At 47.1% G+C, this 135,046-nt stretch overlaps 2 protein-coding genes, 1 long non-coding RNA gene and 1 other non-coding gene across 9 annotated transcripts; 2 read left to right on the top strand and 2 right to left on the bottom strand.

Annotated features, from left to right (window-relative positions):
* The first annotated feature begins 13,845 nt into the window (after nucleotides 1-13,845).
* On the top strand, nucleotides 13,846-59,442 carry LOC144098612 (uncharacterized). Of its 6 annotated transcripts, none has more exons than XR_013307208.1 (27): nucleotides 13,846-14,591; nucleotides 17,577-17,963; nucleotides 19,075-19,222; nucleotides 19,655-19,721; nucleotides 24,387-24,468; nucleotides 27,102-27,197; nucleotides 28,278-28,349; nucleotides 30,663-30,740; nucleotides 30,833-30,895; nucleotides 31,298-31,435; nucleotides 32,364-32,462; nucleotides 32,662-32,719; nucleotides 32,858-32,944; nucleotides 33,154-33,216; nucleotides 34,993-35,061; nucleotides 35,172-35,234; nucleotides 35,467-35,574; nucleotides 40,633-40,695; nucleotides 41,896-42,045; nucleotides 43,316-43,441; nucleotides 44,813-44,875; nucleotides 45,224-45,286; nucleotides 46,053-46,197; nucleotides 49,956-50,121; nucleotides 54,075-54,209; nucleotides 55,776-57,509; nucleotides 57,569-59,442. XR_013307208.1 is itself a non-coding variant. In XM_077631392.1 (27 exons), exons 1-27 carry the CDS (start codon nucleotides 14,562-14,564, stop codon nucleotides 55,878-55,880), a joined length of 2,787 nt encoding a protein of 928 aa, XP_077487518.1. In that variant the 5' UTR covers nucleotides 13,847-14,561; the 3' UTR covers nucleotides 55,881-59,442. The 6 variants fall into 6 exon arrangements, 4 of the variants coding, with proteins under 4 accessions (XP_077487520.1, XP_077487518.1, XP_077487521.1 ...); XM_077631392.1 differs by adding an exon at nucleotides 38,282-38,344 and having other exon boundaries at nucleotides 13,847-14,591; nucleotides 55,776-59,442; XR_013307209.1 differs by lacking the exon at nucleotides 13,846-14,591 and adding an exon at nucleotides 15,254-15,418.
* Nucleotides 53,286-127,520, bottom strand: LOC144098613 (uncharacterized). The gene is made up of 2 exons (XR_013307210.1): nucleotides 127,458-127,520; nucleotides 53,286-53,520 (listed from the first exon to the last, which is right to left on the bottom strand). It is a non-coding gene; the product is annotated as an uncharacterized LOC144098613 (long non-coding RNA).
* Nucleotides 81,201-81,272, top strand: TRNAS-GCU (transfer RNA serine (anticodon GCU)). The gene has a single exon. It is a non-coding gene; the product is annotated as a tRNA-Ser (tRNA).
* Nucleotides 90,256-91,797, bottom strand: LOC144098609 (uncharacterized). The gene has a single exon (XM_077631388.1). The coding sequence runs from the start codon at nucleotides 91,593-91,595 to the stop codon at nucleotides 90,525-90,527; it is 1,071 nt and encodes a 356-aa protein (XP_077487514.1). The 5' UTR covers nucleotides 91,596-91,797; the 3' UTR covers nucleotides 90,256-90,524.
* Nucleotides 127,521-135,046: the final 7,526 nt, after the last annotated feature.

The following is a 135,046-nucleotide window of genomic DNA, read 5'->3' as shown; positions in this document are numbered from 1 at the left end:
TCTTACAATCCTTGCTTCGCCTTTCGCTTCTGAGCACGTCCATCAAGCCTCCTTGGTTTCCAGTTTTATCCAACCTTGTGCACTAACTCATGACAGCATGAAGCACACTGAACATCTCTGCACACTCAAATGGAAAAACTCAAAGGCTCAGATACAAACATACAGATGAAATACGCAAGGAAACTAGAAATGCAGGGAAAGCTGCGGTGTAGACAAATATAGCCGAAAGCATTTTAAAGAAGAAAGCAACTTTGCACACTGCGAAAGAGCCGGACTGGCGTACACCTTGCCTGGTCAAGAGGCCCTCTTGAAAGTATACGCAAAGGTAGCCAATTAGCACATGCAGCCTAAAGGGGATCAAGAATGACTTCGCTATGTGAGAAGGTTTGCTACGTTAGAAACTGCATAGGCACAGATAAAGCATTACTGGCAATAAATGACAGAATGAGCGATTTGGATGAAATTGTTGGGCAGTCTGTAATGTAATTCCAAACGTCTGGGAATTCGACGACACGTGCAAAAATAATCACGAAAGGCGAAATATATGAAAATAAACAATGGAAATGTCCTTAACCCTTAATGGTGTTACCGACAGGTTTGTTGGAAGAAAAGTATGTACTGGTATGAAAAATATTACGCGCACGTCTGAGTTATCTGGCCATAACTTATAAAACTCGTGTACGCGCAGTACATGTAAGGCATGAGCAAATTTGGTGAAGTGTAAATTAACTCTGGAGCCCACTACATGCAGCTGGATTTGGGCGAAATTAATGTAATGTGAGTGAGTGGTAGCAACACGATAAGAAGCCAGACACGTGCTATGTGGGCCATCAACTGTTGAGGAGTCTAGCACAGTCTTGTACTGTCAGTAGTAATCTCTTGTGGAGGGAGGAGGCATCACACGTGCGGCAGGAATGGAATATATCTTGCGTGGTGCAACGCCGTTCGGAACTAGTTTTTCGTCGCTGACGTAAACGGCAGGAGGTTCGCATATCTGAACCCCCTTGAGGCAGCGAGCAAAGCGGGCCTTATATGTAGCTTCCTCGCTGGCTCAATACCTATACAGCTGACCTGCCTATGGGGAACTTGCTCTGAAGTTTGTGGTGCCGACTGCAGCGCCATAACACACTGCCCAGCGAGAAGAGCAAGCAGTTTTGGGTAGTACTCTTAGTACTTTTCCGCGACACCTTCAGGCGCTTATTGGCGTGAGCCTCCGCGCTCTGTCGAAGGCGCACGGGCCGTGCGTCAGCTATCTGGGCTACGCCGAGAGAAGCTAGGCAATGAATGCTGTCAGCCAAACACGGGTATCTAATCGCGCAGAATGTGTTCTCGCGTTTGCAGCGGCCCAAGCGGCTGACAAAAGCAGGTTTGAGTCACCAAATGGTACAATTGCAGTGCCACCTTGGCAACGCAGGTTCCCCATAGTGAGCTAAGGCCTAAAGCTGTTTGCACGGCGACTCCTAGCTCACCGCGCTTCCGTCACGGGCAAGAAACCCGAAGGCGGCAGTCCGTGAAACCTGTACCCTACATGCTGTGTGTGGCTTGCTTACTATTATCCAATGCGCGCGAAAACAGCGCGAGCGAACATTAAATTCGCTCTAACAGCCCACAGCAGGTTTCACGGACATATGTCGCCCACGCCTCGAGGCCTAGCCTCGCACCCACCTTCGATGCCGCTGGCCTGGCTCGGAGGTATATTCGTCGGTCGGTCGTGAGTGTAACGGCTTGTCTCCGGGGGACAGAGAAGACGATGGCGACCCACTGGCAACGGGCAGGCACGTTCAGAAGCACAGCCGCTAGTACGACGAAAATAAGCCCGCATGGCTGGCACCGAGAAAAGAAGACTATAGTCGACTTTTCCATCGGCAAAACTCGGCCGCTTGCACACACACGCACGTTACTGTCGCCGAGGGGGTGCAGGGGCTTGGGCAGACAGTGCGTCGTCGCGTTTCCCGCGGCCGGACGTTTCTCTTTTTTTTGTTTTTGTTATCTGCCTCTGGCCCGGCTAGATGAAGTGATAGCAAGAGTTTCTTTTAGACGCGCCACTTTCGCCATGCATACGGATGCTAGAGCTGGACGTTTCTAGTTGCCCTTATCTCCTGCACTTATTGCAAGCGGACTGAAAGCACAGGAATCATTCGCATCCCTTCGTGTCAATTCAATAACCTAATGGGTTCTGTCTTCCGCACAGTGGGCGAAGAGCCTCTAAAGACCATGGGAGACAGTTGTGCATAATGCATTCAAACGGGCAGAAACCTGTACGTTAGATTTTCCCGATCTCTTCTTCAGCGGCTCTAGATTGACCGTGCTGAAAGCTCTTCACGCGTTCCTCTTATTAATTCGAAAGCATTATATGTCCCATTAGCACCAAAATTGGATATCAGAGCGCCGGTGTGCGATCTTACAACACATGTAAAAGAACATGCATAGTCACAAGTGATGAAACGTTACGTACTATGACCTATGAAGACCATGGCTCATAGTCATGCTCATTATTCAGTCATTCTGCACTTTACAAGTAATGTATTGTAAGCATAGCGCTTGTACAAAGTCTGCGCAGTCATGACGAGTAGTCATAGACATGACTCATGATCATTCTGCAACGTAGCATGACTCAGCAGCAAGACTTTCGCTTGAGCTAGTTGGCTGTAGCATGACACAATTTGCGCAAAAGCGCACTGGCGCGAAAAGACGGAGGTAAACACGCACAAGACAGGACTGGCGCCAACTTCCTGCTGAGCTTATTGTTCGAAAAAGCCACTTTATAACCACACGAGACAAAGACAGAAGCAAAAAGATACAAGCAAAACGATTTAAAAAAGTTGACTTAACGAAAGACATACTTGACAAAAGGACAGAAGCAAGGATTACAACATTGGCAATGAATGGCCCGCTAATAAAACTAATCTCTTCTTCCGACAGTGACACAGACAGCTTAGTCACGCAGATAAGCCCCCTCTGCTTGATGTAGTGCGCTTCAATTATTTCGTGTTCTAATCTGTCTTCGGACCTCGCAATGAATCTTGTGTTTTCAAAACACGTACATAATTTGCAGCTTTTGCAGCGAGTGGCCCCACGTACACGTCAGCTGTGCACACAGTGGCGAGAATTTGATCATTGCCAATGTTGTAATCCTTGCTTCTCTTGTTTTGGCAGATTAGCCTTTTGTTAAGTAAACGTTTTAGCGCTTTTGCTTGTGTCTTTAACTCGTGTGGTTATAAAGTGGCGCGCCATCAGGGCTACCTGCGCGACCGCAGTGGAGGGGTGCGGTAAGCGGAAAGCGGTGCGCGCTGTGCGGCGGTATATTTTTCATCGCAATGTACAGTCTTGGTCAAAAGACTTAAGGCCAACGGCTTTTCACTCCAGCCGTATAACAGAACTATTACTGCACTGTTAAAGGCCGAATGACTTTGCAATGCTAGCAGAAGGCTTCTTCTGGCGGTAGAGAAGCTTCCTGCTTGACTTGTATTTTGAATGATCCGCCGCACGGAGCATTCTAGGAACATTCATTTCACTGCAGCTGAACGCTGTGGCCTTAAGACTTTTGGCCAAGATTGTAAATTCCTGCTACACGAAGCAGTCGTTCGATAATGTCCACGGAACGGTGATCCAATCCTTGGGCTTGATGCGCGAAGCAACGCTCCGGCAGCCCGGAACAGAGGTCTGGTGGTAAAATCCAATAGGAAATGTAGCTTTCCGGCTCCTTATCAGAGTGGCGGAAAGACGCGAATCGCCCGAGCTTGTCGACTCGTGGTGTGGGCTGCTTCCTGCGCCTAGCGCAAGGAAGGCAGAGCAGACGCTTCTATAGCTACCCACGCGGCAAGCACTGGCCTTGAATGCTCCCCCACAAAGTCAGCGCTCCTCATAATTCGGCCCCGGCGCGTCCCTACCGCCGCCTTCGAATGGCCCCATCACGATTTATCTGCCTGACAATCCCATACCGCAAAATTCCAACCACCTGTATTCTTGGCCTGCATTTACAGGACACGGGGAAAAACAGCCTTACGCTAAAACCACTGAAACAGTCCCCTTACTCTGTCATCCATCTTCTTAGAAGGGTTCGACACTCACGAGCCAGTCGAGACGAAGCAGACAATCTCTAAGTGCTGCATGCCATGGTGCTTAGTCGCATTCTTTACGCCTCTTCTTACCTGAACTTGTTCTGTGCGGATAAAGATAAAATCAATGCTCTAATCTGCATGGCTACCAAAGCAGCACTTAACCCACCAAAGAGCACTAGCACGGAGTGGCTCGTAAAATTAGGAATGCACAACACTATACAAGAACTTATAGTGGCACGTGACACACACGGTACCTTCGTCTGGCTGGCACGGAAACAGGACGGCATACACTGGACTCTCTGGGAATTCGCATACCTGTACACGCTACAGACATAATCTCTTCCCCTCGCGCCATGCACGCCGCCCTTATCCCTGAATCCCTTCCTAAGAATGTCCACCCTGAATACCATCATTCCGGCGAGTAGCGCGAAGCAAAGCTATCCATAAAGAATATGGCAATACAGAGTATGTGTGCTGGGTGGACGCCGCGTGTAGTCCAGACCGTTAGGTAACTATGCCTTACCATCCAACAGCCCCCCACGCACCCACTCCATAGAACCCCCCTGTACACCGGAAGAACCAGATGAAGCAGTTATAGCATTAGCCATCGCCCCAACTAAAGAGGCTTATATAGTTGGCGATTCCAAAACCGCCATTCTTAACTTCGCCCGCGGACGCGTTCATCCCCCAGCGTGGGAGATATTGAGAATGTGCACCTTAAATTCCGATAGGCGTATTGAGCTCGTGTGGGTGCCGGTTACTCTGGCAATCTCGGAAATGAGGCCGCCGATAACATAGCCCCAGGACTTATTTGCCGGCCAAATGACAACCCCAGCCGGGATTTCTTGAGGGAGCGGGCACACACGTTCTCAAAACTCACACAACAAGCACGCGTCGCCCGTCGACTCTACCCCCCTCCCAACCCGCGCCTATCCCACTCCCAACAAATCCTCTGGAGGCGACTACAGACTCGAACTCTTCCCGCCCCTCAGTTCCTATCCTACTTCCGCCCTGTTTCCCCAGAGTGCACTCTCTGCGGAGAATCGCACGTCATCCTGGAACACATCCTTTTCGGCTGCCCTGCCTATCCTCCCCCGCAGATACAGCCCGCCATCGGAACATGGGCGTCACCCTCACATTCAACCTCGCTGTGTGAACCGGGGTGCCACTGCCATGGCCCTACGTGGCCTGGACACATGCGCTGGACACAGTAGAGTGGTAGCGCTACTCCCATAAAAGCCCATACGTTGCGTCCTCCATGCGCAGGATAGTCAAGGTGGATGGCATTACAGCCGCTGGCCGTTACTGTGAGGGAACGCAGAGTTACGTCATTTTATTTAAAAAACGCTGTACTTTCCAATCAAAAGCGCACAATTAAGCCACTTTTCAAATGAATAGCTAAAATTGTGTTAAACTGTTATAGAGTACAAATATGTAACCGATTATTTTTATCTTATTCGTGTTTGTACGCATACTTCATTTTGACGCCAGTTATGCAGCCTTGTTGGTGTCGCTGGCGCTAGGTTCTAGACCGCATTCGAGCTGCGGCTTCGCGACCTGTGTAAACTGACCTTGTCCTCTGTCCCCGGTAGTATTAGCTACACCTAAGGAGGAACGAGTGTAGAATCTACTGCGTGCATCTTCGCTAGAGCAGTGCCTCGTGTATCAACTTCACCGAGCACACGCATCTAGTGACGTCGGTTTTCCCAAGCTGGTCCGCAGCTCTTCGGTTTCGTATTACCGTCGCAGAAAAAGAAATTACCGTGCACTGCTGGAAATTTGAAGCCTCGTAGACACCTTCCGCAGTGGCCCAGTGGTTAGGGCGCTCGGCTACTAATCCGGAGTTCCCGGGTTCGAACTCCGTCGCAGCGGCCGCGTTTCGATTGAGGCGAAACGCAAAGGCGCCCATGTGATGTGCGATGTCAGTGCACGTTGATAATCCCCAGGTCGTCGAAATTATTCCGGAGCCCTCCACTACTGCACCTCTTTCTTCCTTTCTTCTTTCACTCATTCCTTTATCCCTTCCCTTAAGGCGCGGTTCAGGTGTCCAACGATATATGAGACAGATACTGAGCCATTTCCTTTTCCCAAAAAAAACAATTATTATTATCAATTTACTTTCCTAAAAAACTATTTCCAATTTACATTTCAGCGCATGGAATGCGATGCAGACATTTCATTGATGATGAGGATGTACTGTACATGTCAGGCTTTTCTGAAAAATGAAATGAAAATTGGTTTTTGAGGAAAGGAAATGACGCAGTAACTTCCTCACTTATCTTTGCGGAAACAAGTGAGACAATCACTAAGTCACTTCCTTTCCTGCATGGCTGCCGCGGTGGCTCAGTGGTTATGGCGCTCGGCTGCTGACCCGAATGACTTGGGTTCGATCCCAGCCGCGGCGGTCGAATTTCGATAATAATTGGTTTTTTGGGGGAAAGGAAATGGGGCAGTATCTGTCTCATATATCGTTGGACACCTGAACCGCGCCGTAAGGGAAGGGATAAGGAAGGGAGTGAAATAAGAAAGGAAGAAGGAGGTTAACACGTTTTGGCGGGCTAGTTGGTTAAGCATCTTGAACAAACAGCGCGAACAAAGACGAGCACAAAAGACAAGAAGGCGAACGACACGGCGCTGACTAACAACTGTCAGTTGTTAGTCAGCGCCGTGTCGTTCGCCTTCTTGTCTTTTGTGCTCGTCTTTGTTCGCGCTGTTTGTTCAAGAAGGAGGTGCCGTAGTGGAGAGCTCCGGAATAATTTCGACCACCTGGGGATCTTTAACGTGCACTGACATCGCACAGCACACGGGCGCCTTAGCGTTTTTCCTCCATAAAAACGCAGCCGCCGCGGTCGGGTTCGAACCCGGGAACTCCGGATCAGTAGCCGAGCGCCCTAACCACTGAGCCACCGCGGCGGGGAATTTCGATGGAGGCGAAATTCTAGAGGCCCGTGTGCCGTGCGATGTCAGTGCACGTTAATTAACCCCAGGTGGTCGAAATTATTCGGAGCCCTTCACTACGGCGTCCCTCATAGCCTGAGTCGCTTTGGGACGTTAAGCCTTATAAACCGTAAACCATCCTTTCCTGCATGTTTTAGAAAAACTGCATTGGCTGACATAACAACTGTCCAAATGACTTCCGCAACCATAGACACGACTCACGAAAACACTCGATATGAAGAATCGGCTTTCGCCCCGCTTACAGACTAGTTCCGGCTTTGGGAACGCTGAAGAGTGATGCCTGCTCAGTGCAGCTCACGCGGCCGCTATTGCCGCCAGAAACGAAGAACGCCTTGGCCCCTGTTAAGACGTAACTAAGCCTTTCTGACAGCAGCGAAGCACACAAAAAATTCAGGAGAGTGGATGAAAGCACGTCTCTGCAGTCGCAGCCGAAGGGAATGGACGAGACGATCCTGCACGTCGTCGTACACTTGTTCGCTAAGCTGCCGGTTACCTGTTGAGGGATTGTCATATCATCGGCGGCACGATGTCATGAAACGGCTTTTTAATCGGCGAGGCGCAGCCATTGTGTGCTCCTCCGGTGCCCGCGCGTTGTCTGCTCGAGCAGACGACGCGTTTCACTGATCGAAACTCGATTGGTCGATTTGAACAGTAAGCAGTATGAAAGATTCTACCTGCTCAGAATTAGGCACTTAAATAACGAAAACCGGCATATGTAAAGTTTGGCGTCTTTGACCGGTGACAGGTTACAAATGTTCTACGCGTTTGCCGCTGCTCCACAGGAAAGAATCGGCGGAGAGGAAAGCTCCCATCAAGCCTCCTGAACACGTGCTGCCCCTAGCGGCGGCACTCACTTCCGGTCACAATAATTGGCCGCTCTCCCAGCTCAGCGTGACCGTGCTGTAATGGTTGTTGTTGTTTTTGTTGTTGTTGTTAGCCTATCAAAAGATGGCACATACCCACACTGGGGGATCGGCCAAGAATCGGGTGGCTATTCACCTGAACGCAGTTAATAGCTGTCGGAACACCTCTTTTTCTTCCATCGTGCACGTGTTTGAATCTGAAACATCATCATCATCATCATCATCATCATCATCATTATCAACACCATCATCATCTTCCTAACTATGCTCACTGCAGAACTGCAGGACAAAGGACGCTCCTAGTACCCTCCACTTTACCCTGTACTGTACCATCCGCGGCCCATTCTCTCCGCAAGCTTCCTAATTTCATCCGGCCGCCTAACTTTCTGCCGCTCCCGACTACGCTTACCTTCTCTCTGAGTCCATCCGTTGCCTCAAGTGATCATCGGTTATCTTGCCTTCGCATTACGTTCCCTTTCCATGCATATATCGCATAAATAAGCAAAGAAAAAAACATCGCACAGATAGTTACCCTATTCCTTCTGCACTGCGCCGCCGCAGAGCACGCAGTCACGCGTCGGTGTGCTGCGGAGGAAGCACAGTCATTGCTATCACTAGTGCGCGGTATAACCGATTGCCATAGCTCGTCGCGCGCTCATTCAGGACGCGGTTCGCGCCTCGGGCAACCAGTGAGCGGGGCGTCCTCCGCCGGACTGCAGGACGAAGCCAGTACTACACAACGCCAGTGGCGATGGAAGACGTGGACGAAGCGGACCGCGTGGACGACTTGAGCGTCCCGATGCCGGATGTGCACACGACTTCCCTACCGGGCTGGTGGACCGCGACCATGCAAGAGGAGCTGCTGCAGAAGTACGACCGATTTGTTCGCACGCAGAAGCGGCTCAGGCTGCAGGAGAGAAGCGCCAAGCTCGAAGAAGGATGGCGCCGCCTAGGAACAGTATGCACGCCCTTTTTCCTCTCTCTTCTCGTGCTTGTAGCTACCAAGCAGCTTTAAAACAGAGCTAAGGAAGCGACGATCCGGCTAGGGGAGCAAATACACGGTGCTGTTCCAAACATTCCTGTTCGTTCTGGGCGCTGTTTGGAACTGGGGGCACAGGCCGTCGCGGGGGGCTCAGTGGTTATGCATGCCGCTCGGCTGCTGATCCGAAAGACGCGGGTTCGATCCCGGCTGCGGCGATCGAATTTCGATGGAGGCGGAATTCTAGAGGCCCGTGTACTGTGCGATGTCAGTGCACGCTAAAGAACCCAAGGTGGTCCAAATCTCCGGAGCCCTTCACTACGGCGTCCCTCATAGCCTGAGTCGCTTTAGGACTTTAAACCTCATAAACCAAACCAAACCGAAACTGGGACACAGGACCACTTAGCCCGCATCTCGTACCACGTGTTGATGGATGGTTGCAAGTTAGCAGTGCCGTATTGTACGTGGTCTTCAAAAAGAAATGCTAAGAAGGCAGGAGAAGCTGTGCGAGGTACTGCTGGATGCGTCGCCCGCCGGGGCCCAATGTATCGGGGAGCAACCTGCGTCTGTCATTGGCGGTTATAGCAGCGAATTGTTAGGTATTTAGCTGTAGCGTTCTGACAGCTACTGAGCACTGTACTTGGAAATCTTTCTGTTGATTCCGTTTTGCGCAAAAGTGGCTCAGGCTCAAGCAGCTGAGGCCATGTAGTCGCCGGAAGGAAGGTATGGATTTGGGGAATGCAGTTAGGCACGTTCTGTATACAGCCACCCGTGCACTTAACATGAATGACGGTGCGAGTCGCGAGGACTTGTTATGGCGAGCAGGCTTGCTTTAAGTAATGTGACAGTGGATCCACGCAGGCGTTTGAGACTCGAGCGCGGGACGAAACGAAGCTTTCCATGCTCTGTTTTTCGCTGGGTAATTAATTCTGCCAGTGCGTTGATGCAAAATTAACTCCTTGGGATCCGGGCCGAAGACGATGAGGACGAAATTGGGCTGTGGCCCTGTCTCTACCGATCGGCTACTTTTGTGATTTTATGGTCACTTCTCGCTGCCTGAAGATCCCAGGAAAGTCAAAGAACCCCAGGACGATCCCTCCTACCCTGCCTCCACAATGCCGACGTTCACCCTGTGAGGCACGCAGGCCTAACTCAGCCTGGCCGATGAATACGGACAGTAATTGTGACATGGAAATATCGCATGCATATAATGGTTTCCGCTTGCAAACAAAGTTCCGACATGAATAGATCCAGGACGGCGCCCTCGTTCCCTGTCGGGCTTTGTTTGCATACCAGCGAGTTGCAGAGCTAAACGTATGCAAAAACTTTAGACAATTCTTGACAAAAGCATTTTTGAACGGGAAAGAGTATATGAACGCAATTTTTTCGTATATGCAAGAATTCACTATAAAAATGAATACGTCCGCAGGTCTTCCATCCCCAGTCTTGCATTTTTATTTCGCTGTTAACCTTTTTGCGATCGCCAGAAGCGTTAATTCCCCATTGGTTTTCTATGGCAGTCTTAATTGCTCCATGCGAGCGATGGAAAGCCTTTGCAAGATTTTGCTGCGCATCGGAAAAATGGACCATTACCTTCAATATTTCCATAACAGCGCCTTACAATTTTCCAAGATTAAAAATTCTTGTCCAAAAATGTTGGACATGAAATATTTTTATTTTCATATTTTTCCAACATTGACATCAATTTAAACAAGTGTTGTACGTTTGGCAATATTTTTGATAAAACTTTTAAAATATCTTCATCAAAAAGTGAAATGGCATTAAATTTCGGCGCATAGCGCCTGCTATAAAATAATGGCATTAAGCGAGTTAAGACATTACGTGTCTAATGTAATTTTTTTTTCTGTCCGTGTGGCAGGGGCAGTCCGTGATTCGTGTAAAGACTACGGGCGGCTGTATCACTTTCCCCTTGCTAATTAACCTCAGGAGCTACAGGCAAGCTCCTTCTCCTGCGCCAAGGAATACGAGCTACTAAATTGCAATGCACAAAACATGTTGCTTGCTCGTGTGCTGTGAAGATTACACTCGTGCATTTCAAAGCTCCTTGCGGAAAGCTGTGTAGGAGTGTGGTCCAAGAATCTATTGCCGAGATGTACTCCACCTTTTGATGCACTAATGGAACGAGTACACTATTCCCATTTTTTGTAGCATCACGCGCGCTTCGACTGCCCACTTTATTGGCACATATACACGGTGTTTCACCCAAGACTTTACACAATTTTTAAAAATAGGCTTTCTGACTTAGAAGAGCGCTCATTTCGGCTTAGCATTGTCAGCGGTGTAGTGCATTAGAATTCAGCTAAGGCGTGCTAACTAGCAGGGTGGTTAACAATATTGAATAGTTAACTTTATAACTCTTACTGTTTGGCTACTTAATTATAGAGAAGCGTGTATAGCTCATCGGCGCTGTGGCCCAGCAAATTTTGGCGAAATCACGCCAAAATGCATGCGCTTTCGAGAAGCTTGCAGGCAAAGCAGCCTCTCCAGTGCACGTAGCTCATCGAAACAGCCAAAACTTGTTGGGCCACAGAGCAGAGAGTAACCGCATTTTCAAATTCTAGAAATTATATGGATATTACTTACGGTGGGCTATACGCCTCTCAATAAATAAAGAGCCTAACGATAATAGCTAAAAAGTTAACTATTCAATATTTAACAACTTGCTATTTAGCATACCTTAGCTGTATTGTGATGTGCTACATCGCTGACAATGCTATGCCGAAAAAAGCGCTCTTCTAACTCAGAAACCCTATTTTTAAAAACTGTTTAAAATCTTATGTTTAACACCCTGTATAGAATCGGCATATTCAATGAGAGTTGCCGCATGCGCACAAACTGGACGGTCGTCCTGAAGCTACAAGCTGCCACCGATTATTTCCCTCGCTTATTGTATTGCTTGGCATGTTCAGGACTAGCCACGTGGCATTAACTGTTAGCAGCATGCTGAGTATCTCAAGCTAACCTCGCAGTCAATGTTTCTCTTGTTCTTCCTCTGTTTTCACACGTTTATGGGAACTGATTTGGACCGCGTTTTTGTTTGCCAGGTAAAAACTCAACGAAAAAAATTAAATCTCAAAATAAACGCAGCCTAGTACCTCCAGAGACTTATGGATTTCAGCGATGGGCATGCCAAACAGAGCGATTGCCTTCGTCTTAGGATGCTGATCAAGCAAACAGTCTACGCTCGCCTGATGTTACGAAAAAAACGTGGAAGGTTGTATATGCATGCTCATGTTTTTTTTTCTTTTTTGTCTTTAATGAAAGTACGGTTTGGGGAAGCATCTGATTGCCCTTTCATATACCGTCAAGCTCTCGTTGCGCTGTAGTCGGGGGGGGGGGGGGGGGGGATTGAAGGAACGCAGCTCACTCGAGTACGCAATACCCAAGATTAGAAGAAAAAAAATCCTGGCATGAGTGTTTTTTTCTTTTATTATGCGAACAATCTTCAATTACCGTTTTATATTCTTTCTCGTTTCAACTTTGTCAAGAACTGTCAGGCATTCCTTTGCGCTGTGGGCAGTGCCGTCATGTGTGCCACTGCAAGGGCGCTTAGCGCGCAACAGCTGCTAGCCGCCCAGAGATCACCCGCTTTGTCAGACTGAATCAATTGCACGTCACTTTTTTTCGTGGTTTTTGTGTCCGGTTCTAGCACAGCTGCTTTCGTGTAATTTCCCGGTCCGAGCAGCTATGTGGGCGATGTTCGATTCCTCTCCCTTCATTTCATGGCTTTATAGCCCAGGTAGTACTCCACGTAAACAAGCTAAGCCTCTTCTGATGCACGCAGCTCAGTTTCATTATTTAATATGGTATGCAAGCTCGTGCAACCTACCTCCTCTCTAACACGAATACAGTGAGGTTCTCGAAGCGACTCCTCCAAGGAACGCAAAGATTCATATGCTCTTGTGACTCTGTCGGCGAACCGCACCTTATTCGTTGGTTGCCATTATTGAACAGGAGTGCTTGAACTGGCCAGTGCTAACGGCATTTGTGTTGCGGGCAATAGCGACCTGTAGTCTGATGACGTCTGGGATCAGAATAAAGCGGAAGTGTTTCAGGTCACAGAATCAACCAAGAAAGCAAACCAGCAGCCTTTTATGTCTCTTAGCGTAAGAACTTGCCGTAAGCATTGAAGATCTGTAAAAGCCAAATTACAGAACTAGGCAACATGGGGTGGGAAGGAAACGGAACGACGATTTAATTCGGGAAGGGCAAATCATACCGTAACGCTGGTGCAAATGTATTACCACTCTTCCAACAACCCCCCCCCCCCCCTCCTCAAACTCACGCACACATATCCCTCTGATGCCCAACAGTTTTGGACAAAAGTTTTGAATATTGGAAAATTGTAAGGTACTGTTATGGAGACATTGAAGGCAATGGTTCATTCTTCCGATGGGCAGCAAAATCTTTCTTTAAAAGTTTTTCCATCGCTCGCATAGAGCAGTTATGACTTCCATAGAAAACCAATGGGGAACGCTTTTGACGGTCGCAAAAACATTAATAGCAAAAAAAAATTCAAGAACTTTGGACGGGAGATCTGCGGATATATTGATTGTTATAGTGAATTCTTACAGTATATGAAAAAATTGCGTTCATAAACTCTTTCGCGTTCATAAATGCTATTGTCTAGTATTGTCCAGGGGTAGTTACGTAACTTCCGTAACTACCCCTGGACAAGATGTGAGCCCACATATGGGAAACACAAGCCGCGTCCAGCATCCCGCCCCCAGAATATCTCAAAGCTGCCATCACCACCACAGCTGACCTTATAACAGTCGCGCGCGGACGTATCTTCAGGCGTTGCTTTGCCGCGGGTGAAATTCGTTTGCCTACTAAATTTGGAAATGGCGCGAAACATTTAACTGATCTTGGAGGCCGCAAACTTTGTCAGATGCTTAGCAGGCGGCGCTCTCTCTGCTAGCGCTCCTGAGCGTCGCAAGGCGCCTTGCGAGCGAGAGCGGCGAGAGTACCCAAACGAGCACCTTTGGGCGACCACTCCGACCACTCTCATCGGCTTTCCGCAGACGTTTCGACTTGGTCTTGTTTCACTCCTTCCTTCTCCTCCGCCTTTTTTGCCCCGATTATCGGATCGTAGAAACCTGTGTGTATGTGTGTGCGGTTCGCTGGCCCGTCCGTTCGTCCGTTTTCTACCTGTTTTTTGCTCCTGCGTCTGCCTATTCTCGAACCGGGCAAATGACGTTTTTACGCTGGGCGCTACCGTCCGATTCTCCCAGATGACTGCTTTTTATAGAAAGTGCTGGCCCCTGCGTGAACGAGGTAGGCCTGCCGCGCCGACTCTCATGTGCCGTGCGTGAAGCTCTCCGTGCCCGACCTCGTCTGCTCCTAGTCCTTCGCGGTCCGGGCGCCTGACCCCTTGTGCACCCGCTCAGGCGAGCGCCCAGCGAGCGAAAGATCTCGCCGCATACTTCAGCAGGCACTGCGCCCGAAAGTCCTACTGGCTCGTCGCAATGGAAACAAGCCGGACGGACCTGCTCATGTGCTCAGCTTGAGGGCTTGCCTTCTTCGTGGGACTTTCGCAAAAGCGGCCGCTGCAGTTTTCGCAGCAGGATTTTCGCAAGATGTCTTTCGTTTGTGCCGTGATCGTGGTTCGGCCATGCGTGCGCATTATTGCTAGCTGCTGTGCGGTCTGCAAATGACTTTGCGAGTGTCGCAGGGTTAATGGTTGTCTACCGAAAGGATTCCGCCAAGGTAAGCAAATACACGGAGCTCTGGTGCAAAGTGCAGAAACTAAACATGGTCGGGGAGAACTTCGGGAGATCTCACTTCGAGATAGGCGCTGTTGTGAACGGAGCTTGTGTACGGAGCCAGTTCAAAGTCTTTTTTTTTCATTCTAGAAATGGATTAAAGGAAAAGGAAAACGGAACAGAAAGTTACGCAAGTAATCCTTTCCGACCCCTTAAACTTGTGCTGCGCGGCCACGGCAGCAGAACTGATTTGCGTTGCTTGGGCGTAGCGCTGTCAAAAGTCGGTGTGCAAATAGAGCCGAACCGGGCAATGAACCGTGGCTTGCGGAAGGCTTGACACTCCCGCAGCCATCCGATTACATAGCCTCGTGTGGTTGTGCGCGAACTTTCCACCTCTACGTGTATTGCGTTTAGGTCCACTAGTTGTCGAGGCTGTGTTGTCGCGAGCCCGAATCGACCGACTTTCTGGTTCGCTATCGTGGCCGCGAGGCGTTGCTTCCTTCAAGGGCGTGTGGTATGTGCATGCAGCCTTGACGTGCGTTTGACTCCGTTTGGTGTCACTACTTGTGTTGGAACAAGCAGCGATGCACATATCCGCCTCGACTGTGCTGCCGCGTCGAGTCTCATAATACGGATACGACAAGTCTTCACAGCCGTCCCCGACTTGTACTACAGTACGGTCGGTTGCCCGGCGATGCAGCTTGCAAGCTAGCCGGTGTCGTTGACATTCCGATTTCCGGGCACGATGTGTGTTTTGCGCACTTGACTCAAATCAAATAGTGTTCGACATTCGTTGACGGTCCGAGCGTCGGCCTTATCATGCACCTCAAGGTACGGATTACCCGTATTCACGTTTTCATGGATTTCCGACTTATGCATCGTAAGAATCTGTCAACATACAGTTTAATGCCAGGCTAACCTTCTGCTCGCCTCTGCCTTCAGTGCCGCGCCCTAACGTGTTCAGCCAATGCGCGCGTAGTGAAATGCTGTCTGCCAGGACAGTCTGACAAATCCAGGAACAGCAACTTGCAATGCATGCAAGTGTAAATGAGCAACATTTTGCCGCTAGCACTACAGCTGGAAAGATTGAGTCATCTTGAGTAGAAAAATGTCTGATCAGGACATGTTCCAGCTGTCAGTTCGACACAACAGCACATGCATGGAAGTTGTTAAGCATGCAAGTGGAAATTGATGCGTGAATTGTAGCGGTGCGCCGTGCATATTATTGCAGAGTGAATGCAAGTGTGCATTGCCCACGCGCGACATTTTTCATGTTTGGATTTTAGTTAAAGCTTGTGGCATTGTGCTGTTCTCTATTTATTATCTGCTGCGTTTAATGTTCGCTTAAAAGCCCCTGCTTTTAAACCTTGTGCAGTGTATATTAATGATGCTTAGCATATTTGACAATGCAAATACACTCTGTGTGTGGCAACTAGGTTGGTACTGAATGAACCAACTATTACATCATGTGCTTCATTTGCAGCACATTTCCACATGTATGAGAACTGGCTGTCGTAGCTAGAAAATGGGGTAAAAGTGGTATGGTGCTTTCTACATTAACTTAAGATCCTGGGTTGTCTGCAACATTTGTATTAGTTTAAAAATTGTCAAGAATAGTTTATAATATAATACCGGTACACAAAGTGACTTGAGGATAACAACAGTGTCCATTTGTCATACATGCATGTCTTCTGTGATGGACATGCATATTGGGTTATTAACCTTTTCTTCTCACTTCTCGTGAGGTGCCATTGTAGCAAACTGTGGTCTCACCAGCTAAGTAACCACAAAAAGCTAGTTACTACATTACAAGAAGGACAAAGAAAACGCTTCAGATTATGGTCCTTTCCTTTTTGCAAAACATCAGCCATGTAATCTGTGCCAGGTATGTTACGCAGCTGCACTGTACAAACTGCCGCATTGCACTTGAGGCTGACAGTTGGTACTCGATATCGCATCTTGTACAAGTTGAAGCAATACAATAGTGAAAAAACAAGCATGTGCCAATGCGGGCTAATCTGTGGCTGTTCTAAACACTGGAGGCACGCCCCATTTTACTTTAATACTATTTTCTTTAGAAAGCGGTCTGGCTGTTGTGCTCGCCAAACTGTGCGCTCGATGCATATGCTGCTTTAAAATTTATTGTCAGTGTTCTTTTGTTTGTTACTGTTAAAGAGTTGGAGACTTGCCCTGTCATATGTGTGATGAGGCATGTCTCAGACTTTCAGAACAGCCAGAGGTTCACGATCAGCCTGCATTACCTCTAGCTGACGTGTTCTATCATTCGTATTGCTTCCTTTTGTACCTCTACAACTCTCGCTGCCTCGTTTGGCATGGCTGTCCAACTGTTGTGCAAGTGCTATGCGTCATTTTTGCACATATGCCGGGCCTCTAGTCTATCATTTCTACACTACAGATGAATAACTGGGAGCCTAAACCTTTTTCTTTTCCCTTTTTGGTCATGGTATATATAAAAAAATTTCATCGCATAATTGTAATGTGGAAGGTGCTTTTGAACTGGTTCGCAGTAATCTGCCAGGCTTGCTACAATAATAGCACTTGCTACAATAACCCCACTTCTGGCATGGCCATTAGCTAATTGAAGGATGGTCCGCAAACATGTTGTCGTACTGTCACTTCGTGATATCTGAGCAACTGGTGTGGCCCAAGCTTAATCTCAGCCAGAGTTGAACTCTTCAGTGGATGATCCCTATGCACACATTGTAATTCACAAACAACACATTGATTATACAGCAAAGCAACAATTCCTCTAAATCGACAGTGCACAGTTAGTGCTGATATCCACAGCATCTTTGATGGTTCTTCATTGTTAGCACTAAACGTGAGAAGCCTTTGTAAACTGAGAGTTAATGCTATGCTATTACTTCATGGCGCTGGTCAAGATATACTTATGCATAGTCAAACCCTTTATGCTATTAAGGCTCACAATGCTTCCCCTTGTAGCCTGCTTAACTGCTATGATGCGCAGGTGGAGACCGAGATCACAGCCACCACGGCTACCCCGGCTGAAAACGGGTTGGCAGCGGCGTCGGATGAGGCCGAGCCCATGAAGGCTGGCGTGCTGTCCGGGGAGGTGGCACCGACAGTGGTAATCGGTGGCTGCACTCCCCAGCAACAGCAGCCGCAGGCGCCGCCATTCTCGACAGATGTGCCACCTCCTAAGCCTGGCGTTCCCCGTGCTATCCTGACCTGCCGTCCCAATTCGCACCCGTTTCCCGAGCGTGTGCTGAATCTCGACCAGCCTGCCAAGGTCGGCCGGTCAGTGGCGCGGTGTCGCCAGGCTCCCAACAATGCCATCTTTGACTGCAAGGTGCTGTCGCGGAACCACGCCCTGCTGTGGTATGAAGGAGGAAAGGTGAGCGGCACTGCATCTGCTGCCATGCTTTCTCAGAGTGGCATTCTCAGTCAATTTTGCCAGACACATTGTTTGTTGCTCACGTTCAACGAAATCCCCACGTTTGAGTGCATATCTTTTAAGAGAATGTTTACTGGTTAGCACCTCCTGGTGCTCAGGTGGATGCTGAGTAATTACTCCCTTAACAATCTGTCATGGCACCTCACAAAGGCAAAGGGCCTTCACTGCATATGCCACATTGTCAAGCACAATGCACCTTGTGCGTTTTTTTGTGTGTGTGTGGAGACTATGCTAGAGCTTGAAGCTGGTGCTTGAATGCTTCTTTATACATGTCAACTTGAGCTGAGCTGCAGCATGCATATGCTGGCTCTTTCAGAGCACACCCCTGGTTTTCTTGGTGGTGTTGTTGGGCACAGTAGACATTGTGCAGTGAGGCGGGGCGTAAAACAGTTGGTAGCAGTCATCTCTTGGAAATATTCATTTCGTTTCTGCGCCTCACCTTGCTGATGTCGTCATACTATCTGCTTCAATGGGTGTAATTGAGTACATTTTACAGTTTACTTTCACAATGTTTTCATGCACAAATTTCATGCTCTGGGGCATGGTGCATCGCTACATTCTTATTTAACAAGAAAATTCACTCGTTTTTAGAACAGTGCCAAATTGTACAACTGCAAGTGAGTGCAAAGCCCAGTGGCGGTTCCATTTGGGTAGAAATGTGCACTGTGCTTTTGAAGTCTGCGGTAGGTATGCCTTATGCCTTGTCAAGATACATAGCTTACTGTTACCTTCCCTATTCTTTATCGGAAATAAGGTAATCCTTCACTGTTTGATGCTTTTAAAATCTTCCAACTTGTTGTTTGACTCATAGAATGTCCTAGCGGTCTGTCATAAGGTGCAATACGATTAGGCACGGTAATAAGACACTCCATTTTGAGTCATTACAAGGTTAACAAATTGATCCTGTGAACGACACATAAGCTTTTATTCATGATGGACATTGTGAAGGTTACTACGACTTAATGCATTGCAAAAAATCTGTTTAACCTGTAGTTGCCTGTTTAGTTACACTGCAATGTAGGTTACACACTGTTGCTTTCTTTACTTTCAGTTTTATCTGCAAGACACCAAAAGCAGTAATGGCACATTTGTCAACAACCAGCGGCTCAGCAAAGGTTCGGAGGAGTCTCCAGCGCAAGAGGTCTGCTCGGGTGACATTGTACAGTTTGGTGTTGATGTCGTGGAAAACTCCAGAAAAGGTGAGCCTCAATTTTTATGCAGATTTGAAAACTCGTGACCCACATTTTTTTCACGATTAGGTTGGCGTCATTCTTGTTTAAAAATCAATACTGTCACCTCGAAGCACAGTAATGCCGCATTCATGATGTGAAGCTTATTGTGTGTCATTTCTCAATGACACTCATTTCATATTGGCCTGTAGTGTCATCGTTACATGTGACAGTATTATGTATACCCAAAGTGTTTTCCTTTCTTTAATGCATTAGTCAGCCCCTGATTGGTATTTTGACGAAGGGTACTGTTGAGACTACACAGAAATATTTGAAATGGAGCTGTCCTAGCTAGGTTGTATTTAGTTTTACCTTGACACGATTTTTACATGCATCTTTACTTTTTGTTCTACCTATTCTCACTTTTATGGCAATATTTCTTCTCCTTTATTTACTGTGTAGTCACACATGGGTGCATCGTGGCTACACTGCGACTCTTCCTGCCTGACGGGAAAGAAGCAAAGGCCAGGTACTGCACTGTTCCTTCTTTTTAGCTTAGTCTACCAACAGTGGTCCACATATGCTGCTAATCTTCAAGTCTGTGGTATCAAGGCATTGGAAATAATTGCGTTTTACTACAGCTATTGTTAATCCTATAACTGCCATCCCCAGCTGTACTGTTCATGGCAGATTGTAGCAGTATCGCCAATGATAAGTTGCGCTCGTCCGGGCTGATCATGCATTGCTCCTACTACCAAAGACTAGTTGCAGATAACAATTGTGTTGGCTGCAATTTTTAACCCTAGAGGGTGATAGTTGTCAGCGAAACATGTTTTGTGCCTTTAGCGCATGCTTTAAGCCTGACAACAGCCATTATTGCCAAAAATTGCCAAAAGAAGTGGCTCCAGTGCTCTAGTCTCATTGGTAAATAACTCCTTTGACATGTGTTCTGCCCAGGTGTTGTGGTTGGCTTTTGGACTTCTTGCTTTTCCGGTTCTGCCCGTTCACTCACCTGGATAGCGCATAGGAACTAAACTGCTGGCATCTGAGCTTGGAAAATTGTTTGTGCACCTTGATTTCAGGTTTACACAGTTGCTGACCTCAAATAGGTTGAAGTAAGGAATGCCTGTTTTTACTAACACACTTCTGCCATGCCTCTTGTGCACATTCCTGAGCCCATTACCTGGAATTACCACAGCTGTTGCACCTGGATATTTCGCTGACTGTGTCTGTGCCTGCCTCTGTGGAGGTTTGATTCAGTTTTCTTGTGTTCATGGGACATCCGGTTGCTTGCTCTCAGGGTCTGAGCACTGGAAAGGAGAAGTCAGTTTTTCTTTTTTAATTGCAAATGCCAGTTAGAATAAACAGTGGGCATGATGAAGCCAAGTTTGAAATTGCTGAAATAGGTGCCACAGTGTGGAGACAGTCTATTGTAACATAATGCTTGAGCATTTCTTTTGGATTTTATTTCGTGCATACTAAGGAGCAGCACACCAATTCCCTGCGTAGCAAATGTTAACGATGTGTTACAGCTTACGCTAGGTTTTGAGTATTGGCAAATGTTCACCTGAAACTGTTTGACATATCCAGCAGAGCCTGGTAAATAGCAAGTTGTGTGCTCAGTAATTTAGAGAACGAAAGTCCTTCAAGCTACTCGCTAAGGCGGACTTGGCGAGAACCATCATGTGTCATAAGCATTTCCTGTTATTGCAGCTAAAATTTCATTGAGGAATGGCGGTGCAAATATTGATTGAGCACATAATCACTGAGCAAAGGATTTGTGCTTCTCATCAAATGCCACACGTAGAAAGTGCATACGCTTGCAGTAAGTGACGTTGGCAGCTGTTTTAAATGTCTCATTTGGTGTTGTACATTTATCAGCAATGTATGGCTGAGGCAGTGCTACAGTTGTCTTTGCACAAGTGGAGCACTGCCGCCAGCTGATCAATAGATTGTTTGATGCGGTGTAGGCAGGCATGGTTTCTTCAGAATAGGGGCCACGACCTCGGCCAGGAGGCACCCCAGGAGGGAGCAGTCAGCGCCCTCTTTGGTGGAAATTTCATAAAGTGGTAGGAGGATCATCTGGATCGCTTCCGTGCAAGGCGGTGATAGCATAAAAATACCTAAAAGCTTTATTTGGTGATTTCCACGCTTTTGCTTTAATGTACCGTTTTTAGTGCACGTTCAAGAGCTCAGTTGAGCTTTACTGCATTTTCTAAAGTAGCAGAGCTTAGCACTGTCATTCAGAACAGAAAACAAATCTCTGTGCACAAGAAACATTTATTCAGTGTTAAAACTATACGCTTGTTGCTAAGGCGATTAAACACCTGCATGAAATGCAATTGATCAGACTTGCTTGCCTGTGCTTTCACTCGTAATAAAAACATAATAGCATAATAAAATAGATGAACGAAACGAAGCTTAAAAGCAGCGCTCTAGAGTAACACTAAACAATAAGATTAGCCTGGATGATAGCAGATTTCAGAAATGATAACGGATTGTTGGTTTACTGAACGTTATCATTGAGCTTCCTTTAAAAAGCGGCTACCTGAACATGTGTTTTCATGAATCGGCTGATGCCGCTTCACTTATCGTATGCACATGCCATGTAAAGCCAGCAGTCACTGGCAGCACTATCATGGCATTGCACTAACTACAGCTGAAACGAAAACTGCTGTCTAGTGTTGCCAAGTGTCATTTTGAATCTCGAAGCACTGTAAAAAAAGCGTGAACTGCAAAAAAAAAGAAAAGCACCGCACATACACAGCGCTGGAAACATTTCACTTCCACTTTGTCTTCAGTGTTTCAGCACTGCTAATTCGAAATGGATCAAAATGAACTAGCTCAGCTCTCCATCATGTTAATTTTAGTTGCATGGGGTACTATCACATCATGTGGATGCAGGGATCAAATCGCGAAAATCTAAATAAACTCGAATTTTGTGAAACAGTAGGTTTGGTGTAAGGTATTTTTAATCACCTCCTGAAAATTTTTCCTTAAGAAAGCTCAGAAGTGGCTTTGGAAAATGTTTTTGTGGCCGTAGGTAGTATAAACATGACTGAAATCTCTGAAAAAGCCGGTTTTCTCACGTGTTTCTTGACCCAACTACTCTGCTTGAAGAAAGCATAGTATTGCAATGCCTTCATGTGTTTTCATGCAGTTTGCTGCATTGTGTCTTTTGATAAATTCTTTATGCAGTGGTGGTCCTATATTCCTAAACTACATGCTCATTTTTTCACTGTCACTAATTTCACATGACAATGATGAGTGCGTTATGCAAGTGTGAGGGTAACATTCTGCGTAGAAAAAGATCTGCCTGTTAAAAATACTTGGAGATTCCCACGCATCAACCATTCCTTTGGGTAAAACTTAAGGGTGACTACAGTCTCGTTTCTTGTTGTGTTGTCACACCAGGCTTTCTAAGTCTGGTATACCAATGAAGCATGTAAAAATTTGTCTAAACTACTTAAGATATTTCAGTGAAATTTAGACTTCCCAGTAAGCATGCCAGATTTAATTGCCCTACATTAAAAAATGAAAAAAATCGCCTCCAGTCTCCGCGTCCCCCCTGAAACCTGCTTATTAAAAATGCGCTGCCTTCGCGTTTGTGGAAAAACATTGGAGCTTATCCTCCCTTTCAGCTTCTGAGTCAATCATCAGCTAGGCCAGACTTCTTGTGTTGGTCTCGGAGGTGTGGCCACAGCTGCCAGTACTTGTACACGATATGAATTAAGCCGATACTATTTCAAAGGAAACACCTGACTCTTCAGACTGCAGCAATCCATGCTTTGGGCCTCTGTTGTACGTACCTCTTGCTTGGGAAGCAGTAAAGTTTTATGGGCGGGTCCCAGCTCTCTGTAAATTGTGCGGATTATTGCAGCATTCCACAACGCAACAGTAACGACTCCCCAACTTGTGTCAAAAACAAAGAAGTCGATACCGTTGCAAAAAGTGCAGTAATAACGTGTGTTCAATGCACTTGACGCGGCTCAACTTGTCTCTGCACGTATCCTGTGAATTCGCATCTTGCTGCTAGGAGAGTGACACATCACTGCCACTTCCGTCGCACCGCCAAACTTGAGCTTAGGTTCCCTGTAGAACACCAGTACCATATTGTAAATACGGCTTGCATATTTTTAATAGTACTGTTAATAGGCAACATCCTTACCAGGCAAGCATTGTAAAGAACTGCTTCTGAATCCCACCCGGGACTGCTTCAAATATCTCCAGGGGAAAAACTGCGTACGTATATTAAACTCCAGGCATGGCTAAAAAGAAACTTTTAATGGATTAGTCTTTTTTTGTTGAATTTGATTGCACAGATTGGGAGCTTTCAGAAAGGCAGGAAGGCAGTTCATCAGGAAAGCATGACTGATCAAGTGCTGTTGGTTTTACTTAGATGTGTGCGAATATCGAATGTTTAGTTGAGAAGCGAATACAAGTAATAAAAATTGGCTGTGAATTGATTGCTCTCAGATAATTAAAAATATCAGTAGAGGTTACTTGTGAATAGTTTCAAATATCAATGCAAGTAGTTTAAACTAAAAAAAATGCTTTTCCACAAGGCACAGCTATGAAAATAAATTTTTTTGCAAATTTAGTTTCTACCCATAGCAAAGCATAATTTAACATACCTGTAAGGCTTGAAAATGAATTTTTTGTAGCTTTAAGCTCCAAAACCAAATGTCACACTGTAATTTTTCACAACTAAAAATCTTGGTTTATTCCTTTCTGCCGCACTGAACATGGGCACCAGATGGTACGTGGTAACGGTTTCACGAATACTGAATAAACTAACATTGAAGAATATTTGTATTAATGACTTCGGCATGTGAGGTTTTTCTAGAGCATTTTCTTTCATAACTTTCATCTTGTGTTTGCTTTTGTTTTGACAGAGCACCTAAATTGTAAGCATTTTGTTCATTTTTTTTTTACTGTATTCAGTGCACTTGTATGCACGTAAAATGCTAGCTCTCGTATGTGATGCACTTTAGGGCTTGGGCACATTGTCTTTGATGTTTTATAACTTGCATCTTGGAACTTCGCATTTAAAACACGAAGTTGCCACATCTTGAGAACTGCAGTATTGAAATGGTAGCTTCGTCCAGTTTTGAGAAGTTGTGATGGTCATGTTCTTTCTCATTATATCACCCCCCCCCCCCCCCCCTCCCCTCTTTTTTTTCTCCTTTCACAGCCCATCTACAGCTCTTGTTCCTGCCGGAGCCGGAACTGCGATCACAACTCAGGAGCTATACCAATTGTCGCAGTGCATCCAGGTATTTCATTTGCTGTGGCTTGGTGCCCTTTTTGTAACTACGCGGAAAACATATCTTTACAGGCCCCCAATTTTTATTAATTGAAATTTGGAACATAGCAACAATTTCAAGCTGCTGTCTTCAAAAAAATTGTGGTACAGTCTGGAGTAGCTTGTATTTTTCCTATTAATTCCCACATGTCTAGTCTCCTAAATCGTGCACATCGGAACTTGCGGTTTAGCATTGAGCTTAAGCTTGGGGAGCAGAAATTATTTCCTTTTGAATTTTTTATATGGACCTCCTTCACCCCGCGACGTCACGAAGATGCGGTGGCGCTGATGTTAGCAGCGACTTTCGCATGGTAGGCAAAACAGGTTCCGCTTGCCCGTGCCTACCACAGCTGCCGCAGCTACCGGCGGCTGCTTCAAGCCTGTGCACTGCAGAAGCAGCATGTATTGACCAGCTGCGTCACTGCTGGATCCGCGTAGTAGCATAAAAAATATTAAATTAGCCTCGATAGGTTTCTCGCGCATAAATGCCGCATTCGGAAACTGGCTAACAGGCATTGGGCCACGGTAGTAAAACGCGAAGTCTGGGAGTCGATAGGCACTCCCACTCAATGCACTTAATAGCATGCAAGTTACTGCGTTCATTCACCTGAACTTCAGGATAGTATAGGCTGATAATTGCTCAAGGAAAAAAAGACATATGTAGCTGCACACATACTTATCACCTTGAGCCGGGGTGCACGGGGCGCCGACAGGTTCACTCGCCCCCAAGGAATGCGTTTTTTTGTTAATAGCACACCATGTTTTAATGGCGCGTTTTATGGCATTCAATATTTACTTGAAACTGTTTCTTGATATGACGACATAATTATTTCATTCGAGTAGAAAGAAGTCTGGTAAGTTGTGTCAATCTTGCGCGGTCGCGTACCTTAAGTGTGCTAAACGCCATATGCTTTTTCATTGTATCATGCATGTGTCATGTTTCATGAGGTAATACATGATCGCGAAGCTTGTTTGGAAAGAAGCAGCCGCAGGCGTGCTACTAACAGACACGTGGCGAGATTGAGAGGGGACGCGGCATGAAAAGTGTTTTCGTTATTCATGCATGTGATATGTAACTAAACTTGGTGCAAATATGAAATTCCTACGCTAGTTTCAGTCATTCCTTTTATTTATAGCTATACCTGGTGCAGTTCTGGGCAATTATAATTAACACCGTCGTCAAGTCCCCCCAAGCTCTCAAATAATTGAGTAGATAGTGCGCAGTTTTTTTATGCCAGCATGTACATAAAGCCCTGTTCTGTATGATGACGCGATTAGTTCTTTTTCTATATGATCAGTACTTATGCATGCATAGTTACATGAAAACGTTTCTTACAAAAAATAACACAATACTGCACCTGTAGGGAAAAAAAATCGAGAGATTTATTACGCTCCTCAACGTCTCAGGAATAGTTTGCGACAAATGGAATCATTTGATTTTCATGCGAATTACGAAGGTGAGTGATCCAGTCGCAGAAAATGTGAGAGGTCAGAAAACGAACCTTAAAGTTTATTCCCTCGTTTATGGCATCTTCGCTTTCGCTTTGGTCAAAGAAATGCGGCACTGAAATCAAAGAAATTACCTCACAATTTTTGACGACCACACTTCTAAAAAGCGTAATTTATAAATTTGTACTCAATATTTTGCTATAATTTTTCGTCACGAAACTAGACTTCAGGGCTAGGAAAGAAAATAATTCTAGAAATCAAAAATTTTCACCAAATCGACCAGCTTAACAAGAGGACAAGTCGGACTGGCTGGTGCGTGGTCATGCGGCTAAAAACAGTGCTAAGCGAGACAGGGAGATCGGGGACACGACGCTGTCCCCACTTTTCGCGCAGCGCGACACGTACGTATGTCAGCAGACGATGAGCGCATGTCTGCTCCGACGAAACAACGCCAGCACTTCCCCTCACTACTGTCCCGAAGTAAAATCATTCCGGCTAGTGCAGAGTGTCAAAACTTGTTTTATTCAATGCCTAGCGCATAAATAAACGGCAGGAATGCTTTCTACATATTTACTACTAACCATATATACAATACACAGTGGCAAACTATTCCTCTTTATAGGCCGCACGTGACCAACGCGAGCTCGTGTACTTTGACAAATTACTTAAGTTGGAAGCATCGACCATAGCTATGATTCGCAGAAACGAAACGGGCCTACAAGCCTTGAAAACCCGCGCTCAACACCTATCCGCGACGCCACTCCCCGACCTTTTGCCTACCACGAGCTCGCTAGCGACTGCAGCGCCACCTTGTTTGTTTACAAACATGCAGGAGGTCCATAGGCTGTTTAGTCATGCCATTGACAAGGAAGCACTTTTCCAGTGCCAGTCTCTCGTCTAATGCCTGTGCACTTAACCTGAATTCTTTTGTGTAGCACGCAAAGCGTCGTAGTGTGCACCAGAAATCTCTGCAGGTACTGCCTGTTGAAGTCAAACGACAACTTAGTAGCCCCAGCGTACCACTCTACAGAAAAGCCATATGTAAAATTGAAGTCGTAAGTGTGGGCGATGTGGCTGGTTTGTGCAAAATTGTGGGCAGGAAATCTTACATATTATGCACTGTTTATCCCCCTTTTAATTCTTTTTGTGTTGTAGGAGGCGTTACACAGAGAACAGATTATCCAGAACAAAATGGCCACACTCCAGAGGGTAGTTGCTGGCACACAAGAGGCATCCGAGAATAACTGGAAGGTGGGCAGTGGTTTTTGTGCATGTGCCTTTCTTTGCAGTGCTCATTACTGCAATAAGAATGTTGCCAGGAAACCCGTAAATCGAATAGCCTTTTGGGTAAAGCTACCCCTCTTGCTTGTTCTATTCTGTATATGTAATAGTACCTTTGGTTACATACGAGTTTTCAGCGAGAGTTCAGCTGAGTGTTCATTGAACTCAACATCTGTTAGCTGTTATGCACTGTAGCACAGTTTACTGTTGAGATATTAAAGACGGCTCATTTCAGCTGTGGTTGGAAGTTTAAGTTGAACTGTTCAACTGACAAGATGCTGGTTGATGGACTTGCCACATTGGCAGAGTTGTCAATTTTCCGCTGCCATGTGTTCTCAAATCATTCCAAAATTTCTGCCTGAATGGAAGTCCCAACCTACGACCTTCACTAATCACACACACGTGCAAAAATGTGTAATGGCATCAGAAAACCCACGGCCAAGCAAATAAGCAAAGCATGACTCTACTGGATTGTCTTGGCTTTGTGGGGTGTTCAGCTGTGGCGCATGCAAAGCACAAAACTTTATGCAAAAATTTCATTTCAGTGATGTAATGTATGGAGTTCATTTTAAAATTGGCACTGGTGAAGTGCAAGCACATTTTTATTTATAAATTGCCCGCATGTGGCATGATTTCATGACGCAGAGGTGGCATTGATCTTTGCGAAATGTGTTGTGTAGCGGCTGTTCAATCTGCCCATGTAAGAGGGCTGTGAAATGTGATGGTAATTCTGTAATGAAATAAATTTTCACCCTTCCTAGTAAGCAGAACAAGGTGCAGAGCAGTACACCTGCTTCCCACCTACTCTAATAGAGCTGGTTTCCTTTTTTCTTGTGATTTTTATGTGCTGAAATTACTGCCTGTTAATTTATGTTGGCTGAATACATTTTAAAGAGAATTGTTCTATGCTACTGTAGCCTTCATTGACCTTCCTCACAGGTGAAACTTCTGATACTTTCTAGTCTGATAAAAATTGCATTTGATGGGGCTGTAGTGAAATTCAAATCTTGATGTATGGCTGTCTGTGAAGCTGTGTTTTCAACCTAACAGGCAATGATTGAAGAAGACCGGTTGCTCAACAGGATTGAAACACTTGAGGCTCAGCTACAAACCTGCGCTAAGGTAAGGGTGTACTTCTGTGTTGAAGAGCAGTGTGCCAAAATGCGGGGTTATATTCCTGATAGTCCCTGCTTTTTATCACAACAAATTATTTTTTAGCGTACCATTTACAACAGTTGTAAAAGAAATCTAAACCTAATTATGTGGCCAGATGTTGTGCTTTGTCAGTACTTGATTCAGAGTGATGCCGCATGCATTACTGGAAAATTCTCCTGTATGTGGATGGCTGAAAAATGACTACACACAATGACTCCATTCATGAAATGATTTGAATGACCAAATACAAACCTTATTATTTTGACTGGGCAAGTAGGGAGTGGGTATCACCATGCAGCTATTTTTCACAGTGTCATAAATGCTAGGTTCAAGTGGTGAAAGCATCATTGCTTTTTTGTGATGCAATGTTTTGTGCACTACCGTATGTACTTGATTGCCAAGACTGTCACAACTTAGGGGATGTGAACTTCCATGTTTCTAAATGTCCAAGGTTCTTCAGAATTCCTTCAAATCAGATGGCAGCAATTTGAGGCAATGAGTGTCTATACTCTGTGTTATAGCAGTCAACGCTGCCGAAGGTACGAAAGTATCCCGCTGCAAAAAAATGTATCTGTCTGCCTCCCGTCATGGCTGAGTGGTACGAAGCGCACGCCTGGCTGTTCATTTTATGAGGGGCCAAGGTTCGACTCCCGGCCTGGCTGTTTTTTTTTTTTCACTTATTTTTTAACTTTTTTCCCTTAAAAGAATCGCTACGTAGAAGGTCGAAATGTGAGCTATGTATAACTGGCCGTTTTTCATCGAACTGTAATGCCTACTTTGAAAAACGCAGCGCTGTTTACTTGTTTCGAAGGGGAAAGGCAGTGTAGTGTATTGGCGACGGACGTGATTGCGAAGTGCTGTTCTCGGGGCGTTCAGTGACTTTTTAAATGCGGCACACACTGAATCATTAATTGTGTGGTGATAGAATTCAGTGTGGCGTCGATTATTCGGAGCAGCCTCGGCTAGCGGCAACCCGGCATTGATCGGTGTACTTCAGCGGCTTTAAAGTGAGGGGTGTCTGATTTGGGAGGTCTCCTCTTTGAGCTGTTGTCACAAGCAAAATTATTTGAAGTGCTTCCATTCGCAGTAATGTTTTGTATTAGATGTTGGATTCGGTGTTTTATGGGTGTGAGGTAGTGCGGCGAGATGGGGATTGTTGAAAGTTGTGCATTTAGGCCCTGAGCAGAGATTCTGCTGCGCAGGCTATCGAACGCAACAAGTCGTGTCACTGGTGTCGTATATTAGTGCACATGCCGCTCTGAGATACCGGCGCCGCCAGGCTACGATGTCGGATCGCTCGATGAGTGCGAGAGTTTGCTTTCGGTTTTCGAACTTGAAGCCGATATCTTTCAGTAATCTCCACAAGGTAGCCTTGCTCATGTCCGGCAAATCGGCATCTCCGTTCACTTCATCCAGGATATTGTCCAAAGTAGGTATTTCGCATTCGGCATACATACGATGCAACTTGAGTCGGATGGCGTTGAGTGTAAAGCTGTCGTACTTCACACTGCGAGAGCTGGATATTCTCACTTTGCTAGATCGTTTTTGCGGTGATTTTATTCCAGCACAGAGACCTTCTTTCTTGAACCTCGCAACTGTCCGAGGGCTCACCCCGGTCATCTCGCCCACAGTTGTGAGAACTTCACGCACAATCTTCTCTGGGAAGCACTCCCTTATGCTAGTGTACACGTTGACAATCACCCGCCCACTTGCAGTGTTTCAAAATCTTCGGACGCTTCAGCTTGGAAAAGAGGCGAGCAAGAGATGTTCTTGAAGTCACATTGGGCAAAGAAAACAAGCGAGTAGGAGATAGCGGCGCCATTTTCACAGACTCAAAAACCAAAGGACCAAAGCCGACACCTGACCGGCCGGCGTAGCTGCGAAAACCTGATACAGGAGGAGCCGGAAAAACCAGGAAGCTAAGGCGCTCTGTTTTGGAGAACACAAAAGAAAAAGCAATCTTTTTTGAAAAATAAAACACTTTTATCATTATATTGCAATGTCGACCAACACTTTATTTTTAAGTTCATTACTATTTTTACATCTGACGCACTACATTACGATGCGGACGAGAAATGCAAACAGGCTCCGCAGCCTTGGCTGTGTTGACTGCCATGTATGAAACTGAGTATAAGCACTACCACCTTACCTGCAATGTTTGTTTATGCGAGGATTGATAACTGATCATAAAAACCTTTGCGGTTGTGTAGTGACAAATTTATCTTATATTCTTTGTTGTAGTGTAGCTCTGTGTGTGCTTTCATTTTTTTTTTTTGTCAGTCTACCACGGATGACAAGCTGAGGGAAGAAATAACTCGACTACAAGAAGAACGGGCCAGGTATGAAGACAATGCAAAGGTAAGCTCCGTGAACTGCCGTCAGCAAACAAGTTTTGCTTTCTCATATTCACCGTTGCCAGAGAAGGTGAAGCTAATAGCATTCTTCTGTAGGAGTCTCTCAAGAAAGTTCTACAAGAAAAGTTGGAGGCCCTTCGACGTGTGCAAGAGCTTGAGGTATGGAGTCACTTTTCTCTGGATTGGTTTCTGTTCATTATACAGCAATTTTTTTTTTCTTCGTTCAGTTGAGGTTTTCCGGACCAGGACTCCAATGACCAAAGTGTGAAGCATAATGGTCTTTATGTACCAAAGTATTAATTGTTAACTATGTCATTATGGGGCTTTTGATTTCAGTAGGATTAGTTAGCTCTGCAAATTTGGAGGTTTTGAGGGCAGTAAGACTAATTATAGTATTAGGAATGTGTGATTAGATGTTTCGCTCACCTATTCTTTTTTTTTGTATTACAAAGCTTCTTTTGAGTATGCTTTGGGGAAGAGATATGGGCATTTGCCAAGTTTCTGCTTGGTTGTCTTTTCTTTCAACAAATGATCTGATGTCCGTTTGATTCTACACTGCAGTACACAGTCTCCAACTTGGAAGACGAGTGTGCCCGGCTGCGAGAAGTGTATGATGCTGCTCAGAAAGAGATCAGTGCACTGGCAGCTCGCACTGACAAGCATCAGAAGGAGATTGTGCAGCTGCAGACTCAGCTCAAGGTTGGTCACATGTGGCAGCTTGCCGCAGCTAACTAACGCGACGTCAATTTTCGTCCATGAAATGCTTATGGTGGGGCTGTGCAGATTCGGAAAAGCAGTTGTAACGAAACAGTTCTCAGTGAAATTGAAATTCATTCTCGGGGTCATTCTTGCACTAAGTGAATTCCTGTGATTGGCATTGAATCAGCAGTTTTGCTGAGTGGAGATTTAATGGCTTTAACACTGAATCACAGCCATGTGCAGCTCAGGAGCTGTCATGGGAACGTAGCAATGGTGCTAGGCATGTGGCAGTTTTTCTTTCTTGTTGTACCAGAGACAAGTAAGTGAAAAAGTTTCTGTTTTCTTTAAATAATGTTAGGAGACAACTCCATCTAGTTCACGTTCTCGCTAAAACTCAATTGTCGTTTTGCAGTTCTCTTGACGGTCATTCAGTGAGAGAAGGTGCATTTATTACTGAGAAGTGTAAAATAGATCGCTTTTTTCCCGCCATTTGATTCAAACTCGTGATGTTGATGATGACATCCGGAAAATTATGGACTTGGTGATCGCTACTGGAAATGCATGGCAGTGTGATGTAGCCTCAAGGTCGGTTTTCTTGTGGAAACAGCCTGTGGCAGTGACATCCATATTTCGTGTTGTGGCCTTAACTTACTCATGGAAGCTCGCTTTGCAGCAACAGCAGCCTCTTTGTCATTAGAACGCAGTAATCAGTTGATATAGGACAACTTCAGTTAGCACACAAATATCTGTCTCTTTAAGACTTCATTTGCTTGTATGGTAAGAAAAATACTTATTTTTCTATTTTGAGTTTAATGTCGTCCTTAAAGATTTATTGAGAGTGGGTGAACATTTATTTACTAAATGTGAAATCAGATTATTAGACAGGTGCATTCGGTCAGACATGTGAGTTTTCGTTGTGCTCACACAGGAAGCTGAGGAGTTGAATCAGGCCATGTCTGAGGAGAAGACTGCTCTGGAGAACCAAATCCAGGAACTCCAGAAAGCTGAGCAGGGTCTTGCTGCCAAGGTGAGTCTTGCATTGTTAGCTGAGCTTCTGCACAACTCTGCTGTAAAGAAGTTTACTGCATAGGCATAGGAAATGCTTGAACTGGTGTGCGACATTTAATACCTAGCTTCTGACAAGTCTCCATGGTGAAGTCTGTTGCCACTGTTCAGTTTTACGGCATCTATGTTCATCTAAGACAATTTTCTACTTCTTTCTCCAGATCGAGTCACTGCGTGCGGACAATGATTTTGCTAAAGAGCAGTTGTCAGCCATGAAAGGTTGGTTCCTGAAGCTTTATTTATGGTCTTGTTTGCTCACATATTGAGCAAGGTAGCAAATATGGCCTTCTTAAGACTTCCACCTTCTGTTTGTTAATTATACACATGAACTACAGTAATCTTTTCTCTTAATCACAGCTCGCTTTGATCAAGTGAAGAAAACACAGTACATTGAGGATGGCTTAGAAGCACTCAACTCCGAGGAAAACATGCCGAACCATGAAGGTAAGTTCCATTTTTAAGTGCACTAAATGTTACTGCCTTCCAGTGGCTCCACATTTCAGATTGATTAATTTCTTAGTCTGTTTGTTGAGTGTTCAGGCTTTGAATTCAAACAAATTGCTCCGGTGCACAATTTTCTTCTGTGCACAAAGCAATTCATATTATGCAGTACCAGGTGTGCAGTGCTTAGGCTGTCTGTTAAATTTTTGCAGATTCAAGAGATTCTGGCGGAGGACTGTTCTTTGAAAAGAGCCTTGGTGATGCAAGTATTAAAGGTGAATGCTTTCCCATCATTCCTTCAATTATTGTGTTTACGATTGTCTTCTGCTGAAATGAAATATGCTTTTCGGTTCTAGAATGCAAAATGCTTAGGCCGAATTGGGAGCAGAAAGCATAGATACGCTGCATAACACTACAGGTGCAACATAGGTCTTGGTACGTCAAAGATCCACAACAGTACTAGTGAAAGTTTTCGTGGTACAGCATAAGTCTATGTACGGCACATATGTACTTCTGATATGATCTGTTAGGTGTGTACAATATCTTAGGCATTCTTCAAATCATTCAGCTTTCATATACTTTAAATTTGTATGGGAGGCTTGAAAAACTGTACAGTAGTGTCGTGGTGGATGGACAAAAGGAGGAAGTCTGGGGGGGATAAGGTGGCTGCAGCTGGCACAGGACAGATTAATTGGAAGGATATGGGAGAGGCATTTGTCCTGCAGTGGTTGTATAGTTGGGATGATAAGACTTGCTTTGGTTGCTGACTGGCTATGGTATTCAGGCGTTGAGCCGAAGGTCATGGGTTTGATTCTGGCCCCACAAGGTGCTTTTTGATGAAGGCTTGATGAGAGTTTGCTGTATTTTGATTTGACTGTACATTTGACTTTAAGCTGAGAAAGAGCAGGCTAAAGGTGTTTATATAACACCTGACAAAAGCCAGTCCTCCTCATGAATGAGGCCCCTAGTTTCCCGCGATTCCACAAGAAAGTCTTAGATTTAAGCATTTCTTGCGAAATTTTGTGTCAGCAGCCACATTTTTTTTTTTATGCTATTGTTGCTACAGATATCATTAGATAGAATAGTATGATGGAGGAATGACAAATTTAGCTTATTTGCACTGCAGGAATATAACGCGAGTGGTTAGGTTGAGAATGCGGGAGAATTTTAAACGAACTATTATTACTATTACTACTCAGGCCAGCTCTATCCGATGGCCCTCCCGAAAGCGCAGACCACACTCTGAAATACAGAAGCAGAAGCAACGCATCCGATACACAAGCCACAATAGAACAAAGCCAAACCTCTGATACTACTATGATGTGCGCAGCAGCCTCCCAAGCTGTAGCAGCCAGCCTCACTTGCCACCACTGCTCCTCTGTTGAGCTCTCCAGTCCTGCGCCGATTTGCCCTTGTTCGCATTCCCTAATCCACTCAACATTTTCAGTGCCTCCTCTTTCTCCGAAACCTTTTATGCCCTTCTTTTCACATTCATAGCAACCTTCTCTTTTACACTACGCAAGTGCGAATGCTCCTGGTGGCAAAGGCCTCTTTAGCTGCCTTGAAAAGCTTGGAGAAAAAAAAAATGTATCTACACTATATTTGTATCTTGGTTCCAAATGCGGGTGCTGTTTGGGGGGGAATGTCTTCCACAAAATACTGCCAATTTTTTTTTATTCTCAATTCGCGGAATTTAAAATTTTCGGTCACAGAAAATTAGGGGCCTTACCCATGGGTGATTGAAGTGAATCCGGCACTCTCCACTACAGTATACCTCGAAGGCCATAGCACTGTTTTGGCCTGTGGCAGTTTATCGGTGATATCCAAAAAAACACTCAGTAAATTCGCTGTAAATCTCCACTTGCCTGAGAATATGCACTGCAGAGGTGAATACGTCTGGAGTTTGGATAAGATGCACTTTGTTTGTGCCCTGCCACTTTTCCTTGTTACTTGTTGCATCTTTTTGTTTACTTTGTCTGGTGCTAGCCATCACTATGTGTCTTAAGTTTGTGCCAGCCTAGCAGCCATTTGCATCTTCCTTCATATTCCAGAGTCCCCAACACAACCTGAGAAAGAATCTGAGCTTTCAGAAAGCAAAGAGCTTGAAATCAACCTGAGCTGTAAGCTTATCTTTCTTTCTTATATTTTGGATTTTTTGGTTGAACAATTTGGAGCATAGCATGCACTGACAGTTGCTTACTGGTTTTCTTGTCTCTTGTGCTCTTTTTAGCCAACGTAAAGTCAATAAGAGAGGAGGAAAAAATTCAGAGTGTCCTGTCAAACGAACTCCAAGGTGAGCTTCAACTTCTATAAAATTGGTGTATAACAGACCTCGGGAAGCAAACAGGCCTAAAATGCCAGGCTCAACAATGAATACTCGCATACTTGGCAAACGAGTATACAGGAGGGTGTCTAGGGTGTTTCAGCGGCAAACATTTTCTAATTTGTTTGTTCAAATAGTTGATCTAATGAGCCTGGCTCTCTGTTAATTTACTCACAGCTGATCCTGGTTCATTCTTTTTCAGCTAAGGTCTGTGAGCTGGAGGTACAGTTGGAACAGCTGGAAGACAAAGGGAGACACGAGAACCTGCCTTCAATCAAGGAACTGCAGGATGAAATAGCTCGGCTTCGAGGCAAGCTCTCTAGTCTCGTGTTTGTGAAGTTTGGCTTATACGTATTTGAACCATTGTTTTGCATAAAATTTGAGGTACATAAAAGTAAGAGTGTATCCTATAGCTAAGGGTTTCTAAGAGTGACAGTACTACCTGCACCTGCCGGTTTCGAGCTCTTGCATGCAGATAAACATGTGAACTGGGCAGGATTGCATGTTTGTGTTACTAGTAACTGTACTGTTTGATTACCGCAGGAGAAGCATTCATCCTTGCTTGAACCCATTCCGTATTACCTGGTCGGACGTGCATCTATCACAAAATTTGTTTGCATTCATTTGAAGCATGAAGCACTTTCTAGAGGTGTCTCTCATATAATCATGATGTATCCAGTGGGGGGCATAGAAGTTGAAACAATTCCAGATGGTCATTGTGCCAAACCAGATAAATTCCGTGAAAAATCATATCTCCCAATTTCTGTCACGGAGCTTCACACGTAAGTGAAGCGGCTGGCTGGTTACTTGGAACTGACATATTTTCTAGTCTTGTTTTGAGGAAAGTAGTGTTGCATCTGATTGAATACATCTATGTGTGCCATCAGGCGAGAATTAACTGGGAACAGTGGAGTGCATGCGTAATGCGGTACTGACAGCTTGCAGAGGGAAGTTTTATCAGCTTGCTTTGGTGGTGGAGTGTGCCTAACAATGCACTTGAAAATGCATTCTCCTATGCGGCTCCCAATGCACTTGAAAATGCTTTATCACTGACTTGGTAGTGATAAGCGCCTGTTGTGCACGTGCTGAACTAATAATGAGCCAAGGTATTGTCACTGCAGTAAACGAAGTGAAATCAATGATTCACTGGACAGCATAACATTTCATTCCAATCCAACTGTATGTTTATAATCTTAAACGACTGTTGAGGAACAGCTAGCATTGGTTAGACCATTGAAGAGTGTTGGTCATGCAGTTCATCTTGCCATGAACAAGCCCACAATTGCAGCTTTTTGCGACTTTGTAGGAACATATTCTTTGAAGTGGAAGTGAAGTGGGAAACTGTATTCAGTCTGTTTCTACAGATATTCAGATATGGTCAGTGTCCTAATGGTCAGGCTGATTGTGTTTGTGCCAGACTGGCTGCCCAGCAGTGGGCAGTGAATAGGGAACTACTCGCACATAACGGTGAATGTAAACTGGGGAGTTTGCGAGAGGCAGTTCATAGCTACTTATGCAATTGGCTGTAGTTGTCAGACGTCATCAAAACTGTAGTCATTTAGTAGTGTCCTGTGGTAAACATGCAGCGACTTTAACTCTTTCTTTACCACAGGAAAGCAGTCAATTTCAAGGTGGTGTAGGTAATAGAGCTCTGTTTATAATGACATAAAGAAATAAACAGGATGCACATTGTTTATGGAGAAAAAAGAAAATCTTTGATTGTCAAAATTAAGTGACCCCCACAAAAAAATTTTAAAATTCACTCAGAAAGTAATATGTTTTTTAGAAATTTAGGATATATGTTTAATTCTTTGCTAGTATATTGGCAGCGAGTATTCAAAGTTGCAGAACTCTTCAGATTAACTTTCCGATAAGAAAAACAAATAAATTGCTTGCACAAAATGCATTGTTCTACTGAGCTCCAAGGTCGACACTGGGCCATCTTGAAGAAAACTCTAGCCACTTGACTACTGGTGGCAAAGAATCGTTCAGAGCATCTCCAGTACCATTAGAGAAGCTCAGAAAGCAGCGAATTTCCTCTGCTGTGGCAAAAACTAAAGTTATGGACGGGCACTATGGTTGGATAGAACTCAAGAACGAAGTGGCAGATGCCCACTCCCACAAAGGAGGCCATTAAGCCAATGTCATCAACAGATTTTCATGACACTGTAGTTAATCCAATTAAGCCATGGCTATTCCCCTTTAATCTGCCACCCCTGTTATGTCAGACTAGCAGGTCCAAGGGAATTAATTAAGCACAGCGCCTCCTTTGAGGGGCATGTGCTGCATTGTTCTTGAGTTGTATCTGACTATAGCTGTCAACGGTTCGGGTTGAGCTGAGCATTCATCACTTTCTGAACTAAAATTACATAAATGGATGTCATTTCTGTCGCTTGCACCTACAAAGTCATGTTGATGCTGCAGAATCACGTGAACAGTGCCGTTGCTAGGCAGGGTCAGTACGAGACGAGGGCACCACCTTGAATGTGTCATGCATGCTGTGATCGTTCTACATTGAGAGGTTTCACAGGAAGTTTAAAAATACTCCCTCGTACAGCTGACGAAAAAGTCTGAAACTGCAGCACAGCTCTTTAGCAACACACAAAATAACACTACGTGTTCAAAACCAGCTGCAATTATGTCCTGCGGACTGTTTCGTGCCATCGATCAAATTGATTGATTTGAATAGGCGCGGTTAGGAAAGAGTCAACTCCCTACACAGTGCCCAAGTGCGCTCATAGGAATGGTGTTTCATGTTTAAGACATTTCTCTTTCAATAGGATTAACCATCAATTTCTTTTTGCATACACTAATGATGTTGTCCTTCCTTCTGTGTTGTCTGTTACTAACAGTGGTGCTGTCTCTGTCTGCTCGGACAGTGTGTCCTAACATTGTGCTGCCTTGTTAACCCGTGTTTGGCCCCTCCTCCACCGTTTTTCTTCTGGAATCTGTGGCACAACCTGATCTCCCTGGCACCGGCATGCTCCACATTGTGCTGTGCCATGTTCCCCCTGTAGACGCTCGTGAAATTGCAAGCCTCTACAAGAGACAGCAGGCATGCATGTTGGTTCTGGTGCAAGGTTAGGCTGGCAAAACTGGTAGTACATATTTTGTCTGCTTGGCTTGGCTTGGCTTTGGCAGCTGCAGCAAAGGTACAGTGTTACAGTGTTTTGGCATGAGGTCTGGCTGCTATCAGTGGCAGCGATGCATTTTGCCCACCAGGTGGGTTGTAAGGCAAGGCATGCAGTTATGTAAAAATGTTAGCTGTTGATTATTGCTCCAGCAGCAATTAATGCAAGTCCTGCAAATGGGAACCTCTTGCTTTGTCCTTGTGTAGCCCGTTATGCCTCTGGCGGTGCTGGCTGGGCAATGCTATTTTATTTTTTCTTGCCCATTTTACTCTTTGTGTGAAGACGCTGGTCTTAGAATGAAAATTTTTGTTAGTAGAGAGATCATAACAAAATTAGGTGTGTGTGTGTGTGTGTGTGTGTGTGTGTGTGTGTGTGTGTGTGTGTGTGTGTGTGTGTGTGTGTGTGTGTGTGTGTGTGTGTGTGTGTGTGTGCGCGCGCGCGTGTGCGTGTGTGCGTGCGTGCGTGCGTGTGTGTGTGTGTGTATTTTTTAAGAATGTAATTAGTTTCTGTAGATCTCAGTTAGTTTCAGTATTATGGAAAAAGAACTGAAGCCTAATTAGGTCATTTTTTTTATGGGCTGTTAAGACATTTTTTTGGTTCAGATTCAAATGGTAGCTAAAGACTTGTCATACGGAGCTACGCAATCAATATTGTTGAGGTTGATCATCATATACAAATATTCAGTCATGTTGAACCATCATAATCATGAAATATAATTTGGTGACATTATTGTTCACAAAATTTGATATGTTCGACCCAGGGATAAGAAAAAAAAGCATAGCTCCATAGTTTATTTCTTTCCAAATTCAGTGGTATACGATTAATTAAAAGTGCCCCATAAAAACACACAAGTATCTTCCGTGAGGCTAGTCACGTTGATAGCAAACATGAAAGTTGAGAAAATCGCATTTGAAGTGCACGCGCCAGTCATTTGGAGGTCATTGTAGAAGCCTCGGAAAACAGTGGAATGCGGATGTTTCGGGAAGATTTCACAATTGTGAGTAATACCATGATAGAGGGAAGAGCGCCAGCTTTCGAACAAGACCAGGATGGTGGCCATGGGGACACGGTTGTGGGAAACGACGGGCGCGAATTCCTGCCACATTTGGTCCAGGATCCTCATTTCGGCGCCGGCAAGGCATCAAATATAGTACCGATTTTTACTATGGAAGCTGTAATAGCTTTGTATAGGCCATTTAGTAGAAGCAATTTAGGGGTACAAGGGTAGTAGTGTAAAGAGTTTTTTTTTTTATATATAGTGGTTTTTGAGGTAAGGAAATGGCGCAGTAACTGTCTCATTTCTCAGTGAACACCTCAACTGCACCTAGGGAAGGTAAGAAGATGGGAGGGAATGAAAAAAAAAGTGGTGCCATAGTGAAGGGCTCCAGAATAATTTCGACCACCTGGGGATCTTTTATGTGCACTGACATCACACAACACACAGGCAGCTTTTACATTTCCATTTTGCCTGCATCCAGACACTGCTGCTGCACCCAGGTTCCAACCCAGCAACTCTGACCCCACTTGCAATGCATCATGAGGAAAGGAAAAAAAAAAGGACAGGGTTATGATGAAAGGAAACGTGGAGTAAATGCCTCACATTTATGTGTCCTCAACAGGGCCATAAGGGAAGAGATAAAGGTTGGACTTGTGGGGTTTAACTTCCCAAAGCTACTCAGGTTATGAGTCGCTTGCTTCATTTGCTTTGGGAGGTTAAACTCTATAAAACCAAACTTGATGTTCGAGGTCGGATTTCCCCATGTGCTTCTTTTTGAATGCAGTTGGCGGGAAAGAGCTCTATTAAATAAAGTACCCTGGGAGTTCTTAGCAGATCTCTTGAGTAGGTGTCATTGCTGTTAAAATGAAATAATTAAATAGCCACCTTGCAGTTGCAAGTGCATTATTCCTTCATTTGGATGAGCCATTTTGAATACACCGCATTTGCTTAACAATTGGGGGTGCGCAACTGCTGTTAGCTTTCAAGCTAAAAGGAATAATTTTGCATGCTTTTGGTATCGTCAGCTGCAGTTAACTAGTACCATGTATGTTCTGGACTGGCACTTTCATTTTAGCATTTCACGCTTTCTATTGCATTTGCTTTCAGAACCGTCAGCCCAACGCCTTCTCTGCTTCAGCCTTCAAAGTGATTTGTTTTATTGGGCTGTGGCAACTGGCTGCATGTGGTTGAAAGCTCTTCTGAAACACTTTTTGTTTGTTTGGCTCCTTGCACTGCACAGAGCTGCTGTCTGAATCTCGTGAGAAGATAAATGCTGCACAAGCTGAACTCGCTGCTATGAAAGGTGTGTACTGTGGTGTAAATTGTTTAGTCGATCGACGAAAATCCTTGCTTTAAATGGGTGGCTTCGCCACATCACAAACATTCTCATCTTGTGAAAGGTATTGTATTCTGTTGAGTTCTATATAAATGTAATGCAGTGTGTCTGTAAGCATTGATGAGTATTTTTAAGTGCCTGAGATGTCGGTGCATAGCAAGCTGTATTTTTTCAACGCGAAAATGCATGTGTGGCATAGTTGCACCCAAGAAATTGGTTTCATATGCCATCTACTGTGCCCTGTGGGGATTGTAGATGAAGGATGTGCAGTGACACAGTGGGTCAGAAAAAGCAAACAGTGCACAGAATAATAATAAAAAAACATTGAAGACAAACCCACATTGCAGGGGCCATCTTGTTTGCATTGTATAATTGCACAGTGTTGCATGCTGGTTCGTACACTGACATTTCCTATTGTGTGCAGCATTGCAATCGAGTCAAACTATTTTACTTGCGGCTGCTTTTTATTAAGATGATTCAGACACCCTCATGTATGAAGGCTTCTTTCTCCTACTTCAAGATTGCTAAATCTTCCCCATGATGCCAGTCATTTCAAATAATGAGTGCAAGAACTACATGCAATAACGTTACATAGTTGCTATTGAGTGTGCAACAGTAGTCTGAATGTGAAATTAGGTGAATGTCGTATGTCCTCATTAGAGGAATCGCTAGTGTGTAATAATTAGTATTACTCTTCTTTCCGGGCTAGCAGTTCACAGTAGTACATATTCGCTGCGATGTGGTGGGCAGCAGAGTTGCCTGCTAGCACAGTTTAAATTCTAATTACAGGGCAAGTACACATTTGGTAGTGTGGAATAGTACTAGCTTTTTGTTATGCATTTTGCTTCTGGAAACCACCAGACACACACACTGTTCATGCTTTGAAGCGTCAAGCGCCTTGTGTTGTTGAAACCTGCTACCATAAAACCATAAAAGGTGCAGCGCACTTGCGGGAACAATATTCTTTCCGGCCACCAGGTGTCGCCAATGTGTGCAGGGCTATGAACTGCTAGAAGCGTTTTTATGTTCTTGCTCTGTGATTTTAAAGCTCAAATTTTGCTTAATGTTGGCAGTAGTACTGTATTTGAACAATCTTTGCACTGCCTTTGTTCGCTTGTCCTCAGAACTGGCACTAATAACGATGTGTTATTCCTGCCTGTGGAGCAGAGGCCCAACTGTTGGCCAGGGCTAAGCAAGCAGGCACAGAGGAGCAACCGCCTCAGGAGCCTTCTGAAGAGACATCCGCTTTGATGTCTCAACTGACAGCTGCACGCAAGCAAGTCCAGGACCAAGTGTGCCAGATTGTCAGGCTGCAAGGTCTGTGATGTTTGTTATCATGCACGCTTTGCTTGCTCCGTCACTGGGATGATTTACCGGCCTAGAACAGTAATTGGGATATTAGCTGAGATACCGAGGACTCGGAAGAAACAGCATGAAGGTACAGCTAAGTAATGGATACGTCGATATTATTTGAGAAGCAACACTTCAGAAATGTATGTGACATCGCCAACCGCAGCAAATCCTCCAACACCTTGATGCACGCAATCTCCCATTCAGCAGCGGCCACAATCATCGCCATGCCTCTGCTTCTCTGTGCTCCGTGCTGCCCATTCCCTTGCACATTCACCCTTCTTTCCTTTCCCTACTCCACTCATCTCCTTTGAGCGCATTTATTTTTCAACTGCCCGTGCCGCCCTCTTTCTGGGCTTATTTCCACCCTATCATTTGGCTGCGTGCATCTGCTGGCACGCCGCGCGACCTGAAGTTTATCGAAAAATTGTTTTCTCCTAGGAGCTCACGAGTGCAATGGTGAAGGTCACCGTGGCCATCTTGAGGAGCAGTGAGAAAAAAATTTTGCATTATATCGGTACCCTGAATCCAAATATAACACTAGATGTGTTCTGAAACCCATGAAGTGCAGAAAAAAACTCGCTATATTCGCATAGGTATGGTACCTCAAATGAGAAAGCAGCCTATAGACGACCTGGGATATTTTTTCTGGGTTTTTTTTTGCTTGTTTGAACATTGTAGCGTACCAGATTTGTTCTTGGCTGCCCTTTGATTTTCAAAGCGGTAGCATGCTTTTCTGTATTTTCACTTTAGGAGGGAAAGTATCTATGCATGCTACGGTAATTAGTAACTGGGAATTGAGAGGTTGGCGTCCGGTTTAAACAGCACCGAATGCGGCCAAAGCAGTGTTCATGCATGCCTACGCAAGCCTTAAATTTGTATAGGTAAAACAAGCTCTCAGTGAAGCTTGCCTATCTTGATCTAATAAACGATTTGCATATGATGTAAATCCCATTCATTTGCACTGTTGATGGATTTCACAAGGGTACTTCATGTAAGAGTAGATGAGTGCTCAGCATGGTTTCTTGTTTGCCAGGCAAAGACGTGACAGGCCATGACAGATAGGTCATAGATCAGCAAATTTGATAGCGGCAGATCGGCAGTGGTACCTGTTTTGCTTTGGAAAAGTGCAGGTTGACTTGACCTGCCCACATCATCAGCACTTGCAGAGAACGCAAGCTAAGCAGGCAGCTTGGTATTTAGCGCTAATACGACCTTTCCACGTCATGCTATGCAGGGGAACTGTCTCAATCTGAGCACGCGCTCTGCGAATTGCGAGAGCAGTTCAATGGCCAGCGGCAGCAGCTGGCCGAGCATGAGCGGCACCGGCGGTTGGGCCAGGAAGAACTCAGCAGCCTGCAGAGTGAGTTGGCCTGACTTTTCACATTGTGGTTGCTGTGCTGTTGAGCGTCGTGGTTTGTGATGGTAGCAGCTAAATCAAAAGGGTGGTGTTTCCTCGTCTACTGCTTGCTACAAATGTAGACTCTCAAGTTGGTGCTAACAAATTCAGAATCAGGAGTGTAAAATGTGTTCAAGTAGGGAGACAGCTGTAATCCATGTCTCTTCATGAATTTAGTGTTTAGGCACAACACATGTTCTTACTTTAAGTCCTGCTTGACATTGAGCATCATGTAGTGGCAATTTATGGATGGTGCAAGCCTGCAGAATGCATTTTTCTAGGTGTCTGCTTATTCCAATGTTTAATGCTTTATTTCAAAGCACAGCATAAAGCACAGGCTAGCAAACTTCGTTTTATGCGGCTACAGTCACTCGACCCTTCACTGTTTTGAAGCAGATATGTTGCTGAAGTCGTTGTTTCAAAGTAGGTACTGACATATTTGCAAGCATTTAGTAAAGCCACCTTTTATGTTTAATTTTTGTTTATACTGCTCAACTACTTTTTGTACATTACCTTTTATGAAATGGTCATGTGCCTACATACAAAGTGCATCTTTTATTCAAGAGGAGTTTTGCATAGTGTAGACTTTTAAAAAGAACGCACCTGTTAAAACTTGTCTATTTTCTTAATTGAGTGACGTTTTGACCATCATGTGACAGTAACTGAATGTAATGGCTGCTATAGTTAGAAGCATCATATATCTGATTTCTGTTGTCGTATTAGTGCTGTTATTATCATATGTTTGCTAAATTTGATTTAACTTTGTGTGCAAGTTCAGAATGATTTCGTCACATCTGTACTGAAAAGGCAACGTTGATTCATTTTGGTCTTGCTATTTATATAGCGTAAATTCCACATGAGCCACTTGTTTTCAGAACACTGCGATGCAAACACATTTTCACAACACTCTTTTCATGAAATTTGCTTGCAAGCATGCTACTTCAACAACTCCATTATCGCATTTGTTGGGAATGGCAATTTTAGCTGAGTTTTTGATCTCACTCTGCTTGATAAGGGGAGTGGATCTTAGATAGGGTGAACAATACTTGTAGCACTGCAGTTCAAGAACAAGCTGATGTTCCGATGCGAGGAGTTTTATTTTTAACAAGCTGCAGAAGATAATTTTTTTGTGCCCAACATTTAAAGGATTTTTTGGGGGCTGAAGTCGGACGAACTACTTTTGGCGAACCTCTTTTTCATCAATGCGAAGTTTGTGGTGCTTTTTCTTGCCCAGAGCAGTCAGTGGTGCTGCCCCAGGCGCCAACTTGTTGGTTTGATTTGCCCTCCTGAGTTTGCTTGTGCTTTGGTTTTCTCTGCTCGTGCTGTTGAACACAGATCTTCTGGAAGAGGAAAGGAAAGCCCGGAGTAGGACCGAAGCTGCGTCTGAGGCTGTAAAGAGTATGTTTGGTTCGCACTTTGATCTCCAGCTCCTGCACTTGTTTTCTTCTAATGGTTTCTTGCATTACCTAGGTTTGCTTCTTCGTGTTTTGCTTTTCTGCTTTATTTTAAAACGACTCTCGAATGTTCCTGTGCCATCACCTGGTTGCATTGCCATGAAGCCAGCATTTTTCACTTCGGAAGGAAGCTTGCTGTCTGACCGATGGCTGAAAGAAAAAGCTATCATTACTAGTGATCGGAGTTCTCCTTTGCAGGTCAAAATGTGACTTGTCTTATTCTTTCTTTATGAGTTTCTTTCTTGTCATTTTTAGAAAAACACTGCTCTCTGCATTGTCCTTCCCCTTACAGAACAACTTCACGAGGCCCAGAACAGTGCTAAGCAGCACCAGAACGAAGCGGAGCACCTGAGGAGTGAGTAATTTTTTTATTTTCGTTTCAGAATGGAGCTGAGCTTGGATGCAGTATGTCTGAGCTCTATTTCATACTGACGCTGCCAAGGCTAGTGTGCCTGTTTGTGCAGGCTTAGTCAGTGTCCAAAAAGTAGTTCACAATAAAATCAAAGTGAACACAGGCGTATTTTGTTGCGACTAATTTCAAGTATCGTGACTGCCAACCTCCTGCACTGCATTTTACCTCTTGGCACATTTTTGTCCTGTGGCTCATAGAGACTTTGAAAAGTAAGAATGACATGCAACAATGTGATACGCAGATGGTAGGTCGAATCGCTCTGCCTCCATTCGTGCCGAAAAGTAGTTCACTCTGTGAAAATTATAGCCAGAGGACCCGAACACTGAGCATCTCGCAGCATCAACTATTGCTAGCTATATACTGCTCTTTGTTTTCGTCCAAACACTCACTGAAGCCTCAAGATGAACGAATGATACTTGTTGGAGTAATACGGTTTTGCGGGCACACTACTTCTGCAGCCTTCACTGCGTTGACCGTTATGTATGAAGCATAGGAATGAAACATCTGGCTTACTAGACTTCCTGTGGGAATTTGGTGTGGATCTTTGTATATAACTATTTTATGCCAGAAGGCACGCTGTCGCAATAAAAATATAAAAAAAATCTGGCTTCAATATGTACAACAGCGAGTCCAAAAGGATGGATGCAAAGGAACTCTTGGGCTGCTTAATGGCTAAAACAATTTTCGCTCTTTTTTGCTCTGCGTGTAGAGAAAGTAAGGAGTCTAACAGAAGAACTACGCAACCGAGCCAATGCAGAGCGATCCCTGACTCCCAACCAAGGTCAAGACCTCCTGCAGGAAGAATGTGAGACCCTGCGTGCTCGTCTTAGTGCAACGGAAGAGGAAGCTTCCAAGTAAGTAGCGGCCATTGTTCCCTGTTTTCTGTTCTGGGTATTTGGTTGGAGGTTCTGTCCACAAGTGTGGCCTCTCTGCTGTGGCTAATCATAGGACTATCGGCTTCGTTTACGGACCACGCGGTCCAGACACTTTTGTCTCCAGCTGTACCTTAAGCCGAATTTTACTGGTCGATCTAGAGCAGCTTTTCTAGCTCCACAGTGGCCAATGCGTGTCCCACTGGTTCCACGGATAGTTTTGGAGCAACTCTTTCTGTGCTGATGCACTCTCTCTCGATCCACCGAGCAGAGGTGGATTTAGCCTAAACTCTGAGGGTGCACTTACGGAATTGCTGGGCCTTGTTTACATGTTCTTAGCATGGCTTGAGACACCGCTCGCCCTGGGCATTTGTTCTTTTTTCTGGCTGCGCCGTTAGGGTGGCTGTATAGTCTTTAAGCATTGTCAGATCAAGTAGTTACAACTCCTCGCCTCGATTAATTCAGAAAATGGTTGAGAGCTCAGTGACTAGCACCAGCAACGATGGCATAAACATATGTCCCTGAGTGTCCCTGAGTGCCCCGAGTGCTGTTTATTAACTGAAATTTTATCGCAGTGCACACAGTCGTAATTCGCTGGCTACGTCGACGCTGCAGCACGCAGCTATTCAATAAGCAGTGCGCACACATATGCTTGACATGCACTCATTTAGGCCTGGTTGTCGACCATTGAGCATGGCAAAATGCAGTGCATGCACTTCACAAGCTAGTGCAAGATGCACAACTGAATTGAGCCATCATTGCTGCTCGTCATCAAGCGAAAATGTGCAGACGCGTGCCAGGCCCAACTTCCGTAACTGGTTGGACATGCGAGCTTCTGTCGGGCTCCCTGCTGGAGCGTGCGTTTCGCTGGTCGATCAGAATTGGGTTGCCCTGTGTCAGTTCTAATTGTGCATGACACAGTAAGTAAACAAATGTATGGTGCCTTATAATGTTCAGAATGCACTTTGGTAACTGCTTGAAGTGAGCATATTCTGTCGGCATCATGCAAAGCAGACTTCTAAAAATTAATAAGCACTGAGAGGCTTTGGTGGCTTGGTATTTAGGAGCTTTCTTTTTCTACAGTTTTCTATTATCTAATCCTCAAGAGCCACTAAATGTTTCTCAGTGGATGTGTCGTGCATAGTTTTATTGGGTTCTGAAGCAGTATACAGTCGCCGACCGATTTTTCGGACTCAAAGGGGCCCAAAAAATGGTCCGAATAACAGAACAGTCCGAAAAATCCGTGAAGCACAAAAAAATCACTTTATTGAGATGAAATCTGCTTAAAAATGTCACTGATTCTACCTTGCGGAAAATTTCTCTTGCTGGCGACGATTTGCGCCTGTATTTGCATGAAGGTTGTGCTTTCACTGTACACGCAAGACAGCAAGGTCACCGCATTTAGTTGGAATACTTCCCACGCTTCTTTGGCGGACCCGGCGGGGCCATGTTGTCCACAACCCAAGTATGCACCGCACCGCTCGTTAAACACACGCAAAGATAAGGCACTTTCCTTTCAAAGCGGCGGAACTGTGGGACGCAATCACAAAACGGCGAACAGATGTAACTTCGTGAAGACTAGAGCACCACTCGGTCAACGCGGTCAGAGAAACCCAAGTGACGAAACGGCGAATGGCGAACGTATGAGACTCGCCACGGTGGCTCAGTGGTTAGGGCGCTCGGCTACTGATCCAGAGTACCCGGGTTGGAACCCAACCGCGATGGCCGCGTTTCGATGGAGGCAAAACGCAAAGGTGCCCGTGTGCTGTGTGATGTCAGTGCACGTTAAAGATCCCCAGATGGTCGAAATTATTCCGGAGCCCTCCTTTACGGCACCTCTCTGTTCCTTTCTTCACTCAGTCCCTCCTTTATCCCTTGCCGCCGAGATGTGAGATAGCTCCTACACAATTTCTTTCCCCCAACAACCAATTTTCAACGTATGGGATACAGTGAACTAGAATACTTATTCTAGTTCACTATAGTATGGGACAAGCGATAACCACCCGCGACAACGTCGGCGACAAAAGCAAGTTGGCGGTGACGACAATCCGGCTGCCACCTTGAAGTGTCAGAAATCGCAGGGACCTCTACTGGCAACAATGAGGTACCGAGAGTGTCAAGCCAAGCCAACTGCAGCATAAATCCACCTCAATCCAAGATGGCGCCTTTTGCGCCGGTGAAAAGCCGATAAGATGGGCGATTTTGGCCCACAGGCGACTGAAATTAGTCCGACTTTTGAAGTCCGAAATATCCGTCGCGAATATGTATGCGCTTCTATGGGGTGACTGATGCCTCATCGTGGTCCGAAATATCCTACAAGTCTGAATTATTGGAGTCCGAATTACCCGTCGGCTACTGTATATCGCCTTCAGGTGCAGCACCTATACAAGGCACAGTTTCCGCAAATGTGGATGCAAAAAATCCACTGGTATCTGCACAATCTTATTTAGAAGGAGCTCAAGAATAGCATGCAAAATAAGCACATTTTGTTCTGTGTAAGGGTGAAAATTAAATTTTAATAGTAATGCAGTCACAACTGCGAAACCTTCAGGGGATACCTATTTTTGCGTGACAGTTCTAAATGTCATTTAATTCCGTATAAAACAGTTCCGTGAGCACTTATGCAATTGTTGTGCAAGTTTTTCGTGAAGAGCTTTCAAGAAAATTTTCTGCTGGAAACTTGCTGAAATGTATGTCATGACATTAAGGAATGTAGTAATAGTAAACTTATCATCCTGTCTATCTTGAAAATTGAGTTATATGGTATTGAAGCTGCTACTACAGAAATAGGAATACATACTTTCCTTCGCATTTCTGAAGTGACAACTTCAAAACACAATTACTCAAGTTGTACGATAGGCATGAAGACAATTATACCTTTATATTGCATTCATTTACGTCAAAAGAACCCATAGCATACATTTCAGCAAGTTTCTGGCAGAAAATTTCCTTGAAAGCTCTTCATGAAAAACTTGCATAACAATTACATAAGTACTCAAGGAATTGATTTAAATGAAATGAAATGACGTATTTATAATTGGCTTGCAAAACTACACATTCCCTGAAGATTTCATAATTGTGTTTACATTAATAAATTTTTTTCTAGGCCAGGCTCCCCCCTTTATGGATGGCTTTCCATTTTAAGTTGGTTCTGGTGTGCCTGTTGTTCTTTTCTATGTTATGGTCGGTGTCTGCGCTGTCACGTTTTATGATTCACCCTGACCAGACGCATTTTCGTCCAACTCTTGATTTCGTGTGCCTGTCGCGAGTGTCAATTTTCGTTATGCCTTTTTTGCTAGCATAAGCACTTTAAAATGCCCAAAGTGTATTATGTTTACATACTACTTATTGTGGCAGGATCGAGTCTAAGAAATATAATTCAAACCTTGAAAATAGTGTCGAGTCGCGACATATATATGAGTACTCTGCAGAATTTGTGTTCAGCGGGGAAGGTTGGATTTTTTTGTGTACACTCCTGTCATGCTCTTCCTTACAAAAGTCTGAAATTTTTAAAATCCCCCCCCTATTGGATCTTAGTGTTAAGCATCATGAGCTCTGTCTTTCTCTTTAGAAATTGTTCCAGTAAGAGCAGTTATCTCAATTGTGGCTGTTATAAGGTTCAGATACTGATTGCTCTGTGAGCTCACTGCTGAATCCAACAGGAATTCTAAGTTGATGTTCTGAGAACGAGACATGTTATGGAACCTGATCTTTTCTGCAAATTTGTTCATCAATTTCAGGCAACGGGATGAAAATGCCAAGCTTCTTGCCGAGTGCGACCGTCTGCGGGAGAGCTGTAGTGCATTTAGCGTGCACTCGTCGCCTCCCTCTGTACCAGGTGACCGGGGTGACTGGCCGGAGCAGTTGCAGAAATTGCACAATGAGGCCCAGACTACAAGGCACCAGGTGAGCTGAGCTGCAGCGAAAATATAGCCTAATCATTTTAAAATTTACATTGGATTGTGTGGAAGCTTGTGGATAAATGTTACACTGAGTAGCCAAGGTTAGAGGCAGGAAGCTCGGTAAGGAAATCCGTTGGTGGTGAACACTGAGCTTTTCTTTACTAGTTGAATTGGGCAGAGTGAGCTTCTACGCTTGAGAGTACTTTGCACAGGCTTCGTGGGATAAATTCGATGAAACTGAAGCCAACTTTGCATCAACACTCGGTGATTGGTGCCATAAAGGTTGTTCCTTTGAGCTGTCAAAGATGATGTGCTTAAAGGGATTCGAAATTGTGGCCTGCGAGGTACATATACCGTATTTATATGCGTAATTTGCACATGCCTAATTTATTACCCGTTCGTATAAAAAAAAATGTTTACTTGCTTTTACTCTCTCCCCTTGCTGGCTAAAAAAACTTTTTTAGCCAGCAAGGGGTGCGAGCTGGAGGGTCGACGCACAGGTGTCAATATATGGTGGTGGTGGTGTTGTAAATATACAGGCAGGATTAGCCTTACAGAGGCCTGTTGGCAATTTCTCCGCCTGAGTCACTGATTTAAGATATTGCGTCCGTACCACTGACCTACAAGACGAGTGTCCCCTAAAAACTTCAGCAGTGATTGTGAAACTAATCGTCACTCGGTTCGGGAGCCCTCGGGGTACACGATACGCGAGACGTCGTCCATGGGAACGTTCAGTCTCCTCAGGCTTTCCAGGAGTGTCCCATGCTCGGCACAAAAACACGGGCACGCTAGAACGAATTGGGTCACATCACCCACATAACAGTGTACTCACATAAGTGAGGTGGTGCAGTGAAACTTGTGCAACCATACCGGCGTATATGCAGAGTTCTTGCACACTCGATACAAAAGCGTGGCTCTGTCGTGCGATAAGCCTTGTGTAACGCAAGGTAGGTGCAAAATTGGCCGAAGTTCAAGAAAGTGTTGCACCACTAGCTGCCTAGCGAAGTTCTCCTTCTTTGGGACAGCCGCTAAAGATGGATAAGACTGGCTTCTTGAGCCAGCCGGAAGGTCTGCCGCCATGCTACCAGAGACTTCAACGTGAGATGGCAGCCACTGGAATCAAACTAGAAAGCCTTTCAACTGTAGCTTCCTCAGCCAAGTAACAACACAGAGGTTAAATTTATCATTGGCTATATATTGCTCGTTATGACATTTGTAGAGATTTTTAGGACGTGTTCACGAACCCTCCTCGTAATTTGTACACCCTCTTTTCGAAGCCTTAATTTAAAGGAAAAAGTGCACAAATTACCCAACTAGATACAGTGAGTTGTGGAGAGATCCAGGTGTTGGGCTTCAAGAGAAGTACAGCGCTGATGTCAGTCATTCTTTGCATTGCACAAAGCGACATGTGCTGCCCTCTACAGACACATGATTCCTACACCTCTTCCTGCTAACACAACGAGCTGCATTTGTCCTAGTGGTTGGGGAACAGTTCGGTGTTTTTTTTCTTAACCGAAAACTTTTCTAAGATCTACGTTAAGGGAGCCTTCCAATCCTGTCTTCTCTTTTAGTTACAACTTGCTGCAGCAATTCATGGAGCACAAAAGTAACAAAGAAAGTTGAATTTCTTTGTATAGTAGGATACAACTTAAAAAAACAGCAAAACAGCAGTTGTTCACACTGGGCCACGATCCGCGGCGTACTATATTACTCCACTAGCCAGTCACGTAAACGAAACCAGCTTTTTAATGTTAGACTTTATTGAACAAGTCAGATATCAAAATTCTAGACCTCTTTAACTTTTGCTCATGATTAGTTTTTTGTTTAGGCGACAAGTTTTAACGACGGACTACTTTTTTGTCGTGGAGGAATTCTGTGCGCCGGTCCTAAATGTGGTCGGAGCTTCACTGCAGACATAAGTTGTATCCAACTATAGCGACAACAAGCATGCAGGAATAAACTGATTTCGCCAAATGTTTCACCTACTGCTGTGTAGGATACTGCTGGTTATAGTCCTAAGGGTGTGCTACATAGCAGCTATGCTTTGAGGAGGAGGTCATGCAGAAAGGCACAGCAATGCACACAGCTATGCTTGACAGTGTATATTTGTGAAGTGCACATTGTTTTTTGATGAAATGAGTTTATTTGGAAGTGTGGATAGATTCCTAACAAAACATGAGATCTCGGGTATGGAATTAGTCCAGTGCTGTTTCCTCTTGTCCCCATTGCCAGAGTAGTAATTCTGCTGAGAGTAGTAGTAAGATCTGTAACATTATATAGTAGAATCACGGTAATACGAACCCAGTTGATGCGAATTTCGCGATGATACGAATTCGCAAAATTCCCCGGCCAGAGTGCACTGTGTACGATGTGCAGAATTTCGGATGTTCCAAACTCTCTCCCTCGCCTCTATGGATGATACGAATGCACGAGCCGCGACCGCATCCTCGAGCACTAAGCGCTGCCCGCACAAAGCGCCGATGTCGCAGTCGCTAATCTCGCGGTACGCACCATGCGCAGTGAGCGGCGGTGCACGGCCCACACATCGCCAAAGTCGCAGATCGCTAATTGCGCCGTGCGCACCGTATGCAGTGAGCGGTGCCCGTACATCATCCAAAGTCGCTAATCGCGTCGTATGCACCGTGCGCAGTGAGCAGTGGTGCACTGCACGTGGCCCGTACGTCGCCAAAGTCTCGATCGCTGATCGCGCAGTACGCTCCGCGAGTAGTGAGCTGTGGCCGCACAGCAGTCAATAAATCCCGTCAGCCGTGAACAGACCTGCATGAATGTATTTTTCATACTTCTGCGTACGAATTTTGTTCATTTGGATGATACAAAATTTCGGATGATACGAATTTTTTCGCGACCCCGTGAGATTCGTATCACCGAGATTCTACTGTATAATCTCTTGAAATGCTATGCAGTGAGTGGATTGGGAGAAACACCCTCAGGCAAAATTACTCCACAATGCGGCTAGATTTGGTACTTGTCTCAAGGCGTTCCTGAGCTTAAAGAGCAATGGTAAATCAGCAGGAAGTGCAGGCATCATGGCCACCACACAAGCTGCGCAAATGCAGAAGTGTAGTGAAATCGGTTGATTGAGCAATTGCACATGTGGCCTTTTTTGGGCATGCCTCAAGTTTAGTGCTGCATACAGACCACAAGAGGAGGAGGGGGAAGAACTTTATTTATATTTGATATTAAAATGTGTTATTAGTGGTCGCGGGCTGTCTTCATCTTCCGATGAGTTATTGCAGCCCGTCTTAACAGGGTTGGGGCCCCTGGTCCAGGGCTCCACTGAGGTATGCCGCCAGGTAGGCTCTCCGCACCAATCCGCGCTGGATGGCCGGGTCCTCGCTGGAGAGCATCCCCTCCCACTGAAGCTTCAGCTTCCAAGTGGATTCTGCGTTGCAGAATTTTTTGTGGGCATTTATACATGATAGCAGTTATATGCTTTCATGCTTCATAGAATTTAAAGACTGCAGTTATTCTTTGACTCTGATGAGGAAGGTACAATGAAGGGCTAGTGCCTGTTTATGAAACTGAAAAAAATTCTGAATTTGAAAAAAGACAAACGTGGGACACATTCTATATGCTGTTATTTAGAGCATCAGTGCCAAGAGCAGTTGACACCGTACGCTTTGACTGTTGCCACCATGCAGTAAAATTTCTCACTTCTATTGTTATAGTTCCTGTATACCCCAGTGTATGATGCAACTTGCTCACATAGGCTGAAGCAGTGTCTGTGCAACTGCATTGCACATAGGTGTAGTACATTTCTGTTTTAGGTTTTGTTTCTTTTTAACTGCTCAGTTGTACTGTCAGTATCATGACCGAAGACAGTTACTATGATCTGGCAAGCATCCACACCTTCAAAACATTTGGGCACCTGTCAGTGGAACGCGTGCTTAGGTTTTCCCAATTGGTTCACATTTCTTTCCCCTTTTCTCCCTGCAGCTTCAGGAGTCAGCTGAGGAGCTGGCCCTGCTGAAAGAGAAGTACTCAGTCTGTGCCCTGGAGAAAGCACAGCTCCAGCAAGAGCTCAAGGCTGTCAGTGATGAGCGCCAGCTGCTGCTCTACCAGTCCAAGACGGTCAGTGTGCTGGTGGTGCATGAGGCATCCAACTGGAACTTATGTACAAACGGGGCAGAACATGCAGTTTACCGAAGCCAAACCAGAAGCAGATTGTTATTAATATTGACACTCTATTACATAATGTTTTTGTTTTTAACCCTGCTTTTTTGAAAGCCATGGTAGGGAAGTTTTAGCCTTGCGTGGAACAGACGAGGGAAGTTCTAGCCTTGCGTGGAACAGATGGGTGAAGTTCTAGCCTTGCATGGAACAGACGGGGGAAGTTCTAGCCTTGCGTGGAACAGGCGGGGGAAGTTCTAGCCTTGCGTGGAACAGGCGGGGGAAGTTCTAGCCTTGCGTGGAACAGACGGGGGAAGTTCTAGCCTTGCGCGGAACAGACGGGGGAAGTTCTAGCCTTGCGTGGAACAGACGGGGGAAGTTCTAGCCTTGCGTGGAACAGACGGGGGAAGTTCTAGCCTTGCGTGGAACAGACGGGGGAAGTTCTAGCCTTGCGTGGAACAGACGGGGGAAGTTCTAGACTTGCGTGGAACAGGCGGGGGAAGTTCTAGACTTGCGTGGAACAGGCGGGGGAAGTTCTAGCCTTGCGTGGAACAGGCGGGGGAAGTTCTAGCCTTGCGTGGAACAGGCGGGGGAAGTTCTAGCCTTGCGTGGAACAGGCGGGGGAAGTTCTAGGCTTGCGTGGAACAGGTGGGGGAAGTTCTAGCCTTGCGTGGAACAGGCGGGGGAAGTTCTAGCCTTGCGTGGAACAGATGGGTGAAGTTCTAGCCTTGCATGGAACAGACGGGGGAAGTTCTAGCCTTGCGTGGAACAGGCGGGGGAAGTTCTAGCCTTGCGTGGAACAGGCGGGGGAAGTTCTAGCCTTGCGTGGAACAGACGGGGGAAGTTCTAGCCTTGCGCGGGACAGACGGGGGAAGTTCTAGCCTTGCGTGGAACAGACGGGGGAAGTTCTAGCCTTGCGTGGAACAGACGGGGGAAGTTCTAGCCTTGCGTGGAACAGACGGGGGAAGTTCTAGCCTTGCGTGGAACAGACGGGGGAAGTTCTAGCCTTGCGTGGTACAGACGGGGGAAGTTCTAGACTTGCGTGGAACAGGCGGGGGAAGTTCTAGACTTGCGTGGAACAGGCGGGGGAAGTTCTAGCCTTGCGTGGAACAGGCGGGGGAAGTTCTAGCCTTGCGTGGAACAGGCGGGGGAAGTTCTAGCCTTGCGTGGAACAGGCGGGGGAAGTTCTAGGCTTGCGTGGAACAGGTGGGGGAAGTTCTAGCCTTGCGTGGAACAGGCGGGGGAAGTTCTAGCCTTGCGTGGAACAGGCGGGGGAAGTTCTAGCCTTGCGTGGAACAGGCGGGGGAAGTTCTAGCCTTGCGTTGAACAGACGGGGGAAGTTCTAGCCTTGCGTTGAACAGACGGGGGAAGTTCTAGCCTTGCGTTGAACAGACGGGGGAAGTTCTAGCCTTGCGTTTAACAGACGGGGGAAGTTCTAGCCTTGCGTTGAACAGACGGGGGAAGTTCTAGCTTTGCGTGGAACAAGCAGAGCAAAGGCTTTCAGTCTGAATTCTTTTTTTCTTGCAGACGTCGGCCTGCTCAATAATCCCGCTGTGCATCCTTGTGCTGGCCATTCTCATGGGCTTCTACCCAACCTTGTCCTACTTCACGGCCACGGCTGAGACTCCATGAGGAGGCTGGAGCTCTTGTAACCGGCTTAGGCTGCCTGCATCACCACTGTCGGGCGCCAAAGAGCCATTGCGAGATGTCGGCCCGAGTCATTGTTCTTTCTGGTTGTGACACTGCACAGCGGAGACACACCGTCAAAGGACGTGCTTTCCACGGGTCCATAGGCAGCTTCAGTGTGTTTCAGTGGTGTGTGTGTGTGTGTGCATTTGTTTGTGTGTATGTGCGCGCGCGTGTATACAGTTTTTGACGCACACACTGTCGCTTGCTTTTAAGCCCCCCTCCAATGTGCAGAGATTGGCTTGCCTTCCCTTGTAAGTACAAACTTCTTACTTAGTTCTCACTAGGTTGTTCCAACTTCTAATCATTTGCCTTCTCCCTCCCCTCCTTTTTTTTTCTGCACTTCTGTAACTTCTCACAGCTACGGGGCAAGTTTTCGTGCATGCAAAGTGTCGATGTGACTCGTTTTCACGGCAGATTTTAGCAGGCAGCATCAAGACTTATGAACTTGGTCAGTGCTGTGTTGGCACATCATGCAAGTTGGCATGTTTCCCGCAATATGAATGCATTGTGCTGCTTTGCAGAATGCTTTGTTTCATTTTCTTGTCTGCCCTTTGTGAATGGGCAATCGGCATGCAGATTTGAGCGGGATTCACCTCCCTACTGGGGCCACTGCCACTGTTGGGAAGTAGAAAGCGTGTGTTCATATGTTGAGGACTTAACCTGTTCTGATGTTTGTTTGCTAGATGCTGGTCAATATGAAGAATCTTGACCGAACAATGGGGGACGAGTGCCACAAAGCGCACCCCCATCTGCCATATTTCAGTTTGTGCCGGAAACTCTTCCCAAGTTCACTTTAATTCCCGTCAGGCTCGTTGAGCTAAGGTAGGAATTGAAGGAATCTGCTTTTGCATGGCAGAGATCTGATATGCTTGTCTTAGTGTTGCACCTTCTGATATTGAAGCATGAAAGCTTAGAAATGTCGCTGGCAGCGAAAATGGGTGCTGCGCACTGTGTATGAGTGTTTGTTGGCACAACCCTGTACCTGCAAGTAAAGTCCTTAGACGGTTTAGCCATTCATAGAACGGGTGCTTTACATAACTATGTTCGCAAGTTGATTTTCACTTTTGTGTGCAATGAATTTTGGCAGGAGTCTGCATTGGCAAAATATTTGTCCCACTGCTCGTTTTCCTGTGCCATCTGGGGTTCATTGGTGCATTGCATGCCCGTCATAACTGGAGCTGTTTCAAATGGGTTGAGAGCTCAGCATTGTAGGTTTGGAGGTTTTCCTTGTCCGGCCAATGACGCATTGAACGTGTGATACCTTTATCTGTGTTGAATTAGTTTTCTGAGCCATAGGACAGTAAACCTGTTGGGGAAATTATGATTTACTTCCTGTTTTTATATTTATTCTTCAAATGATGAACCTTACTTAGCCTTTGAGGTGTAGCTGTAGTGCTTTGAATCTGCCTGCACTGAGCACTGTTCTTTACTTTCAAGTTCCAGCACAGCAGTGGACATGGCCAGCAATGCTTATTTAATTCCACAGTTAGTTCAAGCTTTTTTTTGTTCTTACAATTTCTTAGATGCAAAGCATTTGCACACCTCCTCCCCATTTTAAAGTTTCTTAAAAAAGTACAATTTGATTTTGTTAAATATTTCCCATGCACTTCGTTTCCAGCAGAAGTGCTGAGTACAACATGCCTTTTCTTTAGTTGCCTAAGCAGTGCTGTTTTCTTTGAAAGGTCACACCTGCATGTATATATTAGATTTTGATTCCCCTCGTGCCTGTACATAGTGTCAGTCTTTAGAGATGGAGAGGTCTGTCAAGTGCCATCATTTTCTCCGTGCTATCGGTTTTTGTACAGAAGAAACAAAATGCACGCAGACTTGTAACATAGAATAATAAAGCTTTAGCACTATCCTTTTTTTTTTTACTGCAGCATTGCTTTGTACCTAGATACAAAGGTGCAGCCATTCTTCTAGGCATCATGTAACAGTGTCTGTGTACTATATCTTTGTCTAGCAAAAAAATAATCCTGCCATGGCATTAAAACATCACGCCCTCCCACCCTGCCCTCTCGCAGCTGTATTTGTCTATCTGGCTTAATAATGAACGAGAATGCCGTCATTAGCTATGAGGCAATTAAACCTTGTCCACCAAATTATATTTGTGGATTTTTTAGTTTCTCTAGAGTGAAAGCAACTGGTAGTGATTGCATGCCAGGCACCATGGTATGAGCATGACGTCTTTTTGCAAGGAAGCGGTGCACGGCTATTCAAAGCAGTCTTCATTTGTGGACCTTTTGTAAAACTGCAGTTGGCAAAAGATGTGTGTGTCACAAAAACTGAATTTGTGATTGCCTTAGCAGGGAAGCAAAGAAAAACTAATAGTTTAGCATTGCCCAGGATGCAGGAAACAGAACGAAGTCTCTTATAGAGTTAACTGAACAACAGGAAACAAAGGAGGCTTGGCGTAAGACTGATCAGCTGTGTACTGTGCCCACTCTGCCGTTTAAGTGTCTTGTCAGTGTTTAACCCAACTCTATCGCAGTAGTGCACTAATTAGCTTAGTTACAACCAACACAACAGGACGAGCGCTCCATATATTGATTTTCGTTACTTCAACTTGTCAGCTGCTGCTCTGTGTCTGTGTCCTTACTTGCACTACCAGGTGTCTGCCATGTCAGCTACAAAGGCTTAGTCACTTCCTCTAACATCAAGTTTCCCAGATGTTACTGTGTTCATGCCTGATGCTTGCCTCGTTTAGCAGCTGAAGAGGATATTTTCAAAAGGTTGTGGCCAGTGTGTGCATATCTGCATATCTTAGAGCTCACTGAGTGCTTTAAACTTTTTGGCTGTAGTGAGCGGCACTTGAAGTGCAGTCAGCGAGCGTTCGGCAGGTTGGTTAGGCTTGGTGTGTGCCAAAGGCAGAAGTGCACAAAGTTTGTTTGTGGATGTCTCTGGTACCGTTAGTCGCCAAGGGATGCCCACAATAGGTCATGTTAGACTTAACCAGTTGTCATTCCCACGATTACTTCTCTAAGCTTCGATGCTGAATGCTGCAGGAAAATGCTTGCCAGCGAGCTTGTGTTGAAGGTTCTTGCTTCAGGCACCTTCATTTGCTTTGTCGTTCCTTTCTAATTTATGCAAATTAAGGCTGTTGAGCAGTCGCAACTGAGACAGTTGCCATGTTGTTTCTGAGGTTGTGTCCAAGTGTGCATTTTGCTTTGCTGCATTCTTGCCACTTTCCTCATTTGTGCTAAGATTGCTCGGTCAAGTGTCGGTTACGCAGAATAGCTCGACGTTTGCTTGAAAATAGCTTAGCTATGACGCATTTTGATGTTTTTATTTTTTTTTTTGCCTGTGATCTAAAGCTTGATCTGGAAGTTAGTTTGTGTACGTATTTGTTTTGGAACAAGAGCAGTATTTGTGTTCCCATCTCCTGTTTTATAGTGCCTATTTTTGTAATATAATGTTCATTTTCCTTCTTTGTCAAATCCCCAAATGAAAAAAGCGTTATAGTGAAGCCTGCAGAGACTTTGAATAAAGTTGTCACGAACCCATATTATTGTCTTAAGCGCTGAGAACAATAGAAATTGCTGAAACCTTATCAGACAGAGGAGGTATGGAAAGTCAGCGTTATCACACATCAGCTCTGGATGAGTGAGCCGTTAGAACACACAGCATCTTTATCAATTATTGGATGCAGTGCTATGTCTGTGGCAATGCTGGATAAACAGGAACAGGAATGGGCTCTAGGCAAGTCTTATTTGGACATCAGTGAAAGCTTTGAATTTATCATGACTACGCTTGCATCATACCTTGGAAAATTTCGAACTTTTTACCAAGCTTGCCCAAATGTAAAAACATGCCCTGTTCACAGTACCGGCCTGCTCTTTATGAATGGTGTTAATAGTTTTGCAGATGAACGAGCTCGTTATTGTTAAATGGAACAATTTAGGAGCTGAGTGTGTGCTTCTCGCAGATATTCATGACTGGTGGGGATTAGCAGTTATAAACTGTACCTTTGATTGCTTTTTTTTTTTCATGTTACCCATTGATCAAGCCAAGCCTAGCCTATGACATAACATTTGCATGATCACATTGTTACGGAACTAACCAGTGCGTCCGTGGCACTTTACCAGCATCTGCTGGTGGCATAGCTTTCCTGCCAGGCATGATCATTGTTGAGCGTCCCTGCATGTTCAACGGGACTGCGAATCTGTGCTCAATTTCTTAATACTCACATTGGGCTTGGCCGTCAGCAGTATGCCCTAGTTATTGCGACTTACTTTGCAAGCAAGCAGCCTTTTTAGTGTTTCCCAGGCCTGTTTAATGATGTTATGAACATCCCTGGGGCACTTTAGCATGTACTTTTTTCGTTAGGTTGATATCACTGTGGCCATTCATTCCAGTATATGTCTACATCTAACTTGTCTTTGAAGCCCTCCAGTGCATTTGAAGTTAAGCACAGAAAAGCGAGCAGTTTGGCTTGCTGGAGCATTCTGATGTACCGGTGTGGCATTCTTTAAAACTACAAAGGATAGACAGAAGTACGATGAGGCTTCGCCAGAAACAAGTGACACAAGCTTCCTCTGCGACACTAGGCGATGCCGTGCGGGGCGCGGGTGGTCTCTTATCACTGCTCGCGCTACTCGAGCCATGCGCTCGTCGTGCTCGGCGCACAGCCAGTTCACAGCGATATTAGCGCGCATTCATGGGGTCTGCTGGCTTCATTTTACGTCTTTTAGAAAAGTAGTTTAGCACGATCTGTTTTTTTTTTTTTTTGCTAATAATTTCTAACTCTTGCTTGGGATAGAGCCCTCGTTTCCGCAAACTGCCCGCTGAGATGAAAACCTCTTCTCGATAAAGAAACTCTGTCCATATGCTTCAACTCTGAGTGTTAGCGTGCATCTCAACCCATTCGTAGTTATCTGCCGACTCAAAGCGTAAAAGAGAATCCTTAAGCAATACATTTATTGTCATGAAACATAAAATTGAGAACGCGATACAAACACGATCCAGGCATCATTGACAAAGGGACAATTCCGAGTATTAGCAGTAATCACCATGACCGCGCTTGCCAAATGGCGTGCCATAGGTTCGTACAGGGAACGGAGTAGGTTTCTGCTGGCGCTAAGCCTTTGCCGTTCTCCTTTGATCGCTTTCCACAGCGTGCATGTGCTGGCATTTCCAAAGGGACCTCATTAGATTTTCAATGGGGTTCATGTCAGCTCCCTTTGGAGGCTATGGCAACTGCCGCACACCACGAAACGCCGAGAATAGCACTCACTATTCGAGATGTGCGCACACGACTTCTATCATGTTGAACCAAGTTGAATCCGTCCTGGAATGGTCAGTCAAAGATGTATGGCAGGAACATGTTCTCAGTGATGTCGATGTAAGACTGCCAGATGATCGGTCCGTTGATTCTCACCAGAGGCCTGAGCACTGTTCTCGACGCCCGTGACAGCTGCCACGGCCTCCAAACGGAGCCGACATGAATCCCATTGAAAATGTGTGGAGCCTAATGAAAGCTAACCCAATGAGGCTCTTTTGGAAATGCCAGCGTACACTCGCTGTGGGAAGCGATCAAAGGAGAATGGGAAAGGCTGCGCGCAGACAGAAACATTCATTCCGTGCATGAACCGATGCCACACTGTTTGGCAAGCGTTATTGCTGCTGATGATTTCTCCAAGTACTAGGATTTGTCCCTTTGCCAGTGATGCCTGAATCGTGTTTGTTTCTTGTTTTCAATTCTATGTATCGTGACAATAAATATGTTGCTTAAGGATGCTTTCTCATTTACGCTTTAACTCGGCAGATACGAATGGGTTTAGATGCACGCTAACATTCGCAGTTGAAGTATCCGGACCGCGTTTCTTCGTCGAGAAGAGGTTTTCATCTCAGCGGGCAAATTGCGGAAACGAGGGCTCTATCCCAAGTAGGAGTTCGAAAAAACAGACCGTGCTCAACTACTTCTATAAAAGACGCGATATAAAGGCGGCGAACCCCGTGAAAGCGCGCTGTTATCGCCGTCAACTGGGTGCGCGCCGAGCAAGACTGGCGCATGGCTCGAGCAGCGCTTCGCGCAAAACGAGCGACCAATAAGGCAAGCGGACTCGAATAGGACGTGCATGCGCCTAGTCATCGTCCAGCACAGACTCGACGCCCGCACGCGCCGCCTAGTGTCCCAGAAGCAGCTTTGGAACGGCGCTCCGGCGTCTCGAAGAATTTTGTCCATGATGGTACTGCACGCCCTATAGGCCTGCTCTCAATGACGAGACGAACCGGAAGTTTTCTCACCACCTGTGGTGCTTACTTCGCGCACAAATGGGAACGCGACAGGCCAAGTTGTATCTTCTATCTTGCTACCCTGACCGGATTGCGGAGTACGCGCCAGAGGAGGAAGAGAAAAGAAGAAAAAAAAGGTGGGTACAATCAGCGGCGACGACGTCTCTTTGTTTTCTCGTTAACGGTCTCGGTCAAGCGCGCGTGATTGTTCCGTCAGCGATAGTGCGGCGCCGCGTTGGTGGGGCAGCAAATCGACGGCTGATTGCTAATCGGCCGCACACTTCATTGTCTCGGCGGCGCGCACTTATCGGTGCGCGTGTTACGCGCCGGGCTTGCAAGCGAAGTCTGTGCGGGCACCTCATCATGCGCTGCTGGGATCACGTAGGCATCCGGCTCGCGCTCCCGGGCCGAGAGTTGTGCCGGCCACTTTCCGCTGACCGCGCGCTCTGTCCGCGGCGACGCGAGATCGCGTTTCGCTGATGCTGGCGAAGGCGAATATTTCATTGATGAGACTTCGCCACACCGCTCGGTTGTCAGGCTGAGAGTTGCTAGCGCCCCGCTAAAACTCGGCATTTCTTAGATTTTTAACACATTCTCCTCATCGTGGGTATCGGTAGGTCGCGTCGTTGATTCGTGCTGTGTAGCACGAATACTTAGTAGCGCTATGGAGCCATGGGACAGCTCAGACTTTTCAAAGAGCCTGCGAAGAACATATGCCAGGTTGCGGTTGCCACCTGTTGTCGGTTCCAATAGTTGACTCTACCGTAGGCTCACTCGTGGGTCACGCCGCACTCATGAAAGTCTAAGGGTGGCCCACGCAGCATGAACGCTCCTCATCTTCTTTTCCCTCTTAAAACATGTCCCATACGCACAGAGGGGGAGGGGGGCACTGACCAAGGTGTAGTGGCTTAAACAAGAAAATTTCCATAGGAGTTTACGACAAAGTTTTAGTACCAATCCTGAGTATTGAAAAATGTATCAATAAAAGCGACAGAAAAAAGGGTAGCCCACCGGTGGGCCACGACCCACAGGAATTTGGACCTCGAAACCGCTGCAGCAGTAAACCTGTTAAGTTCCTGAGTGAGATTAAGCCGAATTGATTGGTTACCTTCTCTCGGGTATCAGGTGTTCGTATCGATGTCTTGGCTCCAATAAAGTGCCCGTGGCAACTCGCCATACATTTTCTTCACTGCGAGTGACTATTTGGCAGATTTTATAGTTGACTGATTATAGTTGATGTGGAACGCCTTGCAAGCTTTTAAAAATGTCTCCGAGGAGGAAGAATAAAGTTGCACTGAATACTTTTTGCTGCCTGGTCAAATCATGGCGTCGTCTGCGCTCTCCCCTCTCGTTTCTTCCCGGCCCCCCAGTTTAAAAAAGAAACGCATTTCTAGCTGGATTACTGAGCAGGCAGTCATGTCCGGCTAGAACAGTTGTTTCTTCCAGCTGGAAAATTTGCGTTTCCAATCCGCTGGAATCTCTTCCATGTTCAGCTGGAAGAGCGTTTTCCCAGCTAAAATGGGTGCGTCTGACGAAAGTCATCCGAATCGCTCCTTTCGTCCGTTTTTCCCCTATGGTAGTTACACCGGACGACCGTTTAAAATACATGGATGACCGACCGTGACGCATTTCTACCCTACACTCCTGCCTCATGACTGGTTGATCCTGCACGCGGCTACTACAACCCTTTCGGTAAGAGTTTCCCAGACCCAGCCATTCTAGAGAGAGATCTCAGACCCAGAGACACTCCAAATGGCATCAGCGTTTCGCTGCTGTTCGCATAAACGCATTACTGGTGATTTTTGTAGCGAAAGCTACACTACGCTAGCCGCAGCGATTTCGCCAGTCTTGGCCATCTGCTCCTACTCCGCAAGCGCGAGTTTCGCCACAGGTGCGCCGCACGTGACGTCACATCTGCGCCGCCGCCACCGCGACCAACGTTGGCCACGACCGCCGCAGACTCCGCCGCCTCGCCCTCTGGGCCCTCCCCCGCTGCGCGTTGACGCCACAACTAGCCACGCGCCTTGCTGCGCGTGGGGTCGAATGAATACGGGAGGCGATGCGCTCGGCCGTCAGTTGCAAGCCATGGGAGAAGCCTCGCTCGTTGCGGCAGCTTTCGCTACGTATACTAGGCATAGCAGAGCTAAACCACCGCTATTTTTTTGTTTGTGTTTTAAAACGCAATAACATTACGAAGAAAAACCGCCGCAGTGCCGAATGCGGCCAACCCAGTCATGGCGCGGGAATTCGTGACGTCACGCCTTACGTCAGGCATTCAACCGCTGTGGTGCTTTGTTTTCTTTGTTTCACCTGGCTGTTCCTCGGCTAGATAATTCTTTTCGCCATGACCAAGCCGTTAGATATATCGGCGGCGTGCCCAAATATTTAGCTTCATTGTATGAATGAAATGCTCACGGGCTGAGTGCAGATTCCCGTTTTCGACCGATTTGAATACAATGCTGACGGAATAGTGCTGTGTGCTATCAGGATGAAAGTTGTCGCGTTTGAAAGGTGAGAGAAGTCGAGTGACTCATAGGAGCCGAATATTGATTCAGGCGCCCTCGGTGTTTGAATGAAGAAATTCTGAAGCCCGCATAATTAACTTTCCTCTTTGGGCGGCATCGAAAAACTTTCGGAGCTCTGAAATTTTATGTTTGAAATTGATCTGTGCGGTAGTTTTGCGAACGCCTCATGCACAAGCGACCTCATAGTGAAGTTGAAGGTGCCAAATTTAAACCTTCATGTCGCAAATAGGATTTATTTTTATGTCATGCAGTGAACTCAGCAAACAATATTGCAACTTATAATCCCTGGGAAGACGACGTTGAGGAAGTGCCTGGGTGGTGCGCGCGCTTTTCGTTTGTATCCGCAGTGCACACTTAGCAAGGCAGTCGGTGAGATTCTATCAGGAAATTGAGAACAGCGGTGCAAACAGATCTGTGGCTGAACCCAAAAGTGGTGGCGCCAAATGATAGCAAGAGCGGGCTGCTCAAACTAAGGCCAAGATGCTGCAAGGGCTCCTCCAGCAACCTTTTTCTCAGTGAGTTGAATCGGCGACAATACAGCCAAAAATGTTCAATAGATTCTGGCTCACGGCAAAATGCACAAAGTGGAGAGAACGCCAAACCCGACTTGTGTAAATAGAAATTTAGAGGGGGAATGCGGCAGCGCAGCCTCGTCAGTGATACTTCAAGCTGCCGAGAGCAACAAATTTTCCTGTTCCAATAATATTTAAGGTGCTCATAATCTGCCGATGTTAAAAGTGATGTGTCTTGCGTGCTTAAAAACGCACGTCGCCGAAATCTAGATGCTGTAATGTAGGCTGTAGCCGGGATGATTGGCAACAGGGGGCCGCTGAGGGAAGCCTTTGCGAGATTATCAGCAATCTCATTTACTGTCACACTGCTGTGGCCGGGAACCCATACTAAATGAACAAGGCTCAAATGCGGAGGAAGTAGGGATAAGAAAGTTGATAAAATGGGACCGTCAACCTGTGCAGCGAGGGGCGAACACAAAGATAAAGAATCAGTAATTACTGCAACTGCTGTAATAGAGGGGTCTAGCTTGCGTAGAGCAAGTACAACTGCTAGAAACTCTGCTTGAAAAATAGGGGTGAAATCTGGAAGGCGCAGAGAAAAGGACCAGTCTAAATGGGAGCAAAATATTCCCACACCTGCTTTTTCATTGCATTGCGATGCATCAGTGGCTATTGCTATATCTGTAGGTAGGGTCCTTAGATGATCTTCTAGAAGACCATTTAGAATACTCGGTGGCAAAAGTTTTGCATTTTTTGGGAATATGTCGTCGAAAACAATGTGGATAGTGGGCCCATTCCGAAGCGCAGGAAGGATATCATTAATGTTTACATCTAAAGGCTGAAGTAATCTTTGCACAAACACTACCTGAGGGGAATTGAAACGAGACCAGGGGGCACCAAAAAAAGAGGTCGGCTGAGAACAGAAAATGCTTTGGGAACGGTGGAAATGGGATTCATAGATCCTGAGGTAAGTTTGCACAGTTAAAAATTGAAGTCGTGATAAGAGAGACGGAATGCGGGCTTCAAGGTACAGCACATTGATAGCCACAAATTTTGGAAGGCCGAGGCACATGCGAAGTGCTTCCCTCTCTAAAAGGACGAGAGGGTGAAGTTTATATGTAGCCGAGCCTGAAAACAACACTGATCCAAATTCTAAAATTGGCCTGACATACATTATGTAGATCATTAATAGCGCATCTCTGCGCATGCCGTACCGGTGATGACATAATCTCCGTAACATGCCCACGGCACGAGCCCCTTTCGCCGCGACATGGTCAATGTGAGGTCGCCAGGTGAATTTGTTGTCATAAATGACCCCTAGGTATTTTAGGGATTGAACCTGCGGTATTATTTTTAACTGGCAAGTGAGAGAGACCACTACAGGAGTGAATAGAGGGAAAACAAGAGTAGCGCACTTGCCAACATTTAACTTCAGGTGTAATGCGCTCAACCATTGCTCAAGTGTATTCAAATATGACTGCAACAGACCATACAGAGAATGTATATCCGGCGCAGCAGCAAAAAACGCAATGTCGTCCGCATAGACGTAAGTGCGTACATGGCGGTGGAGAGGAATTGAGCTTAACAGAATATTAAAGAGCACAGGAGAAAGAACAGCTCCTTGCGGTACACCACGCGTTTGTCTATACCTCTCTGAATGAACACCATTATGGACGCAAAAGAATTCCCTGTTATGAAGAAAGGCAGATATCCACGCAACTATATAATCTGGAAATTGAAGAGAGTGTAGCCTATGTATCAGGATGGAGTGTTCTACACTGTCGTAAGCTTTGGCGACATCTAACGTAACCAAAGCCGCGACCAGGCGTTGACAACGAGCAAGGAGAATTCTGCTCTCAAGATCAGCATGTACATTCCATATCGAACACCGTGGCCGGAAACCGAGTTGGCACGGGCTGAGTATACTTTTGCGGTCCACAATGGCTGACACCCGAATTAGTAACAACCTTTCTATCAACTTTACCACGTTTGATGTTAGAGAAATTGGCCTAATATTATCCAATTCATAGCCTCCACCCTGATTTTTAAGTAAAGGGATCACCTTGGACAGCTTCCACTCAGAAGGTATCCAAGCGTGTTTGAGAGAGTAGTTTATTAGGTGCAATAAGGAGTTCCAACCTTTTCTTTTCTATCAATTATTACATTTTGACTACATCATTAATATTAATCCCTCTCTTTATTATTATTCTTAAAATTTTAAAATCATAACACTCATCCCTTTTCTGTTCATGACGAAAAATTCACCGGTGTTGCGCTCCCACGTGCTTTTCCTTTTTGTTAACTGCGTTCAGGTGAATAGCCACCCGAATCTTGGCCGATCCCCCAGTGTGGGTATGTGCCATCTTTTGATAGGCTAACAACAACAACAACAGCAATGCACACTGGCCCGCCGTGGGTATGTGCCATTGAGCCTGAGGGTATCGTAATCATCATCGACTGGTGCTCCCTGTGATCTGTGCCCTGGTCGCCCTTGCGTCTGACTAGCCCTCAGGCAAGCTAGCAACGTTTCGTGAAATAGCGAGCTGGGTAGCACATCGTCTGCCATTGTACAAGTCGTTCATATCTTCAAACCTGTCCACCAATGTGCGTTCTTCGTTTTGAGCAGCAGAAACTAAAATGCCCGCACATGTATTACGGCAACTGAAGCATCGGCTCCTTGTTGATGCCATAACTTATAGCACCAATCAAAGTGGTTTAGCATAATGCGCTCTTAAAATTTATTTCCCTTAACTGGCCCTCTGAAAGAAAGTGGCCGGCGTTTCATACACGTTGCGGAAAACTTTTTTTTTGCATCTGCATATTGTCCCGAGCATTGTAGAAGTTTTTCATTATGTGTGCTCTCTGTGCCAGCAAAATTGTGTTGCGTACTTATAATGCTCACTAATATTCATTAAATGAACAATACCTGAAAATAATTTTTTATCGTCATGCGAAATCTTTTTTTCTCAGCTTTTTTATTGTTTCCTAAATACATGTCAGTGAATTTTATACCGTTTATTATGCAGGCTTTCATAGAACGCAGTGTGCACTAGTTATGGTTATTGTTGATTTCTTTTCTGACATTATACCTCCAAAACTAGCCGAGAAACTTTCTCTGCGCCAAGTTTCCAAAAGTTTAGAAAAATAATAAAATTTATAAACTGAAAAGAATAATTGTATGCACTATGCGGTAACTATAAATGTTCTCTAAAAATTACCAGGCATTTCTTTGCAAGGTATTTCAAGTTATTCACAGCCAAATTTGGAAAAAGTAGGACTGTGCTTAAAAAATGTCCCCTATAGGGGTGCTGTACCTACTACAACAGCAATGTTATGTGACGTGTTTTTGATGCTTCTGACTGTTCATATAATGTACCATATCTTGACAGAGTATAAGTATAGCACAGATTATTTTTAAATCTCCATCCAATATTCTTGTGGTTCTGTTCTTTCCTGAAGTTTGCGCAATAATATTTCCTTATCCGTGAAAGTTATGTCAGTGAATTTAGTACTAGTTAGTAGATATATTTGCTTAAAATTCAGCGTTAAATATTTGTGGTTTCAGCTTATTCTGTATTGTAGATAAACTCCAAAGTTAGGAAAAACTTACCATGTGCCAAGTTCGCGAAATTTTATGGAAAAAGAAGAAAACTGAAAAATTCCCAAATGCCTGGGTGAACTGTACGGCAGTCAAAGATTTACTATATAAATTTTCGGGCAACCATTCGTTATAGATTTCCAGTTATAGCTTGGCAAAAGTATTGACTGTAAGCGCAAGAGTCTATCTCTCTTTGGAAAAGAATTTTTCGTGCTTCGAGATATTTTTTTTTCTTTGCCACAAGGACTGCAGAGCCTTCTTTCCAGTCAAAATAACTAACCACTATGTCAAAAGAACTATACACTATGCTCTTGTCTGGTTCTTGTCTTCCGAACGCAAATTTGGAGCACTAATGGAATGGCGATGAAGCAGCGGTCATCTTAGAACAGAATTTTCGCGTAGCAAAGAAAAGGCCAACGATGGCGGAAATCCTGACACTCATCCCTCGAAGCGCCGCTCGTTACACAGCTTCTGTAGTTTCAGTTTCGTTTTTCAGGCAGCCGATGTCTCCTCTTATCGATGGCGATTGACGTATATTGCTTTAGGACGTCATTCACCATCCAGGCGTGCTTTTAGCCTAACTCCATAGCACAACCATTCTTGTACAGCTGCGCCTACAAGAAGCATGCAAAACAATTTTTTGGCTAGCCATTAGTACTGATACAGAGTTCCCGGGTTCGAACCCGACCGCGGCGGCTGCGTTTTTATGAAGGAAAAACGCTAAGGTGCCCGTGTGCTGTGCGATGTCAGTGCACGTTAAAGATCCCCAGGTGGTCGAAATTATTCCGGAGCCCTCCACTACGGCACCTCTCTCTTCCTTTCTTCTTTCACTCTCTCCATTATCCCTTCCCTTACGGCGCGGTTCAGGTGTCCAACGATATATGAGACAGATACTGCGCCATTTCCTTTCCACCCAAAACCAATTATTATTATTATTATTATTATTATTATTATTATTATTATTATTATTATTATTATTATTATTATTATTATTATTATTATTATTATTATTATTATTTCACTCCCTCCTTTATCCCTTCCCTTACGGCGCGGTTCAGGTGTCCAAAGATATATGAGACAGATACTGCGCCATTTCCTTTCCCCAAAAACCAATTATTATTATTATTACGCGAACTCTGTGCAAAAATGAAGCGCGCATCGCATCAAGTGGCGCCTCGCTTAACCGCTGCGCCACTTCGCCGGTAGTGGTATGACGACTTGCTGTGATGTAACATTGTGACACGTTGTGACGTCCTCGGGCCAGCTTTCAGATTCGAAGGTGAGCTTTGCAGAATGGCCTCCCCTTCCCTCCTCCTCCCCTCAGAATAACCCGGAGTTAGCAGCACTCAAAAACGAGATAGAAAGTCTGAAAAAACAAGTGACCGCTTTAACAATCCAAAACCAAGAGCTTAAGCTGAGCAACTACTAACGCAATAACGCCGGTAGCTCAGCCGACTCCTGAAAACCAAAAACAGCAGGCAGTACCTAGCTCCCAGCCTGCCTTAGGCGAGGTCTACCAACAAATCATCCAAGAACTGAGGTCCTTCAAGGAGGAGTTTCAAGCTTTTCCAATTTATGTGAACGCTCAATTCCAAGACATTCGAAATCAGATTGCAAACAACCGACGATACACGGAGACGGCAATTTCTGGACTTCGGAAGGAACCTGCGTATAAAAGGCATAAGTCGAAATTCGCTCGTACAATGCACGTGGACGAACCATCCTATACGGATTCAACATGCCAGCCAAACCTAGAGTAAAGATCTGGCAGTGGAACTGCCGGGGATACAGGAGAAAGCAGGCTGCTCTTAATCTCCTTCTATCTCAGGAATCTGACCCACCGGCAGCTATCCTAATTCAAGAACCCCACCTAATGCCTATGAAGCTCCAAGACTATGTGACTTATCAGCACGACCAGTTAACTGCCACGTTAGTGCACAAATTATACACTGCCATATTGCACGACACTTTCGAGCCGGATGTTGCGCACTGCTATATAACTATTCTTCCTCTCCAGAGAGGAGCGGCAAGCACGCACGTATTGAATGTATACAGCCCTCCAAAAGACAGGAACGCAAAATTGGGTTCCCTCATAAAGAAATTTCTGACCTTAGCGGGCCATGCCCCCTGCGTGATTGGAGGCGACTTCAACGCACCACACCCTTCATGGGGCTACCCGGCGGCGACACCGAAAGGCAGAAAACTAGAAGAAGTAGTGGCGCAAGAGGGGTTATCGATCCTCACCGATCCCACTTACCCTACGAGGCTGGGAAACAGTGTCAGTAGAGATACATGTCCTGACCTGACGTTCACCAAGAACATACAAAACGCCATTTGGAAGAATACCGAACAGCACCTGGGAAGCGATCACTTCATACTCTCTCTGGAGATAAGCACAAACGCGTGCAAGCGCAAAATAGGTATCGCAAGAGTTACGAACTGGGACAGGTGGAGAAAGGCCCAGGCATCTACTGCAAATACTATTACCGACCTAGAGGAATGGGTTAAAGATGAGGTGCACTCTTTGAAAGCCTTTACAAAAGAGGTCTGCACGACAGAAGATTGCCCAGCGGTCGATCCGCACCTTCTACATTTATGGGAAGCGAGGCACTCATTGACAAAGAGATGGCGCAGACAACGGCTTAACCGCAAACTCAAGAAAAAAATAGAGGAGATAAACAAAAAGGCAGAATCCTATGCCATATCCTTAACCAGACAGAACTGGCAGTCGCTCTGCGATGGTATTCAGGGGAAGCTAGGTGTGTCAAAGACTTGGAAGCTCCTACGTGTCCTAATCGACCCCAGCAGCAGCAAGTCGGCCACTAAAGACAGGCTCACGAAGATCGTACACACCACCCCGGGTACGGACACAGAGTTGATCGAAAAGCTCAAGACCAGGTATCTGTGCACGGACCAAGTCGTGGAACAGCCGGAGTATCCTGGACTGCCAAATCCCAAGCTGGACCTCCCACTCACGAAAGAAGAAATCAAAGCAGAAATCGCGGCCATGAGAAAAAATGCAGCTCCAGGTCCAGATCAAATAACAGCGAAACTCTTATTTAACCTCAGCGATGACACCATCACCGCGCTGGTGGAATGCTTCAACGAGCAGCATTGGGCTACAGGAACGTTGCCAATATCCTGGAAGACAGCCGAGGTTCGGTTCATTCCGAAGGCGAACAAACCCCTTAAACTGGATAATCTACGACCGATATCGCTGACCTCGTGTTTGGGGAAGCTCATAGAGAGGGTCATCAACACGAGACTGAGTAGATACTTAGAAGAAAACAACCTCCTACCTAATACTCAATTCGGCTTTCGCCCTCACCTATCGACACAGGACGCCCTCTTGCACCTGTACAAAGACCTCCTTGAGACACCTCCCAAGTCACAGACAAGGGCCATCCTGGCACTTGATTTGAAAGGAGCGTTCGATAACGTTCTACATAAAAACATCCTGCAAAGCCTCGCCGATACCAACTGTGGCGCAAGAACCTACAACTATATCAAAAACTTCTTATCAGTCAGGCAAGCCACTATAAACTTCGGTGGAATAAAATCAGATCCCATCACTCTAGGCCCGAGGGGAACTCCGCAAGGGGCGGTACTGTCACCCCTCTTGTTCAGTTTGGCTATGAAAGATCTACCAGGCCTTCTTTCCGAAATCCCCGGCGTCAAACACACATTATATGCGGATGATATCACTGTCTGGTGCAACTCGGGGAGTGACGCCGAGATCGAGGAGCGTCTTCAAGCAGCAGCCGACACGGTGGACCGGTACGCCAGGGAGAGAGGTCTCCAGTGTGCGCCGGAAAAGTCCGAGTTGCTAATCCTGTAGAACCCGAGGACACCCCTAGCGCAGAACATCTCGGTGTATATAGAGAACCACCCAGTACAGAAACCCACGGAGATCAAGATACTAGGGCAGTATATCCCGCAGGGGCGACAGAACACCACCACTATGAAGAAGCTTACAACATCCACCGAGCAAATCCTCCGCATGATACATCGTATCCGAAATAAACACCATGGCATGAAGGAAAGGGACACCATCCGCTTAGTGCAAGCTTTCGTGATCTCTCGGATAATGTACGGGACGGCATTCCTTAACCTCTCCAGGTCGGAAATTGAAAAGTTGGAGGTACTCATCAGGAAAGCCTACAAGACGGCACTGGGGCTACCAAACTCCACGCCAACAGCAAAGCTCATGGCTCTAGGAGTACATAATACCCTCAAAGAGATGTGGGAAGCACAATGGTTCTCACAACTGAATCGGCTCGCACTCACAAAACCCGGCAGAGAACTGCTCGATAAAATCCATGTTAATCTGCCCTATACAATTGACCAAAGGGAAGAGGTCCCACGCGATGTGAGAAGACGCATAAACGTGCACCCCATTCCGCGGAATATGCATCCCGCATATAACACCGAGAGGAGGAAAGCAAGAGGTGAATCCCTGCAGAAGAAATGGGACAAGCAAATTAACACCCTTTACGTGGACGCAGCAGGACCAAATAATGGAGTCATGACTATTGTGGTCTCAACGCCTTCAGGGTCGATGGTGAACTGCGCCTCGGTGAAAACATCTAACCCCACTCACGCAGAGGAGGCAGCTATTGCATTAGCTGTAGCATCTAACCCCAACGCCGTTGTGCTCACTGATTCCCAGAACGCCTGTCGAAACTTCAATAACGGATTAATTCACAAGTCAGGGTTGTCATTGCTGACTAAGCATCCACCCAACCAGGTCTCAGTAATCTGGTTCCCCGGTCACCTGGAACTACCAGGAGGAAACGAAGCCGCCCACAGGCATGCCCGAGCTCTTCTATACCGGACGTCTCCCCCTGATGACCATGAAGGGTGCCGCGACCTAATAGGCTTAGCAGTGTATGCTGACAATCTTGCGCCATACAGAACAGCCAGAAAGGAGTACCCAACACCACACAAATCCCTCAACAAGTTAGAAGAGAACACCCTTAGGAGACTACAAACCAACACCTACCCAACACCAGCTAAATTACACCAGTGGTACCCTACACTATACTCTCCACAGTGTCCACATTGTGGAGCGGTAGCTAACCTCTACCATATGGTGTGGGCATGCCAATATAATCCCTTAGTTGACCCCATTCCCAACCCCTCGGAGGAGCAGTGGGAGGCTATTCTGCTCAGCGATGATCCTGACCGTCAGCACTGGCTGGTGGGGAGGGCCAGCGCAGCAGCAGCAGCCAGTGGACTACCGGACTAGGCGGTCCACCCACATGTTCGGAGAACATTGAAGAAATAAAGACGTTTGTAATCAATAATCGCCGCGGTGGCTCAGTGGTTAGGGCGCTCGACTACTGATCCGGAGTTCCCGGGTTCGAACCCGACCGCGGCGGCTGCGTTGCGATGGAGGCGAAACGCTAAGGCGCCCGTGTGCTGTGCGATGTCAGTGCACGTTAAAGATCCCCAGGTGGTCGAAATTATTCCGGAGCCCTCCACTACGGCACCTCTCTCTTCCTTTCTTCTTTCACTCCCTCCTTTGTCCCTTCCATTACGGCGCGGTTCGGGTATCCACCGAGATGTGAGACAGATACTGTGCCATTTCGTTTCTCCTAAAACCGTTTTTTTTTTCAGTTGAAATAGAATCAGAGCGGGAATATATTTTGGAATGAAAGAGAATGGACTCAGATGTGGAGCAGAATCATAATTGGGATAGAATCGGAACTGGAACAGATTTGCGAGCGAATGAAAGAAGAATGCTATCGCATTTCCTCCGCATCAGTCTGCTCTCCAACTCTGACTGACACTTTTCAATCCTATATAGGCCTCCAGCAGAAACTACCTTCTGCTGGCCGTTCCAATCCTCCGCCTCACTGCCGCCAGATTCGTAGCCCTTCTTGATCCTGGTCTGCCTCCTAATTGAGCGATCGAGCATTTGGAATGCCTCGATGTCATCGCCTCTGGGTCTGCTGTGAATATTGGCACTCTAACCCGGAGGTGTCAGGCGGAGTTTCCAGATCGTACACCCCGCCAGCTTTTCGCAGCTATTTGACAGCGCCACAAATGGACACTGCCGGCTAACTTTTGTCAGAACTTAGCAACCATGTTACCGTAAGCCCGCATACGCATGAGTCTGCATTCTCATTGGCCTACTTTCAGACTAACCCAGAGGTGAACGCTGTAATTTTGGGCTGCAACACTCAATAGCGACGACGGCTACAACGGAGCAAGTCCTCTACATGCGGCTCTCGCTGTAAAAAATGCAACCCTTGCACGCGCCGACAGCGACGCGAAGAGCCATGCGCTTGTTTTCTCCACTCTAGACGGGAGATCACGTTGTGCTCTGCTCGTTTCGAAATTTCAAGTTCGCAAACAGCGTCGGCCTTCCGCTTCTCGCTTCGTTGTCAGCAGCGCCGCCGGTGTGAGCCAACTGCCAACGTCAGGCAGTGAACACTCACCGCTAACTGCACGCGGAGGGTGACGTGCGGTCGGAGACGGTGGAATGAGGAAGAGGGCTCGTCCGACCGCTCACTAACGTCGCCGCCGTAAATCAAGCCTCGGCAGTGCGAGACAGGGTGACTCAGCGTGCTACGAAAGGATGACAACAACGAAGCCCTCACTCCGCAAGGCCTCCTCCAACCCTGACAGTGGTCGGCGTTCGCATGCGGGCCCGGAACGAGATCGAATACGCGCCGCAGTCTCGCCTTCGCGAGCGAGGTATATCCGTTTCGCTGCCAAGCGTCTGTGTCGGCACAATGAATGCAAGGTCTTCCTCGTCGTTCATTCTAGCGCTGTGCTGGACCGTGGCCTCTGTTCGCGTTAGAGCTTCCTGGTTGTACGCACGAGGTTGCATCACTGCCAAAATGCACAGCGTAATGAAGGGTGGATGACAACGCCAGGCCTGCGAGGAGACAAGGTTGCCAGAAGCGTACCCCGGATAACAAAAGCGCTTCTTGAAAAGAATACTTCTCGACACTGAGAACGGACTCGATACTTTTTAGAACGTTGGGCGGGACAGCCTACCAGGGGTTGCTCAAGCATACGTTATCTCATCGAGAACAGGTCTATGACCCTCGTATTTGATGCCGACCGATTGTCCCTGCAGTCCAAGAGTTAGAAGTTTGTGGCATGTTCGTTGCAACAAAAAGTTTTTACACATTTGTGTGAAGAGTGGCAGCGCTTTACTCGCGACGGGGAACTTGATGCGTGTTTCAGTCACGCTTACGACCGACCTCACATCGGCTGTTCTGTCTTGCCAATTTTTATGAACAGAAGGTGCACAGTCTTGATCGCGCGGTCAGGTGGTTAGAAAGGAAATAGTACATGTTCACTGGTGGTAGATGAACGAATAATTGGTGAAAGAAGAGCAAGCTTTGCGCCATGTGTGCTCATTCTAATCAATCGCTTAATTAATTGATCTTTCTTTCTTTTTTTCTTTCTTTATCTACTGGTATCAGGTGATCGAACATGCGCGTATCGATATGCCTGCGAAAGCGTAAAAGCAGTCGTCTGAGCTAGCTTTGAGAGGCCGCTTGCTATGCATATAAGCTATTTCAAGTTTCTGCGTCATCTTCATCGGTGACGACAGAACGAATAAATCACAAAAATGGCAATTAGAAACACTTAAAAATTCCAGTGACCGCACAGTGAATTTTTTTTATGGTTGGTTATGGTAAAGACCGAGTCAGGGAATTCGTTCCATGATCGAATGGCTATCAAGTAACGGTGAGGAATAAAGCGAAGCTGTACTCGCTGGTGGGAGAAAAACTTTGCAAGTTATCGGTTCTAAAAGAAATGTTGGTACGAGGCTGACAAAGTAGGCGCTTCTGGTGGGGCATTTTATGAAATATTTTGTGAAAAAATATTACACTATGAATATTGCGTCTACCAGCCGATCAGCAAGAGATAAGGTTAGCTTGCTGTCAGACGCAAGAGATGTTCTGTTGTTGTTGAAAATGATGTAACGGGATGTCTCATTCTGTAGGAACTCGAGGCGGTTTTTTAGAATTTGAAAACGGTGATTCCAAATTGAAGACGATAATTCATAGTCGGATAAATCTCAAGAACGCAGCGGCAAATACCCTTCAAAGAAGGCACTCCGGCCAATACCAATGCAGTCCAGCCAACAGATTGCCATGGCGTCGTGATTAATCTTATCTCACGGAGGCAGGTGCTAGTGGATTAACTGCGACGTCACGAGAACTGGTCGCCGCCATTGGCTGTAAGGCCTCCTTTGAGGGGACGTATACAACGCTGCGTTTTTGAGTTGCCTCCGATTATATTCGTACCTCACGAGTGTTTTGTAGGCAATGAGTTCAGTGGTTCTTTAATCGGATACAACTGAGGAACTAAGAAGCAAATGCCCTTCAAACGAGCATCATGGAGCGAACAGCGCTATCTCATACACACACGATTAACGAGACGAACACAGCGCTGACTAACAATTGAATATTTATTTCTGCGACATCATGTATAAATGCATAGATGACACGAAAGAGATTCAGAACATACGCGCCGACAACAAAAAACAACAAGAACAAAGGCTAATGATAAGAGCAATACAGTAGTTCAGATTCCCCCAGAAGTGCCAGCTCCTTGTGCGGCAGTGCAATTGAAGCGGTGCTGACGCACGAATTCCCCACGCTTCCGATCTTGAGAGCCTCGATTATTTTTCCCGTGCATCTGTCACGATACCTTGCACGCATTGCTCGCAAGGGTGCTTCACAAGGGTACTTCACATTTATCCCTTCCAGGCCGCCGCGGTGGCTAAGTGGTTATGGTGCTAAGTTGATTGATGAGCCGAAAGATGCGGGTTCGATCCTAGCCGCGGCGGTCGCATTTCGATGAAGGCGAAGCACAAAAAGGCACCCATGTACCGTGCGGTGTCAGTGCACGTCAAAGATCCCCAGGTGGTGGTGGAGGAGGAGGAGGAGGAAACATTTATTGCTGCACTGTACTAAATTGGGAATGGGAGGTGGGGATGGTTGTTGCGCTGGGTGGCAGTCCCTATTCCGGGACGCCATTGGCCGCCGCTGAAGCCCGTGGCCTCCGGACCAGGGCCCGCTGGGCCTCCAGGTCCGAGCTGGACAGGGCCGCCTCCCAGCCCTCCCTAGTTGGCTGACTTATAACGGCTATATGTGTATTGTACTTGCAGGCCAACACAATGTGGTATAGGTCAGCATACTGCCCGCAGAATTTGCATCTGCCCGTGAATGTAGGGTCCACGTGTTTTAGTAGTATGGCGGGATTTAAGAAGACCCGGTCGAAATTACTTCGGAGCCCCCCACTGCGGCGCCCTTTTCTCTCTTCTCTCACACCCGCCTTCCTCCGTTCCCTCACGGCGTGGTTGAGGTGTCAGTTACTTCGCCATTTCCCTTCATTAAAAATTACTAAATTAAGTTTGGTCGGCAGCAATGTATCGATGGAGGCGACACACAAAAGACGCCATCCACTATGACACCTGCTTATATATTTGTTACTTATCTCCCTTCCTTTGTTCACGGCGCAGTTTGAATGTCCACCGAGAAGTGAGACAGTTACTGCGCCCTTTCCTTTTCTCAGAAGCAATTATTTTTCAAGTTTAGGTTGAGTGCGACCGCTATCGTGGAGCGCGCAGTCTCTGTTTCTTAACCCGGGTCACGGCTGAGACCTCATTTTTCCTATTTTAATAATAATAATAATTGGTTTTTGGGGAAAGGAAATGGCGCAGTATCTGTCTCATATATCTTTGGACACCTGAACCGCGCCGTAAGGGAAGGGACAAAGGAGGGAGTGAAAGAAGAAAGGAAGAATAGGTGCCGTAGTGGAGGGCTCTATACAACAATTTTTAGAGGCCCCGCCGCGGTGGCTCAGTGGTTAGGGCGCTCGACTACTGATCCGGAGTTCCCGGGTTCGAACCCGACCGCGGCGGCTGCGTTTTTATGGAGGAAAAACCCTAAGGCGCCCGTGTTCTGTGCGATGTCAGTGCACGTTAAAGATCCCCAGGTGGTCGAAATTATTCCGGAGCCCTCCACTACGGGCACCTCTTCCTTTCTTTCTTCTTTCACTCCCTCCCTTATCCCTTCCCTTACGGCGCGGTTCAGGTGTCCAACGATATATGAGACAGATACTGCGCCATTTCCTTTCCTCAAAAACCAATTATTATTATTATTAATAATTTTTAGAGCGAGAGCATCTACTCTTCCCGTTCTCGTTCAAGGTCATGCCGGTATGAAAAACGGCCTTGGGAGACAGCGGAGCTACAGTGCCTAGAATATACTGGTCAGTATATTCTAGGCACTATAGCGGAGCGCAGGTGGCACTACTACGTCACAGTCACGTGATTGCAATGTGACAGCTTGCGCGCGCTCCTCCGCCGCATCCGCCGTCGCGCCGACTCCTCTCCGACACTGCTCCGTACCACGTGATCAACAGCTGCGCAGCCTGATCTAAGAATAGTACAGACAGATGGCGCTGCAGAAAGAAATATGTAAGAATTGCAGAAAGAACTGCGTGTAAAGAATTGCAGAAAAGCAGCGTTCGCTCTAAATTATGTGTCGGCAGAATTGCGACGAGCCTGCGTCAATTTTTTTGCCACAAATGATGATGATTATGATCTTATTTCAATGGTGGAAAGGTTGCTTGGCCAAGGCGCGTCATGGCTAACATGTTTTGTCTACACGGGTTCCGGCTGAAAGACCTATTTTTGCAAATAATTTCACTCAAGAGCGGCCGATCCCCTGACCAGGGGAAAGATTGTTCACCATATGGAAAACCGGCATGCTCCCGGGAGCTCCGCACTAGTGATAACTGGCAGTAAACATCGGCACACTTTTACACTCCAAGCATGCTGCATGTAGAAGCGTCGCGATTTGAGGCTCTCGGGGATCAATTAAGGCCAGCTAGTGCAATATACGGTTGAGCGAAGTGTCGTGCAATGTTTGATTGCATGGAATATGGAAAAATCACCACGGCGACCTTGTCGCGATTCATTATACGAAAAAAAGAAACAAATCGCGGCCGAACGGCGATAACTTGCGACTGTGAACATGACCGAGAGTCGGGATGACGCGATTTCATGCGACGCAGATATCTGTGCAATATGCAGTGTTATACATCTCAATGTTACATCAAAAACTGTGTCAGACGCGAGTTATCGCGCGCACATTGACCGATAAAGAGAAAGGTAGCGCAGTTATCGCAAACGTACAAACTCACCACTCACATTCTTGGGCCTTTGGATCCCAGTGTGAACAATAGAGATACTGCGGACATGAGGACGAGCAAGATTCGCGTATGTGGGTCAGACCCTCTATATAGAACGCGCTTACGCAACGGTATGGGGAACGTGTCAGCAACATTTCCCTGAATCTTTCCAGGCCGCATGCAATGGCCTTCGCGGTTGCGGAGTTTCCCTGACAGTCAGAGGCAGTGTGACGTCATCTTATCGGCCTCACCTGAAGTACGCCGACTTTAACGTCTCGTACTTAGTATGGCCTTACGAAGTCGTACGACACGCCTGCGGACAAACCAACGCTCAGAGAAAAAAAAACAACAACACAAAGAACGCCCACTTGTTTGCTTGAAGCCGATTTTGTGAATGGGCCTTCGCAGAACAGCACACCGCAGAACAGCCCAGAGAAGGTGACCTTTCTCAGATGATGTTTATGCTGAGATACGGCTTATGGTTTTGTTTATTGGGGTTTAACGTCCCAAAACGATTCGGGCTATGAGGGACGCCGTAACGAAGGGCTCCGGAAATTCCAACCACCTGGGGTTCTTTAACGTGCACCGACATCGCACAGTACACAGGCCTCTAGCATTTCGCCTCCATCGAGATCCTACCGCCGCGGCCGGGATCGAACCCGCGTCTTTCGGGTTAGTAGCCGAGCACCGTAACCACTGAGTCACCGCGGCTATCTTAGCCGTGATCACAGCCCAGCGAGCCATGGGAGTGGGTCAGGGAACAGAGGCCAGTTAATGATATCCTAGTGGAAATAAGTAATGGGCATGGGCAGGGCATATTATTGCGAAGACGAAATAACCGATAGTCCTTAAGGGTGACACAGTAGATTCCAAGAGAAGACAAGCGCAGAAGGGGACGAATAAAGAAGTTTGCGGGAATAAGGCGGCCGCAACTGGCAGAAGACAGGGTTAATTCGAGGGATATGGGAGAGGCCTTTGCCCTGCAGGAGACGGTAGGTAGCTTTATGATTCTGATGGCGATACGCTGACTCTGAAGTTTCCTTACTGCTGTCACTACCTTACATAATGTCTGGCTAATGCGACTCAATGTAAACCGATAAAAATATTCGAACTCTTAATCTTGCTATGTACTGGTGATTCTGCACTATATAGAAGAATTGATTTCGTAGAAGTATCTGGGAGTTGATATTGCCAATTATCGTTAATATTTTCTGGAAAACAGGCCGCCGCGGTGGCTGAGTGGTTATAGCGTTCGGCTGCTGGCCCGAAAGACGCGGGTTCGATCCCGGCTGCGGCGGTCGAATTTCCATGGAAGCGAAATTCTAGAGGCCCATATACTATGCGATGTCGGTGCACGTTAAAGAACCCCAGGTGGTCGAAATTTCCGGAGCCCTTCACTACGGCGTCTCTCATAGCCTGAGTCGCTTTGGGACGTTAAACCATCATAAACCAAACTTTTCTGGAAAAAACGCGCCTACAATCTTCGCAGTTAACTAATTTACATGTATGTGAGATTATTTTAGCAAACACTCGTTAAGGGGGCCCTCGTTTTTTAAATTCTAAAGCCCACGTTATGTAAGCCACTAGTACATTCTAAACTTGAATATACAAGTGCGATGTTAGTCAGTAATTTACTACCCAAAATGGCGGTCGTGCCGTGCTTTCTTTATCTTGTCAAATTATTCTTGTTCCTCTAACGCATTTTTTCATGAAACTGAGCTTTAGCTTTCTTAGCCTTCCTTCTTGTAGATGGCATAGCCGGTTGTTTTCTAGCTCATAACGCTTATATTTTATTCAGCTATAATTTGGATTGCTTACTAAGCGTTCATATGAAACGAAGTCACTTGCTCGTCTCCATTGGCAAAATCACTGCCACTAGTATTTTCTCCACCCTCGTCGAAGATTATTGCGCCTAGTGTATGATCATGATCATCGTCATAATCGCTAGCCTTGTTGAGCTCACCGCAAAAAAAAAAAAAAAAATCGCACGCGATCATACGATGTGGTCGGACAAATCTACATTAGCACTATTGGTTGTATACATTTCGCTTTCACAATGATCGCCTCCCCACTGCGTCTTTTATCTTGATTTTGCCGTTGCTTTTTTATTTCGCTGTTGCGTAGGCTCCTGGAGGGTGGAGGTGGGTGAGCTGGTGAAGGAGGAAGTGGGTGGAGGCTTGTAGGTGGGAAGTGCATTTTTCTTTTTTTACCGGCGGTAACCCGGAAGTGCCCCTATACCGAAGGGTGCCCCTAAGGAGGAACCTGCCGGGCTCTAAGGGTGCCCGGAAGGTGGAGGTGCCACACAGATGCACAGATAGCGAGTTTTCGCCGAAAGAGGGCTTCTAACGCAGTAAACTCCCTCTCCTGATGACCTGAAATTATTTATTTTTGACAGGAAGGGACAACTACCTCTATTAAGCACGCAGTTCTTGTAGATTCATGGTGGGTGAACAGCGCAACAAAAGCGGGACAAAAGCAAGACAAGCGCTGACTAGCAACTGAGTTTATTGAAGAACGAAAAGTGGTAATATATAGTGAACGTAAACAATAAAAACAGAAAAAACGACAAAAGGTGGGGGAGGGGGGGAGCAACCTATGTCATGTGCAAGTCCAGATATTGAATTTCCTTGTCACTTGTTTCCACCCCCCCCCCCCCCAACCTTTTGTCGTTTTTTTCTGTTTTTATTGTTTACGTTCACTATATATTACCACTTTTCGTTCTTCAATGAACTAAGTTGCTAGTCAGCGCTTGTCTTGCCTTTGTCCCGCCTTTGTTGCGCTGTTCACCCACCATGAATGTTTACCAACTCGCCCAAACTTCAGCTGTACTTGTAGATCCCATTCTAGGAAACTCAGACGAATATCGTCAAGAAACCGCAGCGAATCGCGACGCCGAAACTAAAGCCAGACCTGGAGCCGAAAGTGAAGCACGAACTTGCCGAAACATTTAGAAATTTTCTATCCGGATGGTTTCCAGCAGAAAAAAAAAAAAGCTCCACCATCCAGCGCCACGTACGAGATTCGAACCAACGCGGGAGCAAATAGAGCACGAACAAATATTGCAGCTCCATTTCTCAACGCCTCAGACCACGTGGCTATCCGCACAGCGTCTAGCGCTGTCTGTTGCAATTTTTATAGCTGTAGAATATTCGGGCGACTAAATTGTCGTCGTTGTCGTCTTTCGTCCTCGCCTATGTCGCCAACAGCAGCTTTATGTAGGCGCACATAAAGGTGAGAAAGCGGCCAGAGCAGCCGAATGAGACGGGGAGGTAGAAGAAGAGCGGGTTACAATCTATACAGAGAGGAGTAAAGGGGGAGTAAGAGCACACCCTTTTATATAAGGGAGTGCACTAGAAGACAGCTTACTCCCATAAAGACGTATTCGTGTTAAGAATGTAGGGCTGCAGCACGTCAATCAACGACAGCAGGGAATGAGTGCTTTCGCTGGAGACCGCTGTTAATCTTGAAGATGCTTGAACCAGTTTGCATGAACTGCCTTGAACAACACAATGTAGATACAAAGGACAAAGAGTATGGTGGAGCTGCCATAAAAAAACGTAAACCAATGAGCTCCTGCCTGTACCACTAAAGTATCACAGGCTTAACCCAATCGTAATATAAATGAAAAGGCCCGAAGGCAATGTTGTGCTTTTGCCACCCGAAGGTGGGAAAATAAAAAAATGGGGTAATGCTACTAAGCGACCCACAGCCGGGGGAGCGGGCCCGGGGAGACTCCCCTGATCTCCCCTGGGACGTAGCGGAGGGGGTGGGACATAGGTTGTGGGAATGGGACTGAGGGAAGGGTTATGGGTAATGTGATGGGAATGGGGACAGCGAGATATTGACCCTCATTTTATCATCGCTCGACTCCTGTCTGGCCAGGACAGGGAGGGCGTCGATGTTCTCCAATGGTGCGGCTCCACTCACGGGATGCCCGACCACCCAACGACGCAAGCTCCGACTCGGAGACAGGGAATCCTAACCCGGGGCAGCTGCCTCGGGCTCCTCCACGACCTTCAGGGGTCCGGTTCGGACTTGCATTACGCTCCCAGCTACTAACCGTCGAGTGTTTTTCGCGGCTTTTCAGACTCCGGAAGTATGTGTGGTGGATCCCAGGGACCCATCTGTGCTTCCAACCAACCAGCCATGCACTTATTTCCTCCCCTGGCTTGCTCCACACCTACTGAGGAGGGAGTGTTCAGGGCCGGGCTGACCGGGCCACAAACCAAGAACCTGGCCGAGGGTGAGATAACCCGGGCCTACTCCACCGCTACTCCGCAACATCGACGGTTTTTGCATCGGTCCTACTAAGGTCCCCCTTACCTCGGCGTCCCGCGCTCGAGCCTCACGGCCCCGCGGTCAGCCATCCCTGGCTGCTTCCCCGAGGACATCGCTCCCAAGGAGCCCTTCTGCTGGAAACCCCCGCGCGGACCTGGCCTCTCCGTGGCCAGAAACCGACGCGCCAGCCGGTAGCCACGCACGCCCCCGCGTGCAGAGGCTTTGTGATTTTCGAGCAGTTTTTGAGCCCAATTCCGTGAGTCCAACCTGATTATGAAACCAGGCCTGCCTCCGCACAGGCATCGGACCTCACGTGCGCGACTGGCCCACTCAGTCGCTTGGGAGTCGCTGCCACTCCCATGGGGTTTTGCATCCCCAGAGGACGGGCCCCGGCCAGCCCATCCCCACCGCTGTGCGTTGCACCGGAACAAAGCCTAGTAGCCGAAACTACACCGGCCCGTATCCGGTGGCAGGGGGGGCCACGGGCAGGCCGCACAGTCGGATTTCCCCCCCACAATGTAGATACAGTCGAGCCTCGTTATAACGAAACGGCTTATAACGAAATAATGAATATAACGAAGGAATGACGGTTCCCCTTGGAAGCTCGGTCAGCACGGGCTATATCGAAGCTCCGGCTATAACGAAGTGATCGCCGAGCCCCTTCAATTTCGTTATAACGAGGTTTAGCTTACGGCGAACAGCAGCAGTAAGGCCCGCCTCGTCCTTTGCTGACGGCAGTATACATCAACGTAATTATAAGTCAGTTTTCGGACCGAAGTCGCAGCGCGACGCGACAAAGAGTCGCAGCCGGCGCGGTCGAAATGAAGTGGTAGCTGCTGTCGTTCACCGACCTCGATTAAGACTGTAGTGGATGCATTGAGAGTAACCCGAGAGTCTTCGCCATTGTGCACGTACCTCAAGTTTTTTCGAAGACGCGACTTATTCACTCGTCGGCACCGCAGCATCTCACATTACTCGGTGCGTGCTTTCCAAGCCATTGAAGAAAATTATTTCCGAGATCCGTCTCATCACCGTTCCTTCCTGGCTATACGGGGAAAGGAAGCGTATATAGGCGGCTTGTTCTAGGTTTCATAAAACGCACCGTGACTGTCCATATACGACTGATGACGTAACGGCGGCGGACTCGCGAGCAGAGCTGAGGCCGGCACGCAGCCGCGAAGATGGGCCCCTCCGAAGCTCCGAAATAACAGATTCGCGTTCTTGTGACGTGTGCCTAGCACGCGCACAACGAGATGAGCCCAGGCTGCCTGTAGGTCCAGGCTGTGTATAGACGATCTTGGTGTAGCTCGATATAGATGACAGCGGCTTGTAAACGCTGTGCTTTTAACACATAAATTTCATAGCTGCTGCACGTGGATACGATAACCTAATGCACTTGTAAAAGTCAGGCAATTCTGCAAGACGCTGTTGCTGGGCCCATTGGCAGGTACCGTGACAAAGCTTGGGTCTCGACAAATTGCTGGGCCCGTCCACGCAAGCTGAAATTTCTTGTATACTTGCTTCTTATACAGAATTTGGCACCAGCGCATTTATCCGGAGTTCCCGGGTTCGAACCCGACCGCGGCGGCTGCGTTTTTATGGAGTCAAAACGCTAAGGCGGCCGTGTGCTGCGCGATGTCAGTGCACGTTAAAGATCCCCGGGTGGTCGAAATTATTCCGGAGCCCTCCACTACGGCACCTCTCTCTTCCTTTCTTCTTTCGCCCCCTCATTTATCCCTTCCCTTACAGCGCGGTTCAGGTGTCCAACGATATATGAGACAGATACTGCGCCTTTTCCTTTCCCTCAAAACCAATTATTATTATTATTATTATTATTATTTACACGGCCATCTCAGTTTTACAAGCGTTTGCGACCGGTTTGGCTACATTATGTAAACTGGACATTCGACTAGTGCGCATGAACGCCAATTATTGATAGACGGACCAATGCACTCTTCCAAGCCATGGTGTTGCATTGATCGATTGATTGATTGATTGATTGATTGATTGATTGATTGATTGATTGATTGATTGATTGATTGATTGATTGATTGATTGATTGATTGGTCTTGTCAGTTAAGGGTTTTCCACCATAGCAGTAAATTTATACGCAAGCACATCTGTTCTAGTGCATGTGCGTAAAGAAGACTTTTCTCTCAACATGTGTAGATAGGGCACGTTAAAAACTTTCAGTAAGCGCGTTATTAAGTCGCGCGGGCAATGTTTCGTTTTCCTTTTTTTTTTTTTGCACACCGCCGTGAAAGAGTCCTAGTTAAGCAGAAATTTCTCGCTGCCATAGCATATATAGGGCAAATATAAATAAGTCATTCCCGAAATAATTATTCCCCAATTTCAAATTACTCCAGCTTGGGTAGTTCCCAAAACAAATTCCAACAGCGTTCCTGTTTATAGTTGCGATCGATTCGGCTGCCCCCCTGCATGTCATCTCCAAGCTCTACTGGTAGCTTAGTTAGTTGTTGCCAAGCTGCTAATAACAAAAAAAAAATCTCCTGGTTAGCTTAGCAGGTAGAGCGACTTCCCTGGACAGGCGGTGGTCCAGGGTTCGAGTCCTGGAGAATGAACTGCAATGATTCCGAGAAAGCTGAGTAGCTCTCCTTTGTCCAAGATTACCTTTTTAGCCATCTGGTTGCGCTTAGGTGTACGCCGATAACTAATTACTCCCTAAACGAACTTAATAGCTCTCATTTTTTTAACTCAAACCGACAGTCCGGCACGTTTCCTCGCAAGCCTCGACTACGTGGTCATATTGTCGGCACGCTGCGGGGCAGTGACTTTAGTTGGCGATTTTTCAAATCAGCTGACGGACGCAATCCTTCTTTTATGAGTTACCTCCTCCCAGGGTAGGCAGCAGAACCGTGCGATGGGCAGCAGACTCCGAACAGCGCTGGCAAAACACGCCGCGGTGCGTGACTAAATCGGCGAAGGTCAGGTTTCGCGCCTGGCTTTGCGGACAGCGCGGACGCAGCTGGGTGGACACGCGCGCCTTGGGACATACTTGAAGCGCTCGACAAGAACAGCTTTATTCGCGGGTGCCCGCCGCGCACGCGCAGATTTTTTTTTTTTCTGCATGACGAGCGTTTCGAAGCCCGGAATTTGTGCGAAGGCCGAGGCAAAGAAACAATTACCGGCGTGTTCTATCTTATTTTCGGACTTGATAAGGCGCTCACTTAAAAAAAAAATTAAAAGCTAAGAGCGGGAAAGTGGGAGCGGAGAGGGGCAAGGTTTGCATGTAGAAAACATGGAATGATCATCAAACATGAAGCTGTGCCATCATCGTCATCACGATGATGCTGGTACAGCTTCATGCTCGGTCCTAATTCGGCCATTGTACTCATGTACCCAGATCCTGGTTATTTTATTTTTTGCTTGTTTGTCGGTAGCGCCAGGTAGCAATGTGGCGATGATTAGAGCCAGTTATTCGTTTGTTCCCTGTTCTACTTCAGTGTATATTCCTTCCTAATCAATTGTCACGTCTCTGTATTGTAGAAGTCCCCTGGTTGTAGTTTCGGATTCCCCCTCTTTGTGTAGTGCCGTTTTTAGATTCCTTTGGGGTAGAAAAAAAGGTAACATGTTTCGTATGAGCCAGGACACAATTCTTCATCGTTTCTGCGTTCATCCACTAGGCAAATGACGCGACGTATGCCTTGGCGATGACAGCAGTGCCTAATGCTCATTCAGCGTTCACATCGCATGGTTGGAAACTCACGGGTAATGCGTGCTCGCATTCTGTTACGGCGTAGCAGTACATTTGCGCTGAGCTGCTGCAGTGCTTCAAAGCAATTCGCTAATAGCCGAGGTTTTCGCGAACACCTGGTTACCAGAAATAACTTCGCTTACCGTAACAGAGTTAAAGAATTCGTGTAAATGTACTGAGCTATATCCATTGTAGCAATAGTTCTCGTCCGCATAACAGAATTCGTGTGGCTCGCCAACAAAATATTTGCATCGCGGTGTGTATGTAGTGATTAGGGCTATAGAATCCGAAATAATTGTCACGAATTATATTTTTTATTTCTCTAAAATAGCATTTATTTGTTGTTGTGTCCGAGTTTAGCGCCAGCTGTGAAAGGTCTTGAAACTGGCAGTTTGCTTTATGACATCGTCGCGAGGCTTGCTTTACCAATGCCGCCTGTCTTGTGTTCTCTTTGCAAGCCTAAGCAAAACTTTTGCTCACCGCATTTCGAAACGTTATGCAAGATACGGCACCGATACACGTTGGCCATTATCTAGCGGTTTGTTTTAATACGTTACCATTATTTTTTTTTCATATCTGTCCTGCCTTTAAATACACATAGCGCATGTCAACACCTGCTGCGCTGATATAACCTTGTTAACCGACCTTGTTAATGGAAGTGTTTCTTTTCTGCTTTTAATAGCACCACCTTGTAATAGTCATTGCTAGAGGACCTGCTCAGTGACTGTGCGCTTTTTCTTGTAGAAACCGGGAAACAAACCTTTAGCCGGTCAGTACAAAAGACCAAGCAATCTTGCGCATTTTGCTGCAGTTGAAATGCAGATAACCCGCTGCGATGGCGCCCCCAGTATGGGCATCTCGCTACTGTTGATTTACTACTAAAGTTGGTTACCGAATGCCCAATTTTTTACGGTCGAGATATAAAGTGTGCATGCCCGAGTCTGCACGATAAGAAGTGCGAACAAAACGGCGTCATGATCATCTGTTTAAAACGCGATTTTTCATCGCGCAGTTACCGTTGCCGTGGTGCTGAAGTTCTGTTAACGACAGTGCTTTTACATGTTCTTTAATGCACTTGGAAGCCTCTTCGAAACGCAGATGCGCTTTGCACTTTACGGCGACTTGCTGAGAAGAACCCTCTGCGCTGACGCTCTGACCTCCGTGTTCCTATTTAACGACCCGGTACAGTGCGTCTCACTCGTCGCGATTTCGCGTCTGCAGGCAACACCAGGAAAAGCACGATGGCGTTAAGGTGCCCAAACTATTCTGAAACCATTTTCTTCAAAGGCGAGCCTCACTGTCGCGTTCCTGTTACCTGCGGGTGCGAAATCCACAGAAGGACAGATACAAGTGAGCGCTGTTTGCTGCACCTGTTAGACGCTGATAGTTCCCAACAAAACAGGAAGCAGACGTAAGCGCGGCCTCTTGTCGAGCCTGTACGTACTAACGAGAAAGAAGGAAGGCACACGTGCTGCGGTGAAAGTATAGCACGAGCTATCAGGCGCCTATTTATGATGCCGCGGCGTGCATTGCTTGTGATCTGAACTTCGACAAAATAACTATGACAGCAGCGCTGGGAGAAGCGTTGAAGGCGACGGCTGAATGGAAGCAGCGCTTTGAAGCAGAATTGGAATTTAGTTTCTTTGACCCTAATTCAGCGCCTGCACGACCTTCGCTAGCGGTAACGGACCAATACGGTTAACAAAAACCGATGTCGAACTGAAAAGTGAAGAGCTCAGCGGATTACAACAGCCTAACACTAGGGAAACGTGACAGGATCACAACGGATGACAGAACCTAATCGGCAGTGAAACGTGACTAATTCACCGTCTGAGCTGCATTAATGCGAGAAGAAAAGGAACAGCTGTGAGCAGATCACGTGTATCGTTCGGTTTTCGTAATATGTGTCGATCTGAGTCAACGCAAGCAATGACCGCTTTCAAGGACTCCCGCGCGCATGATTAGCCTGGCGCTCCTCCGGATATCCTGGTTGAGTGTGCACGCGACGCGGGCTGCATGGGCTCTTATGTGCTATAGGCGTCTCACGCGCCAACTAGCGCTCTCTAGACAGCGGCATCCGCGCGGAAGTTTTTCGCCATGCCAGTCGGGCCGGCGGCTGCAGCAGCGGGCAAATTCCGGGCCCTCTGACTAATAGGACGGATAGCGCGGCAGAAAGGCCGATAATGAGCGCCGAGCGACAACCGCGTGACGATACGCGGTGTTCGCGACAGCCGCATACAGCTGGGCGAACACGAGTACAGCCCCACAACAGTGCACAAGAGCGAGGTTAAGGGGAAGAAAAATGAACTGCGCTTTATTTTAGCCTGGCCCGAGACGTCTCTCCAGGCGCCCCGGGTCCAGCAAGAGGTTCGTGGGCGCGAGCCCGGCACAAGCGCACCCGTCTGACCAGCGGGAATCATCCGCCACACAAATAGAGGTCCTGAGATTGGCACTGGGCAGGAATGGCAACGAAACACAAAAGACGCGCGGCTCGGCCGCGCGTGTCAAGTCCAGGAGTATTAACGGCAGGTAACGGTGACGATGTCGATGAGAGGGTCAAGCGCGAGCGATGGTCGATGCGTGCGCCCGTGACCGGGCTGTCAGCGGTGCCCCCGAGTTGACCTTGTCCCTCCGGTGTACCTTCAGGTGCTTGGCGAGGTGGTCGGAACGGGAGAAGCGCTTGTCGCAGATCTGGCAGCGGTACGGCTTGATGCCCGAGTGAGAGCGTTTGTGGCGCGCCAGCTCGTCGGAGCGCGAGAAGCGCCACCCGCAGCCGGGCCACTGGCACGCGAACGGCTTCTCGCCCGTGTGCCGGCGCAGGTGGGCCTTGAGGTGCGAGCTCTTCGAGTACACCTTGCTGCAGCCCGGGTAGGAACAGCAGAACAGCTTCTCTTCCTCTCCCGAAGCGGAGGGACTCGGCTGCGGCGCTCGGCCACCTTGCCGCCGCGCCGTGCCGGCCGTCTGGCAGCCGACCAGGACACTCGCCTTGGGCTTGCGACCCCCGCGTTGCCGCGGCTGAAGCCAGCTCTGGCTCGGTCTCCCTCTGGTCAGAGGCGGCGGAGGCGGCGGCTGAGGCGGTAACACGGCAACGGCGGGACTAGACAGGGTGCTGCTAAAGAACGAGTCACCTTCACTGAAACTGGACATGAGGGTCTTGAGTCCGACACCGAGGACCACGAAGTCGTCCAGGCCGTCCGCGGCAAGCTCCTCGGACCAGTCCACTTCGAAGGAGCCCTCGGGAGTTGGTGAAGATGAAGTGGCCGAAGCGGCGTCCTCGTAGCCGGAGTCTGGGCTGAAGTCCACCGACTTTTGGAAGTCGTGACCCGTGGGCCACACGCTGCCTGCCGGGCCGCCGGACGACTCTCCGCAGAAGAGCGGGTAGCAGCACGCCGGCTCGGTGAAGATGCCGAACTCTGGCAGCTGCATGGTGACGTCCGCGGTAACAGCGTGGCCCGCGGCCGTCGTACAACTGTCCCCGTCCTGGCCCAGGCTGCCGCTGTCGCTGGAGAGGAACGAGTCCAGGTCCGTTCCCAGTTCGTCCAGGGACAAGTCGTCGAAGGAAAAGGCGCCGTCGGCAGCCACCGTGGAAAGGCCGCCTTCCATCGCGAACTCTGTTGCGGCAGGCATGGAAAACCGCGTGACACGAGCGTTTACTCACTCGCTGAACATCACACTCCGGTGGGGAAACAAAACGGGACGACTGCGTGGCACGGCGACTGCTTCTGCCGCGAGCGCTACACACTCCTTCCGCGAAGCGTCTCCTCGCAGGGGTCTGTCCGCTACGTCGAGCGGTTGGCACGGCTTCTGGCCGCTGCAGCGCGGTGTCTACTCTTCTCTCCCGCGAGTCGCCGAGCACGTCACTCGACCGCGAACACTCTCGCATCCTGGATTGGCGCTCTCTCGCGCACGTGATAATGCGATAGGTTTCTAGCGCCGCCTTTGCGCTCCGCGAGCACGTGTCCCCTTCGTACGCGGCTGTCTTGCGCATTTGGCTCGCGCTGCTGAATGGGAGCGCCAGCGTAGGTACATCACTCAGATGATGATACGGGGACCGATACTAGCAATGCCGCACCGGCATCCCAAGCTGATAGGGAATCGAATGTCGATACCTGCTATCTGTATTGTTCAAAGCTCTCGCCGCTTACGTGCTTTTTATTCCCCGCACTTTTTTGTCAATGGCAAGGTACGCAATTTTTTTCGCTGCGTGTCACCTAAAAAAAAAAAAAACTTTGAACCGCATTTGTTCCACAGTCACAGTATCTGGCGCGCAGAGTAATGTCGGACCAAGCTGACTGCCCTAAATATATCGCCGTATCGCATTCATTGTGCTTGCGGAGATAATGCTTGCCACAAATTTCCCCGCGTTCAGCTCTTGAAAATTCGTACGATTCGATTTCAAGCGCGCACGTATAGCCGCACTTCATTTGGAGAGGTGTCTGGTAGCTGAGGGTACAAACTGTGTACATTATAAGCGGATTGTTTCATTTGCTTTTTAGTGTGTCACTGGCGCAAGCTTAATAATAATAATTGGTTTTTGGGGGAAAGGAAATGGCGCCGTATCTGTCTCATATTCGTTGGACACCTGAACCGCGCCGTAAGGGAAGGGATAAAGGAGGGAGTGAAAGATGAAAGGATGAGAGAGGTGCCGTAGTGGAGGGCTCCGGAATAATTTCGACCACCTGGGGATCTTTAACGTGCACTGACATCGCACAGCACACGGGCGCCTTAGCGTTTTTCCTCCATAAGAACGCAGCCGCCGCGGTCGGGTTCGAACCCGGGAACTCCGGATCAGTAGTCGAGCGCCCTAACCACTGAGCCACCGCGGCTGCAAATCCATGTTCGCGTCGACAGCAGTCCTGGAAGCGAGAGAGTGTACGGGCTGAAACGAGCCGTTCTCGCATTACCATGCATCGCCGCATCAGGTGCGGCCTGTCTCGCGATGCGGTGATGCAACACATTCAACGCGTTGTGTCATTACCGCATAACAGTATCGTGGCGGGCAAACACGCAGACAGCTGCACATTGCCGCTTTCGGAGAAAGCGGCTCGCAATCCCAGCCGGTCTGCGCCGTCTAAGGAATTCCACTCCGGCGGATTATCTTCTGGTTTCCCATTACACCAGATGTATCATCCTGTTCCGCGTAAGATGCCCGATCCTGATATGCGAACTTTGCGCTCCGAGGAAATGTGGGCATAAACTGTTACGCACGAGAAATCTATTTAAATCAATCTAATGGCTCAGCTACGACATAAATAACCTGTTCCTTTACGTAAAGGGGGAAACTGCTTTTAAGGGCTTTTGCAGGTTTATTTCTAGACTTCCTGATTTTTTTTTTTTTACCTACACCGAGGCTTCGGTTCATGAGCGTTTTTCCATTTCGCCTTCATCGAAAGCGGCCGAATATCGAACCCGCGTCCTGCTCTGTTCGGCAGCAGAAGGTTATGCAGCCGCCAAGCGGGTGGGAGATCAGGTTTGGCAATATGACCCTTTGCGGGCATGTGCACAGCACTCTGCATGCAAATTTCATATGCGCCTGTCTTTTGCTGGAAGCCCATTATACTTAGTGGGACGGGTCGACACACATCTTTAATTATATTTGGCCAAGCCGCCGCGGTGGCTGCGTGGTTATGGCGCTCGGCTGCTGGTCCGAAAGACGCGGGTTCGATCCCGGCCGCGGTGGTCGAATTTCGATGGAGGCGAAATTCTAGAGGTCTGTGTGCTGTGCGATGTCAGTGCACGTTAAAGAACCCCAGGTGGTCGAAATTTCTGGAGCCCTTCACTACGGCGTCTCTCATAGCCTGAGCTGCTTTGGGACGTTAAACCCCCACAAACCAAAGCAAACCAATTATATTTGGCCGTCCCACCATAGTATTCGCCTTTTGCTGAAGCAGTACGGTCAGGTTCAGTAGTGCCTACAACATGCGGCCCGTTCAACAGTTATGCATTCAAATACCACCCTAAAGAGTGTTGCAAGTAATTTTCAGTGTTCGCATAAATTTTTGTACTGCTCGTCGCTTTAGAAAGCGAACTACAGTACAGTTACCAACCACCTGCGTGTTGCAAGTTACACTGAGCGCGACTGTACTACACACACGCTCAACTCGAACCCGACACAACACACGTGCTACAAACACTCATCCCGGCGTGTCTGAATGCATCGAAGTGACGACTCCGCGCGCACTTTTCTCTGAGCTGCGTCCGTCGGCGCGACTGGTTTCCGATCGTCGTCTGCCTCATTTTCACTGTTCCTTTCTTTTCCGCCCGCTGGCGTGATCGAGGGAACGACATCATTCCGGCCCCCAGAAGAGAACGGAACACTGCCGCGCGGCGTCAGTTCCGTCTCGATTGGGCGCAGTGCGCGCATTAACGACCGCCGACGTTGCGGCCGTCGTCAGTGCATGTGATCGGTGCGGGCGTTGAGTGGCTGCAGCGTGTTTACAGCGACACCGAAGTACGCGGAGCGCGCATTAGCATGGAGGCTGCAGCCGCCGTTGGTTTTTGCGGCGCGTGCATTGAATGCTCGCCGACGCGGCAACGAAATGACCGTCGGGTCACTATTTTCTTCCGTAACGAGACAAAACACCTGCGGGCGCCGTGCCAGATAGGAGTCAGGAAGAAAGAACGAAGAGACAAAAAAAAAAAGGGGGAAAAGAAAGAAAAGATCGACGTGTGGCCGCCGCGTCTCGCGAACTTGGCTGGTTACAGCGGTGGCTGTGCAGGGTCAAAAGAATTCTAGTTATTTTTTATTTCATTTTTTTCTGTTTTGCCGCTCGATTTTGAGCCAAAGGGTGAGCGGATCGAACGTCAGCGCGCGCAGAAGCTGATGCAATACTGAATGCCGTAACTGCTAATCGGCCAGCCTCACGCGCTCGTTATAAGAACACTCGCGGCTGAGCCTGTCCGATGCATTGCGGCTCCATATCTGCAATTAGCGTCAAATGCATGCAGTTCGCGCGCATGCGATTCGCACCGCGCGACGGTTACCAGGCATTGCTAAGTACGAAATCAGGAGACGTCGGTCCGTATAGGGACCTGCGCATTAGCGTGTCAACGGCGAGCTAGATACAACAGGGCAATCTACACGGGATGTATAGGATAATGGAAGGAAAGCCTAGAGAATGCTGTTTGGAGGATACGGACACTTGCAATGCGGCGTGGTATTCTTTGCTCTCGGCATCTCCGAGAGAAAGTAATTGCGATTGTCTTTCCTTAGACCGGCTCGCGTAAGGGACTCCTCCGAACCCTAGCGTCTCTTCCATAGCCCTGAAGGCCAAGCACTGCACCGGAAGCTGGCTTCATACACTCGAAGAAAAGCGTTGGATTCGAATCCAGTCCGTCGCTTACGGGGCGAATGCTCTACCACTGTGGCCAACGCTGCCAGAAAAGTTGCTTTATAAAGGCTAGAGAAAACGAAGTTGGCGGAATTCTATGGTGGTCATCTTCATTCCAGCAAAACAATTTTGGGTGCAGAATGCTTAACGGGATTTTAATCTCAACTCCCGATAATTTTGTTTCTTTGATGCAGTCGAAAAACTGATGCTCTCAGCTTGCCGAATGTCTCAGGTCGTAGACATTCGTTTTGCGGAGAAGTGTGTGAGGAATCGCCGCAGACACGTGTTATGTATACTGTTTTCTGCACCCAAAACGGGTTCTGCTTTTATTTAAATGTGGATATATTTTACCTTAGAACGCTAATCAATAACTCAGGAGTGACCTGGTCGAGCAGAAAAAAAGACAGCATGGATTAGAGAAGAATGCGTCCAGTTGATGGCATTCCACGTAGTTGTAATTAAGTGAGGGCATGTGATGCATAGGGCTGATAACTCGCTATTTATCAATCTCTCAGAGTGAACACAAAGGAGAGCGAAATTTAGTCGGGTGGTTGAAAATAAGCCGAAATGAGGACGCTGTGAACAAAGTGGGCGCGGTTAAATGCAGCCCAGAGACATTTGAGGAGCTTTAGAAGATATCGAGGTCTGGCTGTGAACTTTGCTCGGATGTCGATCACGGTACTGGTGCTGTAGAGTGGAACACTGCACTTCTAGTTCAATTCAATTCAATTCAATTTATTTTTCCATGGAAAGGGGGAGCTGAGGCAAAAGGCTGACTTGCCTGACAAAGGTCTCAGCACCCATATACATTTGGTAATGCAGTGGCAAAAAAAGAAACAAGAAATCTTATTTGTAGCTTGAGTTAGGAAAAAAAAAGAGCGCGCATATGCAGGTTGTAACGCACTAATGCACAAAAAAACAATTTGCAACACACACTTTTCTACATGAAGTTCAGAGAAAAGCAACACAACCAAGATTTACTCATCAGAATACATAATCATTAAACAAAGGATTCACAGGATGAACACAGTAAATGTACGGAAATCTCGAGTGAAATATTATGAAATATGAATGTTACTACATATTAAGTAATGTTTAAGGTTCTTATTGGACCACGAAGTTGACGAATTGAAGTCAAGAGGTGGCGGTAAATTATTTATGGCTGTAGGAACTTGATAGCGTATTGTCTGTTTACCGTAATTGGATCGGATTTTAGAAACCAGCTTTCTTTGCGTTCTAAGTGGTATTTTCTGAAGTAGTATATTCTGAAATGGTAGTTCATGTTCGTTTTAAAAAACAACGCGAAACGACCAGACGCCGCAGATTCTGACGATGACGAAACCATTGTTGACTGTGGCGCTGATGATGGCGATCAGTTCCGAGTGATGGTCGGGACTGGGAAACGGTACATCAACTTTTTTTTTTTGCATTAGAAAGTGGAATTGTTTGATGATTGCTGTAGTCGTGCGATGGAGCCCACTGATAAAGCACGACATTGTTTCAATAGCTGTATTCGGGATTAAGGGGTATCCTTGTATGCGGCCTTATTACCCACATAGTTTCCTGCAGTGTTTTTGTTGGCAGCGAGAGACAAATGAATTACCTGGAAATCAGTTTTACGCATTGTTATCTTTTATCGAGCCAACAGCTCACCGTGCCACACACGACAGGTGCGCGCGTGCGCACAAGCTGTTCCTTTAGTGCAAATCATTTATTGCGACCGCTTTTTTGTGCATAGCACTTGGCATGGCGAAGCTGTTGCACAGAAGCTTAGCAAGGCATTTAGCAAAGGCTCACATAAGTCGACTGCTCTGTAAGAATACTCCGCAGCTGTAGTAACCCAACGCTGCACATGCCGTCATCAGCGTTAATCAGGGCTAATCTAGTTCCAATGTGATTCATCCTGCACTTATCCGCGGCGAGGATTAAACAGAAATCGTTACTTCGCGTAAATGACACTTCGATGAATGCCTCTTCTCCGCTCTCAGCCCACACTTTTCCCTCGTGTGTACGTTCGAAGAAAAGGCGATGAGAATCGCTGATGATTTCACCGCCCAGCGCGTGACGTCAGGAATAGAGTCAATTGATAATAGCAGCACGTATACTTTACGCGAGCTTTATAAACAAAAAGGAAGGGTCTCCAGTCTAGCGTTTCTTGTTTTTTTCTAATCATTTTCTTTCCTCTTCCCAAGTTTTATTTTTCTAGACTGTTGCAACAGCGTGCTTTCGAATGTCCGACCGGTCTTGCTTCCTCTTGCCGTCGAAGGGGGGGGAGGCCTTGCGCTCACGTGAGAGACGTGTCCTCAGCTGTTGCTCCGTATATTGAGGCGCGGCAATCACAGCCCTTTAGGCGAAAGAAAGCGGCGACTTCGCTTCGCTCCGAGGGGCCCTTGCCCTCTCCGCTACAAACGTTTCCAGCGAGCCCCTTATTATATCGGCTCGCTTTCCGACATCATAGCCGAGTGTATTCCGGCCGTCCGGTTTTAATCTTGATCAGGGATAAAGGTAAATCGCAGCGATCCTTGCTTTTGGTCTTGGCCATAGCTTTAGAGCCGCTTTGGAAACCCTGTTGGCTACTTGTTGCACTAGTGGCAAGTTGGAAATAGAAAACGCTAATATTTGTACGCAGTTGAGAGGAAAGCTTTAGCGAGTGCCCAAGTACGGTTTTCCTCTTCAGATACCAGAGAAGCTCAAAATTTTGTCTATAGGCAACAGTTCCTTCGATTTATATTAAATGGGTGTTTTTATTTTTGTGTGTGTAAAAATAGAACTCCGTGCCTCGTGTAACAAAAAAGGTGTCAAAGTTCTATCTGGTAGAGCTGCAAAGGCGGATGAAACTACTGCGCTTGAAAATTATAAGTCAGTTGTGATAGTTGCTAAAAATATATTTTTTTTTATGAAACAAGGGCGCAGCATTGTGTCGCATTTATGAAGTCAAAATTTTTTAAGCATCTCGACAGGCTTGTAGCTTGCGGAATTGGTACATTTGTTCTTGCTACTGAAGAGCGCAGCTCTAAAAAATTAAGCTTTAACGTTTTCAACTCCCGTTAATTCCGGCGATTAATTTTAAAAAAGGAAACGAAGGCCTACAGTTCAGTTATATGCTTTTGTCAGTCACTGAAATGTAACTTTCTTTGTTTCAATGGAGGGGTTTTCATTCAATTGGCTTCCGCTGCTGCTGATAAACACTGCTTCTTGGTTCCCTAGCGAACGAAGGCTTTGAGCTGTCATTTTAAATGCCGGTTCCCGGTTGCTTTCCAAACTACAGAAAGCGACGAGCGAAGAGCACTCGTCATCGATGACGCATCGATTGGCAGCGTCGCTTGGAAGCGCGTCGAGACGTCTTTCTTTTTTTGCCCTCACTAAAACGCCGCTGCTTCTGAGAACGTAACAGCAACGCCAACGCTTACTGCAACGCTTCGGTACTGTTACTAGGCTGAGACACCAACGCCTAAGTCATACGTCACGAAATTCGGCTCACAGAATATAAGGAAACATTATTGGTCTTGTTTTGCCTGAAATGCATTATTGTTTTACATGATTTGATCGCATGCAAGAGTGTTTAGCCAGTGTGCAAAAAAGAAATTGTGCAAGTTTCGCCCGCCGCGGTGGCTCAGTGGTTAGGGCGCTCGACGACTGATCCGGAGTTTCCGGGTTCGAACCCGACCACGGCGGCTGCGTTTTTATGGAGGAAAAATGCTAAGGCGCCCGTGTGCTGTGCGATGTCAGTGCACGATAAATATCCCCAGGTGGTCGAAATTATTCCGGAGCCCTCCACTACGGCACCTCTCTCTCTTCCTTTCTCCTTTCACTCCCTCCTTTACTCTTTCCTTACGGCGCGGTTCAGGTGTCCAACGATATATGAGACAGATACTGCGCCATTTCCTTCCCCCCAAAACCAATTATTATTATTAAGTTTCGCCGACACCTTGGTACCTCTCGAGATTCAGCGCCAGGCCGTGTTAATAATAATAATAATGATTGGTTTTGGGGGAAAAGGAAATGGCGCAGTATCTGTCTCATAAATCGTTGGACACCTGAACCACGCCGTAAGGGAAGGGATAAAGGAGGGAGTGAAAGAAGAAAGGAAGAAGAGGTGCCGTAGTGGAGGGCTCCGGAATAATTTCGACCACCTGGGGATCTTTCTACAAAACATTCATTTGTACTCGTGCGAATATACGAAGAAAGAGCGAGCGAAAAAACAACAGCGTCAGAACAGCGCACAAAAAAGTCACAGCGACAAAAGAGGTCAGAAAAAAAAAACCCTAGCCGACATTATCTTAACCAAACCTGTTCGTTGGTGAACCTACGTTTACCATTACCACGTGACATTCGATCGGTATACAAGGTCGTAGCATGCAAGCGAAAGTAAAGCTAACAGTGCGCGTCAAGCATTCCAAGCGGACACGCAAAGCATTGCTGCATGCAGATGCGCTCATGGCAAATAATAATAATAATAATTGGTTTTTTGGGGAAAGGAAATGGCGCAGTATCTGCCTCATATATCGTTGGACACCTGAACCGCGCCGTAAGGGAAGGGATAAAGGAGGGAGTGAAAGAAGAAAGGAAGAATAGGTGCCGTAGTGGAGGGCTCCGGAATAATTTCGACCACCTGGGGATCTTTAACGTGCACTGACATCGCACAGCACACGGGCGCCTTAGCGTTTTTCCTCCATAAAAACGCAGCCGCCGCGGTCGGGTTCGAACCCGGGAACTCCGGATCAGTATGGCAAAGACTGAACTAAGCTTCTGAGTACCTAAAAAAAAAAGACAACATTGCAGATACGCGTGGGATACGGTGGGTACAACTGCCGCAGATGTGCATTCCCAGCGATTGTTTCTGCGATCCTTTTATGTGCTACCGCCCATTTTCTCTCCTATTCTTATTCTCACGTGAGCTGCCACGCGGGCCCATGTATTCAGCACAAGCTATACTTTCTTCGTCCTCTACTGCATCTTCCTCCTCATGTGAGCCCTTTGGATAACATGGACAACCTGCAGCGCTCATAAACATCTAACGCTCATAAACACGTATCTCTCAGGAACACATCTGTATTCTTCTGTTATCCAGGTGGGCTGTACAGTGCGGGCGCAAAAGTGGAGTCTCGAAAATCTGACCTGCACACCCTGAGATGGGATGTAGTTCTGCATTACAAGTCCGGCTGGGCGCTTGGTGAATATCTTTTAAGTCACCGCGCATTTCTTTCTATGCGTTATAAACTATTTCGCAATGAATGGGTTAAAGCGTTTCGAAACTTTAACGCTGACGCAGTGTTCAAGGATAGCGTGCCAGCAAATCAAGCTTCACCTTTTTGATCTCTAAAGAGCAATTCAGCGCACCTTGTGGGGCTCAGTGGCAGCTGAGAAGCTTACGTAATAGTAAAGTGTTGCATGTGCTGCGCACTGGCAGCTGAGAAGGCTATGTAAATTGCGGCGTTGAAAGTCTCGAAGCGACACATGAGATATGAGGGACGCTATACGGGGGGGGGGGGGGGGGGGGGGGGGGGGCTGCGGCTTAAGCTAGACCGCCTGGAATTCTTTAACGAGCGCCAACATGGCCCCAACCACGAGCGTTTTTGCATACAGCCGCCGACGCCGGAACTGTACACGCGACCATTGGATGAGCTGCCGAACTCAAAAGCCACTGAGCCATTGCATAATATAATAATAATAATAATAATAATAATAATAATAATAATAATAATAATAATAATAATAATAATAATAATAATAATTGGTTTTGGGGGGAAAGGAAATGGCGCAGTATCTGTCTCATATATCGTTGGACACCTGAACCGCGCCGTAAGGGAAGGGATATAGGAGGGAGTGAAAGAAGAAAGGAAGAGAGGTGCCGTAGTGGAGGGCTCCGGAATAATTTCGACCACTTGGGGATCTTTAACGTGCACTCACATCGCACAGCACACGGGCGCCTTAGCGTTTTGCCTCCATAAAAACGCAGCAGCCGCGGTCGGGTTCGAACCCGGGAACTCCGGATCAGTAGTCGAGCTCCCTAACCACTGAGCCACCGCGGCGGGGTAAGAGCCATTGCGGCGGTTCTGAGAAGGTTATGAACCGATAGAAAGTTATACGGGTGCTTCTCACCGGCCGCTGAATAGCTTATGCAGCGGTACAAAGTCGCAGGACGGACAATTGCGGCGGCTTTACACGCACTGCAGGGTGAGGTGAAGAGCAGTGCAAAGCGGCGCCCTTGGATGTTGCGTGACTATGATACAGCCCTGCGACGGTACACAGACGCGCGGAGCGATGATACCCGACATTGGACTTGTGAACTGGAAGCTATGCGACCCCTCTCCGCTGGCCTTGTTTGCGCGTGCTCCGTGTCAGTGCTGCTGTCACACTGACGCGACGGCACACTCGCGCCTCGTCGAGTGGGCCCGATGTCGCAATCTGGCTCTAACGAGAAAGCCCCCAAAAGGGACAATGCGCGCCGAATCGGCTCGCCACTCCAGCGACTCAAGGGTTCCCCCGTCCCCCAGATAGGCGCCGCGAAGGTCGGTCGTTTATTTTCTTTCCTTCGGGCCCATCTTGGCTGACGCGAACGCACTTGAGCCGCACTAAAGGCGCGACCCAGTGGGGCATTGTTTCTCGGGCCGCGTCCTTACACTTGCGCGTCGGCGGAGAATGTTTCGCCTCCGCTGTGCTGGCTGCTGTGGCGTACCTCCGTCACCTCAAGTGTTAACAGTGACACGGCCGTCCTTGCATGCGGCTAACCGTGTTACTATAGCGATAGCCTGTATCAGGAAGGTTTCCAGTGGTTCACTGCGACGCGGTCGTAGTAGTAACGGTTTGTCATGATGCACTACTCAGTGACTTCATCACTTAGTGACCATGCCTTCACTTTCTGATTAAAGAGAGTACAGCACTGCTGTGGTTCCTCAATTAATTAGCGATAAACGCATCTTCGGTGGTAATGGGGCCCCGGAGTTGGTCCCCTTTGGGGAGGTCCACAGGTTATTTTTCCCACGTCTGTTTGTACTCTAAACAGGAATACGTCTATACGGGAGTACAGTGTCTTCTAAAGCACTCCTTTCTATAAAGTGGAGCGCGCTAGAGGACGGTTTACTTCCTTTCTTACTCCTATCTGTTTACAGTGTGCTTTGGAAGTTGAAAAGTCTAAGGATTTTTCAGTCAGTCACAATCACTCAGTCAGTTGGTCTGTCCGTCCGCTTAAAGTCGAGTGTCTGTATATAGAGAGAAGTGGCAACAAAGGAAAACAAAGCTACTTTGACAAGATAAATAAGTCCCGCAAGAAACAGAGAATACCAGTTGTGAGGCTCTTGGATCATGCGGTGTTAGATCGCTTTTTGAAAACGCTGAGGATGTTCCCTGGAGACAAGTGAGTCCAGAACGGAGGTTCGATCCTGTCCCATGATGTGCGTATAGCAAAACTTTCAGAACGACAATTAGTGCAGCAAACTCTTTTTTCAAGTTTAATGTGGTGGAGAGATTAATTTCGAGCAGAATTTTCGCGAACAGATTTTCACGGGCTTGATGGCATGGTGCCGCTCTCGAGTTCTGCGCATGGATAGCGCGCCGGACTCAAGATGCCACAAAGGCAGACTCGCCGATTAATTTTGTTTCGTTAAGCACGAACACAAGATATGTAAGCAAGAACACATCACCTTGGACATTTCCTGCCTTGTGAGCGTAGGTAAGCAAATTGATCCTTTCAGAGCATTGCGTACGACTGACTGATAGCACTGCATTGCATTGATTGCAAAGCATTCCGGAACAGTTCTGCGGGCAATTTTTCCACCCTTCAGTTAGCAGCCATATTAGCCACCGCGTAATTTCCGTGTGAGTTGGCAGCTGAAAATCTTAGCATAATGGCTGAGGTCTGGGACAGTGATAAACATGGGGACGTGGTTGAGTCGAAAAATAATTATTACACGTTGCATCGCTACCCAATCGGCTGGCGTTTGTTCCAGCGAATAGAGTATGCATGTCCCCTCGTGCCTCCAGGCAGCAAGTCAACTGTCTTCCCTGGCTGCACAGAAAATATTGATGGTGTACTTCAGCTTCCTTACGGGCGGAAACGCGAAAGCGTTTCGATTTCCGTTGCCTGCTCTGTTACTTAGTAATGCGATAGTTACGGATGAATATTAATAAATAATCATTATCAGCTAATTAATTACCAATTAATTACCTTGATATTTTATCGTTCGTTCAATTCTGCAGGAATTACTGGTAATTCACCAATGTCGAGAATTACTAAGAGTAGTTAGAGGGATTGATTGCTTCAATATTTAATTAATTATTTTATTTAGTAATTCTGTTTTCTAAATTTTGTATTCAATCATTATGAATCATTATAAATTATGATTACACTCTTACTGGATGATCGACGGTTCATGAGCACACGCTATGTCCACATTTCCTGTGCACAGGCCGTGGTGACACATATCCTGTCTACGCCGCTCATGAGGCTAGAAATGCTTTCGCAGCAATAGATTATTTTCTCCGGCGAACCCGCATTGCGTGAACTTCCGTGACTGTGCCCTCAGAATCAATGGGAAATGACTGGTATCGCGTCATACGAACGACTGCGATAAAATTTTGCTGGTGTCAATACGCTGAAAGATAGAAGAGCATCCAAGACGCCAGGTAATCCTCATGCATTTTGTTCGGCCTCGTTTGTAAAAAACGAGGTGCAGTACTGACACTTATTTCGAGTACAGCTTAGCCTAAATCAATCACCTCCACATTGATTGCGACCGTACTTTCACGGCACCACAACGGCAAAAGCTGGCGCGCACGCACGCACGCACGCACGCACGCACGCATGCGCACAATCTCATGTCCTTCACTGACAGTGCTCAAGTGTCGAGACAAACGTCGGTCCATCTGAAGCGCGAAGCAAAGCAAACGTGCTCAGACACTGATGAGGTATGGCACCTATCGAGCGACGGCGCCCTGCTATCAGCCCCATATATATATATATTTTTTTCTTGGAAACAACAGGCATAAAAAGGAACTGTCTGTAGCGGTCTCATTTGTCCCTCACCACGTAGATTTCGCGCCTGCCATCGAAAGGTGACATAATCCGCTGATGCACTGCCGGAAGTAAGGTACCTTGTTTTTCGGTATCGATTTATCGATTGCGCAGCAGCCTGCAGCCCTGGCCTGGAAAAATTGTGGAAAGCGGTCTCTGTACCCAGAAGGGGGCCATGGCTAATCAGGCTGACATCCCCCTCTCACAACGTGGAAAGTTCTGTTGTACTTAGGCCTGCACTGTTAAAACTTGTGCGCGGGTGCGCCTGCAGCCTTATCTCTTCAAGTATGTGCGAACACAGAAAAGGCTGCGGCACTAGAGCATCAGTGCATCGTTCAGGATTAAAGACTATGTGCTTAAAAGAAAAGAAAAATGTCTGGGGTCATACAGGAGCGTAATATTGCCATTTAGCCCTTAATCTTAAAAACTGCTGAAGGTAGCAACTTAGCGTTCCGTAGAAGCAGGCATAATTATGTGAATTTCTTGAGTCGTATACTTAACAGGCGAAAACAAAATCCGTCCGAAATTGTTGCGTATGCGTGCAGAAAGGGCTTTTTCGAAAGATTGGCAAAGTTTTGACCTTACGACAACACAATGTAGATCTTCACCTTTGCGGTCTTAACTTTGCCTTTAACATTTGTTAACAAGTTCCGTTTGTCGATATCTCGGTATCTAATCGCGTCGTCACGCAACTAGCAAATGAAACTTTCATATTGTTCAGCTTACACACTTTTCAGGCAGATTTTGGAAGGAAAGTGAGGAATATTGTAAGAAATCATCATCGTCATCAACCCAACTAAGTCCACTGCAGGACAAAGGCTTCTCCCACGGACGTCTGATTAACCCTGTCCTGTGCCAGCTGCGACCACCTTGTCCCTTTCAACTTTTTTTTTTACGCCTTGCTGCTTTTTGGGCATTTTATAATAATCACACACTTCCAAACCTAACATTGGTAGGAATAAAACAACTCCTCCGGCTTCCCTTCCAAAAAAATTACTCTTTTTTATTGTGATCGTTTATTTTTTTTTGCCGCTTACTGTTCCTCGTGGCATGCATTTCACGCAGAGTTCAAGACAGAAGCTGGAGGGAATGTTTACACAAGACGCGTTGCAGATACGCATGTTATTAGACAATGCGCGTGAAATGTAAACAGGAAAGAAAGGGAAACACCAGAGTGGAGGCGGAAAATTGCAGGTATTTGTTGCTATCTTCCATCCTCATTGGCCTGCAATCAATCAATCAATCAATCAATCAATCAATCAATCAATCAATCAATCCATTCCAGTCAGTCAGTCGTCAGTCAGACAGACAGACAGTCCATTCCAGTCAGTCAATCCAATCCGTTCCAGTCAATGAGTCAGTCAGTCAGTCAGTCAGTCAGTCAGTCAGTCAGTCGGTCGGTCGGTCGGTCGGTCGGTCGGTCGGTCGGTCGGTCGGTCGGTTAGTCAGTCAGTCAGTCAGTCAGTCAGTCAGTCAGTCAGTCAGTCAGTCAGTCAGTCAGTCAGTCGGTTAGTCGGTCGGTCGGTCGGTTCGTATGATGAGTGGAGACATGTAAGTGGAATAATTTAAGAAATAATTGAATATTTTTCGCATTTTTTTATAGAAACATGCAAATCTGTAGTAAAATAATTTGCTGTCAGGTACAATATTATATTGCAAGTAGAAATGCCTAATGGACGAATCACACGACCCGTTGACAATCACGCAGAGCATATTTTCTCTTGCAAGACTTGTAGTCTTGATACGTTGACACCCTGATTGATGTTTCCCATACAAGAATACAATAAATTAAATCTTAATAAAAAAGATAATCTTGGTTTTGTCAGGTATAAAGCGACTATTATGCAAGCAATTCCGGCATTTCTATAAACTGCTGAAGAAAGATTGTTAACCTGCATGTTCCATGTCATTGTACTGCTGAACGTTACACCCAGCTAGTTGAAGGTGTCCACGTACTCGATCATAGTGGCACTGAGATATAGGAAAGGGCGGTTAAATACATGTTTTCTTTTAAGAAGAGTGCCGCTTTTGTTTTCTACTTGCTCATATTTAATGCGCTAAATGATGCCCATGTGGCAAGTGAGGCGCGTACGCTGTTTGTCGTGTCAGTTAAGAATTGTATATTATTGGAAGGGAAGAATAAGCTGGTATCATCTGCATATATAATGTTTTTCGCATGGCTATTGATGTTAGGTATATCATTTATGCATATATTAAACTGGAGTGGCCCCAAAACGCTACCCTGAGGAACGCCATTTCAAATTCTTAGACTCTGTCTGGAGCAATGCGCAGTTAGTCAATAAACGAATTGACTAACCAAATCAATGAAACCGATAATTACAATATAAATTTATAAATAATCGAGGCCCTGTAATAAAGTTTATAAAAAGCGTGTCTCCATCTCTCACTCGCCTCTAATCAGTGAGTCAATCGCCATTATCAATTCAATTACTACTTAATTTACGAATAATCAAATTATCGTAATACCCATGAAAAATGTACAAAAAGAATGCGAAATCACTCAACCGAGGTTCACGTTTTTTTTTTCGGAATAAACGAGAAAGTTCATGTGTAGATAAACGTACTGGTGCTATCATTTCAGTATTTCTACCTGAAATCACGCGTGGTTTCCATCTGGCATTTATAAAGCAGCACGCAAGGAAGGGGGTATAGACGGAAGTAACGCAGCCTGCCTCCGAGATGCTTAAACACCACACACACGGGCGCTGTGTCTTGGTCCCGTCTGCTGCGCTGTTTCCATGCAAAGAACGTACCAACTAGCCCGGCTTATTCCTTTGTTGAGTTTAACTACTTCTACTTCGGGCTCATCTGTTCCATAGCTTAAACACCAACTACCCACATCGCGATTTTGTGCTCAGGTAACAACGCGAAAACTATTCGTTTATTGCTGGTGGGGTACGATGCGGCATCGTATGGTATAATATGGCATGGCACGGTCCGGTAGATTATATTATGTTATGGTATATGGTATGGTATGTGGTATATTATGGTACGGTATGGTATGGTATATGGTATGGTGTAGTATGGCATGGTATGGTATATGGTATATTGGCCTAAGGCGGTTTAACGTCCCAAAGAAACTCGGGCTATGAGGGACGCCGTAGTGAAGGGCTCCGGAAATTTAGACCACCTGGGGTTCTTTAACGTGCACTGACATCGCACAGTGCACGGGCCTCTAGAATGGTATATTATGGTATGGTATGGTATCCAGTACATTACGGTATGGTATGGTATGGCATAGTGTGGTATGACATGATATGGTACATGGCGTGATATGGCACGGTATGGTACGGTATATGGTGTGGTATATAGTATACTATGGTAAGGTATGGTATGGTACGGTATATGATATGGCATGGTATGTGGAGTGTAACGTCCCAATGCCGCATTTGGAGTACGAGATAACTTTTCCCTCCGGATTAATTGCGACCGCCTGGGGTTCTTTGACATCCTCTGACATCGCACAGCCCAAGGGCTTGCTTTCATTTTACTTCCATCGAAATGCGGCTGCCGCATTCGGGATTGATTCGATCCCGCCTTCTGTGTCTCAGCAGCTGAACACCAATGCCAATGAGCCAGAAACAAGGACAAGAAATTAATTTTTCGGAGCTAAGCATCGCGATGGTCAACAAAAATTAGGGGGGCCCTTAAGCACTGCCTTATGGGTATGACGCGACAGCGTTAATGGTTATTTGCTACTTCATTCCTAATTAGTACCTATCTTGATTACACGCATTAATTAGCGTACGTCAGTAGGCATAGAGGAAAAGTGCTACACCGCAAGACACAAAAATTGTACCTTTTACGAAGTCGAACGAACGTGCCTCAACTGCTTAGCAGTAACGTGTTCGACTCGCAACCCAAGGGTCGTGGGCTCGATTCCCAACTAATTATCCGAATTTAATTTACACCGAAAATAACTTACTTCACATCCTTATATGTCATAAGGACATTTCAGTCATGCTACGACCATAGAGCCACAATCGAATTGAAGTTTTAATCGTTTTCATTCCACAGCACGACGTGTGACGTCACATCCTTCTCGACCAATCGGGAATTATTATGACAACGCGCGCGGCTTTTGCTCCGGATGTCCAATCTAACGCTGTAGCGTTCAAATGGCAGCTGGGGAATCCCTAGTGACCATTTTGGCTCCTTTCGAGCGCGGAGCTCGCAATCTCGCCCCGCATGTCGCAATAAAGATAACATTTGACAAAACCGAAACGCAAGAAGTACGCCAGCGGTGCGGCTCGCTCTTTTGTAAAGCGAACCTGCCTTCAGGCCACTTGATTATTCATTACATCAGGCATAGCGCAGACAAAGCAATCTTGTGACTGATGTGCCGGGTCAGGTGCCAATAGCGGGGCCCACGGGGGGGGGCATCGCGCTCAGATAAGCGACGCGCGGTGGACGTGTCATTCCAAGGACGGCGAAATGTTGTTAACTGGGTCGCTCGATATCTCAAATAGGCTCGAGTATATCTTCCTCAATCGCGGATGGCTTTCCTGCGCGTTCATCGGGTGTTGCGTTATCGGGGCCCTACTCTGCAAGATGAGGCAGGCAATTTTCTCATCAATTGCGCGCAGGTCGGTAGCGCACATAGCGCTGCTGCAATTGACAATAATATTTATTCCTTGTACAGATGAAAGGAGCAGCTACACAGGAAAGGAATACATGTAGAGGACACTTGAGCATGGACCAAAGTGCAACCTTCGGAACCATTTTTCATTGTCAGTGAGGAAACTGCACCACCGAATGGTAATCCGCGTGCTATCGCCAGCACTGCCTTCATGAAAAGGAACGTTCTTTATTCGAAGAGCGAGTCTGACAGACTCGTTGTACAGTCACGATGGTCGATACTGTGCGCACACGATACAAAAATTGACTACGGTTTCACTACTGCTGAACCTGGTTTGAGGGCGAAAGCTGTGGTGTATCGGGCAAGCAAATCTCGATACTGGGACACACGTACGAGCTGCCTATACCTACGGTGCTACACCACCCAGCATCGAAAAGGGGGTCTTCCACGGCACCGATCCTGACATCCCACCGGAACTACTCTTGAAAACTATCCGCATCGTCCGACCGGGCCTCCAGTTGGCCTTCGCGCGGATGTTGGGCAATACGAGGTCAAGCGCTCTTCGGGGTCACTGGCGGTAAACCACCAGGATACCTCTACTACTACGGCCAGGAATACCAAGTCTATCTATACCGAAGAACTCGGCTCCTTTTCAAGCGGCGCCACATGCAAAACCATCGCACGGACGTATGTCCCAACCCTAACAGGCAGGCCTGCGTGTACTGCGGCCAACCCGAACCCGGAGAAGCCCACGAGTGTGCCAAAATCTGCAGCTTCTCAGCGACGACCACCCCACGGGGGGACCCTACTTTCGTAGGCGGTACCAGCGGCCTCCTGAGAAACCTAAGAACGAGAGCAAAACAGTGGGTTTCACTACCAACAAGGAACCACCACCCAAAGTGACCACTGAAAATTACTCCCCTCTGCTGAACAACCACTCACCCCCGAGCAACATCAAGGAGCGTGGTCGCCCCAAATTCAAGAATTCCCAAGCCCGATCGCGTTCCGAATCCAGACCAAAGGGCCAAAGCCGCTGTATACCTTTCGGAGCCGGGCGAGCCAGCCATGCAGCACCCCCGCAACAGAAGCCGCCTGCATGGGTAAGTGGGCCTCCTCGCCTCCCACTGCCGTGACGGCTATGATCGAACAGGATGTATCCGCGGCTACTGCTAGCTTCACCGCTAGGTTTGAACAACTTAGCAAGCAATGTGAGGAAATGATCCGCGAAAAGGACGCGTGGAAACATCGCTACGAGAAACTGGGGTTGAGGAACGCCCTCAATCCGCGGAAGTTTCTCAACCCGCGTCCGAGAAATCCGGCACCGAAAATCCTGTTCTCAGGAGGCGCGACTTTTTTGAACGTGTCACATCCTGGACGCAAGACCAAAACGAGAAATACAACCAGATCATCACTAGCATCCACCGACTCGGCACTCAATTCGGCCTGAATGCCACTGTCAAGAAGCTTGAACGAAGACCACTGCAATGGCCACAAACGTGAACGGTTGTGCAGTCACGGCCCGGAAACGTCAAGAACGGGCGGCGAGCCGTGGGTACGGACCCACAACATCGTGGGCTGTAACCCGTCCGCTCGCCCGGTGGACACCATAGGCTGCTGTGTGTGTCAGTGGAATTGCAGAAGCGTCAGCAACAAATATGATTTCGGCGTTCATGTCACCGACCTTCAAAGCAAACTCGAAATCATTCTTCTCCAAGAAGTGAACAACACCCCCAAAGTGATTGGCTACGACACTTATGTGGATGGCAACTTCAAAAAGGTGGCCACACTTGAAAGCAAATTTGTAACGGCAATCAAGCACACCACTTCCATCACTGCAACTGAGCGCATTCACATTGAAATTATTCCGCGCGGCCGACGCCGACATAGCAGCCTATTCGTCTTAAATCTGTACAGTCCTCCGCGCGACCGCAATACCGATTTCGAACCCCTCATCAAGGAGGCGAAGGCTCGGGCCGGAAAAAATGGCCTGCTCATTGCAGGGGACTTCAGTGCACCCCATCGTATGGGGGGGGTACCCTCGCAACACCACCAAGGGCACCTCACTTATTGAGGCTGCGGCGCACAGCCACCTGATCCTGCTCACAGACTGCTGGTACCCTATTCGCTAGGCAAACAGCGTCAACAGAGATACTTGCCCCAATCTGGCGTACGCGACGGAGGGTCTGGAAGCGACTTGGTACAATACAGGGATGAGCTTCGGCAGTGACCACTACGTCTGCGAAATAACCACCGCAACGGGCATGTATAAGCGAAATCTCAGTCGAAAATCACGGATTGGCATAAATTCCGGCAAGAGAGACCACATCACCTGCTCAGGACGTTCAAGAATGGATTCGCTGCATGAAGGAGAAATACGACCGACACACTAAACTCATCGCGCTGATAATGAGGCTCTGGAGGTAGACCGCCACCTCCTGAATCTATGGAAAGCTCGACAGAGCCTTACTATAGTATAAAAATCTTGGTGTGGGCTAGTCTGTAATATAATGCAACGAACGAAGGGAAACCTAAAAGCACAGAGGGGAGGCTAGACAATGCTACCGTCCAGGAACTCAATTTCTTTCATGGATAAGGCAATCGACGGTTTGTTCACGCATCAGTCACCTCCCCTGGATATGAGCCAGGCCTCGATCACCTCCCTCTTTCAAAATTTCAGTCGTTAGTCAGCGCCAATCCTGTTGTTTGTGTCTTGCTCCTCTGTCGCAGTTTTTTGCACTGCACAACTTGACGCTGAAAACGCCAGAAGCATAACCGCCGCCTGAAACTCCACCTAGCCCAGCTAAACAGCAAAATTCATGCCTACGCTAAAGATCTCACTAGTAGTAGTTTGCGACAACCTCAACGGCCAATTCGGCAATGCCCGATGCTGGAACCTAATCCGATACCTCATCGACCCCGGTCACACGGACGGCGAGAACAGCAAGACGATCGAGCGGACCCTACACGATGAGCCTGCCACGGACCCAGAGATCGTAGACTGAGTGTGGGCTCGGTATGCGGGCGAACCCACTTCGCCCCTGGTTCCCCTACCGGATTACTCGGGGCCAGACAACCCATAGCTCGACGCTCCCGTAACTGAGGCGGAGGTCTTCGCGGCGCTCCGATCTTTCAACAAGTATACTGCCCCAGGACGCGATCAACTCACGAACGTGGTCATCCGCAACGCTGGAGACGAGCGGAGCCGAGAAATGACTCGCTACTTTAACAAGATCTGGGAGACCGGAACGATGTCCCGGGAGTGGAAGCACGCAGAAATAATAATCCCCAAACCAGGTAAGCGCCCACACCTGGACAACCTCCAGCCCATTTCGCTCACGTCGTGCGGGGGTAAATGGTGTGAGCGAATCGTACATACCCGACTGACAGAGCACTTGGAGCGCGAGGAACTTTTTCTGGACTGCATGTTCGGCTTCCGGAAGCATCTCTCTGCACAGGACATCATGCTCCAACTCAAGGAGGGCATCCTGGACCACATCTCATCCAAAAATGAGGGAATTATTCTGGCCGCAGACATCAAAGGAGCATTTGATAACATCAGTCATGGGGCTACCCTCACCAGCCTCAGAGACCTCCAATGCGGACAGAAAATGTTCCACTACGTGCGGAATTTTCTCACTGACTGAACAGCCACCATCAGCGTGGGCGGACTCAAGTCTGACGAACGGCACTCCCCGCGCAAAGGCACCCAGCAGGGTTCGATAATCTCGCCGCTGCTGTTCGAAGTTGCCATCGTCCCCCTCGCACTCCTGCTCACCGATCAGCCTGGTATCCATCATGCGCTCTACACCGATGACGTCACTGTCTGGACAAGCACTGGTTGGGCAGGCGAGAGGAAGCTAAATTACGACAAGCCATGGACACCATCGAGGACTTCACCCGACGCTGCGGGATGAGCTGCGCCCCTGAAAAATCAGAATACATTCGCGCCCATAAAAAAAAACCTCCAAAAAGGAGTAAATCAGTCTTCATCTGCAGGACCACGAACTCTGAGAGGTGCAGACTATCCGCATCCTTGGCATGTGGATCCAGAGCCACGGGGAACGCCAATACACCATCACAGGGCTCACCCGCGCAACAGACCAGATCTGCGGGATGATCCACCGCATGACCAACCTTCGGGACGATCTTAAGGAACGGGACGCATTACGCTGGTGACAGCGCTCACCATTTCACGGTGGACATGCAGCCTACTTTTCCGCAATACCGCCAGGACGGAAGAGGACAAAATAGAAGCCAAAATCCGCAAGGCCTATAAAATCGCACTCGGTCTTCCGAACTCTGCGCCAACCGATGCCATCCATGACATGGGCGCCTTCGGTGCATATGCCGAGCACAAGGAAGCCCTCATAACTGCTCAAGAACGCCGCCGCCTGTGCCTCAGCTGTACAGGCATCAGGACACTTCAGCGGCTGGGACGTCACTCCCACACAGAAAACGTTCACGCACCACGGACCAGGCTACCCCTGGCCACCCGCGGAGAGTATCACGTCCTCCCGATTCCAACCACCACGGTGCACGACGAAAGGCCCGAGCCAAGCAAATACAACATAAGGTCATACGTAGCAAAGCAAATATTCACTACACTAACGCCAGACCCTACCAAGTTTGGGCGGCTGCGGTAGCCACCGTCACAACAAGCCTTGTGGAGGAGATAGCCAGCGCCACGGTTCAAAGCCGAAACAGCATGGCGGACGCGGAGGAAGTCGCAATCGCGCTTGCCATCAAGCACGCCCACACCACTAAGCAAATGACTACAATCATGAGCGACACGCAGCAAGCCTGCAACGCGCACTTCAGGGGAAAACTCTGTCAAGCGGCCGCCCTCGTCATGAGGAATCGCACTCGCGGTACACGCACCCGTCACAGTATTCTGTGGATCCCTGCCCATCGAAGGCATAGAGGGCAATGAGGCGGCTGACAGGATTGCTCGAGGCCATACATTCCTGGCCCCGTCGCCATTCACCTCCGAAACTTCGTCTCCACTAACATACGGCGAAATTATAGACTACCACAGCCTTAGTCGCAGTAAATGCACAGCCCCCTACAAAGACCTCACTCGTCAGAAAGCCACTGTATGGCGAAACATGCAAGCCCGCACTTCTTTACCAAACTTAGCTCGACACAATAAGATTTAGGCCGCCCAATACCCAACAAAGGCATGCCTGGCCTGCGGAGGGATTTCAGACATCCTCCACATGGTTTGGAACTGCCCCGAGTGACGTAAAACGCAGTTTAAAGGAACTCGGCCATGAGCAGTGGGAGGCTAAGCTGGCTCAGAGAGCTCCCCCTTCAGAGCTAGCTCATCGGTCAGGCCTGGAGGGCCGTATTCGCCTATGGTCTCCCGGACCTACCCGCGTAATTACTTTATATGAATAAAGTTTATTCTCTCTCACTCGGGCAAGCAGACGCGGCTTGGCGTCTGTAACGTTGAGTGCGTTCCGCACACTGGATAGGCAGCGCGCCAACCATGCCACACTGGCAGGCGGCGTTTAAAAAAATTTGGAGGACGCTTAAGCTTCGTCTTTAAGAGTGAGACGCGACAGCGCGTTGCAGCGTTTCCAAGGAGTGCACGGAACGCCATCGCCATTCGGCGCGACGCGTGGCCCGTTGGACAATTTAAGGAAAGGACGCCTGTCTCACATATCTCGGTGGACACCCGAACCGGGCCGTAAGGGAAGGAAAATGAAAATTGGTTTTAAGCAAAAGGAAATGATGCCTGTCTCCTAATTCTCGCTAGACACCCGTGCCGCGCCGTAAGGGAAGGAAAATTCCTTCCCTTACGGCGCGGTTCAGGTGTCCACCGAGATGCGTCATTTTTCGCTCACGGCCAACGCCGCCGGCGACACCGGCTTTTCTGCGACACGAGCGCCTTAACGCTGTCGCGTTAAAATGTTGGATCGCGAGACGTTGGTCACCCAATGAACGCTGCGGCCAATCGCTGCAGTTCCGCGTGTCTGCCACAACGTTGTCACAGCTAATGCATGCAGCCCACATCTCTCTCTCACCACCGCCACGTACCTCAACGCACGATTGAGGTGTCCACTGACCGCGGGAGCCAGTCATGCACCCTTCCTTTCCTCAAGACCATCGTAGTAGAACGCTGTCAACGCCAACAACACCATGAACGCCGACGGTTGATTTCGGCTAAGTGACGTCAGAGCTGTCACGTGGTTTCTCCTCGGTTCAAAGTCAAACTCGCACACACGACGAAAGAGCTACGGTGGGGAGTGGTAAAGCTTTCGGTTTCAAGTCATTCCGCCAGCGGCAAGCGCTACTTCATAGCGATGCAAGAACAAGATCTGGTGACGTGGTTCTTTCATTTCCTGTCGAAATGAACCAGATTAAGCAACCCGCATGTAAGGAGAACGAAGAGAAGACAAAGGAAATGCACATGAAACCATGCCAGCACACGGCCGGAGATAGCCGCGAAAGGAACATTCCTGAAGCTCTGCTTCATGCCGGACGATTTGCCATTAATTGACGCCGGGACAGGTGACTGTGACGTTCGAGTACTACTGATAACGCATTATCAGGGACCTTATCTACAGGAAGACGCCGGCGAGATTTCCCAAAGAAGCCCTTGTGACAAGTTTCAGAAATAATGCAGCTTATCTTTCAATTTCCAACTACGATCTTCTCAATGTCATAAAGAACGAGGAAACGTTTCGTGCCTGATCAGACTGCTTAGTTATGTGATAAACATTCCGCGTTCTATCTCTTTATCAGCGCAGCTGAAATATTTTACAGCCGTCATGGCCACTCAGACACTTATCGTTGGATCCAACCTAATTGAACCTATGCACGTAGCTTATCAGTTCATGAACCGCGTGTGTTCGCAATGTGTTGCAAGCTCGCATCAGCTTCCATCTTGGGTTTTATCGATGCGGCCGCACTGGAGGACTTACATAAGATGCGTACAGGAGCAATTTTCACAACACTTTCTGGCAATAACAAAAACGAACGCCAAAAATGATAGAATTCTGCCGAGGGCCAAACTCGGAACTATGGCGCTGCTTGCAATGTAGGCGAATGCCAGCGCTGCATCGATTGCATATGGCTTGCGGCATCTATATCTCTCTGATCTCGCAACGCTCCGAGATGTAAAGCGTCTTGATTGCCGCGTGATAAGACGCATAAAAACAATAAAAAATCGTCAAGCTCTGTTTGCTTAAGGCCAACTGCGAAGGCTCGTGGCGGAATCTCCACGATGAAGAGAGGGTGCGAATTCACGGAAGGGATTGCAATATCGCCTAGCCCGCGTCACCAGCGGCGTAGATCGCGCGATAAGCAGTAATCTCGGGCTCGCACAATTGAATGCTACCCAATTCATACAGAGAAGAGAGGAGCAGGATGATGGTCGTGCTCGGATATTAAACGTTTATAAACACTCTTCCGCGCGCCGGGACACACGCGGCGCGCTTTCTTGTAATACAATCACCAGATAACGCTATCGGGACATCACGAGTCCGCTAGCTTTGTTTGCATTCCGGTAAATATCTCAGGCGGATCGTGTAAGGGGTGACAGGTAAGCCTCGATGCATTCGAGCGTTTCCTGGAACGGAGAAGGGGCTGAAAACCGGCTCGCACTGCGGTCACCATATCGAGTGACGGCTGTCCATTCGAACAAAGGACTTTCTTTAGCGGGCACCGCTGCACGAACCATTGACGGCTGCAAGGCCGATTGTGTTGCATCTGTTCTTCAATATATAAGAGCATCATTCTGCCGGTGTTTACATGGACGCTCCGGTTTCACGCACTCCACGTGGGTCTAGGAAGAAGAATAGAAAAAGAGTATACCCTCCCCAGGAGCTCACCCCTTAGTGAAAAGATGTGACAGCGATATTCTTATCATCTTCGCCGCACGAGGCGCCATGCAGTGAACACACACAGTTAGGTGCACCGCTTCTGCGGTTGTTTGCTCAAATAATCTGATAAACAGCCGTGTTTATACTGAGCGGCACGTATCCAGTTTGTCCCGTGGTGTTGTGACGTCACAGAACAAACGCTGATTGGCTAGAGAGGCACCCACTGTAATTGTCTAGAAGGGGGTCGCGTGGTGTTCTGGCGTCGCAGAATTTGGGCTTAGTTTCGGCGTCTACGGCGCCGCTTCAAGCCCCGTAAGGCACTTTAATGCAGTTATCGATCTACAAGCTGATGAAACGCACTGCCTGCTCCTGCGATGTAAACGAACAGATGTTCCAGGTGCTTGCTTTTCCGTCCTGGCTCACTGCACGGCGTTATGTTCACCGGACGCCGACGCCAAAGCATAAAACCTTTTTCCCCTCACATATGTTGGGCAAACTGCTCGCGGAGACATATGGCGTCCCCGCATAGACAGATGGACTGACGGGAAGTTTCTAGGAGCCTTTCCTTGGATGCATGGCGGCTGCGGACGCCACTGTGCTCTGAACAGACATTTAAGACTTTCCTTCGATTGAAGTCACCGTCGCCATCACTACTAACGTGGTTATGCACGGACACCAGAGGGCAAAGGCCTACAGCGTCGTTGATATTCGATCAGTCACGTCCTGCTTTAGCCGCGGCTGCTCTTCTCAGCAGCTTCCCTAATCCATCCTCCGCTCCTGACTCCCTACCGCTCCCGGCTCCCCACCCTCCCTTGGTACCGACCTTTTTACCCTGACGGACTATGATTTCATTAAAGGGATATTGAATGCACGGTGAAGTTGGCCTGTGTCGGCAGTCCACGGCTTTCTAACGGCAGAGACCACTCTCACTGCAAACGGAGCTTTTTATTATCTAGAAAATTAAAAACTAAGGAAAGAAAAACAAAATACAGGTGTCGCCATCATTGGCCGATTTCGCAAGTGGACTGCGTGCGTCGACACCGATTTTTGGGCCCGGATCCCAGAGGTCACGCTGCGTCGCCATTTGCTTCAAAGCGGGGGCAACCAGTTCTCGTCAATGTAGACGTCACGCTTTTGAATCGAGAAGCGGGAAATTTTTTCTAAATTAAGCTTCTTCAACCATAAACGCATCTTTTTCGGCCGGTAAAACGTCTACATACCCAAAAAGGTCCGGAGAGTCAATTTTTACTGATAAAATAATTGAATGCAATTGTCCTCAGTGTCCCTTCAATTCGACTTTGCATCCCCATCCGGGCTGCTTTCCTTATGTCTCGCTCTATGCATAGCAGTATACTAGCGTGGTAATAATTGTTCGGGCACTTTTTCCACAGTTCTACTGTTATGAATTCAGCAGCTGCAATAGACTTGCCATTGCTTCACCTTTCCTGTCTACGCCGCCAATCTTCTAAGCGCCCTCCAGCGATGTCTGCAGAGGAAAAACGTTGATATCGTTGTGGAATCTAATGCCGAGGACGTCTGAAAGGCTAGCAGTAATTGAGTTTATCTCCTTTCACATGTCGTAACGCCCTAAAGAAAAGACTCGCGACTTCCTTGGAGTTTCCGTATAGCCGACACACAAGCCGCGCTAATAGATTGTTTCATTTCAGAACGTTGAGCTGTAAGACAGCGAGACGTAGACCTTAGATATAGAACGTTGAGCTGTAAGACAGCCAGACGTAGGTCTTGGATAATTAGTAGCTTCCCTGTTTATATTAGTGCGGTGGCGGTTGTCACCCAGCCAATAACTGCGAATCCACTCTACCAATTTCCTTCTCTCCCTAGCAAAAGTATTATCTTGTTCTGCTCCACCAATCTTCTCGTCTTCCTTTACTTATTTGCTGCGTTAGCAGTATAGTCCTCTTTCGGCGAAAGCCCCTTGAAGCCACACCGGAAGCACCTTCCTCCGGGGGGTGTCCAGAAAGGCGTCCAATGGTAAAAACTCATCGCCCACCTAGGAGTTTCCAACCACTATACGCCCATCAGAAGCCCACACTCAACAGAAAGGAGTAAAGAGAGAGCAAGCTGTCCTCTAGTGGCCCTCCCTTTTATGAAAGAGAGTGCTCTAGAGGACGGCTCACTCCCTTTTCACTCCTATGTAAGCGTACTCAGGGTTTGGAGTGCACGCAGCAGCGGAAAGGAAAAGTGGCCGCGAAGACAAACTCAGAGACGCAGTGAAAAGGCGGTCATTGTAAATGCGAAACCAATACTGCTTACGCATATTTGTCGCTTCACATGGTATTGACGCGGACTAGAAGACGACAAAGTGGGCAGTGGCGCAGCATGGAGTGCTGGAGCCAGGCCGTCCGCCATTAAAATCATTCTGCAGCCATCTGTCATGTCATCTCATTCGTCAGCTTGCCGTCACGTAACAGTATTAGCACCTGTACATTTTCTTACTTTCAGAAAGTCCACTATGTACTCCGGTAGTTTTTCAAATCCAAAGAATCTGCGATCTCTGTAGTCGTGTACTTTGGGATGGACAGTCTTGCAATGGGTAGGTTTATGCTCCACTTTCCTATCGAGCATACAGTAACAGCTAATATTGCCTTTACCGGATGGATTGGGTGGATAGGTTTCCCCTATGTATCGGGGCGGGGATGAGCGCCACCTTGCCTGAAGTGGCTGTGTTTTGCTTTGTTTTATTAAAAGTCCAGTCCATTAATGCGAACTAAGTTGTATCGAGCCCTCGGTTATCTTCTGAACTTCATTTCTTTTTCGCCAACACTCCAGTCTTCGTTTCCTGATTTTAACCGCTGCCTCCCTCTTCACCCACCCTCACCTGATCCACTGACGTGGGTCTAATAAAGTTATTGCCAACTAACCAACCGCTGCCCAGTTTCGTTTGACTTTTGTTTCAAGCCACGGGGCTTCAGGAAGTCGGACTTTACTATCATTGAGGGAACGGCCGCTGTACTGCTTTAAGAGCGCCACCTGATGTCGTTTTCTGCCGCCACGCCGGGGGCTCATTAATGATTTTTGTTTATTTATGGGAGTTTACCGTCCCAAAGTGACTCAGGCTATGAGGGACGCCGTAGCGAAGGGCTTCGAAAATTTCAACCACCTGGGAATCTTTAACGAACACTGACATCGCACAGTATACGGGCCTCTAGAATTTCGCCTCCATCGAAACGCGACCGCCGCGGCCGGGATCGAACCGGCGTCTTTCGGGTCAGCAGGCGAGCGCCTAAACCACTGAGCCACCACGGCGGCTGGCCCATTAATAAAGACCTTGGCTTGCCGCAAGTATGTAAGGAGCGTAAAAATCAAAAAGCAACCCTAGAGCTCCTCTTCACACTTGATAGAAAGAAGAAAAATAGCTTATGGAGAAATTATGATCCAGGCAAACCTAAAAAGACAAAGGCATCGGAAGATGGTACAGGCCAAAACAATAAAGAGTCGGCCGGTAACAGTGAATGGACGGATAACAATGGGCCTGAAACGTTTCTGTTTGGACAAAGGCACGGTTACCGAGGGTTAGCAGTGTGAGACGACGTTAAACACGTAATGTTTGTTTCAAGAACCACGATTATGTGGTCTCCCGTGAGCGATTCGCAGCCGCTGCGTAGATTATAACGTAGATACACTCAGTAACAACAAGCTTGCAGCTTCGAGTGCGCGCTCCCGAGCAATGTCGGGCACAAGCCCAGAAGTCTCTCGGCTCTCGATATAGGGCAGCTATTTTCCTTCACTGACAACCTGTTGAAGCGTGGAAACATTTGCTGCCTACGAGGGAATTCGTTGCGATGGAGGGTGTTGGGGCTAATCGGAAATAATCTAAAATTAGCTTGCTCCACACCTGCATATATCTCACGGCGAACAATATCAAGGACAAGAATCTGCCAGTGGCGCAAATGCCGGAGTGATAATTCCGGCCAGGTCAGTAGGTCGAGCTACTCTTTTTTTTTTGTCGTCATCCGCTATCCACGTTTCATTTGTACCTCCCCGTCCTGCCTACTCGTCTAATTTTTTTTTTCGCTCTTTTTCTTGCACAGTGTTAGCATGCTACGTTCACTGGAGGGTAGGTACGCCTAGTAACACACGCGCACGCGCATGCGCACTCACGTACCCGCACACTCGCCCCACGTGGATGAAATAGAGCATTTTGCAATGGTTTTAGATAGTCCGTGTGACTGATCTGGCGAATAATATTTGAAGCGCGATATCAAGCTGGCAGCATGGACGTGCAGGTACCAGTAATACGAAAGGCGCACCTGAGTGTTACCACTGGTACCGTATTGGGACCACGTGACCAAAGCTGCGCCAGCCGCTCGTTTTAAGAAGAAATCAAAAGAAAAGAACCTTAGAAATCTATGGAGCTTTCTTTAAGCACATGAAGAGAGTTTCCTCGGCACGGCTTCGATCCCGCTCTTGAAGAAGGAACTGAGCTCCTAACTTGTTATCTTGGAATTTCTGTCCGGCCCTTTTGTTTTTATTTTTTACTCACTATGACCACATGGTGTCTTTAATCTTTTTCCTTCTTGTCGGTACATATTGCATACGCAAATAAACCGTCTTGGGTTGGTAGTAGTCAGCGCGTGTGTTGTTACTCTTTTCTATTGTCGCGTGTTCTTCGCGCTACTTTGCCTATTCCTAATGAATCTACTAACAAATTGCCATTGCTCATCAATTCACTTAACATTTGTTTTTACTTCTGTATTTACCTTAAAGAGGCTTTAAGGCGATCGCGTGTGGAAATAAAAATTGTTTGAAAGAAGACAAAAAGTACGCCTGTTGCTCAAATCTGTGAAGAAATCGTGGGCTTCATTCGAATAAACTATTCCCTTTCGTAGCGCTTGCACTTGTGGAAACCAAGGCCAGCTTTCTTCGACATCACTTTTAATTTTGAGACAACTGTGGAATTTTGCCAGATGCTGTTATGAGCATATCGACGTGAATGGACTAACATTTCGATGCGTAACAAAATTTTGCTTTTAAAGTTTTTCATGGGCTCTCATCGAGTAGTTTATGTGAATGAACTTTATTTTCCACTTGAAAGGGGATTAACCGCCGACTTGAAACTACAAGTATGTGGCTTGAAAGTTGGCCTGCCTTCGCACCGAGTTGTTAAGGCTGCCATAAAAAACCTTTGGGTTGCTTTTTTGACGATAAATAGCAGAAAACTGCAAGAGTCCCGAGGGGGAGATTTGCGGATGTATTGATTGTTATGGTTCAGTCTCACGATGCGGGAAAAAAATTGCGTTCATAAACAACTTCTCATTTAAAACAAAAAAAACACTCTTGTTCAGAGTTTCTGCGTAAGGAGATAGCATCATTGCTCGTGAGAAAGACATGAGCGGCGTACGTACGCTGCCAGAAAGAAATGTCATTGCGCTCATAAAATTGAGAGAATAAACAGATCTTGAATGGAAGAATTAAGAAACTTATTTCTTGAAAAGTATAAAGGAATTGTTGAGTTCTGCAATGGAATCGGCTACTCTAAATGCCGAAAATAAATTGACCTTACGCTGGTTAATCGGCGTAACTTGTGCAATCAAACACAAAAAACGGTGTGCGAGATTCATAGGTGTCCCACGTGTATATTCACACGATGTACACGATGTATATTCGTTGCAAATAGGAATGATGCACATATTCGCCATATCGCACTGCGATACCGATATGTGTTCGGAAGAATACGGCGTACAAGTTCATACCACCCACGAACGGATGTTTTTCGCCTTCCACGAAGCTGACTTCTAAGAAATGCGTTAGTGCAGTCGGCGGGTTTTTCTCGTTGTGCGACAAATACAGGTGGTCCACAAGTTTCAGCGCAGTCAGAGCCGTCCTTTGCAGGAAGCCGGGTTTTTTCATAGCTGAGAAGACATCGTTCAATTCCGTACCAATGTCAGTTCGATACAATATGACCATATTCCTCGGGGCAGAACTCTCTAGCGCAAACTGCGTGCGGGAGCAAAAAGAAAAAAAAAACGAAAGGTCGAAGTTATCTCGTCTTTCTGAGCGAACACCAGACAACGATGGCTTGCCGTATATCGCGCAGTGGGCTACTCTCACGCAACATTACTTGCTCATGTAAGCATAACACTGAGTAATTAAGAACCGTAGAATTATCTCTCTCAACATCTAAATCGTATGGAATGCTCTCCACGCCTTGAAAGGAGAGGTCCACGGCTTGTTTTGGGGACGTTTGCAGCATTTTGTGAACTCAACATGCATTATGGAGGAACGCGTGAACCGCTCTTCGAAACGCCCGTTCGCGCGCACAGTTCTTGAACAGAATGGAAACATTTTTTTTTTAGTTGTCTGGCATAAACTCGTCCCCTCCGGATTTCGCAGTCAGCGCCCGAGACACCTCAGCCGTGGTATAAATGGGCCTCCATTACAGCGATAGCTGACAAGCGCCCGTTACTCGGTTTCATGCCGTAGTAGTAGTAGTATTGGTAGTAGTAGTAGTAGTAGTAGTAGTAGTAGTAGTAGTAGTAGTAGTAGTAGTAGTAGTAGTGTGTCGTAGCAGTCGTAGTAGTCGTAACCAATGGATGCATTGCCATATAGGAACCACTCGGAGGGTAGTTACCGTGAAAGGAGGGAGGTATGACGTGAGTGGAAAAATGCGTTACCAGTGGGCGGTTACTACAGGAACCATCCGGAGGGTGGTTACCGTGGGAGGAAGAGGGCATCGCGAGAGCGAAGGCATCCGCAGCCGGGGGATGGTTACCGTGCACGAAGGAGGATATGGCGAGACCATAAGAAGGCGCAGCCAGTGGGTGGTTGCCACGGGAACCACCCGGAGGGTAGTTACCATGCGAGGAAGTGGAGGTTTACTGTGGAAGGTATGGCGAGAGCGTAGGAAGGCGCAGCCGGAGGGTGGTTACCACGGTCATCGTACGGAAGGTGGTTACCGTGGAAAGAGTAAGGTGTGGCGAGAGCGTACTGCTCAAGGGCAGGGTGGTGGCCATGGGAACCACCCGGAGGATGGTTACCCTGCAAAGAGGAGGAAGGAGAAGGGTATGGCGAGAGCGTAGGAAGGCGTAACCAGAGGGGGGTTACCACGGGAACTGTCCCGAACGTGGTAACCGTGGAAGGAGGAGGATGCGGAGAGCATAGGAAAGGTCAGCCGGTGGGTGATTACCGTGGAAGGGGTAAGGTATGGCGAGCGAGTAAGGAACGAGTGAAGAGCGGTTGCCATGGGAACCACACGGACGATAGTTACCCAGGAAGGAGGAGGAGGGTTACCGTGGAAGGAGGTGGACGTATTGCGAGAGCGTAAGAATGCGCAACCGGAGGTTGGTTATCGCGGGAACCTCTGGAGCATGCTTGCCGTCGGAGGAGGAGGGACAGTGGCGACAGCGGAGATATGAGCGGTTTCGCCGCGCGCCTAGAATGGCGGACTGGAGAGGAGAGGTGGTCGAAAAACGAGTATGTGTGGTTAACTGAAAAGAGAGCTGCAGAGCTATAGAGATATGAAGTAGCTCTCATATCGTCTGCCTCAAGATATCGTAAAACACAAATACCTTAACAGCATTCGCCGAATCTCGCGTTACATTGTGGCAACTGCATCCTGTCCTTTTTTTTTTTGCACCCGCTAACGCGATCAAGAGGCAACACCTACCGCGCTGTGGCAGATGTGTGCACTACTGTCGCAGTTTTTGCTTTAGTGAAAAAAAAACTGCTTTTTGATGACGAAATAAATAGAACACGGCACTCGCTAACTGAAGTAAAAGTGTGCTCAGTATTTCTGTCATCCATTGCGCATCTCCGAAAGCGGTGAATAGCGCCATTAAAACTTCGGATTTTGTAATAGTCGCTGCATATCCCAGCTGAAGCACTGTTCCCATGCTTAAGTTTCCCTTCTGGCAGATCATCCGACGGGCATGTTCACTACGACCGAGGAACGCTAAGTGTGTGGTGAGCAGAGGGCGCAAAGTTTGCATGTTACTGCCGCTGAAGCATGAAAACAAATCATTAATGCGAATGCAACCAGTAAGTATATAACCCTGCTCTAAATCGCTGCTGTTTTTGTTATTGTTGCCTCTGAAGAAATGGCAGATACCCACGGTGAGAAATTGGCTTTGGGATGGTAATTTTCCCCCGAGTGCTGTTCTTTGTTGTCTTTCACATCCATGCGCAGTTTTTAAACACGACTGTAGCTCTGCGTGTGGTAGTTGTGAGTCAAGTTAAAGCCATTCGCAGAACTGTCTTTGCTGAGAGGGTATAGAAATTATATGAGCAAAGTGCTCTCTAATCGGGCGAGCAGCTGAAGCTGTTTGGCTTAACATCATTATCATCATTATCTTAGTTGAGTCCTCTGCAGGACAAAGGCCTCCAAGGGGACAACAACAAACGTGACAAAGGCCTGTTCAGGCGATCTAGAGTTACCGTGGTCTTGCATCATCCTCGGCAAACCTATCACAGCGAAGATGTTTAACTCGTCACCTGAACTGAGCCTCTGCTGCCCCTCCCGTGGTACCTACAAGGGAAGCTCGATAAACCTGGAGACTTTCTGATTAGTAACGTACTCTGAAATGGCGCCATAATTTGTGTGATTACGTCACCCTTTGCGACAAAAATGGGAATAGGCGACTTGCTTGCCGGGATAAAGGGATTCTAGGTAAAAGCAGTGGACGACAGAGCCGATGAAAGCTGAGTGGAACGAAGTTCCTGGGCACTGGTCGCGCACTAGCTCTGAATGCGGTTTGTTTTTTGAACGACCGAATTTGAACTCGGGCTGGCATGCACTGAAGAATAGGCACGCTCTTCACGCAATTAAGTTCACAAGTCAAGGCGTCACGGAATAGAATATGTGGTAAATTTATGAGAAACCGCTGATTTTATGTGCACGAATGAAAGTGGGCTAGTCGCCAAAGTAGGCCCAGTGAACTGAGGTAATTGTTACCTTCCTGACAACAAGTGTCGCTATTAGCGCTTGCGAAAGGACGTCTTCATGCATCGTTCCGCAATGCTCGAGAGCCGGCCTCAGGAGTTTCTCTACTGACTCGTAACACTGGCTGAAAGCGCTACAAATAAATAAAAAAACCACTTCATAGACTATGAAGCTAATGGCCACAGATTTTGGGGCAATCATGAAATCATCATCATTGATTACGTGCATGCAAAAGGGCAAAACTATAACAGGGGTGTTAATAAAGCGTCTGATGAGGAGCTGATTAGAAAAACAGCCCAGACTGGCCCCGTAAGAATCCCTTTTTTTTTCTCTCGCAGAGGACACTGTGCCCCACCAATCAACAGCCGAAGTAGCAAAATTGGGAAATTCAGGTTTGCAATAGGTTCATCACCTTGCCTATTCATTGCATTTAGACTCCTCTGATTTCTTACGAAGGAAAAACAGCGCAGAAGCTTTACGCAGAAGATTTACCGACTCGCACGAGTCTCTGGCTTAAAACAATCTGATTTCTTGTTCGTAAACTTGAAAATCAAGCTCGATGTGAAGGAATCCTCGTGCAGTGAAGATACTATCGCCGCCTTGATTGAGCCTTTTATTGTTTTGACGATGGTTGCTTCTCTGGCCGGATGAAAAAATCTGGAAGCTTGACGAACCTGGTGTGTAGCCCTCAACGAAGACTATTTTTGGAAGGGATATGAATTTTTTTCATGAGAAGTTTCGTGAAAGTTTTTTACTTTGCCTTTTTCTACTGTCATGTCAAAACCCTGTGTGATTTAAGAAACTGGCCCAAAACTACGGAGAACAAAGAAAGAGACAGACGCGGTGCTGCAATCACAACGAAAACATTTGATCTTAGCAAAACGATTCACTGATAAACTTGACCCAAGTGCCCTATTCGCCTCCTTACACCTCATTTTGTTTTCGCACTGGTCTCTATACTTTACGAACCCATACCAACTAGTCTAGATTGCAGACTTAACCGAACCCCTCTCGGTCTCTGCAACTCTAAAGAACCATTGACCGTTCTGCACTTGTGTGTCCTGCCCTGTCGTTGATTTCCTCATCCCTATTTCAGCTACGATATCGTCACCTCGCGTTTATTCTCAAGAACAGCCGCCGCGGTAGCTCAGTGATTATGGCGCTGCTGACCCGAAAGACGCGGGTTCGATCCCAGCCGCGGCGGTCGAATTTTGATGGAGGCGAAATTCCAGAGGCCCGTGTACTGCGCGATGCGAGTGCACGTTAAAGAACCCCAGGTGGTCGAAATTTGCGGAGCCCTTTACTGCGGCGTCTCTCATAGCCCGAGTCTCTTCGGGACTTTAAACCCCCATAAACCATAAACCAAACCTATTGTCGAGAACACGGTGATCTCTATTTCATGTCAGGCTCCTCGGTAGTGATGTCGCCGCGCCGTGGTCCGCCTCTTTTTTCTTCGTCGCTGTGATGCGAGGTCGCGCGCTAAGCATGTACTGTAAAAAGATCTAAACCCACCGCTTCCATCCTTCGCCGTCTCGTATTCGCTCTGCAGGTGCTCTGTCGACGATCGAAAAGACCGCGCTGTTCACACGATATCCGACGCGACGCGGACAACACGTGAGAATGCTGCACGAACATTGCGCTTCTGATTCAGCTTATGCTGGCCTCACGCGTGCCACGGTTGCCTCACAGCTGCAGAAATGAAAACGAAATGAAAGGCGAAAGATGCGGGGACAAACAAAATAGCGGTGATGCGTAGTGAGTGAGTGGCTCGAACAAACACTCCCAGAGGCATTTATCTGCAACACGCAGCGGTGACTCACGTGACGGTGACGTTCGCTGCTGAGCACGAGTTCGCGAGTCCGGTCCCGGCTGCATCAGCCACATCTCGATGAAGGCAGTACGCAAAATGCTGGAGTTTCAGCGCATTTCAAAGAACCTCAAGTGGTCGAGAGAAACCTGGAGGCATGCACTAAGGCGTGACCGATAGCACTTACACAAAGATCCATTATTTATACAATCAGTCATGTTACTATTTATTTTCTCGGAGCAGCAGATGATGCTCAATCAGCATCATCAAGAAAGGTTTGGTGCTGTGTTGTATTAGAATTGTGTCATTAAGCAATTCTTTCAAAACAGGTTAACACTACGATGTTCCGCACACAGTAAAAAGGAGAGGTTCATCCTTTTGCAATGTGACTTTTCTTTCTCAGATTTCTTATGACAACTTGTTCGCTCTGTTTTGGTTTCGTACTCCTCTTTGCTATGAAAAACTGTGAATGCTGTTTTCTATTCCACTACCAAGTTAGAGGGGGGGCGAGCACCCTGCCAAGATTCGAATGCTTTTTTGCTGTCTCCGATTGATTGATTAATTGATTGATTGATTGATTGATTGATTGATTGATTGATTGATTGATTGATTGATTGATTGATTGATTGATTTTGACCCTGGTTTTCGGGCAGAGTCAACCATTGCTTTCTCCTCCGCAGTGTGCGCTTTCTGCGGTGTCATTTGCGCGAGTCGCTGTGGCGAAACATGCGCTGCTGTTCCTGGTACAGGCACTTTGGCGGCCTGCGCAGAGTCGCAGTTGAGACGCGCTGGAGGCCTTCCACTTCCACTATCGAAGTTGCGTTGACATACCGGCATGCCTGCGGCTAAGCTCTCTGTCTCTGTTCCTTCTTTGGCCGCGCTGATTATAGCCGGCGGCCTCCTCGGTCGCCGATGTTTGTGATCGCCGAGCTTGAACCTGGCAACAGGTCGGCGCCCACGCGATCTCCCATATCTCCTCTCCCTCGAACATGCCTCGGGAGGGGCAACAAACGGTGGTGCGGTCATGTATTTCTCGGTGCGGCAGTCCGGCCTTGGCATTACGAGCGCACTCAGACGCCAGCGCGCTGTAAACAGCGCGCAAGAAAGACTCACGACAACTCTATCTTTAAACAAAGGTGTGCTTATCATTGACATCCGTACCCTTGTAGCGGCTACAGAGTTAACGATTTACAGCTTTGAGGGATATATATTGCTCTTTATCGCAACAAACTCTTTGAGAACAAGTTTTTTTTTTCTCTCGACTCGTCAACACGGTACCTTGCGTGAAACGCAATTACTCTGTTTTACTAATGACCTATTTGCCCAATCTGACTTAAGCTTTGATGTAGACTGTGTCTGTTCACACTTCGCTAAAGTATACGATGTTGCCTCACATGATCTCATTCTAAACTGACCATGCATAAGCACTCATCCTAGTGTATTGAACTGGATTAAAAGCTATCTCGAACGCATCACGTTATTGCTAATGATTGTTCTTTTTGACAGCAGCGGTGGCCAAATGGTTGAGCATCCGCCTCGCATGCGGGAGGTGCGAGGTTCGATCCCCAGTGCCGCTGGGTACCCACCGGTGACAATGGGTACAAGCTTTCCCCTGGTCTGGAGCTCGGCTTATTAGGGTGAAATGCTTGGGAAATGGGTCTTTGACCCCACCTTGAGTAGTCGAAAACACTTTGTGCCATGGCGCTGTTTGGCCATAGATACCCTTGCGCTATAAAAATCCATAATAATCATCATCATTGTTCCTTCACTTATGTAACATCGGGAGTACTTCAGAGTGAGTTCTGTATTTCCTCCTCTTACTAATTTAAATTAAGGACCTTCACAATGGCATTACCCCTTTGTCTATAGGCCTTTTGCAGATGGCTTCAAGACTATCTTACTAGCATGTACAACTGGTGCGATAAATTTCTCATGCCACTAAGCGATAGTGAGTATAAAACAACGCATGTATCGCGTTCCTTACTTTCCTCACGACACCAAAATTTTTATTGTTTGTTTGTTTGTTTGTTTGTTTGTTTGTACTTACTGCAGCCCAGCCAGGGGCTCTTGCAGGAGTGGGGATATACATATATAGTTTACCGAGATACTTTTGTAAACGTGTAAACTACGTGTGTACGAATGGATGTATATATTCATACATACATTCATTCGTACACACGTAGTTTACACATATTTATTAAACTATATCGAAAATATGATACAAAATGCACACGCACAAGCATCACCGATCTTCGGTGGCGTCCAGAAACTGTCACAATGTAAGTGAACGGATTTCACCAGGAAAGGATTTCCAGCTTTCGATGACTCATAGGAAAACACTTTATTTATGTGTGTGATTGCGTGCGTAAATAGAAGAAATAATTAGTCTGTGGTGGCGCCCTGTTGATGGAGGTTTAAAAAAAACTGACTTACGTGCTCAGTGTCATTAGGCGTGGCGAGTTAATCAGCGTCAATGTGTACTTGGGGCATTCGGTGTATCGCTGTGTCGAAAGAGTGGTTAACGACAAAGAACGAAGGTTAGAGGAGGGCGAGAAATTGTTGTCGTAAAGACAGCAGATAAAACGAACTGGCTTTCTTCTAGACAGGTTCAATTTTCTTGGTGTCTGATTGCTCATAAGGATTCCATTCGATGAAGCCGTACTCAGCGAGCGGTCCGATGAGTGTTTTGTAGGCTAAAATATTTGTACGCTTTGGAGCTACATGCAATGTACGCTGCAGATACCCAAGTCTTTGAAGTGCTTTGTTGTATGTTACATTAATGTGCTTTGACGAAGACTTACGTGAAAAGCAGTCCGTTACTCATATTCCGCTACCCAATTTAAGAACGAACCATGAAAAGAATAAATGATTTTGAAACTTTGAATCCGTGAACTTGTACAAATACCTCGGTGTTGATATTTTATATATATATATATATATATATATATATATATATATATATATATATATATATATATATATATATATATATATATATATATATATATATATATATATATATATATATATATATATATTATATAACTATCTAGGCATACGCTTGTTGAGCATGTCACTAATAACGCTAATCGGATTCGTGGATATTTTGCGCCGAAACTTTTCTGTCAGGCCTGTGTTGGTAAAACTAGCCCGATATAAAACGTTAGTGTACCCCAAGCTAGAAGCCGCATTCGCAGTCTGAGATTATATTGATCACTGCACTCAGGTCCATTCAAAACCACGCAGCTGGTTTCGTCCTATAGATAGCATTACATCTATCAGAAACACTCTCATCTTCCCGGACCTGTGGTGACAGCCTTAACCCTCCCTAAACCTTTTGTACCTAAACAGCTGACCCACTTCTTAACCCTTCTCATGTAATTCCAACTTAGCAATTCTATTATGTCATGGCCGGCACCTTCATATTTGAGAATGCTCCGCAGGAGCTCCCTATTGAAGTTGTCGTACGCACCGCTTATGTCCAAGAAGGCCGAATACAGAGGCCTGTGTTCCGCCTTCGTTATTTCTGTTCACTCGTTATATAAAACCATAAACAGGCTATCATCTAAGCGCATACAGCTTCTGAGCCCGCTCTGAAGTTCTCCCAGTACCTTATTACTTTGTAGCCGTGTCCGCATTTTTAATTTCACTACTTACAATGCATAGCAAGAGTGGCGCGCCCCAAGCAGACTGGAGCGTTGCCATCGCCCGGCACGTGGGCTGACTATGAACCTAAAAGCGTCCCAAACATGAAAGGTGAAAACCCACTGCTGCCGCAGCTTCACCGCATCGTTTCAGATGGTCTCTGTCGATTCTTTTAGTGCGAAACCACTACATCACGAGGTCAAAGCGGCTCACCGGTTTGTGTGAAGCTTGACCTTGAGGATGACCTTGGGCAAAACATGCTTAAATAAAGAATAAAACAAACATTGCGGCGACCGGGATTTGAACCCGCGGCAGCGAGAACAGATCAGCTTCGCTGGCCACTGCACGAGTGCACTAGGCTATCGCCGTAGTGTTTTTTTTTTCTTTATTGTATAGAAATAGTGTCGAAAATAGAAATCTAAGCATGCTGACGCCACAAAACACCAGGTCACCATACCCCTGCACGTCCTCACATTCCCAAACATTAAAAGTCTCGGAGGCCCACACATGCATCCAGATAGGTGAGCCACGGCGCCGCAGTGGCTCAGTGGTTATGGCGCCAGGCTGCTGGCCCGAAAGACGCGGGTTCGATCCCGGCCGTGGCGGTCGAATTTTGATGGAGGCGAAATTCTAGAGGCCCGTGTACTGTGCGATGTCAGTGCACGTTAAAGGACCCCAGGTGGTCGAAATTTCCGAAGCCCTTCACTACGACATCTCTCATAGCCTGAGTCGCTTTAGGACGTTCAACCCCCATAAACCATAAACCAGATAGAGGAGCCAGCTAGGCGGCTCTTACAGGGCAGCATATACCCCCCGCGTCAAAGCGCACTGCTCATAAAACAAAGATTTTGCGTGGTGGTCCATAATGCGGCTTCTCCAGAGACTAAATAGTCCCAGCAACATAAATACGTCGCATGGCACAACACAGTTTTTCTCCGCAGGCAAAAAAATGGATACTGTAGGCTGTGATGTCAAAGTCCTTCTTAATGGTTCGGTGTAATATGTTCCAGAAGAACATAGCATCTTTGCACAGAATAAAGCTATGGTCATTGGTGTCTGGTGTATTGCACAGGCGACAGTTCATCGTCCATTGTACAAATATCTACTTAGCATGAATTCACAGGCAGCGTGGATGTGTGCAGTTTAAAGAAGAATGTTTTTGCGGCAGAAGAAATGCACATTCGCCTAACACGTTTTAAAACACTGGTGTCAAGGAACTCTAGAAAAGGTTGCCGATATACAGGGAACAAATACTCTGTAAGTGCCTGAGTCATCTGCCTTCTGGAGAGGCTATACAGGTAGCCTAAAGAAAAGCGCACAGTGAGGAAATTGAAGGTGTCAGCAACTTCCTTAATTATGGAGTCCCCATAAAGGCCCCTCACGAGTGTCTCCAGTCGATGCGAATAGGAAAGCCAAATGAGCACTAAGACGCCTAATAAGCACAGCTACTAAAAAATGGTGGATGCACGAACTGATGCACGAAGAAGTGAACAAGGCCTATTCTACCAGACTCTAGAGAAAGAAAGGTTTCGACCTCATGAGGTCAACCTCAACCTCACGTCTTGAGGTGAGGTTGAGGTGACGTCGGCGACGGCTCCAAATTTTGTGAGTGAGGTCAGCAAATCAGACCTAAACCTAACGCGTGAGTTTGAGGTTGAGTGAGGTCGTCATTCAGTGAGGTAGAAATTTTGAGGTCGAGACTTTTTGTAGTTGCCGCGGCTTACTTCGACGAGTGCCGCTTCCGAAGCGGAGTTGGAGCGCACCACCGCAGTATTCTTGCATTCACGCTTGGTGTTCGGTTTCCCCTGTTTGGACAACCGGATGCCGCAGTCCGCTCTTAGCATTTGGCGCTGCGCCGTAATGTCCGTTCAGCCGGAGCCTACAGGAAGACACACCCGTCTGGTCTTCCGGGAAGGAGTGCTCCTGTCCCGGCAGGCCACTTTCCCTCCCCCTTCCCCCGCTGGCGTAGCAGCCGTAGCTGCGTGCCGGGCGGCTCAAACTCCCGGGAGCGCGCAAAGCACATAGCTCACGTTGGCCCGCGGTAGCTTTGTCTGATGCCGCAAAGAATTAAGTTCAGTCCAACAGGAACGCTATAAATTCGTCGCAGTGCGGATGACCCAAAGCAAGACTGCTTCGTGTTCATGCTCGTTGCCGGTGCTGACGTCACGGCTCTTGCCTTGCAGTCGAGTATGGGGATCCTGGTGTACATTACATGGTGACTTAACAGAGACTGGCGCAGTCGGCACAGGCGAGAGAATGTGATTCAGGTGGTTCCTGGCAAGGACACATGCCGATTCGATGAAAAGAGAACGAAGCTACAAAAACTTGTGTAACACCATCGAAGCTTTTTATCGGTGTCTTCCCTTTTCGAATCTCACACTACTTTTGTATATTCCCGTTCCGTAATGCAAGCAGATGCAAATACAATTTCACTTTTGTATTCTCCTAAATAAACCCTGGAAAGTGATTTTGCTGGGACGAAATTTGAGCGCAGAGCCGTGGTGCTCTTGACAGAGAGAGCGGTTCACGCTGCCCACTCTAGGCCAGTTGTTTCGCCCGTGTGATTCCAATAGTCGGCTCAGTGTTCGAAGACGTAATTTAGCCCGTTCCTGCGATGTGCCGCGGGACCACCGAGTCAGCGGAGAATTCCCAGGATATCGAAACCATTACCATCGCCACCTGAAGGGAAGTGGTGTAAACGGGGGAGGGTCTTGACCCCCCAAGAACATCAACATCATCACCCTTATTTATTAGCTGCAATTATTCCTGTTCTCCCGCACACTTATTTTCTTCGGTTGCTGGTAATGTACAATATTTATTCAACATTCTGGAAACATTTAATTTGATAGCGGTATATCGACTTCCCCGGACTCATAAAGATACACTATTATCATCGTCATCATCATCTCCATCACCTGCAGTGTCAACGGCGCGTGCCATTGCATGATCGCTGCAGTATGTCACACATGAGAACTGGCGTGTTTACCTGCTGGACAATCCGAATGTAATTAATGTGGACCGAGCTGTGGGCACTCTTTATAATGCGCCATGTGCGATGCGTGCATGTGTGGCAATGTGGGATCCATGTGGACCTTGAAATGGGGGTGGGTGGGGACCTGGTATGACGTCACATTATATCGTCGTCACGTGACCAGGTATGACGTCACATTACAGCGCTGTCACGTGACCTGGTATTACGTCTCACTCATACGATGTCATCACTAATACTAAATAGTCTTCATCATCATCATCATCATCATCATCATCATCATCAGCCTGACTACATCCACTGCAGGGCAAAGGCCTCTCCCATGTCTCATCAATTAACCCTGTCCTTTGCCATCTGCGCCCACCCTATGCCTGCAAACTTCCTAATCTCATCCGCTCACCTAACCTTCTGTCGCCCCCTGCTACGCTTGCCTTCCCTTGGAATCCACTCCGTTACCCTTAAGGACCAGCGGTTATCTTGCCTTCGCATTACATGCCCTGCCCAGGCCCATTTCTTCCTCTTGATTTCGACTAGGATGTCATTAACACGCGTTTGTTCCCTCACCCACTCTGCCCGCTTCCGGTCTCTATCATTCTCTTCCTCTATCATCTCTTCCTATCATTTTTCTTCCCATGGCTCGCTGCGTTGTCCTTAACTTAAGCTGAACTCTTTTTGTTAGCCTCCACGTTTCTGCCCGTAGGTGAGTACCGGTAAGATACAGCTGTTGTACACTTTTCTCTTGAGGGGTATTGGTTCGCTGCTATTCATGGTCTTAGCATTACCTAATTACATTAATAAGCACTGGTTAGGCATGTTGTTCAGTGCATGTTAATTAGCATTAATTATGTGCCGTCAACATCCTCGTCACGTGACTCGTCGGCTCGCGACGTCACATGGTGCCGTTTCTTGCGGCCACATTTCTGCGGATATGACCTTGGAGGTGAGCCATCTAATGCATTCGCATTAAT

The sequence above is a fragment of the Amblyomma americanum genome, chromosome 7 (genome assembly GCF_052857255.1).
Source record: "Amblyomma americanum isolate KBUSLIRL-KWMA chromosome 7, ASM5285725v1, whole genome shotgun sequence".
Taxonomy (NCBI): Eukaryota; Metazoa; Arthropoda; class Arachnida; order Ixodida; family Ixodidae; genus Amblyomma; species Amblyomma americanum.
This window is presented reverse-complemented; position numbering and strand designations above follow the sequence as displayed.

Coding starts and splice junctions, on each gene's coding strand:
- LOC144098612 (XM_077631392.1), top strand. CDS start 14,562: ATGGTTGTCTACCGAAAGGATTCCGCCAAG. Junction 19,223..19,654: donor CGTGGAAAACTCCAGAAAAG/GTGAGCCTCAAT, acceptor TTTACTGTGTAG/TCACACATGGGTGCATCGTG. Junction 35,062..35,171: donor GCTTGAAATCAACCTGAGCT/GTAAGCTTATCT, acceptor TGCTCTTTTTAG/CCAACGTAAAGTCAATAAGA.
- LOC144098609 (XM_077631388.1), bottom strand. CDS start 91,595: ATGCCTGCCGCAACAGAGTTCGCGATGGAAGGCGGCCTTTCCACGGTG.